Below are 144,179 nucleotides of genomic sequence, written 5' to 3'. Positions count from 1 at the left end.
GTGTTAGTTTCATTTGGTGAGGGCTATTCTAAAATTCTGTTCTTGAGGAAATGAGGGGCAATCCTGAAGGACACAATGCCTCACAGAGGTCCCTCTTTTGAAATCAAATGGGTAGACCCGCCAACTTACCTCTATAACATGATCTGATGACAGGTGAATCTACAAGAGATTATGAGGATCTCTTGAACAAAACTCAGATATACTTCATACTCTGAAGATTACCAGGTATTTTTGAGAACTGCTAGTTAAGAGGCTGTTTGAATATTGGAGGATGAAGACACACGGTGAAAAGTATTTCAGGTGAACATAAAACTAAAACAAGAGTAAAATTATGCTCTTTCCCTGATTTGACCATTAGAGAGGAGTCAGTTTTAGGCTATTAAACAGGAGTTAGCAAAGCACAGCCCACAGGCAAAATCCAGCCACCCTCATTTAAGTACCATCCATGCTATGCTCCCACTACAATGGCCAAAATGAATAGTTGTGACAGAGGCCATATGGTTTGCAAAGCTTAAAATATTTGTTACCTGGTTCTTTGCAGAAAAAATTGGCTGATCTCTGACCTAGAGAAATCCATTCTTGTTTCAAGGACTCCCGAATTTAGGATTCGTAGTATGTTATTGTTGTTTTCTGGTGGGGAGACAGCTTCATTCTTGGTGGAAGGAAGGAATGAGGAGAAATCCCACCATTCAGTGAGGGAGGCAGGTTTGCTTCAGAATCTAAGACTTTAGACCTGTCTGGACAGAGTCTGTATGTAGGAGGAAGAGGGAACAGGTTCCTTAGAATCAGTTCAGGAATCAATTTCTCCAATATCACCCCACCTTCCACACCCATAACCAAAGAAACACTCCTGATTGATCTGTAGAGATCAAAGGGAGTTGATTAACCTAGTGCTAACTGAGGAACATTTCAAAAGAGTGAGTCAGCAAAAGGAGGTTTTACAAATTACCAAGTTTTCCATGAGGGATTTTTTTTTTTCTTCTTGAAAAATAATGTAGTCTGTTAGTGAACTATTTTGTCTCTGGAGCCAAACAGGCATGGACTTGAGTTCTACTAGCTGAGTAACCTGGGACAAGTTGCTCTATGTCTTGAAACTTAGGCAATATCATCTGAAAAATAGGAAGAATAATAACAGCCTATTCATAGAGTTATTATGAGAAGTAGATTGGATAATATATGAAAAACATTTAGCACCATGCCCAACACATTAACAGTGCTCAGTAAATGTTAGCTGTTATTATGAAGAGTCTTCTGGCTGACTCACATATTAGGAGTGCCATCATTGTAATTTCCTAAAAAGTTTTTTTAAGCACTATTGTTAATGGGCTTGGAAATTTTTAGGCATTTAATAAATGGTAGTAATAAAGATCTAGGTTGTAAATCACTTGGGCTAATAGATGCATCTTTGAAACTTTTTAAATTGAATCCATAAAAAGAAAAACATTTTATAATGAAACTCATCACATACACTTCTGTGTACGCGTGTGTTTATAACTGAAAAAAGTGTTCAGAAAATAATGCATAACCTTCTTACATGTAATGCACTTTGACATTTCCTACTATATTTTTCAAATGGTGGACATAATCCAGCCAATTAATTTCACAACCCACTAAGAGGTAGAGACCCACAGTTTAAAAAACATGCACCATGGGGCCATCGAACTGCAATTTCTGAAGCATAAATATCTGTTATCTCTAACACAACCATTCTTTGTGATTTTGAGACCTGTAACACCTGCAATTATTGTTTGTTTTGTGTCTTGCATCCTTAAGTATATCTTTTGAAGTTAAAGTCGTATGCTTTCTAAGACTCTTGCACAATATTTTATCATAATGGTGGAAACAAAAGAGCTCTCAAAAATTGTTTTAAAGTATAATTGAATTTCTATTTGCAGAAAAAAATTAAGAAAAGAATTCTTCTGTCTTCTACAAGAAATTGTATAACCCCAATTATAGAAGATAGCCATACGCCAAAATTGTCTATTAAGGTCTACGCTAAAATGTGAAAGCTTCTCAGGAAAGAGATATTGAGCAAAATATATAAGAAAGAAAACAGCCAGTCCTACTAGTTCCTATCTCTACCTACCCCCATATCACATTACTGATGACAGTTGCTAAAGGGAAGGATGCCAATGACTTATCATCAAGTAGTTTAAGATTTTCTGTTCTAACTTGACTCATCGCTCTCTAACTATATTCTTTCAATCTTTCTAAATTATGATTCCCTCTGTCACTGACAGAAACGCAACCTATATCTACTGTTTTTCCCTACGTGACTTAATCAGAACTATAAGATCAGAAGGGATTCCAAGACTCCAAAGCAAACTTCAGTTCCAAGACTCCACCTGCATTCCAGAACCACATTTGTGTTTTCAGCACATTCAATGGCTCACAATCCTTAGCCAGATGAGACCAGCTTGCAGAATTCCAGGTCCCGAGTCCCTCTTCCCTCTCTATTTCACACATGTTTCCTAATCTTAGTCCCTGCAACCTGTCGAGCTTTGTCTCCATTGGAATTGCTAAACAAGCTACACACACTCAGCCAGGTTAGGGAAGCTATTAGGGAAACTATTTGATTTCACGTAAAATTTCGGGTTTTTAAATTTTTTTCTTGAATCTATCCTTCAAACAGCATGCTTTTAGATTAATACTACAGAAGAAAAACAAAGTATTAGTGGTATACTGTTGATGCCTGATCTTTCTTTCCTTTCTTTCCTTCTTTCCTTCCTTTTTTTCTCTCTTTCTCTTTCTTCTAATTTGCTAAATTTCTTACATTTTCTTTAATAGATTATGAGTGAAGGATGTAAAAAATTGCTTAAGAAAAAATTAAACTATCTCTTAAAATTTCAAGGAGCTTACATATAAGAATTCATTGTAGCTGGTATGTTCCTATCTGAGTATCAAAAGCAAGATCAGGAGGATAGGACACTTGCAGAGCAGTAATTAAAGGGAAGAAAACTTGTGTCAGATCCTTCTTCCCTTTGTTATTTTGTAGCTGTGTGACTCTAGAAAGGCGCCTTACCCTACCTAAGCCTCACCTTTTGTGTCAGAAAAATGAGGTTAATAATAGCATATTAATCACAGCATCATTGTAAAGGATTTTGTAAGATAATCATGACAAACAGCATACTCACTGGGTCCCAGGCAAGAACACAATAAATAATATTAATAATAATAATTAATAATAATAACATTATGATGATGATATTATTATAATTATTATTGCCATAAGACTCCTCTTTCAAAGCCAGAGTCCTTACATGAAGAAACTTCTAGAGGTGATGAAAATGTTTATGGTCTTGATTGTGGTGATAGTTTCACTGGAGCATGTTTAAAGCCATCAAATTGTATACATTGAATTTGAGCAGTTTTGTTTTTTTTTTAAGTATCTGTTACATCTCAATAAAACTGTCTTAAAAAAAGCTGAGCTGGCATGCATGGAAATATGGATGGGGCACATCTGTCCCTATTAGAAACTAAACAATGCTATTAATAAATATGTTTAAAAGAATTTCAGATTAAATAGTAAAAATGGCAAAAACAAACAAACAAAAAACAAACAAACAAACAAAAGACAAAAGCCAGAGCCTAAAATTCTGGGTGGAAAGAAGACTCCAGCAGCATAGCAGAGGCAAACTTCGCTTCCAGTCTCACCAAGAATTTCCCACCAATGGACAGCCAGTCTTGTGACCAGAAGCTATAGGAAGAATCTCTAAGAAAAAGGTATGATTTAGTGAACGTCCCACTATGGATCGTCAAAATCTTCAGATGTCATTGGCCTGCTGCTCCAAAAAAACTCCGTAGAGCCAAGGGGTCATAGGATTTCACCTGCCCTTCCTGGCAGTTCCTGAAAAGCACACTGTCAGCAATGGAGTGGGAGTAAATGGAGAAGCATCCATGAAGATTCCTCACATCAGCTGGGGAAAGGTTCCCACAACACGGTTATCAAGAACAGATAATTTGAGGCAGGATGAGGAGGACGGGGCTACAGCTCATGTTTTGCAACATTACACAGATTTCCCCAGACTCCACAACTTTGACCCTATGTCCTAGAACTACAAGTTGGAAGCACATGAACTGGGAACAAGGATTTACACATGTCCTCAGCTCCCAGAGTTTCCTGCCAGGCTTCTTAGTGGGTGGGAGCTTTTTGCAGGCCCTTAAGGAGGTGTCAAAAGCCAACCCCAAGTTCACCAGGCCTATTGAAAAGATAACTTCCTGGCTGGGATGCTCAAGGTCGATCAGCTATAAAGGAGAGGGAGAGATTTTTGTATGTTCCTGAGGCTCTCTGCTTTTGAAAGCCCTGGGCTGCACCTCAGCCCTCAGAGGGAGAAATGAAGCAAATGGTGACCTCTGGCTACTCTCTAACCCCAACAGACTAGTCTAGGAAAAGTTTTCACAATATAGATGTTAGAAACTGATTATCTAAGCCTCAATCTGAAGAAACAGAGCTGCAGACACATATCATAACATTCCTCCTGCATTTCCCAGTCTCCAACATTTGGCCTTAAGCCCTGGAGACTCAGGAGTCTGAGAACAGCAAAACAAAACATTTTTGCTTCATGCTGAATTCCCATCTCCTACAATTTCCTGTCACATCTGCAGCTGTTCTCTATGCCAGGGCTTCACAAGGCACACAGTCACATCTCTCAGACTAGAAAGGACTCTAGGGATTATCCAGGCCATTCCCCTACCTCCTAGAAACTACACTCAAATCATGAGATAGGCTTGCGGATTTACGGATTTGACTTCTCTTATGCATATTCCAGACCATTTCCAGAATGAAGCTTTCATAGATAACAGGATTTAGACATTCTGATGCAGAGTCAGAAGCAAGGAGCGCCCTGTCAAATTTTCCCCGGCTTCCCTCCCATGTGCAGCGTCTCCAATGCGCTCATAATCAGAGCCTTTGATAATACATAAACCATTGCCACATATTACAGAAACCACAACTTTCTGGTCACTGTCCCTGGGTTGGGCCAGGCCACTGTGCAATGAAAAAAATCTGCTTGCATCTACGGACTTGGAGCTTTATGAGATCTAAAGAATGAGAGAGAAGATGAGTTAAAAGGTGACTGTGGTTTTGAGCCTGGATGACTGAGACAAGATCTCTGATAGAATAAGCAAGTCAACAAGTTGAAGAACGTTGAGGGTGTGGGAATGACAAGAGAGCAGATTTGTTCCTTTAGCATTTTAGAGGGCATTTAGACAGACTTTCATTCAGAATTCAAATAGGATGAATTTCATTAGATACATGGAACTATTTATGAAGATGAAGAAGGGGAGATAGTTCTGCTATAGAAGCTCTTCATCACAAGAGGTAGCTAGAAGAACAGGAAGGAGATACTATAAGATGACACTAAAAATTACTTGACATTTATACATAAAATAAAATAATAACTTTCATTTCCAAGATAATCTCCAAGGAAAAGGGAAATTGTAGGGGAGATAATAGAGAAACTAATGATGACCCCACTCCCAAAGTCAACCCTGAGTTCTCAACTAATCTCAATATCTAAGAGTAGTTATCAAGCCACCCCAAAGCCTTATATTTTTTAGCAGAACAGCCCCAATTTCATCAACTATTCTTCATACATGATTGTTCCCAAAATTCTCAACTCTCAATTTCTTCAAATACACTTTAATTTGTCAATGTGCCTCTGAAAATGTAGCATCTAGAATTTTAGAGAAGTTTCTGAATGCAATATCTAAAAATATTAACAGATCTGTCACCCACCTTGTGCTGACCACATTTCCCCTTAAGGTCACCTAATGCCACCAAATGCCACCTAAAGCAGCAACATGGCAGTTACCATTGACTTGTATTGTCTTTTCATCAGTTATTCTCAGTTTTTTTCTTTTCAAACAAATTGCTTTTTTATCCTTATTTATTTGTTTGAGTTGCTTTGTTTTATTTTGCTTTTATCCAAAGGCAAAAATTTGCCCTTGTTAAATTCTGCTATATAAATTTCAGATGTTTGTCAATATAACTTATTGAGACCACTTTGAATCTAGATTCTGACTTCTTGTTAACCATCCTTCCCAGATTTTTAATAAGAATATAAAATTGGAGGGGGAGGGGAACCAAGATCACTGTGGCATATGACATCATTTTCCTTCTTATCAACTGGGTTCTTCAGGATCATATTGTTAATATATGTTTCATTTACTTAGAAAATAAGCCATTGTATTATATAAGTAATTGAAAATTTTATAAACTGCTATCATAATGCTTGTTTAAGGAACTTCATTGGATTGAAGAAGTGTATAAATAGCTGTTTCATTATTTAAAAAATGTCCGTGTTATTAAATTGGAATACAAAATTAATAAAATAGTCAACTTGAGACTCTCATTTGGGTTCACTACATAATAATTTTCTAGCCCTAGATCAAAGATTAAGGCTAAAGGAAAGCTGAGAATCCATAAAATGGATGTTGACAATGGACTAGGAGAGGTCATTACTCAAACTTCAGCAGTGTGGTGACATCATAATTACTTAATGACATTCTTGAATATTTTATAATTGCATAGGCATGTGAATCACTCTGGGACTTGACATAAATAGAGTAATAAAAAGAGGCCATTTAAAATGCCATTTTTCTCTTCAAATGATGTTTCCCATTGTGCATAAGCTAAGAAACTGGAGTAATTGAGTGGCATATTTTGAGATGATTATAAAGGAGGCAGAGAGAAAACTTTGTGAATATGTTGATATTCACCAAATAAAATTTTTAAGTAAATTAAATTGAGTTTCTTCCTGGATATGGATTCCAGAAGGATAATCACAGTTCCTCCGTGAAACAATCTCCGGCCTAACCCACACCCTTATCTCCTCTAGTCTTCACAGAAGAAATGGACTTACTTGCAATCACAAGATTTGACTTTCCGAGACGGCTGTGTACTCCAGCCCTTCTATGGCCTTCCCAGGCTGGTGGGTTTATGGCAACATCCTCTCACAGACAGGGTATCAGGGGCCACCTGCCCTGAGAAGATCAGTGAGAAAGTTGAAAACAAGCACAGAAAGAGGGCATAGGGCTGGATGGGGAACCCAGTGCAGGTCAATGACTCTTCTCCTCCCTTCTGGGGTCCACCTGGACTGGGTGTGGTAGGAATGCTTCAGATTCACACACGGAAACTTCACATTAAGATGACTAATCATCCCAACTGGTCAGCGACTGAGAGGACTTTCAACGACTGAAAGTCCCAGAACATGGGACTTTCCATACTAAAACTGGGAAAGTCCCAGGCAAATGAGTTTGAGCTGGGCACTCTAACTCATACACACACTGGACAGTAGGATTATAGGGACTCGTTCAAGTCATCAAATCCCTTCTTTTATTTCACTTTGAAATCCCAACTATTATGGGGGGAAAAAAGACCCGTTTGTCAAAGCACAAAGTGCTGAATTTAACCCCTTCTCCTGGAGTCTTGAGGGTGTGCAGGATTTGTTATTTACTATGGCCTATTATCCTAGGAGCCATATAACACAGTGGGTGGAAACATAGACTCTGGCCACAAACAGTCTAAGTCCAAATGCCACGTCTCCTGAAGAATTTTTCTTAATGTCTCTGTTGTTTATAGTCTTATTAATAAAATGAGAATGAGAGTAGCACCCACCTCATATGTTTGTTGTGAGAATTAAGTGAGTCATAATAGAAAATACTTAATAGAGGACTGGCCATGTAGTATATAACATCTGCTACTATTTCTATTTTGGGCAGTCCAACAGATCTTTGCTTGATCTCTGCTTGAAATACACCCCATATGATCATTCTTTGTCATCTCCAAGTACTGTGCTGGGTGCCAGGAATACACTGGTGAATAAGACTAAGTTCCAGCTCTGATACAATTTACTAGTAAACAAGATGAACAAATAAGTGATGGCACTACAGTGAAGTAAGAGGGATATTTTGGGAGTTGTCATAAATGTTATGAGATGCCTTGGGAGGTGACAGTTTCAACCACGCAAATGCATACAGTATCCCAGGAGATGGAAAAGCGGGAAGGGAGGAATGGATCTTGAAACGGCCAGGTAAAGAATAGACTCCTTGCACTATTGCTTCTGGAGTAGTTCAATAAAGTGAAAAAAAATTTTTTTTCTCCTTTTTTTAAGCTACAACATTTAGGGTCTTTTTTATAGCACTTTATCATATACCCTAACTGAGAAAAAGATAGAGGGAGAAGGGGCGTACGTTGAAAGGGAGAAAGGGAGTGGAAAAATAGAAAAGAGGAAAGAAGATGTATGAAAGCCGTGGAAAAAGAATTGAACTGAGAAGAAAATGAAAAAGCTGCTTAAGTTTTCTAATGCTTAGGTGGCTGAGGATACAACAGTTTCCAAATAACCAAACCTGATGATGAGGAAAAGGTGGCCAGAATCAGTCAAGGCCGTAGGCAAGGGAAAAAGCCATATTAGTGAGCTGGCTCTGGGGCTGATCTCTATCCTCTCTGGCAGAACTGCTTCTACTCCAATGCTGAAAAAAACAAACAAACAAACAAAAAAACCCACACACATAATGATGAACATAACTTCTGTGGATACTTACTATATGCTGAGTTCCCCCGACCCGCACCCCATGTAATCCTACAATGACCTTAAGGGTAGGTACAATTATCATTCTCACTTTATTTTATTTGCTAATCCACACTTTAGACTTTAGGAGTAAGAAGTTAAACAATATATCCAAGGTTACACACGTAGCAAGTGACAGGATAGGATTTAAATCCAATCAGCTGTCTCCATAGCCTATTAGTTTCACCAAAGAATACTAAGAATACATAAGAGTTTCAAAAGAAAGTGCAAGTTTAATCACAATAGGGTAAATTCTCAGTCCCTTAAAAAGAATTTAGGAGAAAGACACTTTGTACCAGGTGACCTGCTCTACCGTCCACAGCCAACGGGCTCAGAAGGAGCACCTTGCCCAAGGGCAGCTGATCCACCCTGTCACCAGTGAATATGCCATGACTGGCATAAAAATATGGCAGTCCTTCCTTTATAAATTTGAACTTGAAAACATCAAGAGAATCCACAGTTACCTACAGGAGCTTAAGCTAACATGTTTTAATAATGAGAAGGAGAAGGAGGCTAGAGAAGGCATGATTAAGTTTGAAGTTGAGGGAGCAGAAAGTTTGAGAAAGGAGAGAAAAGAATGGAGATGGTAAGGTGTCATGGGAAAGAGTATATGTAGCCATAAAAGTGAGCCAGGGAGAATTGCATAGATCAAATTCAGGCCATTTATCCATAAAATAAAGCTGCCTTTTCTGAGATAACCTGAACAAGTCTTTATTCTATGCAACCACAAGAGATGAAATCAAAAAAAAAGAGAGAGAGGGAGTGAGAGATTATTTACCCAAAACAATGGTTCTCAAAATGTGTTCTAGGGACCCCTAAGACCTTTTTGGGGTGTCTTTGAGGCCAAAACTATTTTAATAACAATAATAATAATAATAATAATAATAATAATAATAATAATAATAAGGAGGAGGAGGAGGACGAGGACAAGAACGGGAACAGGAACAAGACATTACTTTTCCTTTTCACTCTCATTCTCCCATATTTGTACAGAGTATAAAAAGATCATCGACAGAGTTTAAAATTTCACATTGCAACTAATCTTTAAGAATCAAATACCTGTCAAATTTTGGTACATTATTAAAAAAGAATATCCACAATTTCCTAAAAGGCTCTTAATTTCCTTTTCTTTTTTCCAACTAAAAGCATCTGTGTCGATTAGATTTCAACCAAAAGGATACATCGCAACAGATTAAATGAAAATGCAGATATAAAAATCCAGCTATTTACTAAAAAAAACAAATATTAAAGAAGTTTGCAAAGATGTAAAACAATAATACTCTTCTCACGAATTTTTGTGTTTTGGAAAATACAGCTATTTTCATCAAAAATGAAGTTATTTATGCAATCATGAAATAGGTTTTTGTCATCTTGAAGTGAAATAACAAATATTTTTAAATGTCCTCAGCTTTAATATCCAATAAGGTAAATATGACATAAACAGAAGCTCTTTGAGGTCCTCGATAATTTTTTAAGAGCGCATAGGGGTCCTGAAACTTAGAAGTTTGAAAATGATTGCTCCAATGCTTTTAATCTCCTTTCACTATTTTGCTTTTTATACAATCTGCTTCATACACCGGCCACAAACTCCTGAGTCACTGCTTTTCCACCATTTTAAGCCACTGCGCTCTCAGGTCACATGAAAGAAGATGAGAAGAAAAAGCTAGTGTGCGTGGCACTCTGCCAGGCCGCTCTGAACCACCTAACCTGCTGGCACTGTTTTTAATTTCCCCTTCAATTATAGCCATAAGTTATAGCTCTCCAGCTGATCTCATTTAGCAGTAGCTTGTTGACAAATTCAAATGAACTCACTTCATAATTAAGATTCATGGAGAATGCCTCACATTGAAATATCCTCCCTCCTGTTAAATTATTTATTTTGCTCCAAAGACATGCCAATTTCACTCTGCACCCTTTTTGGGGACAAGAAATACTATGTAGTCTTGATTGAGTCTTAAGTTTGGCCAAGCATAATCATAAGGGTTTTATGTGCATGGTTTAATTTACTTACATGGATAACCCTCCTGGGGTTGTTGTGGAAATTAAATGCTTAGAAACAGAAAGTGTTTGCTAAGCAGGACATGCTCAAGAAACAATGATTGTTATCAAAGCCTCTCAACCGCTTGTGACTTACTTATTGTTCTCATATCCAATTTACAGAGGAGAAAACAGACTTTTAAGCAGCAACTCCAAGATCACCAAAGCAGCATAGCCAGGGTTGAAACCTATACACACTGGCTTTAGAGCCCATGTTCTTATCCACTGTACTAAGGAGTTTTATTTGCTAGGAACTTATAAAAGTTTCAGGGAAGACAGATGTTTTCAAAATTTTATTTTAGACACGTACTGGTTTCTAAAATAGGAGAAATAATTTTCCATTTAAATTCCTTTATATGGTTCTTCAGAAACAATTATAAATAAATTTGCAGTTACTTAATATTGCCCTTATTACTGTTGTAAAAAAAAAAGGGAGTAATAAGTTAACCATTATCTAACATGAAAGATATATAGGTAATTTGCCACCAAATCTCTTCTTACAAAAGGTGAAATTTTTCTAAGGGTAAAAGTCTCTCTTTCTCTTTTTTTAATATTCTTGTTATTATTTTTCTTTCTGTCTGTCTTTCTTTTTTATCCCGGTTATCCAGATCACCAATAACTCCCTGACTTTGCGTTCTGTATTGTGAATCCTACAGCTTTCAAAATAAGAGCAATTAATTTGGCCGGCTTCACACACGTTAATGGCAAGGCCAGGATCTGAGGGAAATTCTACAGGGCTCTTTCCACTTGAGTGTGAATTTAGTTGACAGAAAAACTGTGCCGCAAAATGTTACAAGCAAAAGTTAGAAGAATGGCAGGGAAACGCTATGTATATTCATGTTGGTGATACAAATTTCTGTTCTTATTAATTGTAATAACTAAGCGATACTGTTATTTCACCAGGCCCTTTGTCCTGAAGATTATAACACATGTTACATTTCACACCTATCTTCTACATACCCACGAATTAAAGTACAATTCTTATTTTCCTCGCTGAGATACTAAAAGGATTCACTATAGAACTATGGTCAAAAACAGCAAGTTGAGGAAACCAGAGGGATGTGTGGTATAAGAGTTGGATCAATAACAAATAAACTGTTTCATAAGTAAACATTGGAGTCGAATCGATTATGACCCCGGGCATCGTTCAAAGTCTATCAATGGACAAACTAAGGCAATGTGAGAGGGTACAAGACTTCTCAAACTCTTTAAGAACAGAGGTTAATTTTATTTTAGTACAGAGGAAATATGCCCTCAATTAGAATGGTTTGGAGAAGGAACCAGCCCTTCAGTTTCTCTTACTGTGTACAATTAACAAGAAAAATAAAAACAAAAGGAACATTAAAAGAGAGTTGAAGGAAGGAATTAAGAGTTTCATCACACATATGAGAAGTTGAGGAAACGTGGCTTCTAGAGATTTGGCAACAATTGAACTTGTCGCGGAAGGGAGGGAGAGAAACTAACGTATTACTAGAGGTTTAACGGACAACAAAGGGCTAGCTCTGTCAGCTCAAGTCTAAAGATACACAGCTCTGAGGACTTCCAAGATGCTTGCCTTAGAACCAGTAACTGGAATGTCTTTTGAAAAAGGAACACAAATATAAATAGAAGTCATTTACAATCATAGAAGGAAATGTTTTGACTCATCACAAACTGAGTTTCTACTGTAGGAGAATACGATGGAAAGAGGCACAGTACCAGCGTCCCCACAAGACCTCAGTGGGGAACCCTCAGCCAAGAGACTGGATTATTTATGTTGACAGTGGCACCTGGGAGGGTTTAGTAAATTTGGTGGAGACCAGACAACTCCTGACAAGGGCGGTTGGAACTGCTCCCCGAGTATGATGTGCCCCCATGCCCGAAGAATCTTGGGATTGTGGGGAACTGATGTTGAGGGCTTCATTCAAGGATACACTTGGCAGAGTAGGCAGAACACAGCAAAATCTGATGCAAAAATGCAGAAAACAGAGATCTTAGCCTAGAAGACAAAGACCTTCACTCTCTAGAATTGCCATTGGGACAGACAGGTGAAAGGAAGTCCTTCTCAGCAGTCATTTCTGGGTTCTTTCCAAGGCTCTGTAGTAAAAGTATGCAGGTTTCTCTGTGTGGGGGACAAATATTTAGAAGCACTCTGAAGATATTTTTATGCATAATGTGGATAGCAGCCTGCCCCTCCCTGGCACCCCCACCCCTACCACCGAGGAACAGGATAAACAAAGGCTTCAGAACTCCTTGCACTCTAGAAAGCATTCCTTCCTTTCACCATGATAATAATTCTGTGAGCCCAGCAGGAATGTTTGTGGAGGGCGGTCACAGGACAAAGTCTCAGCTGTCTCTTATGATTGGCATCTCTGCTTCATCAGATCTGCAATGGCTAAAAAGAAAAAGAGAGAAAAGAAAAAGTAAAGAAATTTCAAGGGAAGGAAATGTCAGCAGCCCAATCCTCTCCCTTGGCTCAGAAGCTGGGGTGCATCACACTTCACTCTTTTTTCTGTGTTAGTGAAACCAGATATTAAGAAGCAACTGTGAAACCGTGGACATAAAGCCACTCAAATTGCTTGAGGCATTCCTCTATAGCTTCTGGTGCCACCAGAGACAGGAAAGGTGTTCAGAGATGATATTTTCTTCTCTTTATTTGTGTTTGTTTAATATATATGAGGCCAAAGGGGACAAACCACACCCTGTAGTACCAATCACTTGGCAGATGGTGAACGAAGCCAACGCGGACAGCCAAAGCCCTCTGCCTTGTGAATTGGGGGATGGGCCAGGGGCAGGTCACTCAGTGAGCCCCACCGACATTTAAACACAGGTCAAAGGAGCATTAGAGATCATCTTTTTACAAATAAGGTATTAATTTTTGCTTTCCAACTATAAAAAGCAACAATGTGATTTGCAAATGCCCAAACAGCATTGAAATGTATAGCTATCAAGTCAAAAGTCTCCTCCTCTTTCTACCCTCCCCTCTTTCCCTGTCCGCCAAGTAACTATCATTAAAACTTTGGTGTGTATTCTACCTACCATGCTTCAGTATACGAAGCAAATATACACAGGCATATCATACTGAGATTTTTAAATTTTACTTCATATCCAACCCATCAGGAAATCTTATTAGCAATACTTTCATAATACTTCCAGAATCTGACTAGTCTCCCACTCCACAGTCCCCACCCAGATCTGAGCAGTGTCATCTCTGGCCTGGATTATAGTAGTATCCTCCTGAGTGGTCTTTCTGGGCTCCTCGGGATTTTTTTTAAAACAAAAGATGCCTAAATCCTCTAAACAGTCCCTTTTGCCTCAAAGTCAAAATCAAACCCTTACCCTACCCTGCAAGCCCTGTCTCATTGCCTCATCTCAGCCCCTCACTTCCTACTCCTTTTTCAATGCAGTCTACGCTCCAGCCTGAGCCCTAGCCCCCCACTCATGATCCTCAAATGCGCCAGCCACACTGCCGCCAAGCAAGGGCCTCGCTACAGCAGAGTTCAGAGTGCCCATGCACAGATCTCACAGTGACCCTGTCCCTCATTTCCTTCAACACTTCGGTCAAATGTCACTTTCTCAGTACGGCCCACCCTGCAAACCCTATTTTATAATTAAAATGCTATGCCCCACTCTATCTCTCCCTTACTCCCGCATTGTTTTGTTCACAGTAGTTGTCACCTCTGACATGGTATATAACTTTCTTCATTGATAGTGTTTAGTAGTTATTATTTCTCCCCCAACTAGAATGTATGTAGAGGTCTTTGTCTGTCTGTTCAGTCTTCTGAAAGCCTACATCAGTGCCTGGAACACAGTTCACGCACGATAAATATTGAATGATTAAAAAAGTTATTTCTGCTTAATTGCTGAAAATTATTGTGTGATACTTCATAGGGTTGTGTTCTATAATTTATTCACTCTTGCTGGGGAGCTAAACAACAACAACAAAGGATCTTGACATGTGGCGTAGAATGAGGCAATTGTAGAAGGCGGGACTGGAAGCCTCAAGTATATCATATATTAAGACTGGACTTTTTGAGACACAATGACAGCACTCTGTGAGTGTCGCCTGGTACCAGTGGTCTCGCTGGTACCACTGGAATACTGGAAAAAATAATAATAACAGAGTAAAAATGCAAAGTATCTAAAACTAATTTTGGTCAAACCTCACAATTTAGGAAAAATCATTCTTCGTTCTTTGCTCTTCTTTGGGTTATTTTTCTTAAAACTGGAAGTTATCAATGCTCAATTCTGTCAGCCTAGTGCAGATGTGAGAAGTAACACAGCCCAAGGTATTAGGGAAGATGAACATAAAAAAATTTCAGAAGTCCATGTAAAATCAAGCCCCTCCACCCTCTACTGTGCCAATTCTGCCAGCCACACACCTTTGCTATAATTCGTTTCCTTTACTATTGCTCCTTTTATAGCTCCCCATCCCCATTGCCATGCTGTCAAGTTGCTAGGGAAACAATAAAGGGCGGCAGATATGGCGAGGATGAGAAAGGGATTAGAATACCCACACTGCTGGGTGAAGTTTATTTAGGTTATGGGAGGGGAGGATATAAACTCCAGAAATTATTGTAATTGCTCTAATGTCTCTGATGGTCTATAAATATTCGAGCTTCTTTCCTTTCTAAAGTTCCAGAGCCCTAAAAGATAATTGAGTCTGGCCAGGATGGTTGCGGGTGAGGGGGAAGACTCTCACAGGCATTCAACTGAAATATATGAAATTTAACGCAGTTGTTAAACACCTAGCTGGTATTTAAAACTTTTGCCATCCAAATATATTTCTCTTTTTCCTGGTTCTCTCTTCCCCTCGGAAAAATCAGAGTCCTTTGGGCTATACAAGAGCATTGCACCATTACCACAGTATTGGTCCCACGAGCCAGTCAGATTGGCAGCTAGGTCCTCTCTTTCACCGTCTGGCTAAATGCCAGCCCCCTGGCTCATATATTTTCAGCTCCAGGCTCTGCCTCATTCCAAGAGCTGTGGCCCAGAGGTAAGGGTGGGAATGGAGCACAACAATGGCTAGGGTCCCATCAGGCCGTTGCCATGGCAATCGGTTATTGCGTGAAATCCCAGTTTAGATGGCTGAGTGGCACCCATTTGTAGCAAATTTTACATTCATTTGTTTGCTGAATTGATTTATCCAATAAATACGTATCAAGCTTTATGGCATAGATAACATTTAAACTACACTTAAAACATGAATTCATTTCTGAACAATAGAAGGGAAAGAGAAAGGAAGATGATATTTGTTTTCAGATCTCCGAGAAAACTGCTAGAATCAAGATCAGTTCACAGAAACCTGAAAAAGTGCAGGAAGTTCGACCCCACTCTCACACATATTCTCCACTTTAGTGTCAATTGCACACCCCAGGTCCCACTCCACCCCACACATCTTCATGTCCTCTGCTCTTCCGAAAGTGGCAAGGCTGTGAAATCAGTTTCTTCCATCCCCACTCCCAATCTCTTCAGTGTACCTTCTCTCCCTCCCCTCTCCCCCTTCAAGGTCAGATAATCTCTTGGGAAATGACTCATACTAAGGTATAAGTTACCAATACTGACACCACTAAAGAGATTGTGCACTTTAACAAGAGATAAGCAGACTTTATCCAAATAAGTGACGTTGGACCTCAGTCTCCAGGCTGCTTGGTGGAGTAGGCAATAAACGTTGCTAGAATGGCACCTACCTCATCTAGCTGTGTGCTCTATTCTCCCTTCTCTATGTATTAATTTTGAGTTTTCCTCTAAAATGTAAACTCTGTGAGGGCAGTGTTGTCCATCTTGTTTACTTCTACATCTAGCACATAGACCAGTGCCTGGCCTAAGTGGCTGTGCAAATAATACATGTTAACTGAGGGTTTCATAAATGTTGCCCCATAAATGTTTTCGGAGGAAAAGAATGAGGCAAGAAACCCTGGAATTTAAAAAAGAGATATATATTTTTTCCCATATGAACTACACGTTCACTGTTGGAAAAACATTTAAAATAGATAAGCAAGAATAAGAAAATTAAAAGCATTCTCAATTCTCTCCCTAGTCAATTGTTGTTAACATAATGATGTAAACCCATACAGATTTTTATCTAGGTCTATCTCTCTCATATATATACATACACTTTAACAACAACGACAAAAAAAAATCATACTGTCCTTAATATTTTATAACTTGCTATTTAAATTCAAGAAATTACAAACATCTTACCGTGTAATAACATATTTTATAATGTTTTAAATGACTTTGTAATAGTCTAGCACCTACATGTACCAGCAAGCCCTGTTTTACTGATTTTCTATTGCTGGACAATAGATTGTTCCAACTTTTTACAATTATTTATAAAAACACAGTTAAGGATATCTTTATCACTAAATCTTTGTGTCTGCTATTTCCTCAAACAAGTGAAAACATTATTATCATTAAACATCGGCAATATTTATAGAGTACACTTTCTGTGCCAGGGTACTCCATTACTTTATTTAGTCCTCCCCAAACTCTACTATTTACAGGTGAAGAAACTGACTTTGGATACTGTGTAACTAGCCTGGGATTCGTATTAGTCATGTCTCTAATGTTTTTGATACATATTGCCACACTGTCTTCTGGAAAGTGCTTTAAAGTCTTCTTTAAAATGCTTCTGGAAATAACTGGGAACCCACTGTTTCAGGTAAACCCTCCCTTACAGGAAAGATTACAGTCTCCCATATTTTATTGACCTGTCAACATTTGTTTTCCCCTTATGTTTATCCAACCTTCATGATCGTTTAATCACCTCGTACTACCAGGCAGCAAGGTATCTTTCGATGCAGACTCGGATCCAGGCGGCACTCCAAAGACGCAGTATCGTCCTGGGCTCACAGTCTTAAAACATAGTTTCATCTCCTTTCCTTGAGTGGGGTTTTTAGGCACATCAATCAACTTACCCAAATCTTTGTTTCCATATAAGATGAGAAGAATAATACCAACCTAAATCATCTCCCAGGGCTGTGAGGATAGGATTAGAGAAAAAATTTAAAAAGCTTCCACGTGCTGAAAGAACAATGGGGATGCAGATATTGTTATCATTATCAACAGCATCATCTTCATCGCGACCCTTAAGTCTATTACCTTGCTCTTTATTCAGGCTTTTGGCTAAATAAAATATCACTGCTTTTAATAAGTAAAAGCAACCTGAGAGAAATAAAAGATAGGAGGAAAAGAAAGATAGAAGGAAACAGAGGTCAGAACGGAATAAACTGTGTGGCACTAGGGGACACTTGAGGGAACACCTTGTAAAGAGGAGCAATTGGTTTAAATTCAGAACAGGCTGAATGAAACCAGATCATACAGAGCAGAGTGCCTGTATTCAGAGAATGGCTCTGAATTAAAGAAGGTACTCACANTTTCTGTGCCAGGGTACTCCATTACTTTATTTAGTCCTCCCCAAACTCTACTATTTACAGGTGAAGAAACTGACTTTGGATACTGTGTAACTAGCCTGGGATTCGTATTAGTCATGTCTCTAATGTTTTTGATACATATTGCCACACTGTCTTCTGGAAAGTGCTTTAAAGTCTTCTTTAAAATGCTTCTGGAAATAACTGGGAACCCACTGTTTCAGGTAAACCCTCCCTTACAGGAAAGATTACAGTCTCCCATATTTTATTGACCTGTCAACATTTGTTTTCCCCTTATGTTTATCCAACCTTCATGATCGTTTAATCACCTCGTACTACCAGGCAGCAAGGTATCTTTCGATGCAGACTCGGATCCAGACGGCACTCCGAAGACGCAGTATCGTCCTGGGCTCACAGTCTTAAAACATAGTTTTGAACCTTGATTTCATCTCCTTTCCTTGAGTGGGGTTTTTAGGCACATCAATCAACTTACCCAAATCTTTGTTTCCATATAAGATGAGAAGAATAATACCAACCTAACTCATCTCCCAGGGCTGTGAGGATAGGATTAGAGAAAAAATTTAAAAAGCTTCCACGTGCTGAAAGAACAATGGGGATGCAGATATTGTTATCATTATCAACAGCATCGTCTTCATCGCGACCCTTAAGTCTATTACCTTGCTCTTTATTCAGGCTTTTGGCTGAATAAAATATCACTGCTTTTAATAAGTAAAAGCAACCTGAGAGAAATAAAAGATAGGAGGAAAAGAAAGATAGAAGGAAACAGAGGTCAGAACGGAATAAACTGTGTGGTACTAGGGGACACTTGAGGGAACACCTTGTAAAGAGGAGCAATTGGTTTAAATTCAGAACAGGCTGAATGAAACCAGATCATACAGAGCAGAGTGCCTGTATTCAGAGAATGGCTCTGAATTAAAGAAGGTACTCACAAGGAAACCTAACCAGACCTAGAGAAACCCATCGGCTTCACCCATAATTAATTTTACATCTCATCTTCCCAATCTTTAAAATGAAGGAGTTTAATTATATATTTGGACCCTTCTAGTTCTGAATTCTACAATTATCAGAAGAATTCTATCAAATTCCTTTACCCTCCCTCCCTGGACTTTGATAATTTCTTGTCCTCTTTCCAAGACCCTGGACTTCAAGAACTCTGATATCTCACTCCTGTACGGAAAGAAGAGTAGATTTATAGCAGCCGGCATCTATTACTCAATATTGGTCCAAAACTCATTTTGTCCTTCTGGCCACCACAACACAGGCCCACGTGAAGGTTTTATAGGCGATCCCATTCATTTTGTCAGCAAGGTCTAGCGGGTCTGAGAAAATCTACTGTACGGAGAGATTTAATTTTTACATTTCATTTCTGCTTGCTAATCAGGCACTCCTAAATGAAAAATATATAGGCCTTGAAACAGAGCAGAAGTCTAAAGTTAGCACTCAGTCAAGAAGAATTCTGAAGGTAACACAAAGAGAAAGGAAAATGGATAATTGTTATTAAGCACTACATATCAGGAAGAAACTTGAATGATTTCTAAATGGAATTATCTCCTTCCATAATTTCTTTTTTTATTATTTATTATTATTATTTATGCCTATAGCACCTAGGTGGTCTTCCTAGGTGGTCTCCCACCCAAGTACTAACCAGACCGGACCCTGTTTAGCTTCTGAGATCAGACATCAGGCTTGTTCAGGGTGGAATGGCCACAGACCATGGACTATGGCTCCAGAGGGATGCGAACGCAGGACCTTCTGCGTGTAAAGGAGACGTGCTAACCACTACACTATGGAACCACATCCCATAATTTCTTAAAGATGCACTTTTTCTCCCTAAAAATGGATACAAGACTAATGGCTTTCCTTCCCTTCTTATTTAAATAAAAGAGCTGAATGTCGTTCCACTGCCAAATTATTCTAACATTATTTAATATTTGGCTTTTAAAAGGCAAAAAGGGATGTTTCTGTGAATGGTTTGAGACTGTAAAAATGCAAACAACTCTGCCTAATTTACAAAGCTGTTGGTGAAGAGAGGGGAGCTGAACCTTGCATATCTGACCATCAGGTGCAATCGCTAATTTTTCTAGAATGCAGGAGCCAAAAAAAAGCTGTTTGATGCAGGTATCTCAGATTCTTTGCATGGAAAACTGGGACCTATTCTGTTAAAGTCCATCATGTTAGATTGAAAAGCTTTGTCTTAAATCGTTTAGACATAAAGTTGGGCAATGATTTTTGTGAGGAAATCCAATTCCTGGAAACAAATGGATAAAAAAAAAATTTAACTGATAGGCAGCTATGTGTCTCGTAAGTGGTATTTTGGAAAGATATTTATTGGAAATGATAGGAATGTAATAAAAGTTAATGAAGTGGAAATGATGGGAGTGTAATAAAAGTTAATGAAGTGGATTGTCTCAGTTACAGAGGCTGACCTGGGTTTTATGGCGCTACCCTGAAGATTTCTGTTTTGGGAAAATACCCAGGAATTGATTGAGACCAGCCAGTCATTATTGGGGGCACGTAGAGGAAAAGGCAAGATTGGCTGTGAATCTCTTCTTCAGGGAATACTCTTGGAAGAGGTAGTAAGGGTGCTGGGATCAGGCCAGTCCTAATGGCCTCACTTTGCAGGGATAGAGAGACACAAGGGTTGTAGGTAGGGAGAACAGAGTGATACCAAGCAACCAAAGGAAAGGGAGCCAAGGAGAATAGTGAAGGAAGTGAGGTGGCATCCACTGTGACCGAGCACCATGGTCCTCATCAGCCTCCCCCACAAAAGGAGTGTACACACTTCTGGATAAAATACTTCCCCCTTCAGCCTGATCTGAAATCTCTACATTTTTCTCTAAGAGCGAAAACGCAGACACTGGTGGAAAAGCAAATAAGCTCTTCTTGGGAATATTGGAATAAATTACACCTTGATTACTCATTCAGGTCTTAGAAAATTTTTATTTACCAGACGTTACTCCTTTGGCAGGCATTCTAATGAAATAAGTACAGTTATTTTCATTAACAGTGGAGAGAGAGATAGGGAAATGTGTGCAGAGTTTCATTCATGAACGTGTTTAATGTGTTGATTGAGCACTTATCTACTCTGTGCAAAGTCCTATACATGAAGGCAACTTTCAAAGAGACTTAAGACAATATCTCTGCTCTCAAAGTCTTACAGTGTTGTTTGTGATCTAAGTAAGACCTGAACTCTCAGAAAGGTAATGCTTAAGAGAAGGGAGGACATAAATGCCACATGAAAAGCAGAGTTAATTCTAAGTACCACAAGAAGACAAAAGAAGGCCTCTGAATAAGTTCAAAGCTACTCTAATAGAGGGGCCTGGGTGGGGTGTTGCAAATGGCACAATAGTGCCAAAGGGGAAAGTGGGAGCAGAGCCAAGAAAGGGCTCAGAAAGTGGCCAGCTAGAGGATAAGGATGCACAACAAAGGAAAACTAAACTCGGACAGGGAAGAGAGCTCCAAAAGAGGATTTACAGTTACGAACCAGACTTGCACAAGACCAACCACCGTATCTCTAGAAAGGCATACTGGCATAACATAAAGAGCCCTTGAAACAATTATAAAACCCTTGTAAGCTCTATTTTCATCTAGTCATTTCCCTCAGAAAATCTATCGGTTCAATTTTTGTCCTAATGAAATCTCACCTGGAAATCTTTTTTCCTCTTCCACTGAGAATTATTTGTTCCACTGTAGTCTTGGGACTTTTCATTCTAGCTCTATATTTCTGGTCCCACATTTTCCTCTTTCTTTATTTAATCCTTTGTTTTTGAGATGTACATCCTACAGTAAGTATCATTTGAGAAATAATTTACAAGGAATAAATTTTTGAGACATTGCCAGTCAAAAAATATATACTTATTCTCCTCTTACCCCTGTGTTGTTAGTTTGGCTGGGTATAGAATCCAGCTCCCCATCCACAAACATAATAATAATCATAATAAGAATAATTTCCTTAGAATTGTGAATATGTTTCTTCATTGTCTGTTTTGTTTCCCATTTTCGTATTGAGAAGAAAAATACCATTTTTATGTTGTTGTTTTTCTTCTGGGAATGATTTATTTTTTCCTCCTGGAAACTTTTAGGATTTTTCTCTTTACTGCCAGTTTATGGGTGTTTCATGATGAAGCACAATGCTATGAGTCTTTTTTCCTTTCATTGTACTGGGTCCTTGTTGGATTCTGTCTTTCAAAAAACTCAAATTCTTCTACTGTAAGATGTTTACTGGCATTACGTTAATACTTTTTGCTCTCCTCTCAGTTTTCCTGTTTGTTTGTTTTGGTTTCTATTTCTGAAATTCTTTTTATCTACTAGATTGATCGTCCAAGTTTTCCATTTTTAATCTCTACTTTTCAGATTGTTTGTATGTCCGCGTGTTTTGTATGTTTGTTTTGTTTTATAGCCAAGAATATTCTTCCAACTTTATCTTCCAAACTTCCTTTATCTTCCTCATCTCATATTTCAAACTTCCAAGAATTCTTTCTTGTCTCTGACTGCTCTTTTCACTAGGATGTTGGTCTTATTCTATGGATGCAGTAACTTCTCTTGACTCTTCGAAGATTTTAACTACAGATTTTTTTAAATGTTCTTCTATTCCCTGAATTATCTTTCTTTCTAAAAAATGATCTCCTCAATTCAGGTAGTCAGCTGAGCTCTGCTTGGTTTTTCTTCCTTCTACCATAGCGTGGATACTCTCTAGAGGCAGTAAGCTGGAGCAATCGTAAGATTCATAACATTTGTTTTCTGTCTCTCAGGAATCATTGTCCTTCATTGCCAGATGTCCACTATTTCAAAAACTGTTGTTTCATATATTTCATCAGTTTTAATTGTTTCAGTCAGGACAATAAATTCAGTCCCTCTTATTCCATCTTGGGAAAAAACAAGTTCTGTGCATGTGTTGGGGGTAGGGAGGGTGTCCTTATTACTTTTGTAAAAAGAAATACATTTTTGAGATCTCTTCTTGTTTTAATAGTTTTTTAAATTTATTTTCTTCGTTTTTTGATATAATATTTACATCTCTTATTCATACTTTTATCTAACTGTAGTCAACTTTGAGCAACCAATGTCTCAAAATAGTGTTGACAATAGGAAATCTTTTCTTCTAAAGTTTTCATGTTTTCCCTCTAAGCCTATTGCTGACTTAGGGGTGAAAATATCTTTTTTTATTATTGTTTGGTGAGGAAAGTATCCATTTATTGTAGTTTTCCTGTGCGTTCGTGTGTTCGTCTGTGTTTTTAAATCAGAACTAAATATCAAACTTCACTAAATGTCTTTTGGCCATTGATTGAGATGAACATTTGTTCCTTTGATTCGTATTAGTATAGTGCATTAAATAATATATGTCAAGTGTTGAGCTATCCTTAGTTCTCAAAAATGAATTCGCCTGCTGTATTTTAATGTTTTGCTCAATTAAGTATTTTTAATATTTAATTTAGAATTTGTCATCCCTACTCTTAAATGAGATTGGGTGGTAGGTTTCTTTTTTAGTGTTGTCTTTGTAAGATTTTGGTGCAATGTTGCTTTGGCTTTCTAAAAATAATTTGAAAGCTTTGTATATTTCTCAATGCTCTGGAATAGTTTAAATAGCACTGGAATTATCTGTTACTTAAAGATTTGAAACAGTTCACCCATGAAGCAATCTAAGCCTGACATTTTCAGCAGTCGCAGCAGGTAGATAGATCTTTAATAAGTTTTTCAATTTATTTTGTGGTCGTCGTTCTGTTTCATGTCTTTATATTTTCTGAGGTTAATTTTGTCACTCAGAAAATTATCCTCTCATCTAAGTCTCCAAGTATATTTGCATATTGTCTTGGAAGGTGCTGTATAATAATGCTTTAAAAATCTTCAGAATGTGTGGCTATTTCTAACTTCTCATTTATAATTATATATGTGATTGGCAATGATTTTTTTCTTTTGTCTTCCTGATTAAGCTGGATAAGGGTTAGCATAGTTTTAAGATGGAATGGTCTCTGAGGTAAAAATACCTGAATATCCTATCTTAAAAATACCTGAATATCCTATCTTAATTGTCATTTGTCCTTAGTGTCTTCATCTATACATGAATGTATCCATCAGGACAGATTAGGTTATGCCATGGAAACAAAGCACTTCAACACCTCATTGACTTGCAGCTCTATCATGCTGCATGTTAATTGTAGGTCAGCTTCATCTTGGCGCTATGTTACATTCTCTCCAGAACAGTGACTAACAGATAATTTTAACGCTCCCCAAGGAGGGACAGCAAATATCTTGAGGTATTATACAGTCCACCAGAGTAGATGATACTAATACGTTTGTGAGGATAAGTCCTCATACTTCCTATGTATAGTGCTTAACCATAGCAAAGATTTACTAAATTATTCCATTCAACAAATACTACAGAAGACCTGCTATATGCTCTGCACTATCCTAGGCACCAGGGATATAATGTAATTACAGGGATTCTTAGTTACAAACCCATTCTAGCTGGTTTAATCAGAAGAATTGAATAATTATGTATTTTAGCTATCTCGCAGAATCTGCTGGAGGACCAGAGAATCTTATTTGGAGGCTACTTCTCTGTAAAGAATTCTCAGTCAAACCACAGGCTACTCCAGGAAGAGTCCATTGTCCCACAATGGACATGAATACAACAGATTGTCCCAACAATGCTGGATATCAGAAGACAGAACCTTCACCACTACTATCCTCTAAAAAAGTTTGATGCCTTCACCACCATCCTGGCCAAAAATGGATTCCTCATGGTATCTGATTCTTCACATAGTCACTCCTCAATCAGTCCCATACAGGTTAGTGTGACTGGTAAAGCCTGGGCAACTCGTTTGAACTCTAGTTGCAAGGAGAGATATGTGAGTAAGTGCTAGATTCTTTCTTGAAGACGCAGGACTCATAATGAAAAAGCTGGCTGAATTTAAAAAGGTGGTTCAAAAATACTAGATGACCACAAGGCCTAATAAACATCTACTACACAGGTGAAAGGAAAAATGTGGACATGGACTTTATGCTCATGGAACTTTATAGTTCAGTAGAGCTACTGATATTAATCAAAATTTAATTAAATATAAACATATAAAGAAGTGTACACAGTTCTGAGATATCACATAATATTCAGGCCTAGTAAGATGGTCAAAGCTTTCCTGGAAAAAAGGTAATTGAGTTGAGATCTGAAGAAAGAGTAGGGTAGGATTTTATCAGACAAATATTGAGCAAAGAGCCCAAGAGGCAGAGGGAATGTTTTGTACAAAGGTCCCTGTCAGGAAGGAGCTAAGAACCCCTTGAAGAGCCAAAAGAGAAGTCACTGAGTCAGGTAGGTAAGACAACACTGGAGAGGTAGGCAAGGCTGTACTTCAGAATCTCTGCAGAGCTCTGAGAATCTCTGCTTTCTTGGGCCCATCTCCACAGGTTGTGATTCAATTAGTGAAAAGCAAGTAGAACATGGATCATTTTAAATTTTCCCCAGCAACTCTAGTGCATAGTTAGAATTTGGAAGCATCACTGGCCTAGCATTTCCCCTTAAAGTGGCCTTCCAAATGGTATTAGTGAGAGAAAAGGAGTGATTGATGAAAGATATCAATATTTTTCAAACATTTACCATTTGCCAAGCACTGTGCATAGGGACTTTATGTAAATTACCTCATAGGTCGGTGTATTGACACAAATGAAAAAAATAATTTTCAGCAAGTTTAAATAACTTACTCAAGGTCATACAGGTAATAGGTATGGGAATAAGCTTTGAACTTACGCTTCTCGGGTTCCAAACCCCACAGCACGGTCTTTTCATTGTACTTTGGGGCCAACGGCATGTCAGGGGAACAGTGCACCAGGCCAGTGACTCTTGAAGTGTGGTCCTCAAACCAGCAGCATCAACTGGTTTAAGAAGAATTTGTTAGAAACACAGATTCTCAGACCCCACCCAGACCTATTGAATCAGAAACTCTGGGAATGAAAGGCCCAGCGAGTCATCTGTGTCTTAACAAGCCGTCCTAATGAGTCTGATGCACACCAAATTTTGAGAACCAGCGCGCAAGGCCAACTGAAGGAGGGCCTCTAACCCTACGTTTACCGTTTTCCTAGCCTCTCTTCTTCAAACGTGAAAAGCAGTCTCAGAAGTGCTTCTTAGAAAGGACCTCATGTTGCTCCCAAGAATCTACTGTCAGCAGCAGCACAGTAGCTATTGGTATGTTCACAGATGTTATTGCTCTGATTTAAAAATAGTCCAACAGAAGCTTGCCCCAAGGGCCCATGAGTAACAGCATGTGCATTCTCATCTCCCATGGAAAATAGAGAGCACAGGAGAAACATAAAGAGACTCTTCCTGTCCCTTTGTACTTAGAAGAATGTAGAAGAACAGGGGAGAGGCTTTAGAGCTCAAGAGAAGCTTCTCGCTATCCTTAAAAAGGAAAATCCAGTAAGAGGGGCCCTGACAGAGCAGAGTTAGTGCAGGGAAACTGGAATCAATAATTTCCTGGTGCGTTTTTTTGAACAATATTAGCAGCTGAAACCTTCTTTAAAAGAGTAGTGGCAGTGTGATGGGAAGGAAAGTCAAGGAAGAAAGATGCAGTCTGCGGGGTGCCTGGAGGGAAAAGGAGACGGCATTGCCATGTAGCCCATCTGGGTCCGCCTCACTGAGGGGTTTGGGGATCTGTTGTATCTCCATGAGACGCTGCCTTTTTCACAATGGCTGGTAGAGCTTCCTTCTCTATCTATCTCCTTCTCAACTTCAGCCATTGTCCTCTCCTGTCAGGGCCCCAGACAAGTTCAAGTTTTCTCCAAAGCATCCAACTCAGAGAGTGACCCAGTTTACCATGACCTGAGAGAGCCTGGCATTTGGGAATTGCAGTGTTAGGTCACACTGATTCTTTGTCATTTGCTCTAGACATGTGTTAAATGTCCGTTTGTTGCCAAGACAGAGCCCAGATCTGAGGGTAAGGTGGCAACACCAACCACACAAAATTTACTTTGGCTCCAAATCCTAAAGCAGAATTATGCTGACCCATGAATTTTGAAACAGGGCACTGAGAAATTCAGAGGGTTGGTAGAAGAAAAAATGAGGTTAAATAGAAACCAAAAGCCATTGATTGCTTCAGTCAACAATGACGGAAAAAAAGGAAAACTCAGTTATGCCCATGGGAATTGTGCTTGTTTCTCTTCTCACTGCAGAGCAAGGCCAGATTGTGAAATCTCAGTAGCCTCTTTATTACATGGTAACAAAAGAGAGAATGAGGAGGAAAATATATTTGCTTTTTACTAAAAGGTGCCACAGGTGGGTGTCAGGTGTTTCTTTCTCTTCCTGGGGGAACAGTTTTTTCTACCAAGTCCTTGTTACAGAGGAAAGGCCTGGATTCTAAACGGGTATTTCTCTCTAACAAGGCTTATATACCAGTGCACCATTATACTGCAGTGTTCACATAAAGAATGAAAGTGGGAACTAGGTTGATGCTAAGAAACAAGCTGAATTATTTAGCGGACCTTATCACGTGGTTGCTTCTGCTTGCCCTTAAAAGCTAGTTCACCAGCCTCTCACAGGAGAAGAAAATTAACATTGAGGTTAACAGAATCCTATCCACACGAATCAAACTCAACATTTCTCAGTGAGTGGGGTCGAGAGGCATTGCTCCACAGTCAGCAGTTTCCCCAGCCCACTTCTGTGACTGAACTAGCTCCTTCATCCCTCTCCTATGCTATCCTCAATACCAAACTGATCGGGCCTTGCTCACAGATGAACATGTTTCCCCTCTGTGCTGTGCTCTGTGCCAGACGATTTACTTTTTTTCTCTCAATTCTCACGACGCTACAATATCATCTCTTTTGTTTCGGTTTTATAAATAAGAAAATCGAGCCAGTAAGAGAACAAGTAAAGTTACATAGGTGGTATCTAACAGAACTCTGATTTAAGCCTAGAACTTTTCATTCCAAAGTTCCTGTCACAGTAAAATAAAATTGATGAACAAAGCCTGCCTTCTCAGAGCACATATAAGATAACAAAATGCCGATAAACCAAGATTTTATCTTTAAAGTCCATGATGTTTGCTTTGGTGAGAAATGCAGATGCTGGTGCCTTCCTCCTTAAACTAGTTTACACCATTTAATCACATAGCCATTCATTTTAATATATCTTACAGTGACGTCACTAGCAAAATGCAACAGGAGAATAACATTCAGCCCAGTATGGACTTGAAATGTGGAGCAAACTGAAGCATGCTTAATTCTTACACTGTCAGGCCATAGTCTTTGAGACATAATTTTAATGAACTACAAACAAAAAGCCTGCAGCCAGAAAACACAGAGAATTCCACAGTTCTACCCCCAAAATTCCCTGAGTGTAACCCCTATTTGCATAATCCAGAGATTATAAAATCAACCACCACCACTATATTATGCTTTGGACAAATTTCAAAAGGATGGGAAGCAAATAGAGGAGGAAGCCTTTCTTTCTTTTTTTTCCCCCCTAAGTTGAGTGTGTCCTGCCAAGATCCCATGATTCTAGGAATATGGAAGATGGTTCTGCTAAACTAACAAACAAGCAAACAAAAATCTTAATGCTGACTCACTCCAGATCTAGAAAGAGAACAAAGAAACCTTTTACTCCTTGTGATGAAATGTAAACAGGGAGATAGAGAGATTAAGAGGGAAGTTTGCCACCTTTGGGAGCATAGTGTTGTTGTTCTCCCCTTCATCTGTGACACTTTTCTCCCCCCAGTGTTCTTCCATATGACAGATACTCAGTAAATTAAAGTAAAACCTATAACGCTACTACACCTGGGAATTTGGGGATATAAACTGTAGCCACTAGCTAGGTTAGAGGTCAACTGATTGGCATCTTCTATGTCTTCAGTATCATACCAGGTGCTATAGAAAATAGAGATGTTAAAAAACTGGTCCTAATGCTGAAAAAGCTTATACACTTTCATGGAAAAAAGATGACCACAAATTAAAATATTAAATTATTACACTTTATGGCATATACTGCAAGTACTGTAGGGTTTCAAAGGGAAAGGTAATTGATTTGAAGGCTCTTGGTAGGCAGGATCAGGCTCATTAAATTCCTTAGCCTCAGGCTACCCCTTCCCCAAGTCCAGCTGCAAGCCTGTAGCCTTCCCTGGCAGGCCAGCTGGCACTTCGCTTTGGTATTAACCATAAAGACTTTAGACATTCATACCTTACTAGCTTCCAGTTCAAATAAATAGAAATGTATTAATAAACTACCACATGCAAAATACTTCCTGTTTTGAGGACACAGCAACCACTAAGAAACCAGTATTCTTCAAAGACACTTTCCCCCAGTCTTTGGATGTGGGCTGCTGTAGAAAGGAAGCATGTGGCCTTGACCAAGGTAACTCTCTTTGGCCAAGGCAAATATTGCACAGGGGTGACACCTGAGGGTATCTACATGGCACCCCAAGCAGGTGGAGGGATAAGCCCTTGAATGCTGAAGAGGGATATGGACAGTGCAACTACACTAGTATTTCCTTTACACTGCTTATATCCACTACTTTAAGTTCTGCAAGCATCTCCTCTAGGATTCTGGAGTGGGTCGTGAGGGATGGGGAGATTCTCCTGAGGGAAACTTACGAGAGGAAAGTTAGTCCGAGCACTACAGCTGGTTCCAGAGTCATAGCCGATACTCATTATTTCCTTCCTCTTCAATCATTATAGATTCCCCTACCTCCTGGCTAGCACTTCTGGGGGCTTGATGGCTTCTTCAGTGGCATTACCCATATCTTCATCCCTGAGGAATCTCACCCCTTGTCATCCTGTTTTTATCAGACTGTGGCTGCTGCACTCTTTTATCACTGGACAAGGGAGAATCAAGAAGCATCCAAGTAGATTGTTTGGGTCACATAGTTCTTTCTGCCTCCATTGTGTAAGAGAAGCCATACCTTATCCTGATAATCAGGGTTAATTACCCCTGCTAGGATTGCGACTTGAGCTCACATATATAGCCACGTCAACTTTGAATACAGCTCAGGTTTTTGCCTCATTCATCGACTAGTTGTTAGGGATCCTACGGTCATAAGCATGAGCTGAGAAAGAGGTTCCGCTGTAAGAGTGATGGATGGTATGGAGTTCTGAGCTACTTGCCCAGATACCTTGCTTGTGTCTTCTTGTCTTCTTATGCTTAATCCCTCATGTGCTACTTCCATCTTTCAATAGATGGCTACTGGGCCCATCCAACCTTATGAATTGAAGGGTATGACAGAATTCTGTTCATGATAAACAGTTTTGGCTATTTGATGATCATCTGTGATCAGTCATTCCATCTCTACCATGGCTCAGTAGCATGCCAGAAGCTGTTATTCAAGAGGTGTATTATTATTTATTACAGCTGGCAGGGTCTTGCTCCAGAATCCTAGTGTCTGTGGTGACTCTTCTTCGGTGCTTAGCACTGCCATCTTGTGCCAGGTGGCTGGTGGAGGTCCTCATTACCAACTGAGCAGCAAGTGATCCAGGTACAAAATCTCATACTAGCATGTAGTTTCTCAGACTACTCCTGGCACCAACTACCATGGCCTGGGTTCCCAGGACGCAGACTCTGAAACAGAGAGTAGCATGCAAGAAGTATATTACAGATTGCTCTTGAGAATAATACTTATGGAAAAAAAAAAGAGAGGAGAAAGCAGAATTGTGCAGAAGGAGAAGCTGGGCTACAAGGCAACCTCGACAAAACTTCAGTTGATTCCTTGGGCTGATCTGAGTCTGGAATGGCCCGTAGAGTTGTGCAAAGTTGCGGGGAAGGGCCAGGCATTTGTATCTCCACATTAACTATTCATTGGATACAAGCTAACTAGGAAAGGGTGGCAGAAATTTGAGTGAAGTGATACCTATTAATTTATTTTAGTGATACCTATTAATTTAATTCAATTTGAGTGAAGTGATACCTATTAAATTATTTTGAAGAAGACTGACAGCTGAAGTCTCTGTGGACAATATGCCCTGCGGCTGAGGAAATAAAGTCCTTCAGTGTTACGGAGGGACCTACATGACACATTGCAGCACTCACTACAGATGCTCTCTTCATTGTATAAGGAGATGGGATAACTAAGACAGGCTAAGAAGCTTTAGAGGACCAAGTCTAGACAGTTTACACTGGAAGGCTGTGTTCCCAGAAAAGGAGTTTGGTTCAGAAAAATTGTGTGGACTAAATCAAGGGTAGATTGCTGAGTCAGGGAGACTTTGAGGTGGGCTATGCAAAAGCACTGCATAGAGATTCAGGACACAAAGATTTTGGCCTTTTCTTCCTCAGTTACTAAGTGACTAGGAAAATCACTACTTTTCTACCCCTCAGTTTTCTCTACTGAAGATGAAAAGAGTTCCTAGAAGATAACATAGGAGAAAATCTAGATGACCTTGTGTATGGCAATGACTTTTTTAGATACAAAACTAAAGGCATGATCCATTAAAGAAATCATTGATAAGCCGGACTTCATTAGAATTAAAAACTTCTGCCCTGTGGAAAACAATGTCAAGAGAATGAGAGACAAGTCACAGACTGGGAGGAAATGTTTGCAAAAGACATCTGAGAAAGGACTATGATCCAAAATATACAAAAACTAAACAAAACAAAAAACTCTTAAAACTCTACAGTAAGAAAACAAAACCTATTTTAAAAATAGGCCAAAGATCTTAATACACATCCCACCAAAGAAGATACACAGATGGCAAATTCGCATATGAAAAGATGCTCCACATCATAGGTTATTAGAGAAAAATCCAAATTAAAACAACAATGAGGTAACATTGCACAGCTATTAGAATGGTATAAGTTTAGAACACCGACACCACCAAACACTGGTTTGCAGGATGTGGAGCAATAGGAACTCTCATTCATTGCTGGTAGAAACACAAAATGGTCCAGCCACTTTAGAAGATAGTTTGGCAGTTTCTTAAGAAACTAAACATACTCATGCTGTATGATCGAGCCATCATGCACTGTAGTAATTTACCAAGATGAGATCAAATAAAAACAAGAATTACTTAAGAGCAGAGGAAGAGATAGTTCCAGGAGGGGAAAACAGACGGGAGCTTTGAAAGTGAAGGGAATGAGCAGGGGTAGTACAAGGACCCAAAACAAGGCTGGAAGAGGCAAACAGAATCATGCAGAGTCTCCAAGGCCATATCAAGGACTTTAGACTTTAGCTTAAGAACAATGGGAAAACAGGGAAGGATTTTGAGCAGAATGAGAGGTGATTGCAGCTGCAAGAGAAATCTAAACTATTTTAGGAACTTTGCGATTACAATAATAATTCGGCACTGGAATAGATTATCAACAGAGCTTGGAGGAGCATTCTCCAGAATAAATTGAGTTGATGGTTAAGGAAGATAAATAACTTCACATGGGAAAGTTGTAGAAGAAAGCTCCAGGGGTTTGCAAATTAGGTCAGCGTGGGGGAGTTGGACAAAACAGAGATATCAGGCTCTTGTCCCTGAGATAGGAGCCTTTGAAGTGGGAAAGAAATTTAGAACGTTTTGCTCTTTATGTCACAAGCCTAAGGTCTATTTTGAAGAGATGTAGGAGCATTTTCCTGTTGCAGCTCAGCCTCACTCCTATGCATGATGATAGGACAATATTTCATAAGGAGAGGAATGATTATGACAACCAGAAAACAGCTCACCCAAACTTCTGTAAAGACCTTTGCAGAGACTTCTCTATCCACAATAATGAATGATTATTTTCCAGGAACATCATCTGTTCCCAACAGGTCGGCACCTTATGAGAAGAGAAATGACAAAGGAGATTATCTTAATTTTCAACAAATTCTCAAGGGACTTTTTCCTTTTCCTATCCAGTCTCCCCAATCTCACACTAAACTCTGTGTAACTCCTTTGGTTTTATTTCATAATTTCTGCCACTTAAGGTCAAATGTTACAATGCAGGCGTGGGGAAATTTGTAAAATTCATTGTAACAATGGTCATTGGTGATAATTTCTAAGTATACTTAATAATATGATAATATAATAATAATGTAATTATAAGTATACTTTATAATATAATATAATAATAATATAACAATAATATAATTAAGTGTACTTAATAATAACATTAATGTTTATTGAGCACATATTAAGTGCCATGCCACTATAAATTTTATGTTTTATACATGTAATTTCTGGAAAAGTATTAATGCAAATGTTTATTGAATAAATGATTGAATAATAATTGGTAGTAATCTTTAGGTACCAGAAACTGACAACAGAACCTATGTAAATGGATCAATTAGAGGATGAGTGAAAGGGATTTTACTAGTTTAAAAAAAAAATTATCCACAACTATCAGGGAATAACTCTGTGGTTCATGAAGAAAAAATGGGCAGTAATCCTCTAATTGCCTATATTGAGAGATCTCTAAATTGGCTTGAAACTCTGAAAAGCTCCAGTACATCCTGGCTTTAGCTAGTTACTAATTGATTTGATGAGATTATGAAGGAAAAGTTAAACAAATTAGCAGAGACACCCAAAAAAGCTCAGATCTCATGTAAAAGAACTATGGGTCACTTTAATTGCATTTAATGGAACCACCAGTTAAGAATCCTTCTATTTAAAAAAAAAAAAAAGAATCTTTTTATTGAGTATGACCAGAGCTGGAAATTCTGAATAAACTATAGAAACTGTGACCCTAATGTGTAGGAGAGGGGGTGTGTGTGTATGTATATATGTGAATAAAATATTGTTGGAAATTAAAAATTCTATATCTAATAGCATTTCAACCTAAGTTTTCAACTCTGATGTTTTATTTGGTATTGTGTTGGCATTTTTCATAACTGCCCCTTCTCAACTCCTTTCTTTCCATTCATTGAACCCAGGGCTAGAAATTAAACGAGAAAAAGCTAAGAATCTACTGAATGGTAAAAAGATCAAAGCATATGGTAATCACCAACATTCAGGATGTCTGTTGTTCTATCAGTTCAGGTCCCTGAGTTAAGACCCTCTACTGAGCCATAGTGAGCAAGAAACGAACCTTTGTAGCTGTAACTCGCTGAGAATTAAGAGTTGCTTGTTATTGCAGAATAAATCTAGAACATAGATCTAGCCCCCAGTAGGAGCTCAATGTTTTATTTTGTTTTTCTGAATCATGCACACAGAATTGAAGTATTTGCAATCTGTGGTTCATGAAACAGTATTAATAGTCATCCATACATGTCCTTCTTTCATTTTATTTATTCTCTTGAATTTGATTATTTTTATAGTGAACATCCATGAACCTACTACCCAGGCTAAGAATGAGAATATTGTCAGTAACGTCATCTAAGTATACTCTTTCCTTATTCCATTCTCCTACCTCTTCCCACTGAGATAACTTCTGTCTCGAATTTTCTGTTTCTCATGTCCTGGTTTTAAAAAAATTAAATATATTTCATTATATGTATTTAGGACTAGGCGATATATTGTTTCGGCTTTTGAACTTTATAAAAATATATAACATCTTGTATACATTTCCTGGAACTTGCTTTTTTAAAAATCTAATCCATTCACATTTCTATTCAAAGCAGTAATTCTTCAATTTTTCTGCTGTATAATATTGCATTGTAAGGATAGGCCGACATTTTATCCATTCTCCTGCCCATGGACATTTAAGTTGTCTTCACTTTTTTTGCTATTGTGAATTGTGCTGCTATAAACATTCTTGTACATGTCTACTAGCAAATATCTACAGGAATGAATGAAGAAATAAAAAGGAAAACACAATAAGATATCCTTAGGTGCAAAATTATTTAAAATGTCAAAAATTAAAAAATCTGTGAAAATCAAGTGTTGAAGTGATGAGCACCATCAATAGGATCTTATATACATTGCTGGTAGGAGTATAGGTACAAACACCATTTAAAATAACTTGCTATTATTTGTCAAAGCTGAACATTGGCATACCCTATAACAAATCTCAATAAATGTTGACTGAATACATGAATGAGTAGGTAAGTACTCAATGAGTTAGTTAAGATACTTTCTTCCTCTCTTTTTCTCCCTTACCAGTCTCCTGGTGATTTTATATCTTCGTGTATTTTGATTCCTGGCCCACCACTTTCCTCTCAGCCTCGAGTCCTGCCATCATTTAAGTTAACTCAAATTCCCAAGTGGATAACTCATCCAACATGCTTCTCTTTACATGAAGACTAAGCTAATAAAACCAAAGTGCTTAGAACAGTGCCTAGCACATAGTAAGTGCTATTTAAACATTAATTATGTTGTATTCCCTTCAGTGCTCTTATAGAAAAATAATACTATGGTCTGGCACATAATTCAGGTGTTTTTGGTTCCTCAGCTAAATATTATATTTGTATACTCATTTTCAATTTATTTTGATTTGGAGCCAAGATATTTGTTTTCCTAACATATTTTTCCAGATTTTCCCTTGGGAGGTCTCCCATAGTGAACAAACTTTAGTGAGTTCTGGGACTGCTCAAATCATCCATTATTTGAATGAGTCACACCTCTCCTTTCATTCTTTTGAAAGGATTGTTCCACTCTGATGTTGCCTGGTCATGGTCCTTACAACACATAAAGAAGATCTGAACTTAACCCCCTGGAGCCATGCCTGTCTGAGCCTTATCTTCCCTTAGAGTTCTGACTTGTGAATCATTTCTACTTTTTCCCCTTCAAGCACACTGCCACCTTGAAACTTACTAACCAATGCTCACAGTAGCTTATGCTGGTCTTGTTCTTTTTCTCCTCAAATTATTCAAAATTTCTCTACCACTTCATACCACCAATCATCAAAAGCAGTTTCCTCTATTGAATTTATTATTGATTTCCTTTCGATAGCTTTAAGAAAACTGCTAGAAAACTTTATTTTGCGTCAGGATCAAATCTGCATTAGGTACTGCTATTTGGAAATATAAGCATGTGCAACTGGCTCTGGAGTTCACCAAGTAGAATGCCTTCCAAGTCAGGAAGGACTTGGAGAGCACAGCTGAGATTTAGATGAAGCGATTGCCATACTGATCATGTGAGCCACCAAGCACAGTCATTCATTTTTATCTCCATCAAGCAGAGGTCATCAAAACAAGTCAACTTTCAGGGTCTGTGAGAACATTGTGTCTTGGGCAGCCCAGATATATTGTTTACAGGCTTCCAGGAAAGGGTTAGAAATGCAAAATGGGGGTCTCATAACAGTGTCAGGAGACAGCTTGCTCAGTCAAGAACTATAGCATGAATTGGTATGAGTCAAAAAGAGAATAGGAAAAAGAGGTGGAAGAGTAGGAAGAGTGGGAGACCAGAATCAGATAACAACAGTTGGAGAGGTATCACACACCTCTAAAGCGTTATGCATGCCTTAGAATCAATGAATTTCAGAACTGAAAGTGACCTTAGAACCTGCCTAATTTAACAGCTCATTCGACAGGTAGGAAAACTGAGATCATAGAGGTGAATTGACTTATCCAAGGTCATAGAGCTGTCAGTAGATAGAAAATTCTTTCCGCACAAAGGTGTTTTTTCTACTTTATTTATTATAAAGGGGTAGTGTCTGGATGGAAAGGAAATAATACTAAAATGACTGAAAATAGAAAGTATGGAAAATTTTTGTTGATATCAAGAAGTTTATCTTGCTATGTTGAGGGTTTAAAATAATGTGAAAATGTATTAACCAAGGGTTAATGTTGTTCCTTGGTCAAATATGTTTTACGCATTTGATTTACTTACTGGCCCTTATCAAATTGTTCAAGATGAGATGTCTAACATCTCATTTTATGATACAGAAGATTTGGCAAATTTCTTTTGGCTGTTATTCATGATAGAATACCATTTAAACATTACTTTTCACAAAGATTCTCAGATACCTTCTTCACTCTCCAGTTTTCAAAGTACTTATGCACAGTGATCTAGAGGACAAAATAAATTTCATGGGGAAAAAATTTCTTTATATCAAAGTTTACAAGAGACAAAAAAAGAATATGTATTAATAAAAGGTTCGATACAGCAAGAAGATACAATATAAATATCTATGCACCTAATAATAGACCATCAATTAATGAATTTAATGACTTAATATTGGTAAGATGTCAATACTTCCCAAAGTGATCTACAAATTCAATGCCTTATGCATCAAAATCCCAAATACATTTATTACAGAAATATAAAAACCTATCCTAAAATTCAGTTGGAAACTCAAGAAACCCTAAATAGCTAAATCGATCTAGGAAAAGAACAAAGCTGGAGGACTCACATGTCCTGATTTCAACACTTACTACAAGGCCACAGTGACCAGAACAGTATGGTACTGGCATAAAGACAGACATATACGTCAGTGGAATAGAAATAAACCCTTGCATATTTACAAGAGGGCCAATATCATTGACTGAAGAAAGGACAGTCTTTTCAACAAATGGTGCAGGGATAAGTGGAATATCCACATAGAAGAGAATTAAGTTGGATCCTTACGTAACACCATATACAAAAAGTAACTCAAAATCAATCAAAGAGGTAAGTGTAGGACCTAAAACTATACAACTCTTAGAAGGGCAAAAACTTCACGACATTGAATTTGGCAATTTCTTGGATATGACACCAAAACCACAAATGACAAAAGAAAAAAATAAACAAATTAGAGTTAATTAAAACTTAAAATTTTTGTGCATCAAAAGACAGTATCAACAGAGTAAAAAAGCAACCTACACAATGGAGAAAGTATTTGCAAGTCTTATATCTGATAAGGAATTAATATCCAGAATATATAGAGAAATCTTAAAATTAAACGACAGAAAAACCTATGTCTAATTCAAAAATAGACAAAGAACTTCAACAGACATTTCTCCAAAGAAGATACACATATGTCCAATAAGCACAAGAAAAGATGCTCAACAACACTAATCATTAGGGAAATACAAATCAAAACTATAATGAGATACCACCTCATGCCCATTAAAATAGCTACTGTCAAAAAAAAATTAAAAATAGCTAGTGTTGGGGAGAATGTGAAGAAATTGGGACCTTTGTGCAGTATTGGTGGAAATGGTATAGCCTCTGTGGAAAACAGTATGGCAGTTCTCCAAAACATTAAAATTAAAAATAGAATCACGAAATGTTCCAGCAAATCCATTTCTGGATATACACCCAAAGGATTTGAAAGCAGGGTCTTGAAGAGATATTTGTATACCCATATTTATAGCAGCGTTATTCACAAAAATTAAAACGTGGAAGCAACCCAGGTATTCAATGAATGGTTGATAAAGTAGTCTCCAAGTCAATGCCAAATAAATACTATTTGATTGTGAACTTCCATTCTCCCCATCCTTCTTTCCTTCCAAGCATTGACTGGCCAGCAACCCTCCGTCGGAGCTGGCTATGCACCATCTCAGACTAATAGTGATCCCTGCCACCCACCTGGCAATGACCAGAGTGCCTGAACACTCTCTTTTTGCTTCACAAACCCCCAAAGGATACTCAGGCTACAAACTGTTTTATCTATTCTACTGGTCAGCGTGATTGTACTAACGATCTGAGAAACTGCATAGCAAGTTAAGAAGTTTTGCTGCTTACAGGACATGAATTCCTAGAGTAAGGAGAATTAGGTGATTACTCAGTGCAGTAAGCTTTTAACATCCTACATAATATTTTTTTTTTCTGAAGTCAATTTCAGTAGACTGTTGAAATAAGTAATTACGATACTATCACTTTTCAGGAACTTGGGTTGAGGAGGCCCAGGCCCTACATATCAATAAGTTTCTTTAATCACAAACAACATAAATTGACACAGAAAAACATAAGTAAAAAAAAGTTTAGTGTGAGGTCAAAATTAGCTCACAGGATAAAAAGTAGTGTTGAACACTCAGAAGATGGAAAGGAAAGCAGTTCTGGGAATCTCGGTAACCAGGAAAAATGGACAGGTCGTTCAGGCCATGGCCATTGGGATGACAGCATGCCGTGAGCATTGGTCCCGAGCTGACCACATGGAATAGAGAAGGAAAACTTCTCCAGGAAAAGTGGGGCCCTTTTAATAAGAAAGAGGGAAGAATGTGTGTGTATATGTGTGTGTTGCAAATGGGGAGAAGAAAAACCTATTGACTAAAACTGTCTGTGTTGCAGGACGTGGGAAGTACAGGAGCATCTAAATAAAGGCAGCAAGGAGACTATTGAAAGGCGTCTCTTCCAAAGCTTTACCAGCTACTGGCTTTCAACCACCTAAAAAAACTGAACTGCGAACTGGGAATTGTTGTCATTGGAGAGTTTTGGACTTCCTGGAGAAAGGGGAATAGGGTTATAGAATGCTGAAATATGCTTAGAATACTGACTACAATATGTTTGAAATTGTCCTGCGAGAAGCCCACACACTGTTGTAAGTTTCTTTAGATCTGGCACTGACACGCACAATTTGGCCAAAGCCAGCGCTAGAGCCACAAGTACAGCCTCAGCACCTACTCCCCAGCTCAGCTCACATGGTCCTTTCCAGCAAAATGCATTTGACTCACCATCTTGTGCCTTGGGAAGATCATCCACGATCGTGCACATTCTCTCTGTGGGAAGGAAGGCCTTGCAGGAACATTCACAATTACTCAACTTCTTAGCCCTGGAGAGAAGGGTTTATATTACAAAGGGTAATGAAACTTAGCCTGAGGGCCCAGACTGAGACTGACACTGCTTTCTCTGGGCAGCTTCTTTAGCTCTGTGCAATCAGCACTTTTCTCTTTTCCTTTATGTAACTGTTTAAAACAGAACTCTGAGTCTCTGGCTCCTAAGGTCAGTTATGGGTCTGGGAAGATCAGGGGAGTTTGGGGAACTCTGTCAATTCTCACCCCAGTCACCAACAGTTCTCCAAGGGACACAACCATACCTGTCCATTCAGGACTGGTTATATAATTTGTGGGGACCGGTGCAACATGAAAATGTGAAGTCTTGTGTTCAAAACGTATTAAGAAATTTAGGAGTGCGGCAATTTGAGAGCATCACACCGCATGAAGGTCCTCCTCAGTGCAGGGCCCTATGGTACACGTTGCCCATGAAGCTGGTCCTGTGTCCATTACTTCCAACCCACTTGTCATTATATTGCCAATGTTTAAACTACTTGTGAGTATTCCTTTCTTTCTTCTTGGTCTTTCCCGGGGCTGCCTTTCCATATGTATACACACACGCATACATATATGCACACACATACACATATACACACATATATATAGTCATGTGCCACTTAATGATGGGGATACATTCTGAAAAATGCATCATTAAGAAACTTTGTCATTGTACGAACATCATAGAGTGCACTTACACAAACCTACATGGTATAGCCTACTATACCTCTTGGCTACATAATAGCCTATTGCTCCTAGGCTACAAGCCTATATAGCATGTTATAGTATAAAGCACAATATTAAATCAAGCACAAGTGAAAATGATGCAATCAAGAGATGCAATAAGCAAGAGCTAAATGAAGCTGCTGCTGGCATAACACAGCATACTCTTACAGCAAACTTTTTTTATTGGTAGAAAGTACACTCTAAAATAACGATAAGAAGTATAGTATAGTAAATACATAAACCAGAAACATGATTGTTTATTATCATAATCAAGTATTATGTACCGTACTTAATTATACATGCTATACTTTTATATGACTGGCAATGCAGTAGGTTTGTTTATACCAGCTCAACCAGAAAAAGTGAGTAATGCATTATGCTAGGATATTAGGCTGCATGATATTATTAGTCTATTGAAATGTTTCAGCTCCATTATAATCTTCTGAAAGCGCCATCATATATGTGGTCTGTCATCGACTAAAAGTCATTATGTAGCGGATGACTCTATAATATATAATAAATATATAAAATATAATATGTATAATAATATATAATAAAATACATAAAGACAATATGTAATATGTAGTTATTTTGTAAGTTTTATTGAGATATAATTGACATAGAATTGAGATAAAACATTGCATTAAAGTATATGACATAATGATTCGATATATATAATATATTGTGAAATTATTACCACAATATGTTTAGTAAAAGTCCATCACTACACATAGTTACAAATATTTTTTCTTGTGATGGGAACTCTTGAGACCTACTCTCTTAGCAACTTTTAAACATACAACACAGTATCGTTAACTATAGTCACAATGCTGTACATTACATCTCCAGGACTTATTTCTCTTCCAACTTGTTTATACTTTTTGACCACCTTCACCCATTTTCCTCGCCCCTCACCCCCTGCCTCTGATAACTACCAATCTGTCCTCTGTTTCTATGAGTTTGATTTTGTTAGATTTCACATATAAGTGTGGTTTTTGTCTTTCTTGTGGGACTTATTTCACTTAGCATGATACCCTCAGGGCATTTGCCATCATGAGGTGCTTCCTCTCTATCCCTCTATCTTTAGTTAGAATATTCTCACTGTTGTGTTGGTCCTTAGGGAAGGAAGAAACTTTCCTCTATCCCTCAATGTTCTTTTGGCTGATCTAATAATTAAATCAACAAGACAAATTAACAAAAGAAAGTAACCAAATTTAATTACATAGCTATGCATAGGAACCACACATATTTGAGAGAGTCAGAGACCTCACACACATGAGAGGTTCAGGGACAGAAAGTTAAAATGAGGTATATGTGGCATTCTGAGCTAAGGGTGAGGTCAGGCCCCTTGGGGGTTCAAGGGGGAAGAGAAAGTTCTTTGTAGAATGATAAGAAGAGTGGATGTTTAGTAATTAAAAGTTTTCCCTGCCTTATAGACAGGTCATAAAAAGTCGTTTCTGGTGATAATTCTTATTATGGGCAAGACCCCTAGTTTAAACTCCTTATGGGAGAGGTAAAAGTTTCATGTAAGCCTGCAGGGTCTTGATTGCCCTTAGCACAAAATAATTTGCGTACCACAGAGGGACGTTTGGGGAGACTGTTCCTGAACCCCTGTAGTTCCCTCCAGAAGGTGAGATCTAGGCCTGGCTTTCAAGATAAAAGCGAAGCCTGTGACTCAAGACAGTCTCCACACGCTGGCCTCAGGCCTGCCCTCCTTACTCAGGAGTTGTCATGTTGATTCACTCTCTCTATCCTTCTAGAATCTTCCTCCTAGTCTGCATTGGCCATCAACCCCTCAGCATCAGGGTTAGGTCCTCTTGGCTTTCTCAGTACCTAATTACTTAGTACATCTATCCTTGCAGGAAATCTCAGCAGACCATTTTACACCTCTCCACTCCCAAGGTATAATTATTTCCATAGCAACTTTCCGATAACAGAACTTGTGTGTGTGTGTGTGTGTGTGAGAGAGAGAGAGAGAGAGAGAGAGAGAGAGAGAGAGAGATTTCATCCATTTGTTACACTAAGGATAGAATTAACATGTCAGACAGAAAGAGCCATAGCCATCATTAGAGATGTTTGTGGGCCAATTGCTCAATTTAGCAAAGTAACCATGGATGCCAGACAAGGGCACGAGCGAAATCAGGACAGCAGGGCTTCATTTTCTGTTTTTCTTCCTGTGAGGAGTGGGGTTGCTCCTTCCATGTGGCTCGTGGCTACACATGCTCATAAGGAAGAAAAGTTGGGTTTTGGAGAAAGACCTACCTATTGGAGTAAGAACTGAACTCATCGCTAACTCACTGTGGCCCTGGACACAGCTCTTACTATTTCTATCTGGGCCTTAGTTTCCTTATCCACAAAATGGGAGGCTCACAACTACTCTATGAGATTGATGTGTAAAGCACCTGGCATATAATAGAGGCTTAAAAAATGGTTGCTCTCAGCCAGGCTCCTTGTTCTACAACTCCATCCTTGCTAACTCATTCTGGAGAACAAGGGAGAGATGAACACACATGTTCAGGGGACTGTGGACAGACTGGGCGTGGTGTCCATTTTCAAAGGAGAACCCTGGGGTGTGGTGAGCCTTTTGGTTTCCTTTCCCCAAATCACTTCCCCTACTGGCTTTCTGCAGCTCATACCACCGTGGGGTCATCTCAAAGCTCCCTGCCAGCACCCTTGCCCCTCCCTCGGTCCTCCCAGGGCAAACATGTCACTACTTGCTGTTCAGAAACAATATGAGGCCCATCGAGGCCTAGCAAATGGTTGTAAAAAAGCACTTGGCCTTGATCCACATTTGGCAATCAGGGAGCACCTGAGGATATGCAGCTGAGACGTGTGATTCAGGCAAAGAAATCCCCTTTCTCCTTTTCCTTCTTAATATGTTCTATTTTCAGAATGCCATCCATAATTGCTTAATAATTACATTTGTGGACCGATGACTTTCTGTGCCAAACTTCCTCACACTCATGCATTAAACTCTTGAGGTTCCAAGGCAACTAAAATTTGTTTCTCCCATCCCATACATAAAAGTTAAGACGGCAAGTCTTCTGGGTTCCAACATTCCTCTGGGGTCATTTGAGGTGTCCCTCTAGCTATATTTATGGACACATAAAACTGGCCTCTCTTCTGTTGCACGGCCCGAGACTGTGTTCAAGTGAGGCTTCCCTGGCCTCCTTTATTCAACCCTTTAATGTCCCCCCAACACACACACTTTACAGTGCCAGTCTTTCCTGTGGGGCTACCCCCTGCATCTTCACCTCAAGCTGACCAAGGTTCTCCTGGGCAAGTGTCTCTACAGGGGCCAGGGGGGTGGGGGGGGGCTGGTCAGTAGAGTTTTTCTGTAAAGGGCCAAATAGTGAATAATTTATGTTTTATGAGCTAAGAGGCAAAATAAAAAATATCCTGTAAGTACTTATGTAATGCTTTAAAATGCAATAATTTTTTACTTTTATGAATTTTATTTTCATTTCTGAAGGTTCTATTTGGTTGTCAAATAGGCCTGTAGTCTCATATTGTTTTTTCTCATCCATTTGATAACATCTTTTCTTTTTAAGTATATTAAATATGCATAAATTGCTTCCATTATCAATAACATCATATCTGAAGTGTTTGTCAGCCTACACCTGCTGTCGGTTGTTTTGGACGGTTCTCCCTCATGATGCCTTGTTTCCTCAAGTGAACTGTGATCCATTTTTCAATCGTAAGCTCCAGTTCAATGGAATTTTGTATCCGGGCATCCTTGAGGCCTGTGATAAAGGTGATCCCTTCAAAGAGGATATGATTTGTTTCCCGACTGAGATTACGACTCACTCTGGGCCACATTAAAACAAATTATCAGCTGGGGGTTTTCAAACTGCACTGAGTATCAATTTGGCTGCAAGCCTCCATAAAGGTTAACTTGTGGTTATAAATTTTCAGACTTTTCCTCGTGCTATTTGGAGCCAGGGTTTAGATAGGGGAGTTTCCTTTCTGTCCTCTTCAGTGGGGAAATAAAGTTGCAGTATTTCTGGTTTATACTGTCACTGAAGCGATATCCTTTGGGATCCAAACTAATTTATAAGAGGGTCTCTGATCTGACTTCTCACATTCCCCTAGATTTTATCTGACATTTGCCATGCGGATATTAAAACCAACTCTCTGAGTCACCTGGAGGTAAACAGATGCCCCCAGGGGAGCCTTCAGCTTAAACACTTATCTCTCTGAATTTATGACTCCTTATTTGTTTGTTTATTTGGCCTCTTACCTTTCACGCAGCATAGAGACACATCTAAAAATATTTTTTTTAAATAATTTTTAAAATATTTTAACTCAGAGTTTTTAGCTATTCCAAAGAAGAAAAATTTTAAGATATCCAGGTCACATGCTACCTCTGGTATATGTTTTGAAAGCTCTAGTTTTCCCAAAATATGAATTCAATGGTACCAGCATTTGAGCTGGTGCCCAGTGGATATTCTGGTATTCAATCTCTTGTGTAATTCTTTCCCGCATTGGATCAAGGAGGGTATAAGTGACCAAAAAAGTACAGCAGAAGTGAAGCTTTGTTAGAGACTCGGTCATTAGAGGCACTGAGGTTCCTGTTTACTCTTTCTTCATTCACTCATTCTGAGGGAAGGCAGCTGCCATGTTGTGAGAAGAATCACTGATGGAGAGACCCGTGAAACGGAGGCCTCCTGCCAACAGCCATGTAAGCGAGTTTAGACACAGAATTTTTGGCCCCTGTCAAGTCTTCAGATGACATCGACCTTGCCAACACCTTGACTGCAACCTCAAGGAGACTCCAAGCCAGACCTAGTCAGCTAAGCAGCTCCTGAGGTCCTGACCTTGAGAAAATGTGTGAAATAATGTTTGTTGTTTAAAGCTGCTAAGTTTGGGGAATGTATTGCACAGTAATAGATATCAAATATAAACTCTTCCTGCCCTACTTGTAATTCCTAAAGTTTTAGAAATATTTTATGGCAACATGCCCAGAAATTCCTCATTAAAGTGGGTAGGTTAATACATTAATAGTTAACCCCAGATTCTCTTATACAACTGTTTACTGCCCTTCGGAAAAGAGACGTGGGGTACATGAGACATGGATGAGAAAGCTCTGTAGAAAAGAGCATTATGGTCTGGAGTCAAGATAGCACTTAAAAGGGGCCTGTTGTGAATGGTGAACAAGAGTCGGTGACATGATGCCATGGAGTGACGGGGTCACTGAGGTGAAGCCTCTCTCAATACCATTGATCACAGTTTCTCCCCATGCAATCCTGCCTGGTCTTCTCTGGTTTACTAAGACCATCTCAATCTTCACTCAATTTGTCTTACATTCTCACTGCAGCTTTCTCTACTTGAACCAGAACGAGTGACCGTTCATCCCTTCTGTAAGTGACTAGAGCTCTCTCTGTTTACAGTACTCAGGCAACACAGAGAATGTACTGTCTAGCTCCAAAATCAGGTTTGAAACATCTAGGTGGCTATGTAGTCCATACCCTAGAACCTGGCAGAGCACTGTAGTGGGTTCTCTATACAATGACGCGATGAAGCCCCACCTTAGGAATAATTTGCTTCCCAAGAAAGTCTATAACAATTTAGATTGTAGCCTTAAATAAGATAATTTCATTTTGTGGGACTTAGCTTCCTCATTGGTGAAAGGGGATACACCTACAGGAGAAGCATTTCAGGGCCACCATGTACAGTGACAGAGTGCATGTACCCCACTAAGGGACCCAGCTGCAGGGAGATGGGGTTACAATCCAGCCACTACCTCCTTCCCCAAATCTTGTGCTAGCCCAGAGGACTGGGCACATTTTTGTAATTCATCCACCCAGAGGGGATTTTTTTTTTTTGTAACATACACAGGGGTGTTCTCTGTGCCAGCAGGGCCCTAAGCACTCCACAGTATAAAGTGGCGTGGTCTTGCCAGCTGCAACCTGCCCTGGCAAGGGCAGGTTCATGGGCTCTGCTTGTTAGGAGTCCTGAGATCATCAAGGAGGCGTCAGAAAACCAAGGCAGGAAGCCAGTTCTGTTTCTTAAGCAAATGGTAAAGAAGTGAGTGTTATTTTCTCTCTGCCATCTGTGACATTGTACCTGGCTATGACCTTGATCTAGATACTATTTTCCTGGCTAGGATTCCTACAAGTTGTCACATAATTCTCTCCTTGACTTCTGTTCATTCTTTCCTTTTTGTGTGCTTTAATGTTCCTTGTTTCCTGGTTAAACCAGTCTTCAGTGTTGGTATTTAATACACCTGCTTTTCATAAACCCTGTGTGGTGTCTCCATTTGTGTAAACAGAAGAAAAAGTCAAATAAATGGGCCTCAAAACAGCCACTTGAATGAGCTAATGATGATAGCATGTCCCTTTTGCTGAGATGTACAATAGCATAGGTGCTCTTTTCCATCTTATCTTTAAAGTCTTATGGCACCCCATCAACAACCTCCTATGGCTGAGAGAAGATACTTGTATTTCTTTAGATTATCAAGGCATGTTCTTAATTATTTACATGTATATAAACCTAAAACCAAATTTGTAAACCATTCTAACTTTCAGGAAGTTGACACATATTCTCAGGCTTATCAAATTCTTTCTTATTATGTCTTTCTACAAAAAACAAAAAACAAAAACAAAAACAAAAAAGAAAAACTACCATTCCAAAAACCCAAGTTAGGATCCTAAATATCTTTCCAAAGAAATGGCCTATGTGTACTTTTGTTCATAATTCTCTACCAAATAGTCAATTGCTCATAATATGTTCACTCACATGGTAAGTAATAGGTATAACACAAGGTCTAAAAGCCAAAGATTAGAGTCTCATATTGTCCCAGCAGCCCTGGTTGCCTGGGATTCTAACAATTTAGTTATTCCCCAAAGTACCTATGGATAGACTGCTTCTGCCTTTCATTTTCCATCTGTTCTTTTTATTGTTATTTTTCCGTCTCAGATCTTGTTTTTCTTTATCGGGGTCAGCATTTTACAGGAGTAATGTTGGAGGTTTTCTTCCAAAAACATAGATATTAAAAAGTACCACATGCTTGAAATCCAGCATGAATGAGTCTTCCTTGGATTTGGGTGTTACCTTTCCCTAAGGTCCCTCAACTTTATTTTCCTTCCAACACTTTATTATGAAAAACGTCAAACATGCAGAAATACTGATAGTAGTGTGCAGTGAATACCTCTAATACCTAGATTCTACAATAAGTATTTTTGCTATATGTGTTTTATCACATATCTAGGCATTTAACCATCCATCAATGCATCATATTTTTTGTGCATTTCAGAGCAAGTTTACTTCGGCCCCAGATTCTACAGTATGCACATCATTATTTAACTAGAGTTCAATATTTGTTTACAGTTCCTTTTTAAATATATTATGTTCGTGCAACGAAACACACAGGTTTCGAACATGCCAATGAGCTCTACTTTGGACCCTTTTAAAATATAATTATTCCCCCTAGAATAACCCCTTAAGCCACTCATAACTGAGCATGAATGGAACTGACTTGTTTGTTTTCTTCTTTATAAGAATGAGAAACCCACAACAGAACGAAAGTATATAGGAAGTAAAAATATATGGAAGTGGACAAACTTTTGCTTCATTAATTTGTTTTATTGGCACTGAATAGGTATTATTTTTTGAAGTGAGTGGCTCTTAATTTGGGAATATATTTCTAGTTCCCAACAATATTATTGTATAAATTAATATTTCCAGATAACATCATCTTTATTAGCAGTTGTAAGGATCTTCTATGTGTCAGGTAGCACTGATTTCTCTATATGCACATATCATTTAATCTTCACAACAACCATATGATGATGATGATGATGATGATGATGATGATTGTTATTATTATTATTTTACAATGTAGAAATGAAGGGTCAAGAAGTTAAACAGTTTGCCGAAGGTCACAAACAAGCAGCTTGTAAGTGGTATAGCAGAAGCTCAGAATACAGTATGTCTGACTCCCAAACCCACTCAACAGTCAACATTCCAGAAATATTTACTGAGCACATACTAACTCCTACCACGATTCTAGACACCAGATACACAGTGGTAATCAAAACAGACTTGGTGCCCAGAAGAGCTTACTGTTTTGCTAGAAGAGACATATTAAACAAGTAAAAATACCAATTTTGTTTAGTAAATGAATTTTCATAGAAATCATGAATGGTAGATTTTTTATGCCTCATTTAGCAATGAAAAAAACAAATTTTCCAAAATAAAATTGGCCAAAGATCACAGTCTTAATGAGCAGGTCAATAGTATCAAAGCAAAGATTAACTGCAAATGTTGATCATTAATGGCACATGATAATTTTTTGATGGAGAAGACTTTCTAAGGTATCATGAAGACAAAAGAAAAGGGAAAAGGGAATACCATCATCAAAATGCCTAGACTGAAATGCAAACAAGAAAGAAAACAAATTCAATTGAACACAGAAAACAAATCATATAGCCTTACCCTGTGTCCATCCTGGCTGGAGAAAGGTGAAGTAGTCCGCTGAGTGAAGGTCAACAAAGAAGAAGCATTTCTCTGAAAACTGAGTAACATGCAGCAAAAGATTCCCTGAGAAAGCAATGTAAAGTAAACTTGGGAGAAAAAAATCACCAAGTCACTTCTTTTTAAAAGAACTCTCTTGAGATAGCAGGAGAGCAGGATATGCTGTTGCTTCTACGTTGGCACTTCTAAATATTTGTAGCCACACTACTATAGTTATTCCAAGCATATATATACTGAGGATCAATCACAGCAATTGAGACAACTAATCCTTGAGTACAAATCATAGAGAAGTTTTAGGTCACAAATACCATCAGTGGGGACTATGGGAAATTAAATTAGATTGTGTTCGATCCTTTTGTTTTAAGTCCTGTCAATGGAAGAGCAATATAAATGCAGCGATTGTTTGAAATAATTAAATAATAATCTCTGGGGATGAGGTCCAGACATCGATACATTGAAAAAGGCCTCTGGGTTCATTCTAATGTGCAGCCACGGTGAACAACCATTGGCATTGGAGAAAGAGCCTGGGGGTTGAAGTTAGGAAACTGGATTTGAATTGCAGCTGTAAGTTACCAGTCTTGTGGTCTTAGAGAAATTTACTAATCTCTCTCCTTTTGTTTCCTCATCCACAAAACTGAGATGAGAACATTTACCTCATAGAACTCTTGTGAGTATTCAACGGGACAATGTAAGCCAAGTATCTAACACAGTGTCTGATAGAGCATTGAGGCACTATTAAAATCAGTGAGGGTGCTGTTCGCACATAGCCTAGTAACAATCAATACATGTCTGATGTTAGTGATTTTGCTAACGGCCACCCATCCATCTGTGGCTGGATAAACAGAACATGCCAAAATGACTTATTTCTTCCCTGTCGCACACACATATACACACACATACTCACACACACACAATCACACACAATCACACAATACAGGGTGCTCGGTTAAATTTTAATTTCAGATAAATGACAGAAAAATTTTAGTATAAGTATTTCCCATACAAAATTTAGACCATACTTATACTAAATAAATTTACACATTGTTTATCTGAAATTCAAACTTAACTGAGCGTCCTGTATTTTATCTGGCAACCTGTTGTGTAATAGGTTTTTATGACAGAGATCCAACGTAGAAATGCAGAAGAGAATGAGCTCTAGAAACAATTAAAACCAAGATATCAAAAATGGCAAACAGATGGAATGCTGAGATAACTCAGAAGAAAAGATCACATCTAGTTGTATAGTTAGGAAGGGCTAAAAGGTAATATTTGCACTTGACCTTAGATAATAAATAGAATTTTCCTATATGTGAGGGAGGAGAGGTGGTATTTCAGGCCATGGTAATGGTGTGAGCAAGGACATGTAAAGTTATATCTTATTCTAGCTAAGAATAGTGAATCAAGCTGCATTAGAACCCAGGTTTTTCTGTCTCCAGAGTCCATGCATTCTACAAATTAGAGAGGAGTGAGGTATAGACAGGGTACAAGTCAGTGACAACAGTTAGTTAGGAACAGACTGTCCAGGAACTAGAATGCCCGCCTGAGCCCTATGGGCTTAATTTAAAATAACTTAATTAAGAATAATGAGGAAAGGTGCTACCTTTCGAGGATACCATATGCCCAAGGTATAGCTAACAGAGGGATTACAGAAATGTTTGGGACTAAAGGTGGGGAGAGTGGCAGGGGTCACAAAACTGGTCAGTTGGCTAGATGCTATCGCAACCACCCCAAGCCCATACCCTGTGTGGATATGCCCAGGCCCTCTAACTTAGTGTGACTGAGAACCAAACAGGTCTGTCGCATTTTATTGGCCAAAGATGCATTTAGCTTCAGCTAGATATCAGTGTTCCAGGCACCGCATCCATTTTGTTCTTGTTTTCACCAAAAAAAAGTTACAAAAGTGTGCACCTCCGTTGCACATCAGAGAAAAAGAGAAAAACGGTTTCACAAGTTCACCCACGATTGTGCTGACTCTGAAAATGTTTAACTGATGAATAGCTGGTTCATGGCAACAATCATTCAAACCTTATCTTGTTTGCAAAAATGTGTCTTCTCATCTAGCTTTTCCACCTGCAGAGGGTGACATTGGTGGAGACTTTAGAATGGGAGCAAGAGGGGCCAGGGCAGTAAAAGTGGATAAGCATGCATTGTGCATTGTCTGCTGTTACCAATGATTCATTGCAGAGCACCTGGTCTCTCAGGGCTGTGTGCTCCCCAAGTTCCTCATCCCAAAGAGCAAATTCACCCGCCACGCAGGCAATCACCCAGTTTACATATCCATCTGTAGCTCTGGAGACAATTAGGGCTTATTTATAATCATACCCACAACCTCAATTTTGAAGAGCTTTGCAAAGGATTTGCGCTGGGAAGGAGAGACTGTTAGGCAGTGTGTTGAGTGAAACCTTTCCTGGCCAGAGAAAGGACAGCTCTGGACACCAACACAACCAAAGCAACTGCTATTTGTCAGTACCTGTTATTTGTCAGGTCCTGCGTATCTTTGAAAAGTGGGCAAATTTCTTTTGTAATTATAATGTTAAGCTCACTTAAAATTTTGTTTTTACCTTGACCACACTGAATGTGGCTCAAAGATACTTGTTTAGCAAAACTGATTTATGGGACTAAGAATCAGAATAATGGTTTCCCCCGCATGGTGGAGGAATGGTTGACTAGAAAGGAACAGGAGGTAATTTTCTAGGGAGATGGAAATAATCATGTCTTGATTGGGGTGTTGCTTTCAGAGGGTATACCTTTGTTGAAACCTATCAAATAGTACACTTAAGATCTATGTGTTTTATTGTATATAATTATACCTCAATTAAAAAATTTTTAATGCCCATTTTCTGATCCTACATCTCAGAGACGGTTTCTGCCACGTGTCCTTGGAAATCATCTCTCGGTGGAGCCTGAGTAAGCCTTGTGGCCTAAAAAGGGAGTTTAGTAAATTCTACATCCTCATAAAGCACTCTAGAAAAACACTGGTAGTGACAGTCCAGTTTCCAAAGTCTAATATTTAAATTGGGGGTAGCTATGCATTTCATGTTTTAATTTTTGTTTTACATTTTAATATGCATTAGCCCAACTGGCCCAGTAAATGCATGATTATACAGATATTTCTTAAGTAAGCCTGAATAGTTACATATTGTGATAGATTTTTGCTAGTTGCCAAGACTATCTCATCTTCTTATTTTATTCACAGAACCCAAGTTTATTCAGATAGCCATGGTCCCAGTTAAAAAATAGGCATCTCCCCAGACTCCCTTGCAGTTATAGATAGCATGTGACCAAGTTCTGACCAATGAAATGTAAGCAAAAGTCTATTGGAAAGAAATTTGGGGGAAATGATTATTTTCCTGATAAAAAAAGGTCAGACAGTTGACAGGTGCCTTTCTCCCTTCAATTCTCCTCCATTATCCTCCTCCATTTTTTGCCTATCAACTAGGTGAAATGTCTGGACAAAGTACAGACACTTTGGACCATGAAGATGCTTAGGATGATAAAGAAGGAAGGAAGAAAGAGGATGTTTCTGTGCACAGCTGCCCTTGTGCTGCACTTCTTAATGGTGGGCTCTTTATTACATGAAAAACAGTCCCCAAATTTGATCAGGCCACCGTGGTTGGGTTTCTTGTATATCCAGCCAAATCCAATTCTAGTACTTTATATTTAAATTTTTCAACTTGAAAAGTTGTAAGTATAGATGTAAGTATTGGTGATATGCAGAAGACATGAGTATGAGACACAAGTGACTGATGTCTAAGAAATACTGGACTAGACTATGAGCTCTCTGAAGACATGTCTACTTGTTGTCATCACACCTTTTCATGAGCCCAGCACTAGAACACAGCATGTGTCTGATTTATGCTTGCTGGATGGAACCCCTCTGCCACACCAAGCAAGGAGCCACATTTCAAGAGAACCTATTTCCCAGGTCCCTAAATTTGTTTTCTCTATAGGAACTTGTCCTGATAGGGACAGTCCTCACATTTAAGAGACTCTTCCTTCATCCAAACTTGAATTCTTCCAGAGGCTACGTAAGGATTCCATTCACTCCTTTTTTTCTTTAGTTTTATTGAGATATAATTGACATATAACACTGTATTAGTCCAAGGTATATAACATAATAATTTGATAAATGCATATATTGTGCAATGATGACCACAATAAGTTTGGTTAACATCTATCAACTCACACAGTTACAATTTTCTTATGAGAAGTTTAAAGATCTATCTCAGCAACATAAATATATAATGTAGTATAACTAATTATAGTTACCATGCTGGACATTACATCCCCAGAACTTATAAATGGAAGTTGTTACCTTTTGACCATATCCCTTGTCCCTTGATCTATCCTTATTCAAGGCAGAAAATAACACATACTTTCATTCTGAAAATTACGAACTCTAACTCAGTGCAGGTTCTAAAAGAAGGTTGTTTCCCTCATATTATCTCTGGGGTCACAGTCATGTTCTGGCCTTCTTGTGTGATGATTATGCGAAGAGCCCACCAGAATGAACATTTTCCATGCATTGTTTTGTGGTGGGGCTGAGTTTGAGCTTCTGCAATGGTGTGTAGGAGCTGCCTTGCAGTGGAGAAGGCTGACGTGTATATCTTTTCCCAAATCCTGGTTCAGTGACTTCACATTGTAGCTTGAAATGGGTCATGGTGGGAGTATTTATACCATGGAAATAGGTAAATGTTGCAAATCCGGGTTCTTCCCACCTCACCCTTGTCCCAAGAACTGGTTATTAAACATTTATTGGCACGATACTATGCTTATCTATCCATGCTTCCTGTAAGAACGACAACCTTATATTTGGATAGTGGGTTATGGTATTTAAAGTGACACCACATAAATGATTTCTTTTGACTCTCACAGCAGCCCTAAGAGATAGATAGGGTAGTTGTTATTTGCCCCCTCTATTAGTTTTCTACTGCTACAAATTATCACAAACTTAGTGGCTTCAAACAACAGAAATATATGTGTATGTATATATATATATATAATATTACATCTTTGGAGGTCAGATGTCTAAAATGGGTCTAACAGGGCTAAAATCAAGGTGTTGGCAAGGCTATGCTCCTTCTGGAAGCTCTAGGGAAGAAACAGTTCCTTCCCTTCCATCTTCAAAGACAGCTCTGCCCTCTGCTCCTATAGTCATATCTCTTTCTCTGGCTGTGATTTTTCTGCCTCTCTTTTACTTATAAGGACTCTTATGATCACATCGGGCCTACCTAAATAATCCAGGATAATCCGCCCAACTCAAGATCCTTGATTACATCTGCAAATCCCCTTTTGTCATTCACTCAGGGTAATTTATTCACAGCTTCCAGGAATTAGGATTATTTGGGGGAGGTCATTAGTCTGTTTACCACACCCCCTTTAATAGATGAGGAAGCCAGTTCTGAAAGATAATAGTCCTGCTCAAGATCATGAAGCTGTCAAGGCAAGGAAGGACTTGGACCAAGGACAGTGCACCGCCTCTTTTCATAAGCATTTTTCTGACAGCTGGCCCAGGAAAGGATACACTCTGGGACAATGAGTAGAGCACATCTAAGGACAGAGCCTCTGGGAGACTAAATTTAGTATCTTATGAGCTCTCCCAGACCCAATCTTCTGCTAACCAAACATTCTTAATTTTGCCTCCCAGCATCCCTAGGAGACTTGGGAGGTCAAAGTACTATAACCTAAAGACCCTAAAAGCTGGATTTTCTAAGTGTCAGTTGAGACATAACTAAAGACTTGCCAAGACACACAGACACAGTTCTTTCCACCCACTCTTTAGCTATCTATCAATCGTATTAACTCCTTTCCTTTCCGGGGCTTAGCCTCCAACCTCATGATTCATCCATCACTCCCTAATCTCTCTTCCGTGGTAACCACCACCTACCTTACTCAGATGAAATAGTGGGTAAATAGGAAAAACTGAAAGGATATCAGAACATCATAAGGCCATATGTTCCACTCAAACTGATTAGAACGTGATGGCCTTGGGAATATAAATTAGAAGGGGGACTAAAGCCCTTACCCTCTTCTAATGTTCTATGTCAAGAGAAAATAGCCTAAAAGATGCTGAATTAAGAACTCCAAGTCCTCATTCACACACTTCTTCCAATTCATTATGTGACCTTGGGTGAGTCACTTCTTGGGAGCCTTCGCTTCCTCAACTAAATTGATGCAAGAGGCCATTCGTTCCTTGAGGTCCTGTAACATAATGTGAGAGTGCCAGATCTAGCATCAGACTGCCTGAGTTCATAACCCTGGTTCCACTAATTGTTAGATAGGTGAAGTTGAACAAAATATTTAACTGTTCTGTCTCTCATTTTTCTTATAAATAAAATAGGGATCCTAATAATGTCACCATCCTTAGACTTGTTGTAAGGATTAAAAGAAGTAATATAAATAATGCACTTAACACAATGCTTGGGGTATAATAAGCCCTTAATAAATATTAGCTGTTTTTGTTGCCGACTAATGGTTTTCAAAGTGTGGTCTCTGGATCAGCAACATAACCCTCACTTGGGAACTTGTTAGAAATGCAGATGCTCAGGCCCATCCCAGAGCTTGTAAACCAGAAATTCTGGGGGGCTGGGAAACAGAGGATTCTGATGCTACAGGTTAAAGTTTGAGAACTACTGGTGTGAATGGTTCTAAGATCCCTTCCAGTTCTGGAATTCTACTGTTTTCTGCAAATGTATACATTTATCCAAGGCCCAAGGAAATCATTATTATTCACCCATGTTGTACTAGAAATATTTACAATATATCTCACTACCTTCAACTTACAATTGAAAAAATATGTTGTTTACATTTTTCATGGCTATGTGAGTTTCACTATATGGAAACAATATTTTTTCAAGTATTCTCTTCTGGTTATAGTTTGAGTAAGATATTAGCTAAGTGACCTTGAATCCTAGTTTCTTCATTCTAGAACAGGATTAATAATACCTATCTCACTAATTTGTTATAAAGATTAATATGATTAAATGTGATGACATGTATGAAATGCCATAGTTTGTTATAGATGTCAAGAAATGGTGGGTTAGATCTCAATTTCAATCTAGTTCATAATTAAGTATTGTTGATTAGTATTGATTTGGCCTGATGGTGTATATTATTGATATACAAAATAAAATGAAAATAGATCAACACATTATATGTTGAAATCCAGCTTCTGAATGCTATAAAGAGTGTATATCACTTTCTCTTTTCTAGGATTCAGGCAATCAAGACCTTCAGCATGCTCTTTGTACGTCAAAGATAAGCCAGAGAAGTAGCTGGTGTTTATCCAAAAGGTAACATGCAGGCCAGGAGTCAAAGGAAAGTTCAGACTCAACTATAGACTTCTCAGCTGTTTATACTAAAAACTTTGAAATTCCCTCAGAAAATTCCCTTTTGGTTCTTATCTGATTAACCAAGCAGCTCACAAATTCCAGAAGAGTTTCACTCCTTTTTGTTTAAAATCCGGACCTGCCTTAAGCTTGAACTAGAAACGAGACTCTTTATAATTCACCAAATTCGATTGAACAAACATCAAAGATCATAATGCACTGCTTTTGAAGTCTGTGTCTTCTTCAACCAGGAGGGTTCACTCAGAGCTTGAAAACTTTCCAGATGTGGGGAGAAGGAAAGCAACCATTCAATTCACTGATAGGAAGCTTCGTGTCTGCTTTTCCTTTATCAGCCAGAGCTGAAGAGAGTGCTTTTCTTGAAACTCTTTGAGCCGAGATTTGAAATGTGAACCAAAATCTTAGCGCTCAGGTAAGTCCAAGCCGGGAAGGAAAGGACTGCTGAAAGACACCTTGAGTCTCAGCTACAGATAGAGACATTCCTTCTATTCCTTCTACTGAATCATCACTCCTTGGGGCACTAGGAGTATTCCTCGTCCTTCTCTGGTGTTCCTAACCCTTCCCCAGTCTCTATTTGCCCAAATCTGAGTGGCTTCTTTCTTATCAATGAATCTAGGTAAGACTTGGAATTTTAATAAGGCAATGATATCAGGCTCCAGAAAGTGAGCTAGCAAATCAAAATCAGAACGTCGTGAGGGTGTCTGTGTTGGAAGTACAGCTCTTGATTAAGCACTGTAAGGCGCACAGTCTAAGATGCCTCTTGTCTACTTAGGGAGATGTTTTGTCCATAAAGACATTCTTTAGAGACCTGGAATTGAGCACATTCAAGCTCCAGACTATCATCATCACTGTTTCACTGAGTGCTTGCTATGTGTGTGTCAGGCACTGCATGAAACCCATTTCTTACTTGACCTCATTTCAACCCTCACACCTCTGCAAGACTGATTTTATCTACCCCATTTTCTAGGAGGAGACATCAGTCCTCAGCCTGGTCAAGTAACTCAGCTGAGATTCCATGGCTAATTCAATAAAAGTGAGATTGGCCCCCGAGTCCCATCTGACCCCCAAAACCATGATTTTCCCTATTTTGGTTAGTGGCACAAACAGAAATCCAAGTGTTCATGCCAGAACATTGAGCGTTAAGTCTTCCTTCTCCTTCACCTCCACGCCTCCCATCCAACAAGCTGTCAAGTCTATGATACTTCTTCTTCATTTATTTTGTATCTGTCCCTCCTCCATCTGTCTCTCCAATACTCTCATTACTTCACTGCTAAATTACTGCAGTTTCCTCCTATTATTTATTTTCCTGATTCTAGTTTTCATGGCTCTCCAATTCACCTTCTATATTCCTCTTAGAGTAATCTTTCTAAGACTCAAATCTGACCATGTTCCTCCCTTATGTGGGTCCTTAAAGGACCCTTCTATAACCAATAATAATTACTTTATAACAGTTACCATGCGCTAGGTATTGTTTTAAGTATTTTACATATAGTAACTCATATGAAATAAATATATAATTATTTGTATTATCTCCATTTTATCGATGGTGAAACTGAGACAGAGAATTTTGTTCCTTACCCAAGGATACCGGCTAGTAAATATTGTGAGGAGGGTAGCCTTAAATATTATTACAATCTGTGTTTTAAACTTCATTCTGTTTATAAAGTCTGGGCATTTCATATGGCTTATAAGACCCCTCATAATCTGGTCATGTTTGCTCTGATCTTCCTCTCTGCCCTATGCTCCAACTATTGGTAACCTCTTAGAGATTTCCAAATGCACTGTGCCCTCCAAGCTGAGTGCCTTGCAATTTCTTAGTCTGCTCTCTGCCTAAATCCTACCCCCCACGTCTATGCAGTTGGCTTCTAGTCATCTTCTGAGCCTGAATTCAAGCATCACAACTCTGGTCAGACTTCCCTGTGATCACAGCTACTCCCTAAGGTTTATACTAAAAGTGCTATACCATAGTGGTCAGTTTGCCAGTCTGTCAGTTCCTTCTAAAGTAGGTATAGGCTCCTTGAGAGGGACCTAGGTGTTTATCATCATGTACCTCCAGTGACTGACACATGGTGAGTGCTCAGTAATTTTTCTGGAATGAAAAAGAGTGAAGGTAGTATACGATAAGGGACAAATAATTTATACAGAAAACAAGATAAAGAGAACTACTAAAAAGTTTGAGAAGAAGAGTGGGCTGGAGTGCCCAGCAACATCTTCATTTTATATAAGTGAAAACTGAGGCACAGAAAGTCTAAGTAAATTGCCCAAGGTCGCACATCTAGTAAGTGGTGTAGATGAGATTTGACTCAAATTGTCAGGTGCAAGATCTCATACTCTACCTATATAAACCTTTTGTACTTCAACAGTTATGTATTTAATTCACAGTGTGTAAAACTTTAAGTGTGAACTAGTGATTTCATGGGTATTAGTGTTTAGAAGGAGGATAAGAAAACAATAGAAAGAAAATAATAGAAGGAGGGTGATTCTCCAAAAGAACAGAAATCAGGAAGGTGGAATGCTGATGACCAACCTTCATCTTTATTAAATATGTAAATAACTATGGTAAAAGTTAACAGACCTGTAATTTACATTCCTGTGGCAGATAGCTAATGAGATGCATTATAATATCGGGTTTACTTGACTCAATGAGAATTTATTGACTGATTAAACTGTGCTACTGGACCCTTAGGAATTCTCATTCCATTGTCAATAAATTCCTCTACACTTTAAGCCTTTGCCCTGAACATTTTCAACTTTTCCTCCCCCTTCCATTTCCTTCCACTACTGAAAATCTATCTTTCTCTTTAATCTAGCTTTTCACCCTCTCAGTAGAGTTTGCTTCCTTCCTTATTTCTCTCATAAGCCAAAGTCAGGAAGCAGGCACATTTTCATTACCCTTTACCCCATTTGCTTCTGGATCATTTCTGCATTACGCTTTCTTCCTAAACTGAACAATCTCTCCTCTCTTGAAATCCCTGTCAGATTATCATCTTCTCTTCATCTTTTCCCTGCTGTCTATCAGCTTCCAAGTTGCTTTTTCATGTGATGAAGAACCTGGTCACAACAATATTTGAGCGTGACTGCCTTTTCCTTCTTGGAAAATATTTTCATTTGTTCTTTGCTATCTTTGTGTTTCTCCACCAAAAATGTGGGATTTCTCTAAGGTCCCACATGAGGCCCTTAACGTTTTTCTCTTTTTCTTCTCTTTCTTGTGACCGTCATATCATCAATGATTACCTCTTGTCAAAGGTCTCTCAACTCCACATCTCTTGCTCAAACCTACTCTAAGCTACAGGTTGTAATTTCCAAATGTCTCTTTGCAATATCTCAAATTATCCTACCAGCTTAAACTATATCAAAAAATTAACTCACTCTCTTCCTTCTAAACCTGGCTCCCTCTCAGCACTCTTCCTCCCAATGAATGGTAATGATGTAAAAGAGAATGCTCAGAGTTACTTCCAATGCCTTTCTCTCTTTCACTGTCCTCCAACATACCTTTGGTCATCATTCCTCTCCAATCAACCACTGTCTTTCTATTCTTACAGTTGCCCAACCGGACTATCTTGTGCGCCTCACTTCATGGGTCACACTACATCAGGTAACAGAACAGACTACTAGACTAATGCTAGAACATGTCATTCTCTGGGTCAGATCTCTTCAAGTTTCAACTTTGTGTATAGAATGGAGTTAAAACTTTTTAGCTTGAAAGCCAAGATTCTTTCCTCAACTTTGTTTTCCCTCATCTCCTTCTATATATATATACTCACTATCCTAATTCATATTTCTTATGCTACCTGAATAAACCTTTGATTGATTGATTCATTCAATTATTAATTCAAGAAATATTTATTAAGTGCTTGATATTGGCTCAACACTTTTTTCAGTGTTAGGAATATAATGGTGAACACAACTTCTGTGTTTAGATTTAGATGATAAAAACAATGAAAAAAAAGTGTGGTGAGTCCTCATCTAGGAGGATAGCTGGGTACCATGAGCATTCATCTAGGTGCTCCTAAATGCATAAGAGCAAGATATTGGGAAGTAGGGAGATATGGAAGACTTCCTGAGGGAAGTAATAATTGAGCTGAGACCTAAAACCTAAATAAGAATTATTCATATGTAGTACAGGAAAGGGGATTGCTGTTAAGACAGAAGAAAATATATGTGTGAAGACTTGGGGCAAGAAGGGATGGCCAGACAAAGGGAACTGAGAATAAAAATCAGAGAAAAAGGAAGAAAAACAAGATATTGCAGAAGCCAACGGATGAGTGAGAAGGCAAAAGTGAAGCACAGCCTCCATCTTATTTGCCAACAGGTCAAATAAGATGAGGACTAAAGAATGTCTATTGGATTTAGAATAAAGAAATCACCAAACCTGGCCAGAAGCCCTTTGAGCAAGTATGTAGACAAAAGCTAGATCACAGTGGAGGAGAGAAAAATAAGTAGAAGACAAGGCATCGATACTGGAACTATAGACAAATACTTATGGAAATTCAAAACACTCTACATCTTTATTGCATTTGCTCATTCTGTACTAATTTCCTCCTCTCCTGCTTCTTTCTCTAGTTGCCTCCTCAATCCTCTTCCTATTGAAGTCCTAGGCATTTCTCAAAACAAAATCAAATACCATTGTATTTTGATCTTCCTGCACTCCTGGCAGTGAGAATGAGTTGCTCAGGACTTACCACATAAATCTGTGCTAAATTAGCAAACTGTTCCCATTTCACTGATTACATGAAATTTTCTTTGTACATCCATTATAGCACTTGATTCTTGCTATAATGGATGTACATGATTCTTGTAATCTATTTAGCTGTACATACCTGTCTTCCTGACAATCAATTTGATAACAAACTAGTTGTATATTAATCATCTTTGGATTTCCCCTAGATCACAACTAAGGCCTTGGGCACTGTTGTCATCTAAATTGAACTTGGCTGACTCTTCTTTATCTTGCAATGATTTAAGCACATGCTATATATGACATGATCTTTGTCCTTGAAGACAATGATTATTAAAATGAGAATGAAAAGTCTTAGAATTTGTTCGAGTCATTTTTAACCTCTCAAAATATTTCCACTATTTTTCTCATACTTTACACATTTTAAATTTTAAAAATTATTATCAGATTGATTCTGCATATGAATGAATACTCACAAATCAACTTTCTGATTCAAGCGAAACAACTCACTCAACTTTTAAGCTCAGAGCACTCAAGGGCAACTCATTAATGAGGTTGAGTTAACTATTCACACATATCTCCCTTTCCAAAGAACAACCTAGGAAATTGTTAAACCAAGCCAAAAGAGAAAAGTGACATTGAACTCTTGTATTTCTAAGTACTGAAACCAAAATAATAAGTCATATATTTAAATTGTAAGTGCCTGATGATCATTCGAATATGGCTGATTGGAAGAGGGCAAGGACAATAAAATGATGGTTGGATTTATTATGTTGTATACAGAAAGACTTTCAAAACTTTCAAGTATTTTAGTAGTTGAGGAAATTAAGATAAACTTCAACTGTTTAATTCATACAATTAATAGACTCCAGTTTTAAAATGTTTTAGAATTTCTATTAAGCATATTTCACAATTCTGCAACAGAATCTGGAACTTTTGTCACCTCCCCCCTCTTAAAGCTCTACAGTTCGCTTCATTTTAAAGACAAAGCACAGAGATAGCCAACTATCTCTAGGTCACACAATAGAATTGGTATTACAGTACAAAGCTCCATTTCTTTAGAAAACAAAATTCTGAAGCAACTATGACTGTATGTTAATATCTGACAAACTGGATAGTGGGTGCCCAGGTGATTGCAATACTACTCTCTATTCTTTTCTACTGGTGTGAAATATTTCACATCTTTAAAATGAGGAGAAATAGCCAGGCAGTCCAAAATCACTGGAGAATTCAATAACCAAAAGATTTTTTTTGTACTGATTCATAATTATCCAATTTTTCTACTTGCCCCACAAGCACTTAGGTCAGAGCTATTTCTTCAGTTTCTAAAGGAAGAAATAAAAATATTTAAGAGAAACCAAATGATTCTGGAGCCAGGGCAAGTCCAAGCTCAAGTCAGAGTTAGGATTTCTGGGATATCAAAGGAGAGCTTCCTCCCGACACTGAACAGCATAATAGACATTCGGTTAGTACTTATTTGATGAATTGGTTGTTTGTTTAAGAGGAGTGAAAGCTCAGCTCCTTGGGAAAGATGGTATATGTCACCTTCCATTCATCGCTGACCATGGCAGTGTGCTGGCTCAAGCTCAGGAGACTTCCATCTGACTTTAGAGTGAATCAATCGTACTCTCAAGGGTCCCTGCTTATAGGGTGGTTGACTGAGGGTGACAGAGTCTGTTTATAGCCTCAATGTGAAGCAAAGTTAATAAATCCAAGACTAGGAAGAAAAGCAGAATCTAAGGATGAGAAAGGACAAAAATAATACCGAGAAAACTGATCTCTAAGCAGCTCTCTCATTTTGCCGCCATTTATGTTATTGTGGAAGAGGCTGGGTGGTGCTCACTTGGTCGATGGAGAATCCAACCAACAAGAAAGGGAATGCGTGGTAGTCCAGTACAGCTCTTGATTTCTGCTCTGTCCTTCAGTTTGGTACAGCAGCATTCGTTAAGCACTAACTCTTACTGAGTACCAATAAGGTACCACACTGTCCTCCCCTCCTGCCTCAGTGTGTTCTCTCTCAATTTCTCTTTCTCTCTCTCTGTCTCTCTCAGTCTCTCTCTCTCTCTCTGTCTCTCTCTCACACACACACACACACACACACACACACACACACACACACACACACACAACCTGGGCCTGCCTTTCCAGGTACAGGCTGTTAAGATCATCCCTGGTGTCCTTAACTGATGCCTCCTTCTCTCTACCCGACATGGTCTCCCACTACCCATGAAACTCTGTCTCAAACAGGCAAGTCCATGCTTATAGACCTCCTCTTTCTCACATGCACATTCACTCATGTTCTCCTGAGAAATCTCCCTATGTCCACTTTACTCGCCCAAATCCTCTCAATTCTTCACATCTCCATTGAAGACACATCCCCTGGAAACCTTCCCTGAATCTATCAGCTCCTTGGCTTCCTGAAGACTCCTATGGCACTGAAAACCTCTTCCCTCACTGGGTAGTTTTCACTTAAATCTTTCTGTAGCATTGGTTACCTGTCTCTCTTAATAAGTCTGAAATCTTCCTTCAGGCTGAAACCCTAATTGTGCTGCTCTGGGACAGCACCGTGGGCCATGCCAGGGCCTTGAGACCCTGCATATTCATCTCCTGTTAACTATTGCTATTGTGAGGCAAGGATAGCAGAGAAGAGGATCTGGAAATTCAAGGAAATGGGCAGAACAGAGGAACCAGGAGATTGTGTGACTTAGGGATCACATGAGTATATTAAACATGTAGAATTTCCTCCAATCTTTGTCTCACCCAAGGGCCAGAACACGATGCAGGAGGATTTTAGTGACAAGGACACAAGTAATACATTTACTGAAGCTTCTTGGGGGAAATGTAATTTAAATTCATTCTTTCTGGAGAGAGAAGGCTCAGAGTCACAGGAAGCAAAGGTGTGTATGTGTGTGTGTGTGTGTGTGTGTGTAAGTGTGTAAGTGTGTTAGCATGCATGTAACCGTTGTTTACAGAAGTGGTTCTTACTTGGCCATTGCTTTCATGTGCCCTCACTACACAGCCACGGTTCTGGTTAGAGCCAGGATACCACCTCAGCCAACACACTGAGAAAGGGAATGTTCTCAGGGAATCCTGAGGCTGGAGCTGGAGAGAAGTTAGAAAGCATGAAGCCCAAGCCCCCATTACACCAGTGGAGAAGTGGTGCTGGAGACGGTGCAGAGCTTGGACCAAGCTATGGCTGAGCAAGAACCACGACTCAAGCCATGCTGACCTGTCATGGTGTGGGGCACAAATGCCCTCCGGGAGTCTTCTTTGTTACTTGTAAAACATTGCTAGTGAAAGGGAAAAGTAATGAGGCTTACCCTCTCATTAAGTCTCCATCCCAAGTTTGGCAGCACATAGTGTCTTTCCAAACTTTGCCACAGGGCTGGCAATGAATTTCTCCTCAGAATCTCCACATGAAGAAGCCAGAGGGGGTGGAGAAGGTTGGAAGAACTGCAGTGTATGAACAGGTGGGAGAAAGGGCTGCACAAGAGGAGAGGAGAAGATGAGGTGAGCCAAAGAGTCAGCCATGGATGAATGACCGCAAAGGACCCTAACCAAATTCAGCAATGTATTTCTCTTCTCAGCAGGGGAGGAAAGCCAGACCAGGCAGTTTCTGTGAGTTACCGCAGAAAACCCCAGCCTCCTGAGTCCTTTGGTGTATATTACCTGGAAACGTAAGGTGAAAGGACAGCATAGAAGCAAAGCTGGTGTTATTATGAGTCCCAGACACAGACAGGTCCCCTAGATAATTCCAACCTTCCAAAAGAGGTAGCCATAACTGCAACTTGAATCCAAAACTGGACCAAACCTCAGAATGCGGCAATTCTTTCAGGACTTCTTGTCAGCCTTTGGTCTGAACGTGTCTAAGACTAAGACATCTTGTGCCTCAGCCAGCCTAATCCTCCTAAAAAATGTTTTCATTTCACCCTTCCTGGATTGGATCACTCTCCTGGCTCCACATTGCTTCCCACATCAAGTCTAAACTGCTCTTCCCCATTCTAGACCAGCCCAGTCCAGCCTGTCTCACCATCCAGCCTATCCTAGATCCCTCCCTTCATCTACATACCTTATTTAATCAGGACTGTCTCCTTGCTCTTCTTGCACTGGCTATGCTCATTCCTAACTCTGGTGCCTTTTTCCCTCCTCTCTTCCCCAAGAAATCCTGTCTCTTCTCTCCTCCTAAAAATAATCTGCCTACCTACGAAAGTGTGGCTTGGGCTTATTTTTTCATGAATTTTTCTTCTTTACCAATCCACACTGACCTCTCCCTTGTCAAAATGTTATTGTAATAACCCAGGGTACACCAGGGAGTGTAGAGTCTCTGCTCTGGGCAGCAGCATCAAGATTCAGTGCTCTGACTCTTGAGTCAGCCGGGCCTGGGTTCACATAATATTTACTAGGCACAGTTACCGGCATATAGCAGACAAAATAAAAATGAAGTAGGATCACCTAGCAGACATTGGAGGCTGAGAAGTGGCAGGGAAGGTGATAAGTACAACTGAGTCTTGAAGAGTAAGAATGAATTCGCCAATTAAGGAGGAGGTGGAAAGTAGCTGAGGATGAAACAAGGGCATTCTGGGCAGAGAAAATATACCTGGCAAGGGTCTGTAAAGGAAATTTAGGGCCTGTTTGAGAAACTGCAAGATTGGTCCATATGACTGGACCAATAAATATGACTGGATAAAGAGAGGAGAATAATGAGGACTGAAAATGCAGAATTAAACACAGTCCAGACGTTGGATGACACTGCTGATTGGATTGAGTGGGGCTATTTGGAGTAGAAGTGGTAGGAGAGAAGAGAGGAAGAGTCTTGATATGATGGAGACACAGCTATGAGGCACTCCCCAAGCGCCCAGATTCACTGCAGCACTTTCAACTTCAACAGAGTCTCTTATGAGAATATTACCTCCCAAGACTAACTTATCTCTTTGACAGTTTACTAAGGGCTGGTGCCTCCCCCAAAGACTGTTCCTTGATATAGAAACTACATGTAACACTAGAAATATTATCCAGGGCATGTACATTTATTTAGTTTGCAAAGATTTGTTTTCCTGGAAAATGTTTTCAAAACAAAAACTAGACCAGACCTTATTATTTTTATATATTTGTTTCACTTGGTGCAACAAAACAAATACTAATTGAGATGGTAATACAGATAAATAATTTTTATTGTGGTTTTTGTTTTTTTTTAGGTTAACTGTATCTGCAATGCAGCAGTGGAAATATATTTGGAAATGTTCACTTCATAGCATAAGAGCTGTTCAATCATGTACTGAGACTTCAAGCTAGATTTGTAGAACTCAAAATGAAATCTAGAGTTGCCATCTGGCTGCTGAATTGGAGTGGTGTAGATAATCATTGCCATGGAATTATCTGTTCTGGCTATCACCACTGCCTCAATTTATTTGGCAGATAAAAATGCTAGACTTTGCACTTGAGTTTTCACACTTGACTGGTTGTAGAGCTAAAGGGATGTTGTTTTTAAGTTCTGGGGGTCATAAATCTGAATTGCAATGAAGTATGCAGTAGAGACTTTTAGAGCGAGAAGTGTGATTAAATGACCTCTAATGTTCCTTCCATTTACGTAATACTCTAGTCCTTGGGCCATAGATATCTGGAGCTACTAAATTTACATATATATTTCTATCTAAACTAAAAGCTAATCAAACTTCAGGAAGATGACTCAGTGACCAGTTTGGGTGGTGGATGGAAGGGTTTAACCATGTTGAGATCTAGTTTCATACTTACGAGATTTAGATTCAACCAAGAATCTTGTTCCAGGACAATGCCAGTTCCCCTGAATCCAGATGTGACTTCATTTCCACCCATTTGTTCTCTACTTGAGTCAGGGGCTCATCTATTTTCCTCATTTGTTGTCCATGGTTTTCTATGCCCTGACTGCACTATCTTGCTTGTTTGCCATCCATCTACCTCTCATCTTCATCTGTAAGCTCAATTGTGCATCCAACTCCCGAGACAGATCTGATCTTAGAGAAGAAAGGCTGTTTGGCGGAGGGAAGGGCGGGGATGGGGCTGCTTACAGCCTAAAATCTGTCTTTAATCCCTCCATTCTCAAACCAATCTCTATTTCTAATCTTTTAAGAGCTGCTTACCCAACACATGCTGCTAGCTTTCTTCATACTAACATTCTGCTCTCTGGATGTTGGCTGATCTCCCACCCTAACACTGCTTGGAGCTACCACTGGATTTTAAACTAGAAGGTTTTGAAAATTGTCCTTGTGACCTGCAAGCTCTGGATCCTTGGGACACATACCCTCTGAAACTTCTCCTCCATATACTTCCCAGCTGGGCTCCCGTGTAGAACTTCCGTCTCTGCCTTGACTCAACAATTCAACCTGGGTTCATAATTCAGTTTCCTATTCTGTCGTAGTTTCTGCCATGCCTGAAGCCTCACTTATGACCTTGTACTTGGTTACTGACCAAGGAGAAAGTGAAGGTGAAATGCCTGGCTCTACCAAAGCCTTGCCTCGGTTATCAGTGTCACATTAACACTTTCTAGTTGCTTTTCTCTGGTATCGATTTTCTTTCTTACATGTTCAGACGCTTGTCTCTCACCCAGAATTTGACCTGACCATGGTAACAGTGTCTGTCTTACACTTCTTGCTCCCTTGGAACTCTCAGGGCTTCTTGAGTCCCCTGGGATATTACTTTACTCTGATAGTTGGCTTGAATGTACTCAGACCGTCCTACCTTTAACCAACAGCTGTGGGCCCAGCACTTCTGACCCTCAAACCAGTGTCCTTTCTAGGATGCCAGTGTTATGATCTACCTCAGTGTCTTCTAGATGGACCTCTTTAGAAAATTATTATTCTTTGAGACAGTAGGCGTTTGTAAAAACCAAGAAAAAAATTAAATATATATTTATTTTATGATCATATGGATTTGGGAAATGCTTCATTACGGGACTTTTCAAGTCTTTTAATACATTACTAATGAGATTGTAATATTCAAGGGATGGTGGATGGAGAGCAGAGTATACAGTTTTTTAAAAATTTGTTGACCTGCAGAAGTTTTTTTCTGTGAAGTATTCTACATGTCACCAGATGTTCTGCGGAACACCATGTGGGGAATGCTGAATGATTTAAGCTCCATTCCTCGATATTGCTCTAGATCCACCTGAACAATCTTCTCTCTGACAGAACCCAAATGGAGCAGGGGAAGCAAGACTTCCCTAAATATCACAATGAAATCGAACCCTTACTTTAGACTATACACAAAAATTAACTCAAAATAGATTAAAGATTTAAACATAAGACCTGAAACTGTAAAAAACCTATAAGTAAACATAGGAGAAAAGCTTTTTGCAATGATCTCATGAATATGACACCAAAAGCAAAAATAGATAAGTGGTTTATACCAAACTAAAAAACTTCTACGCAGCAAAGAAAGCAATCAACAGAGTGAAAAGGCAACCTATGAAATGGGAGAAAATATTTGAAAATCATATATCTGATAAAATATTAATTTCCAAAATATATAAGGAATTCCTACAACTCAACAGGGAATCAAAAGAAACCCAAAAAACTAATAACCCAATTTAAAAATGGGCTAAAGAGTTGAATAGACATTTCAGACAACACACAAATGGCCAACAAGTATATAAAAAGATGTTCAGCATTACTAATCATCAGGGAAATGCAAATCAAAACCACAGTGAACTATTATCTCACACCTGTTAGGATGGTTATTATCAAAAAGTCAAAAAATAAGTGTTGGTAAGGATGTAAATTGGTACAGCCATTGTAGAAAATAATATAGCGATTCCTCAAAAATTTAAAAATAGAACTACCATATGTTCCAGCAAGTCCACTTCTGGGTATATATCCAAAAGAACTGAAATCAGGATGTCAAAGAGATATTAGAACTCCCAAGTTCATTGTAGCATCATTCACAACAGCCAAGATATAGAAACAACCAAACTGTCAATCAACAAATGAATGCTTAAGGAAAATCTGGTATATACATACAATAGGATATTGTTCAGACTTAAAAAAAGAAGAAAGTTTTGTAATATGTGACAACATGATGAATCTTCAGGACATTGTGGTAAGTGAAACAAGCCAGCCATAGATAAATATTACATGATTCCATTTATACGAGATAACTAAAAGAGTCAAAAAAGCGGAATAGTGGTTGCCAGGGCTAGAGAGAGGGAGAAAATGGAGCGTTACTAATCAAGGGGCATGCCTTTCAGTTTTACAAGATGAATTAGCCCCAGAAATCTGCTGTATATCATTGTACCTATAGTCAATTATACTGTATTGTACACTTAAAATTTCGTTAAGATGGTAGATCTCATGTTAATATTCTTAAGATTCGCTTCATGTCTCATCATGTTAGTTACTAACACTCCTGAGAAATGGTGGAGCAGCCAATGTATAAATGATATGTACTACTTGCTTACATAGTAATTCTACACTATATCTATGTTTTCTTTCTGGTTTTCTTCTCCTTTTCAATCCATCCCACTTTCCAAAGCTTTAAAATGCATGGAACTGCAACTTTCAGCCCTTTGCTTTTGACACAATTTTCTTTGAAATTAATAAGGACACTTACATAAGGGAACTTCGCAATATTTTTCCGATTTATATTTGGTTTCTGGCTCTCTTAAAACCCTCTTTGTATTTTCATAATTTCACTTAGACACATTTGATTATAATGTTCATATGTCTGTTTCCCTGATCAAGTTCTGAACCTGAGGTCAGAAGCCTACATGCATTCATTTATTCAACACATAGTAACTGTGCATCTATCATGTTTCAGGTACTATTAAAGATGCTGAGGATACAGCAGTGTACAGACAAATGCCCTATTCCTTTTGGTAGTTACGATGTTGTATAGAATTTTTTGTATTTCTAGCTCCTAGCATAGTGCCCAGCCCATGGTAAGTGGTCAAATGTTTCATGAATGGATGGATGGAGTGATAAAACATATATTTCTGTTCATAGGTACACTATATTAAACAAAATGAACCAAAACCTGTTGGAATATTGGCTGTTTTAAGCTTCCTGGGAGAATGAGAAACAATTTGTCATAAGACTATTGCAAATGAGCTTTATGCTTCTTCTTTCCCCAGGAGATTTTCTATTTATCATTTTGTGTATAAAGCAGTAGGTGAACAAAAACAAGACAAGGCCATTGCAGAAGCATATCCTTTGGAGAGACAAAGAACTACTAAAAGACTTAAGAAATCTTTGACCTTTTTCCTCATGACGATATTATGAGCAATTCCTGTGTCAAGAATATAAAAAGATTAGCCAGATAACAAGTGTTTTGCTCCTTTCTAAATTTCTGACTTTGAATTTTCTTCATTTGAATTTTTCATTACTTTAATATTTATTTTGAACCCAAGTCCAGGAAAAGAATCAAAAACCTCAAAGAAGTTGGAGAGGGTGTTGCCACTTCTTCTGGAGAACAGAGATAACAGTCTGATTCCTTTTGCAGATTATACTAAAACGCTCCTCACAAAGCTATTACTATCATTTAAGTCTGATTCGTATAACTCTGACCTTGGTTTTCATGGGCGTACATTCCCTGGATACCATAGAAATTATTGATATCGAATTTAAAAATGATTTTAATTTCTATATTTTTAAATTCGATAATACATACATACAGTGTAAAACTCAAAAGGCTCCAAAGAACAACTCATGAAAAAAACACATCCTTCCTCTCCTCTATCTCCTGGACAGCCTGTTCCTCTCCCTTATGTTTCTTATATATTCTTGCAAGATATTTTATATATAAGAATATATCTTATATATTCTTATAGATATTTTATGAATATCTATATTTTCTAAATAACAAGGATCCAGTATCCAAACATTTTTCATATATGCAGCTGCTTGAAGTCAAATAGGGTAAAAAAAAACTGTTTTGATTTCTAATTCAAGTAATTCCTGCTCAAATGATTAATTACATTTTCTACTTACTTTCAAGAGGCAAAAAGAGATGTCTTAGAATTATGGAAGAGCGCTGGCGGGGACTAAGCAATGGTGCTCTGTCATTCACTAGCAGATATGGCTTGACTTCTCACCTTAAAATCAAAGGCTCTCTGAATGACATCCAAGGTTCCTTCCTCAGGTAAGGACCACAGTTCTACTAAACAAGAGATGACATCTACTTTTCTCATGTCAAAGTTCAAGATAGGTACTTGTTGAATCTACAGGACTGTACATAAATGAGATTGATGCTCTGATGGCCCAGATGCTACAAAACTCTGAGATTCCATGGTATAGTCAGTACAGTTTTATGACTCATTATGTTACTTCATTTCTTTGAAACTTAGCAAAATTTCAATCAAATACACATAGAAACATAAATCAGAACGTCACTTCCCTAAATATCTTGATTAATCATACCCTATATATTACACTCAAAATCCTGAAAAATTGATTAGTTGCAGGTGGGTTCATCAGTGCAATTAAGCCTCAAGATGTTGTCCTATCATGCTTGAAAGTGTATAAATTCTTAACAGTTCCACAAAGTTTTACAGTAGGGTTCTGGGTCCTAAAGCAAGTCTGCAGAGTTGAGTGGGACTGGCTACAGGAAAATAGCGATTGCAGATTTCCAGGTTACCTCCCTCTAAAATTTATCCATCAGATCTAGGGAGAAGCACTCCCATCACAAGCTCTTAAATCGATAGTTCTTCAAGCAGACACCACAGCATAATCTCCTGGGGAGCTTTAAAAAAGTGCAGGTGCCTGGGTCCCATCCCCTGAGAGTCTGATGCAATTGGTCCTGGCTATGGCCTAAGCACTGGATTTCCAAAGCTCCCCTGCTCATTCCAGTGTGCAGTCAGGACTGAGAACTACTGTTGTAGACTTTGACCAGGATCGCTTGACTCTAGAACTCTCTTTGGATCGTCAGAAATTGTCTGCTTCTCTAATGTGGAATTAGTGTAATCTCTCCTATTAGCCTTACTCGGCATGAAAACGAGGCAGCGTCTCAGACTACTCAGTGTGATCTGGAGACCAGCAGCATCACATCACCCAGGTACCCTCTGCCCTTAAACAACTGAAACAGAATCTGCATTTTAACAAGATCCCTAGGTGTTTCATTTGTTCATTAAATTTAAGGAGCATAGCAAGGTGACCTCAAATTATGCATTTCTAACATGCTCCCAGGTTTTGTGGTTCTGCTGCTCCCAGACTCCCAGTGGCAAGGATCTAAAGCACTTTCTCAAAGTGTGGCCAAGTGAAGGTTTCCAGAAAAGAAGTATGGAATGCTTGTTCTGGACTTTACCACAAATCTCCTGAATCTCTGCCTGCACAACAGATTGCTCAGTCCCAAGTAGTTCTTATCTACGTGAAAGATGGAGAACCACTGACTCATATCCAATTTTCCCCTAGAGTAGGAATCACTCCCTCCTTTGAAAAGCAACCCAATCTAATTGTTTAAAAGCTCCTCTGCATTTAGCCTAGGTCAACCTGGAGGAAATAATATTACTCTCTAAAGAATTCTCTTCCTCAGCCCTTCAAAAAACTGAAGACAGTCTTTCCCTTTCTTATATGATCTTCGTCGTCAGACTTAGATTCCCCAACAATTGCTCCTGATTCTATTTCTTATTCTTCTAGTTACCCCCACATTGGAAACCTTCCAGTTCAGCATATACCTCAAAGTAAGGCAGCTCGAACCAGAGATAACCAGCAAAGTGAGCAATATGGTATACAAGTGAGACTATCAACTCTGATTGGAACATTATACTTTTTAATCGTGGAGCTGGAGCTTGCATTTTCTTATTTTGTTTTGTTTTTAGAAAAGCTATGTATGTTAATTCAGTATTAAGCTTTTGTTTAACCACAATTCCTATGCCCCTTTTCCCTGCATCTTTAAGAAATGCCACCCCACTACTATACATTCACAATTATCTGTTGAACTTAAGTATAGGGCTTTACTTATAACTCAGATAAATTTCATCACTATGATTTCTACCCACTGTCTGAGCTCAACAAAGATGTTCTGGTTACTAGTCCTGTAGCCTTGGTTGGATTCAGATTCAAGTCTGATCTCTACGACTCTGCTGTAGGGCCTTAAGCAAGTTCCTTAGCCTCTATAAGCCATTTTCTATGTTGCATAGGTATAATAATAGTACCTATTTTATAGAATACTTATAAGGATTTAACGAGATAATATGAAAAGCACTTTGTAAAGTATAAAACTGTGTAAATTGATTAATAAATATAACATTTTTGCATTCACTTATTGTTTTCCCCCCTCCAAGATAATTAAGTGGTAGTCCTGAAATCCTCTGAAATACAAAATCTGTCCCCTTCACTACTATCTATGAGCCATTCTAGTGGTGTGTGTGTAGGTGTGTGTGTGTGTGTGTGCGTGTGTGTGTTGGTGTGTAGAGTTCCATCGTCTATCAACAAAACAGGAGGAGAAACCTAGCCTGAGAACCGGTGAAACCAAATACCACCCTGGTTCTCTAGAAACCAGCCACATGGAAGTGGATGAAACCAGAAAACCCCTGTAATGTCGCTGACATAAGTCAAAGTGTTCAGACAGGGTATCTACTTCCAGTTTCTCATAAAAGAGGAACTCAAAATTGCTGAGGTACTGGCCATTGGAATTCTGTAGAGCCAGGGTTCCCAAGCTAAGCTATGTGATAAAATATAAAATATAATAAATATAATGTAATGTAATATAGCCTACCATAAGATTTCACCCTGCCTTACTGCCAAGAAAGACCTTGAAGTTACTCAGGGACAGTAGGTTTCATATAGAAGACTATGAACTTTTATAGACTCTCCCATGAGTGATAAATTTCCTAGATGGAAATGAGTAAGATGAATATACTCCAAGGCCTAGTCACCATCTGTACCTCTCCGCCTCAAAATCCTCATTTCTTAAAATAGGGATAATCTCAGAAACAGGAGCCTCAGGTTTACCTCGAAAGACTAGAAAATGCTTGATTATTTAATGCCTGGCAGTCCTTTTTTTTGAATCTCCTTGTATATTTTTAGATACAAACCTTGGCTAATTTGTATGATTTACAGTTTGGAATGCTGAGGTTTTTAGAATATATATATTTTCAAAGAGTTATAACTTGAGCACATGTACAAGGCAAGGATTAAATACATACAAACTACTCATGTAATAAACACCTAATATTTATTAATAAATTAGTACACTTGAAGGCATTTTTCCGATATCAGTTCCTCACCAATATGCACAAACCTTACCCACACAAAGGGAGTCCACGCCACCTTTGCATTAGAATCTGGCAACTGAGCATTAGAGGGTATGTTTATAAATGGGAGCATAGTTGGAAATATATCAGACAAGAGTTCTTACAGCTGCAGCCATTTTTAATTAAAAGGATTGAATTATGAAGGCCTTGAGGGCAGACTGGATCTATCTACTGTGTGTGTATAAAAAACAAGACATTTTTAAAGCAAAGCTGGGCAAATTCTCTATGGAAAAGGTGCCACTGGCACTCAATTGTGACTTTCCAAAGTGCAGCACTATGTTCCAGAATAGCTCAGTCCCTAAAAGATGAAGTTCAAGTTCTTTGGTGGCCCAGTTTTCAAGCCACTTAAAGAGCAAGTCCTGATGGCTTGAGGATTTCATGTCTCCAGCCCAGAACATGTGAGTGAAAGAAGAGCACAAGTAATCAAGCATTCTACACGGTGTCAGAAGAAAACCATACAATCGGCAACAGTGTGGTCAAGTTTCAGCCATGAACATGAACTATACAACAAGTCATATTCAAAAGATAACTCAAAACCTAACTGAATTACAGTAACTCGACGGGGTCTTATATTTCCTTAACCTTTAAGAAAATTCGTAAATGACAAATAATAATAAAAAAAATAGGAAGAATAAAAAAAAGTAGGTGTGGATGTTGAGATATCAAGACTGCTTACGGAATTCATAAGATGCCATTACACTTTTAAAGAAAAGGCTCACAACTCGGTGTGTCGGAATAGTCACACTGCATTTGTGGTAAGTTAAGTGAATTTAAAGTGCACAGAACAATTTTGAAAATACATAAGAAGGCAAAACAAAGAAAATATGAAATCTAAAAAGCTTTAGTGGTGGCTATTTTGCAAGTTACACCTCGAAAAGGCTTACAAACTAAATTCTTAGAAGGGTTAGAAAAAAAAAAAGAAAGAACTCAAAACACTGGCCATATACTCTGTTACAACACACACACACACACACACACACACACACACACACACATACACACAACAAAGAAAAAAAAAAAAACACCCTGCCACTAAAATGAGTAATTTCCAGAGTGCAGTATCCCCTGTGTTCTACAACAGGTCAGGAAGATGGCTATAAACAGAGTCCAGGAGGGTCTGGCTGGCTTCCTGGCTCTTGACTCCAATAATTTCAAATAGCCGGTCCAGCTTGTCCTCAGCCTGAGGAATCTCCTCAATCACCCGCAGCTCCTCAGGATTCAGAATGTGGAGCATATCATCAAAAATAGGCTGCAAGTCGCAGGGATCCAGGCGTACCTGCCGCAACACTGTGTCCTTCTTTTCTGCAGGGAGGAGAAGGAAGGGAAAGAGACAGATGTAAAGGGACAGTACTGACCAGACACAGAGGGGAGCTAAGAGTGACAGTTACTCTCTCCAGGCTATCCCCACCCCACCACCACAAGGTGAGGGAGTGAACCTCTGGCACATTTTAAACACCAAGGGAGTTTTTACTAGCATTGTCCATAAGATAACAGAATAAGATTTACCTAACAAAGATCAGCCAAGGATCTGCTTGAAAGGGTTGTTGACGTGTCCTTTAATATGACTTTTGCCTAAACCTAAACTACTTATTCTACATTCTTCTAAAAGTCAGAAGGAGAAGGCTATAATACTTTTAAAAACTAAAAAACTAAATATATATATATATATATATATATAAAACTTTACTATTGTCCCCATCTGTAGTTCATTTGCTAAACAAAGATCTCAGCCCACACTTCTCTCCTCAAAAATTCCAAGTCAATGTAATCTGCTTATTTCTAATTACACTGCAATATTTTAAAGCTAAACTACTAAGAGCAAAAGCACATAAATAAGAAAATAATGCTTCTCGGGTCACACCTTACGGTAGGGTGAGGAATTATAACTTTTATTACATTATAAAAAGCTTTCTCTAAAATATACATGTAACAAAATATAAACTAAAATATAAATATTTTATGTAAACATAAAATATAAATATGTAAAGTTTATAAATTATATGTAAAATAGAAAATATTTTATAAATATATAAAGTATGACATAAAATATAATCCTTTCACGAAAATATAACTGGAATTAAACAAACTAGGAAATTTCTAATAAAAATGTTGTCAATATAGTGTGCATGCTAATTCCCTACCCTGCTATTAAATACCGAAAGTGGCAAATTATTTACCAAAAGCACCAATCCATGTTTAAAACACTGTTATGTGAAACCAAGCTTAATAGCAAAGTTTAAAATCAAATCACTAAAACCTATACTTCAGGCTCTTTAAACCCTTGGATTCTGCAAATCTGGTAAATAATTTTCAAAAAACCTGCCAGACTACATTTTATCAGCCCTTCCTTGAAACACACACTTGATAACATCATGAGGATAAAAGGGGACGATACTTCTGCACAGGCTATCGGCCAGACAGTGTGGGCTGTACAGATTTTCTCTTAAGTCAGTTTTATCTTGAAGTCTATGACAGGTCTTCCTAGACAGGTCATTTGAATGATTCAACTACTAGTGGACTATGGAAGTAGCAAGGGAAAAAACCTGGAGGCTCTTGAGGAAGGCTTAAAGAATGAATGTCTATACCTTTGGTAATAAAGGAGCCCGTCCTGCTAAGCGCGGAGGAGCCACTGGAAGTGGAGTCACAGCGAAGAAGGGGCTCGGACTCGTCCACGAAGAAGCCTTTGTTCTTCTCCAGCGGGGAGGGCTCCACCGTCAAGAGAGTGGAATTCTCAAGTTTCGTGTTGGGGCTGGGGGCGGGACTCGGGCTAAGTGGGCTGGGGCTCATCGGGAGGGCCAGTTTGTCAGTTTCCAGCTATAGGAGAAAATAACAAATTTTTTTTTTTTATTATATACTTAAAAATTAGAGAGAAAAAATTAAAAATCTCAGACACTATTTTTGTTCCATTTAATATTTTATAAATTCTCCCATTCAAACGGTCCTTAATTTACCATATTATTGCTAGATACACACATACCCACAAACACACCACATGCATACTTTGAAACCCTTTAAAAATATATGTAAACCCTTATAAATATATATGAGCATTAAAAAATTAGAAAGCATATGCATATGCACCAAAATGTTACCTTCCAAAAGTGGAGCTAGAGAAGGAAAGGAGTGAAGAGGAAGATCTCCAACTTAAAATATAACTTTGTAGAGCTAGAAAAAATCTTAGATAATATCTAGTGTATTCCTTTCTAATATAGGTTGGATTATGTGCCCCTCGAATTCATATGTTGAAGTTGTAATTCCCCACACCTTAGAATATGTGGAGACAAGGTCTTTAAAGAGGTAATTACAGTACGATTGGGTCCTAATCCCATATGACTGCTGTCCTTAACAGAAGAGATCAGGACACAGACACATACAGAGGGAAGACCATTTGAGGACACAGGGAGAAGATGGCCATCTACAATCCAAGGGAAGAGGCCTCAGAATCAGCCAACCCTGCTGACATCTTTACCTCAAACGAATAGCTTCTAGAATCATGAGAAAATAAAATTATGTTGTTTAAGCTTCCCAGTCTGTGGTACTTTTTTATGGAAGCCTTCGAAATCTAAGATACCCTCTCTTCACAAGTAAAGAAACTGAGGCCTAGAGAAATTAAGTAACTTTCTTAATTAAGGGTTCCCAACCAGTAAGTGGCAGAACTGAGACTAGATCCTAGGTTTCCTGACTCGCATTTCAAACTAGCTCAGGAATTAAACAAAACTGTGAAAGAATGAGAACAGAGGAGCAAAGGCAAAAGCATCTAGGAGGAGAGAGTGAGGACCCCACTTCTGCCAGGGTATCAGCCCTTAAGGATATAATGGAGAGCATGAGCATGAAGCTTGTTGTACTCTGGAGTGGGTGCCAGAGACAGTAAAAAGAAGCAAACAAACAAGATGGTTTCAAATGGAGATAGTGAGTTTCATGACCTCTCTGGCTGATGTGTGGAGAACGGATTTTAGGGAGACAGGAATCAAAGTAGGGAGACCATTTGCAGGCTGCTACAGTGGTTAGGTAAGGTGTAATCACGACTGTGCCAGGTGTATAGTGGAGATGGGGAAGTGACAGGTGATATCTTATTACTTTACAGGTGAAATGACTAAGGCCCAGAGAGTGCACACACTTACTGGGAGAAAGCCAGTGCTCATCTTAGGTCCATTTGACTTTTCTACTTGGCCCTGTCAATTGACACTATAGAGCTCTGGCATGCACTTATGGCATTTCTACTCTACTGCCTTTATCTTTTTATTGGTTCTTCTGGCATGAATGGAAATCTGGGAGGCGGGTGGTCAGGGTTCAGGCAGTGATGTGCACTCTTCCCAGAGTTGTTAATCACCACTCATTAGAACTCTCATAACTTCACTCATACGTGTCAAGCAAAACTTCAAGTTCCTCGATCAGAAAGACATGGACCCTCATTTCAAAGCATTAAGTTGAATACTTGTGAAACACACAAAGCAAACACGACTGCCTCTTTGACAGTCTTTAAGGCCTGGGAAATTCTTGCAACTGACTGCAGATTCTGAAGACCACTGATTACTGCACATGTCTAATGTTCCGACAGCATTTTTCCTCCCTGTAACCACCCCACACCCTGCTTCTGCTTCCAGTGCAAGTTTAAGACTTCAGTAACATGCATTCCCAGAGGCTCCTTTCTGATCCACAGACAAGTCTTATGTACCTGCTTTTAAAAATTTAACTCAATAGACCCTGGCATGTGCCCCTCCTCCCTGAAAATTCACATGGTCATTCATGCCAATACACATTTTTTCATTCAGTCAATTAGACAAAGAGCAGTTGTTTAAACTCTGTTTCTCAGGGACATTACATTGGATGACACGGTCAGTCAATATAGTGCACTGTTCTTGCTTAAAAAAGAAATTCCCACTCACAAATCACATGCCAACAGACTAAGAAGTCCACCTTCCCATTTCCTGAACGCAGTTCAAAACTTTAAATATTTAATTTCTTCCCTACTTTTGCCAAAGGGTCCTATCAGTGGAAATTAAGCACGTAATTTCCATTATAACTTGAAAAGACAAGATGCTGTAGCGATGCTCTCCTGTAATATAAAAATGTCCCTAGGAATGGTTTTAGTATTACCACATTAGAGCTAAAAACTACAGCTAAAGCCAAAATCCATTCGACAATCATCATTCTTCTAGAAAATCTATTCAGCTACTCAGTATGGGTATTCCTCATTTTATGCAGGATACATAGTAGCTGATTGAATTCCAGATTTCTCTAAAGTTATTTATAATTTTTTCTGTAAGAAAAAAAAAATGACTCCTACAAACTTACTTCTTTTCTCCCTGTACCTTGATATATACAATAACTATCAAAATTGGTTTGCAACACTACAACTCAAGCATTGTGTCACCTGTGGTATCTCTAACCAGAAACTGAGTCATCATATTTGGAATAAATTGATTCTTTATTAATTCAGAAAGTTCACAGTTCTTCAAGTATTGAGTGTATAGCAAATAAAGAACAATTATAATAAGATTTAGATATTAAAAGAGAAGACAGATACTCTAAACAAGAAAGCCAGATATCCACAGAAGAGGGTCTTATCTGCTTAGAAAAGCTTTGAGCATAAAGTTAACCAAACACTCACAAAATGAGTAACTTAATTTATTCCTTATGCTTCTTTGAGCTTTCCAAACTCTCTGCAGGGACATAGTAACTTTTTTATAATCAGAAAAACAATAAATGTTATTTTTTAAAAGCAGTCACCACTGATAAGTATATTTTCCTTCTGCTAACTTGAAAATGTTGTGGCTGCAGCAGCTCTTATTTGTATCGGTAGCCAAGAAACAGGATAGTTGGAAGATCCCCTACTTGGCTGAGCTCCTCCCTATACTTTTATTAAATGTTCACGGGCACAAAAGGGCAACACTCCTCCCAACTTACTGCAGTGAAGCAAATATTAAGACTTAAAAGAATAGCCTCTGGGAAAACTTCGGCAGTGAAGGGGAATGTATGCACCAGATATTTGAAGTCCTTTTGGAGAAACTTGAGAAATATAGTTCTTTTTACTTTATAGCCATGAGGTAATCAAGCTAACTTGGAAGACTCAGCTGAGAAATGAGGGAGAGACAGTACAGACCAAAAAGGGAGGTGAAGGGGCAGGGGTAATGAAGAAAGAGCTTCCCAAGCAGCCAAAAACAGATGGTTCTATTATGGAAACTTCAAAAGCATGTGATTTATTTTGGCCAAATGAGCCCCAAATATCCTCCTGGTTAGTTTTTATGCAAGTACACTTAGTCCTTCCAGATAGTGTATTTATTAGTCCAAACTGATAAGAGAAGAAATAAATGGTTCACCTGACTCAAGGGCTGAGTCACATCTAGAGGAGCTACCTTGATGACCTATTTTCCTTTCTGATTCCTCAAATCCCTGAGTACGAGGAACCATCCGAATGGATTAATAAACAAGGTATTGACTGAAATGTACAAGCTTGAACAGCTCTCGGCTGTAGAGGTTTGTAGCAGTGTTTGTGAGAACAATGATTTAACTTGTATTCTGGTTGTACTGGAATGAGCCACTTCCAGCTGTGTCCTTATAACACTTCCCTGCCTATCTCAACCAGAGCCCCCACATTGACGTGCTCACTCTGGGTGCTCACCAAATTCACAACCAGAAACTGAAGCTCAAAAATAATTCTCCTCTTTAATATCAAGCCAAAAAACCACTTCCCTGTTGCCTGATCTTTCATTAAGTATGGAAGGTTAAAAGTGTTACTCTAGCCCCTGGGAATGGTGGAGCCATGAATGGTAAAGAAAAGTCCCTCCAAGCTTTATCCATGGCAAGGGTGGTATATAAATTAAACAAGATTTCGAGACTACTTTTCTTCTATCCTATGATCCAGCAGCATTCCTGAGTATATTCTGCAAACAAGAATGCGCCGAGAACTCTGGCCTCAGAAGCCATCCTTTCAGCACACATTTCATGTTCCCCACAGTCCCCTCCTAAAAATCAAAGTTATGAAAATCCTAGAATACCATTACAAGGGAAGAAAAGAAATATACCACTAACTAGCTGTGTGGTCCTAGAAAAACCACTTCCCTCCTCAGACCTGTTTCCTCATTTCTAAGAGAAAATGTTAGCCTAGGTCATGTCTGTTCAAATTATATCTTGTTTATTATTTGTCTGGCTATCACTGTCTCATTCTCTCCCTCCACCTCGTCCCCCACCCCAACTCCCTTTCTACTGCCAAGTTACCGCCAACTGGTTCGCTCAACTAAAGTTTACCACCGAGTTATTTTCAATTACTACCCAATTACAATCTCCCTGGGGTTGCACAATCTGTTTTCATAAAACTAATTAACAACTTTGATGCCTCAGTGACCCCGTGAAATGAAGCATTAATTACCCAGCCTGGATGCTCCTTGCCAATCTGCTGAAATGGTTTGACTTAACCTTTCGGTTCCTGGCACTACCCAGTTGGATTCCACCAGGCCCCCTTTCTCTGCCTCTGTGGCCCAATATGCCTGATAGACTCAAGAAGATAGCGCTTCACAGTCAAAAGTCACCTTTTCAACGAAACTTTTTCCTCCAGACCTCATCTAACACTTAGAAAGAAGAGTTCTGTTACATTTGTGAAAATTTCCATCACTTTAATAATAGTTTTTAAAAGCCCATTTGCTAAATTCAAGGAAAACTAATTGCTATTCCATCTGAGTTGGCCAGCCTGTTTCTCGGATGCAGTAAACAAAAAGGGACTTTAAGAAATAAGCCATTATTAATACTGTGCTAAATGATTCAGCATGAAATAAATGCAATGTGTTTGCTGTTAAGGTAGCTCTTGTTAGCATCATTTTACAGATGAGAAAACTGAGGTTCTAGGACGGTTAAGTAATCTCCCCAAGGTCACAGAGCCGGGATTCAGGGATTCAAGATCGTTCTGTCTAGTTTCAAATAATCCTCTTTGCTGAGCCATGTCACTTCCCTGCGTGGACCCACTGCATTTAGAAAAATTGACAAACTCTGTAAACTCAACATAAGCAGCAATCTCATGATGGAAAAACTGTCCTGTCCCCTCAGCCAGAGTGAAGGGGCCAGAGGCAGGGTGTGCAAAAATCTGTAACACAATGGCAGAGCTTATACTCTGGCTGGATAGTTGCTCTGATATAAAGATGAGAGATTCTGTAAACAGCAGACACTTTAACTGTAACCATTAACTTTGTTTTCTATTTGAAAATATTTCCTTTTTTTTTTTTTTTTTTTTTTGAAGGTGAAATGTAGTCAACTTTATTCTCCTTAAACCACAAAATAAGAGTCTTTGGTTGTAAAAATATCACTAGTTACAGTCTTGCCAAGAGGTTCTGGCTGGGAGGGGCCAGTTAGTCAGCAGCCAGAACTCCTGAGGGGTCTCTTTAGATCTCAACCTACCAGTGACTGTTTAAAAAAACAAATTCCATTTCCACTAAAGGTTTATCTCAATGGAATTAACACACAAATACATAACTACAACTATTTAAGGATTATGATATCCCAAGCTTTGTTTCTCCTGCTTTCCCAGCTGCTCATGTAATAAAGATCAAATTAGATTTCTGACCCCCTATAGGTCTATGTAGGCATGTGCTCTGACAACAATAAGCATTATCCTTCTTCCCATATAAGAATCTCCTGATATCTGAATCTATTCGGGCCCTATGTTTACAGGAAATCAGATAATAAGAAATGCTTTGTTAACCAAATCGATATGGTTCCAGGATATCATATAAAAGAAGGTTTAGATAATCATGGTTATCAGCCCTATCTCCACAAATTCGTCTAAATCTATTCAATTTCTAAGTTCAGGTATCATTGTATCCGCATACAGTGATTCTCCCTTTAAAAAAAAAAAAAAAAAAACACACTGCCCCCAACAAAAAGGGGAAAAAATAGGTTTCTTTAAAGTCCCAGATAATAGGAGGCGATGACTTAGATTATTCTTCTGAGTGCGAATTCTTGTTAAATCCAACCCATTTGGACAAGAATCATCCAAATTTACTCAGAAAAAAATTTTTTGCAAACAAAAAGAGAAAAAGGAAAGAGGAAAATGGGAAGATGCTGATTCTTAAACCTTTAAAAGAAGGGTTATCCATTGTAAGAAATTTGGAGGAAGTCTTGGAAATAGAAATATGGATTAGAAATATACACTCACATATATAGATAGAGAAAAATGACAAAGAAGAATAATCAACTCTAGGTGGTAGGTTTATGGATTGTCGTCGTACTGTGCTTTCAACTACACTGTTTTGTTAAATCTTTTTTTAAAAACTTAAGACAATAAATAAATGAATAAATAAGAAGGGCTAAGAAGAGCCAAATAACCTTAAGGAAAAAAATTCCCCAAACTTTTCCTAGTCTTGTTTAGTCTTTTGTTATATTTCCTTCCTTTTTCTTCTGTCCAGCCCAGACCATAGAAAAGGGAGCAATGAGGTGCTTCCATTGCATAAGTAGGAAACAGCACTAACACTTAAATCTAAATCATCAACAGGCAAGTAGACATTGTCAGTCTTAGGCTGTCTAGATCTCCCTGGGGTCATGGGACGGAAGCAGGAACACTGTGAACTCACTGTCCAGGTGAGTGGAGAGCCAACAGCAGAGCCTGCAAGATGAACTCACCCACCCTCAGGAGGCTCACAGAATTAACTTGATCGAATAATGGCAAAATCACTGGGGAATTATTTTAAAAAACCCCTCACCCGCCCTAGATCTATCCAAACATAGGATAATGAAAGGATTTTGTTTCAACTGCAACCTTACTTTAAGCCTTGCTTTTAAACTTTAGCCCAGGTTAGCTGGACAAGGCCTGTTTCTCCCCTTAAGTACCCTAAGCCCAAATCAAGGTAGCTGCTACCGTCTTGTGTATATATGTAATCTGCTAATTCTGATAATTTCTAAAGAGTCAATTTCAAAAGTGATTCCCAAAGGCTACAAATCTACCCACATTTAAGTCAAGGTGTGGGTGGCCAATCCTTGCCTTAAGCAAGAGAATTGTTCCTCTTCCGGATGCACCAGGCAAAAACCACAGGAAGTCACAACAAGTAGTGCTGCACAAAGCTGCCAAAGCTGGTAAGAACCAGCTGGCTCTGCAGGGAGGGAGGGCGTGCCCCGCCCAGCTGCTAGAGCATGTGTCTGCGAGCTGTCCAGGCAGGCCACTGACATAAACGCTAATGTCACAGCCCTGAGCTGACTCACTGACTGGCTTTGTCAACAAAGGAAGTGAGGATAATGAGTAAGTGGGCTCCTTTAGTTCAAAGCTAGAGCCCACTCACAAATATACTGTAGAGCCTTATAAAAGCTCAGCGCCATGGATATTTGAGGAGGTAACCCTGTTGGAAATGATTTGGATTTCCTTAAACTTCACTCAATATTCAGGTAGCCTTTCCACACTCTGGACAATTCTAACCATGAAAAAAAGTTGCATGAATCTTCTAAGCATGCCTTAAGACATTCTGGAGGATAGAAAGTAAGTTCATAGAAAACGACTTAGGAAAGCTCAAGCTCATCTGTGACTCGACTCAAAATTTTCGAACCTAGCAAATTTGATTAAATTAAAATTATTTAATAAAATCATGAGTTGGATTCATGCTGTTAGAATTAGAATATATGTGGTACACTATTCCAAAGGTACGAAAGAGGATACAGTGAAAAGTACTTCTCCTGCACCAACCTCTAGCTTCCAGGTCTCAGCTACTCAGCTCCACTCAAGGGTGGTGACTACTGTTACCAGTTCCCCATGTAATCTTCTAGAGACAATGTACACTTACACCACACTAAATAGGAACATAACAAATGCTCCACCCCATCTCAGTTCGACCTTTTTATTTTACAATTTAAAAAAATTTTTTTGACAATATAGTGTGGCACAGTGTACGTACTGTTCTACATTTGCCTTTTTTCATTTAAAAACAATTCTTGAGGTTAGCACACAAAGAGCCGACTCACTCTTTTTGACAAGTTCATAGTGTTCTACTGTATACAGATGTTCCATAACTTACATAACCAGTTCCCTATGAGAGGGCACTTGTATTGGTTCCATTCTTTTGTTATTACAAATGATGCTACAATAAATATTCATATTTGCATCATTCTGCACATCTGTGGGATACCTGTAGGACATATTCCTAAAAGTGGAATGTCAGTGGTCAACTGACATGTACTTTGGTAGATAATGCCAGATGGCCCTCCACAGGACTGAGCTGCTATACACTCCCATTAGCAGTGGATGCCGTTCTTCTTTTCCTGTTTCTATAGTGCCATACCTATCCCTCTTTGCCAGTCTAAGAGGTCAAAACTATCTCAGTGCAGGTTTCAACTTGAATTTTTCTTATTCTGAATGAGGTTAAAAAATATGTATACCTTTAAGAGCTTTCAGTTATTTCTTTTTCCATGAGCTGTCCTGTTCACAGACTGCCTGTGTTTCTTTTGGGTTGTTGTTCTCTTAATTAATTTGGAAAAGCTCTTCATTTTTTAAGGAGATTAACCCTATGTTGTAAACAACTTCTCAGTTATTATTTTGTCTTTAGATTTGCCTATGTGTTTTCCGACTTGTATATTTATTGCTAAGTACTTAAATCTTTCTTGTATGGTTTCCGTGTTTTATATCACTCTTTATAATCACGACAGTGATAAAAACAAAAAAATTTTCCTCATTATTTTTCCTAGTACTTTTTGGATGATAAGTCATTCTAATAGTTGGTCATTCCAGCCTATCCCCTGACTCATCCCAACTGTGGAGAAATCCCTCTGTAACAATATTTTATGGGAAAAGCATGAGTGACAGCTGTCCCTCTCAAAGAAATGTTGTGGAATAAGCGATTAAAATGTTGAAATTAACTGGTATATAATAAAATCTACTTCTAACCATGATGTAATTCCTCATCAACAAGTGTGCCCACTATTGGCACTTGGGTTATGACAGATCAAGAGACAGTCTCACAAACATAGGGTGAGAAGCTAGGCCAAGACTAGAAGCCACTAAGTTTTAGTCAGATATGTGTTTTGGCTTTTAAAAAAATAGAAATATGATCTGCAATTGGTAATTGATGGAGAATCTAAGTTTCTTTTCACAATGTTGATTCTGATTTCCTCCCAGCACTTTCTGAGAAAGCCAGTAAAGGTGTGGATTAAAAGGCTAGAAAATGTCATCGACTAACAGTATCAGCCTTCTCTGAATGTTGAGACACCATGTCACAGGCAAAAAATAAAAGGCTATCTCAACTTCTTTATACAACAGTTTCATAGAATATATTCTAAAGTTTGGCTCACATACTATCTCTCCTATAAAACTGTCAGCATCTGGAGGTATGATCCCCGTTTTTGTGTTTTGTTTTGTTTCATTCTGTTATGTTGTGTTTGTGTATGTGTGTGTTTCATTTACAACTGACATGACATTCAACAAAACTCAAAAATAGGTCTTAATGCTATTACCTTCTTATGCCTCACAGGACCATGAAGTTTGCTAGATAATCACAGATTTAAAGCACCCCAGACACTGTTTGGGGCATAACAGATACTCAGCAAACGCTGCTTCTCCTTCTCCTTAATGTGTATTCATTGAAAGTAGAGTGGTATTATTTGCTCTTGAGTCAAAAAAGGGGACTGTGGAATTCAAATTCTAACAGAAAATAGTAGCTAAGATTTACTGAGCCCCCTACTATATGTCAAGTGCAGGACTGGGCATTTATACTCACTAACTCTAATCCTCTCCAGATCCTTAGAAGGCAATGATGAAGAAACTGAGGCTTAGAGACATAGTGGGACTTGCCCAAGGACACACAGTGAGTGGCAAAGGCAAGATTCAATCCCAATCCAGAGAAACAAAATCAAATTGTTCAATTTGTCAGTTCCTTCGATTAGTTCCTGGAGAGTCAAAGTTCAAACTCCAGCACGTGATCTGAAGTGGCACACTGGAACCTTATTCCTGTACTTTTATTATTTCAGAACAGTGAAAGGTTTCTGAAAAGCTTGCTACTGAGCAAAACAAAAAGAGTTTCTAAGTAAATCAGAAGTTCTTTACAGAGTCATAGTTTTGAGAAGTCTTTAGTGTGAAAAAGCAGGTGGGGCTCCCTGGGCAGAAACCAGATGGGAAAGTCTCCGGGAAGAAGACCAAAACATAGTCTTGAAAGAAACTACAGTCTGTTTTTGTTTTTGTTTTAAATGACTTTCAAATGGACAAATATGTATCTGCTCTTGTTTTCTATGTATATTTTAGAGGGTCAGGTACGATCTTAGAATTCATTTGATACTATCTGCAATTCATTCTGCACACTTCCGTTATAACATTTGATTATCCCACTGAATTATAATTATTTGCACATGTGTCTCATCTCAGTGAGCGAGCTATGAAAGGCAGGAGCTAGCTTTCTTCTTTACATACTACCAGGCACACAGCTGGTACTCAGCAAAAGGTTGTCAACTAACTGAATGAAACCTTAAAATATGATAATAAGTAGAACAGCCTGAAACGTCATTAAAAGTCTAAAGGCTGATTCACAGACATCACTTCTTTGTGCACAATGACCACATTAAACACAAGCATCACTAAACGTACCTGGGCCTATTGTGTGTCAGCAATCCTTTTATAATGTCTCCTTCTCACCACCCCAGAAGTTCCCCACGACCCACAGTCACACTCTCCAAATTAAGTAACTTGACCTTAAATGACCCTCTATAATGTGGTAACACAACAGGGTCAGGTGCTAGATACGCGCAAGTTTAGCTACCATCATAAGGCCTGAGGAAAAATAATCCCTATTTTCTAAGATACGACCAACTGGCAAATTAAAGATAAAGACAAATTTGAATAGTCAAAAAGCTAACAGTTAAATGTACAGCTGGTATTTGCTTCAACTCGCCCTCGCTATATTAAATTTCTGAAATTAGCTGGTCTCAGAAAGACCACAGATAAGGACAGCTGCATCCTGCAGCTGGTAAGCAAAAAAATCAGTAACTGTAGTTCCCTCTGCAGCAGAAGCAGAGGTTCTGTCCTCGCCAAAAGAGACTGCCCAATGCTCTTCTCACTGTTAAGAATCTCCCAGTTGACTATACAGAGCGAAGCCACCCAGTCTCCAACACAGAGTCTACTGTAGTCAAGAGAGTGAGAGTAAGAGAGAGAGTGAGAGAGGGAGAGAAAGAGTGAGAGAGAGAGAAACTCTGTCCCTGGGACAGAGTTCTATGTGGTTTCCGGAAAGGATTAAGATACCCTAACAAAGAATCATTCTATTACGTTCAAGTCAATAATATTGACTTCAGGTCCACTAGTTGTTAAATTACAGTATAATTTTAATTTAACCTTATGTAAGAAGAGGAGGAGGGATGAAATACCCAACTCCCCGGCTTGATCAACACCAATTCTTTACATTTATGAATCTCTGGTCAAAGCAGCACTTTATATTATTTTCAATTATTGGAGTTGTTTTTAATATTGTTATTATTTAAATATACCTTTTCCTCCCTTTTTCAAAATGAAACAATAAATGCTGGAAATCAAATCACAATTACTTCTGAACCTAGCCACTAAATACCACTTTAATATCTCACTTCTTTTACATCTTACAGTTTAACAAGCTACTACACCTCATTTAACTCTGATAACCACTTGAATTCCCATTTTAAATAGAAAAATCTGAATTAATGAAATTTTTTGCCCAGGATATCCTATTGAGAAAAACAAGTCTACCCCTGCAAGGTGAGGTAGAGAGTGGGGTGGGGAAAAGTTTGACTGGTTAAGCTTATCTAAATATACAAAGTCTTTAGGGGGAAAAAAGAGAAAAGAAACATAAAAAGAAACCTAGAAATTCAGTTCTTCAATTGTTTCCCTTTTTTCTGATAGCCATTCAGAGAGCAGATCATTATCTCCACACATACCACCACTTTTATTTCTTCACTAAAGAAAACATCTCTGCCAGCCTAGGACCATTTGCTCAGGCAGTAAGGAATAAATATTTACAATTAGCTGGAATTTCCAGTTCTTGGGCTCTGAACCCAGATATAACTTTTGTGCTCCACCGTCCACTTTAAGCAGTCTTGGAATTGGAAGGCAGTCTACTTTAAGTAGTAACTCTCAGTGTTTGGGATTGAAAGTATCTATTATGTGTATGAGCTGAAGCTAGTTAGGAACATTCTTCCATCTCTCTTGCTTCAAGAGCATGAGAATAATTGCAACTATTAATAGTACATATTCACTAAGTGCTGACTGACTGTGGGGCACACATAATTCTCATAATGGCTCATGAGGACAAGCACTAATGGCGTTCCCATCTTCTCAGGAAAAAACTGAGGCAACGAGGCCAAGTAATTAACCATAATGTCCCCAAAGTGAGATGCTGCCAGGACAGGAATTTACACCGGCACATACCTCTACACTGATGTTCCGATTTGCAGCCTTAATGGCTGATTAGTAGTACATCCAGCACTTCCCTCCTCCCACTCTTGTGGATTTACTCCCCTAAATTATATTATATGCTTCTTCCATTCAACTGTAAGCTTCCTTGATGGCACTGACTTTGTCTTCTTTACTCATCTTTACATTTGCCCAAAGTACATGGTATAATATTGCGCACATCATTTGTTATGTAATATAGATTTAAAAATAAAATCCCAACATCTCTTTTGCTGTTAACAGGGGAAATGTAAAACTAAGCATGAAGTACTGAAAGGAAATAAAGCTTAAATTCTATTTTCCAGCTATCCTTCAAAAACAAAGGGTAAATAATGCAATTATTTATTAAGTGGGCATTTTCCAGACAAAGAAAAATGGAGTTTACTGCTGGAAATTTACAGTAAGTATTCTTTAGGCCAAAGAAAAATGACCTCGGGTAGAAGTTGAAGCTGCAGAAAGAAATGAAGAACCACCGAAAACATTTATCTGTAGGTAAATCTACATAAATCCTGACCATGAAAAACCATAATAATTATGCCTTTCGGGGGTTAAGAAACACATAGTATTAAAATTCATGACAACAAAAAACACAATGCAAGAGAAGAATAAATAGGACTAAAGTCTTCTATGGCTATTGTATTGTTTGGAAACAGTAAAAACTGCACATCTATAAAATGATTCTCATAATTTAAGTGTGCATGTTGTAATCTTCATGGTATCCATTAAGAGTAAAGTTAAAAATGTGTAACTAACAAGCTAATAGAAGAAGAAAAATGGAATAATAAAAAATATTTGATTGATCCAAAAGAAGACAAAAAGAGAGGGAAAAAAAGAGAACAGGGCAAATATAAAACAAATAATAAGATGGTAGTCTTAAACCTAGATATTTGAGTAAAGAAAAATAAAATCACACTGAAATTCCCTAACTAAATGACAAAAACTGTCACACTATATTTTTTAAAAACCTCGAATATAAGCTACTTACAAAAGACTTCTTTAAATAAAGCTACGGGAAAAAAATCAAAAGAATGGGGAAAAAAGATAACATAAAATTTGGAATGCTGTATTAGGTTTTTGTTTCGTTTGGTTTTTAAATAGCTTTGGCCTAGTACCAGTAACTACCAACTATTGTCCTACTGCTTTGCTGCTTCTTCCAAATGCTCATGCCCTGGAAGAGAACAATAGATATGATTCTGGAAAACTGATTTCAGTTTAGATGTTGAACTTGAAAGAAATGAGTACTAAAAAATACAGCTCATACTTCAAATAAAGAGTCAAGTGGGTGAATGGATAAATAAACTGCGGTATATCTGGACAATGAAATATTCAGCGCTAGAAACAAATAAGTTATCAAGTCATGAAAAGACATGAAGGAAACTTACATGTATATTACTAAATGAAAGAAGGCAATCTGAAAAGGCTATATATATTGTATGATTCCAACTATATGAGATTCTGAAAAAAAGGTAAAACTATGGAGACAATAAAAACATTAGTGGTTGCCTGGGGGTGGTAGGTGGGGTAAAAGGAAAGAGATAAATAGGCAGAATATAGAGAATTTTTAGGGCAGTGAAAATACTCTATATGATATTATAATGATTAATATATGTAATTAGACATTTGTCCAAACCCATAGAATACACAACACCAAGTTTGAACCCTAAGGTTCAAATGATCATTGACTTTGGATGATTATGATGTGTCATCGTAGGTTCATCCTTGGTAAAAATATCCCATTCTGGTGAGTAATACTGATAACAAGTGAGGCTATGCATGTGTGGAAGCAGGGGGTATTGAGAAAAATCTGTATCTCCCTCTCAATGCTGTTTTAAACCTAAAATTGCTCTAAAAATATTATCTTAAAGAACTCAAAGAACACATCAAAAAGTGAATTTTACTATATAATTTTTAATGCATAAAATAAAATAAAAAGAAGTCAGACCGAATGCATTCAATTAAAAAATGGCAAACAGGCCACTATGGTTAATAATGGACTAGCTGTTCTTGACAGAGGTTAAGTAAAAGGCACAAAAAGGGCTAATCCTTTGAATGGAACATGACATAGGTGCTCTCTGACTCATAAATAAGAAAAAACATTAACCATTTTAAACACACACAGTCATTTTTACACATTAAGAGTCCATTAACTCCTGGGGCAAAGTCTCTAATCCCCAGCAGTACCACAATACACAAATAATACGAATCCATTGTAAGATGGGAGAATGAGTCTCAATTATGCCCCCTGCATTCTGATTCTCTTGTTTGACTCAACAAATCTCAGAGATAAACAATGAACATACAGTTACATACTGTGTGATTAGTAAAAGCCGACAGCCAGAAATCCATGTTTGTTGGCTATTCGAGTCAGAGCTGGGTCCAGAATTTTGCTAGACAATGATGGACATTATTATTAAAACATGGAACAAGAAGCTTAATATTGCCTTCTCAGCCTCCATCGTAACACAAAGGCTACACTAGCACCAAAGAGAAAGTTGTAAGATGCTTTGATGCCACTGTTTTTTAAAAAATAAAAAACAAAAAATAGATATTATAATCCTTTTGTATTATAGAGTAGATAGAGCAAGGAAAGAACTAAACAGTACAAGAGTTTGGCACTCGCAGGTGTTTTTTTCTTATTCACTGACCCAGTGATTTTTGTTATGAATCATTCTCCTTGATATTTGGTCTCCTCCATGGAGACTTTTGGCCACTGTTCCCAGTAGCTATGACAGTGCCTGGAATAAAGCAGGTGCTCAATAAACATTTATGGAACTCAATGGAAACATCAGAGAAACAAAAAGTCATCTGTTATAGTCAATACCCTATCACCATAACTACCATCTTCCCCAAAAAATATCCCAAAGACTAGATCTAAATTCTAAGTGACTGCTGAGTGTACACAGAGAAGTGAGATGGATATGCAGAAACCAAAAATGAAGTAAGTTTAAGTAAGTTTTTGGCAAATCTGACCCAACATCACAAACCTCACTTAGCCCTAATAAGGAAGAATGGATTGTCACACAAATCACTGCTCTCCCTAAATTAAAATGAGGATGGTTCCCTCTCTCAATTTAGCACAGTAAAACGAAGCCCTATCCTTTCTTCCACCCTTTCAGCTTTGTCATTTAGAAAGATATTTTAAATCACAAAAGTAATGTTTTCATTATAGAAAATGATAAAAAGGAAAATCACTTCTAATTCTACTACCTAGATTTAATAACATAATATTAACATCTATGCTTTTTTTGATTTCCTATGTTTATCTTTCCCCATGCTTATATTTGCTTTTTCTAATGAGAAATACAAAACACAGTTCAGTAACCTCTTTTTCCCTTAACAAAACATGATCATCTTTCTACCTAATCAAATATCGCATTTAACCAAATCTTAACATAGCATCATTTTATCTTCCTTGTAGGCATCATGAAGAAGATCTAGTGACTTATTTTAAAGAATTTAAATCCCTCCTCAAGGCTGCTGCTTGCTCTACCAGACCTCTCCAAGGAAAGCCAGCACTCGAAGGAAACATAATAACATTTCCCTCTGGACTCCTTTTTTTCAAACTGCCACCATTTTACTTAATTGGAGGTTAAACAGCTCCCTTTCCTTTCTCCAAATCCAACTATTTAAAGCCTAGTTTTAGTTGTGAACCATAATTGCTTAGATTGTTTCTCAAAGGGTCACAGGATAGTGGTGCGTGCTTTTGAATGTCTATTAGTAAATACCTGGGATGTCTATTAGTAAATACTTTTTCTGAAATTTCACATTTCAAAGAAGTTAAAAATATGTCCAGAGTTTTAAGGATCAACTTCAGAGTCAACTAGCGCCTATAAATTTTTATCCAGTCACTTAGATAAAAGATCCACCTGATGACTGTTTAGGAACACTACACTGTTGGTATAAAAAGACAACAGCATTTGGACTACTTAAATATGTAAAATTGAGTCCCTCAATATATAAAATTTGGTGCAGAAAAATAGCGAATTAGAGTTGATAGGTGAAAACTCTCCCTAGTTCTTTCAGGTAGAGTTTAGACCACTAGAAAAGAACACAGGCAGAGCGGCCTTTTTAATTTTTAGGAGTTTTATCAAGTTTCAGTGTCAGCAATTTTTTTTTTTTACTTTGGGAGTATGTTCCTCACTATGAGGAATATGATTTAATACCCAAATTTGTGCTTACATGACCTTTCAGGGAAGCACCTTATGATTAAGGAAAGGCTAAGTATAATGAATCACACCACGGTTTTAACTACCACTTGGAGAATACATCCAAGGTGTCAGGCGTTTTGTAGACTTTATTTCTAGTCTTAATTAACCCCATAAAATAAAGTTGGTTTACAAATGAGATAACAAGCAGAGAAAATTGAAGTAATTTACCCTTGGTCACCCAGCTAATAAGTGTCAGAGCCAGGATTCAAATCTAGTGCTGTCCGACTCCAAAGCCAGGGCTCACTGAATAGACTATAAATAAATCACACTCCTGGGTCCTCTCAGTTCCCATCCCATGCAGGGATGGAGCAAGCCCAAGGAGGAGGATCAATTAACTGCTCCCACCCTCACCAGCATGTTCAGGGGTTAAGATGGAGCCTTCCTAAGCCACATCACAGAAAACATCCTCTGGAGAGGAGAGGATATAGGGAAGAAAAAAAAAAGTTTTCCCTCATGGCTACGTGGAGTAGATCAGGCTGCACAATCTGATGTTAGGACCTAACCCGAAGACTTAACTTTGCACATTATAAGCACTTGGAAGTCTTTGACAAATATTATCCTTAGTCCTTCCCATAGATTCTGATCTGATTGTTCTACAGTGGGGTCCAAGTATCAGAATTTTTGTAAAGTTGTCTAGATGATTCTAACGGACAACCACTGAGAACCACCGCCCTAAGGGGTGTGTGCGCGTGTGTGTGTGTAAACCTAAACACCAAATACCAGTTAGTTTTCCTTATTTCATATACCTGATGAAATTGAAAGCACAGGAACCAAAAGGTTAGTAAGAAAGACTGACGACTCGGGGTTTATTACCTGGGCGGTATCTTCCATCAGTCCACGAATCTTCTCCACTACATCATTGCGCCGGTGCTGGCGCAGAGCGCTGATTAACTGCGCAAGGCTGGCCTCGGGCCCCCGGATGGTCCAGTGCTGCAGAGCTGCGTAGGCTCGCTCGTGGTCCGCTGTGTACCCGTTGGAGAAAGCGGCCACCTCCCTTTCACTGGCATTGCACAGAAACTGATAGATATCCTTCCACTGGCTTCCCACTTGGGCGGCAACAAGCTTCAGTATGTCAATACCTATTCCAGAGACAAAATAAAATAAAAAACAAACACAAACATGTGAGGGAAAGTCTTTATATAAAGCCACTCTGTTTCAATGAACTCAAACAATGCTTATTGTCATACATAAGAGGAATGCATTGTCTTCTATATGAACTTGGCACATGCAACCCATCTTGGGGACTAGTTAGGTACCCTCCTGCAAATTTCACTTTCTGAATGTGAAACTAGAAGAAGCAGCAATCCTGAAAGTATAATAAATTACCCTTTAAAGGATGTTTAAAGCCAAACCCAAACAAAGGAATCAGAATGACTGATTCCTCTGTTACTGCTAAAAAAAATAAAAAATAAAAAAATAAAATAAAAACTGGAACCAAATAAAATAGAGGTTCCCAGACTAAAAAAGTGGTGACTTAATAAAATCTAGAAAAAGATAAACCACATTAAAACTGCAGTGGAGTTCATCCAGCACTATCCCGGTAAAGGGTGTCAGATTCTGGCAAGGGTATCCATTATGTCAACTGATGACATACCCAGCTCTTTCAGCCCAATGGAGGTATTCTTTAAGAATTTCTGGCTTCTTGTGCTCTAATTTATGCTCAAGAGGCAATTTTCTGATCTATTATTCAGTCTCCTAAATTGACTTGCACAGTTATAATAAAGACAACAGCCAAAATGACACTGAATAACAATAGCTATTATCTTCCAGGCATTATAGTAAGGCATTAGCTCATTGGACAATTTTATAAAGCATTAACATTTTAGTTGCACAAGAAAAAAAAAACTTAGAAAAGTTATGTAATTTGCCTAATATTACAAAGGTAGGTAGGTGGCTTGGACAATAAGCCCAATTAAGCAGATAATGTTATATATCATCATTCTAGCTTATAAATCAGTGTGGTTCTACAGTCCCCAAATCTAATGAATACAAGGTGAAATGCCAAAACCAAATTTCAGAGTCTGCATACTCAAGATGGACACCTGGCACCAACCGTCTGTGAGATACAGCTTTCCCTGAGTAGCATGTTTTGGTGTCTTCCTCTCTTGTAATTTCTCTCTGAAATAACACATTGGCTTTGCCCAAATTTATGTACATGACGTGTGTATCGAAACTCAGGGTAAGGGCCCTGGTAGTTTACTACATCAGGTAGGTTGAGTCCTCTGAGTCAATACCATGTCTTCCAATGAGGTCACATTCACATGCCCTGATGCTGAGTTACAGTTAACAATGTCTTAAAAACATTTACTACTCAATACACAAAATAGGGCCATGATCCCTTAGTGAAGAAAGGATAAAAAGACAATAAAGAGGAGCTTCCCGTTACGGTTAATTGAATTTTTCAATTAACTAGACGTTAATCAAGGGAAAAAAAAAAAACTTTTTTGCTCCAATCAGTTGTTAGGGGAATATTTATATATGGACCTATCAATTTTTGCCTAAGAAAAGAGCAATACTCATTCCAGTTTTTTTGAAAATGGAGCACTTGTGGTTCCTCAATATAAATCCTTACTCTGCCATGCAATCCGATCGAGGCAAATGATTTAGGAAGCTGCATACACACCCTGAATCAAACCTCTGAAAATGGTTTTCAAAAAATAAGTTGGAGTAGAGGCTGCTTTCTTGTCAACTGTAAAAGTAGAATGCCACAAATTGAGACATTACTGTACTTCTCACACTATTTTCTTTGGCAGTGAAAATACACTTGAACCAGTCACTTTTCCGTTTTCATAGCAATGTTTAGCCATGTATACAGAGCTTTTGATTTCAACCAAACAAACTTCTCAAAAACCCATGTCTTACTTAAAACCCCGCAGGTAACTTTGAGGACAAAAGCAGCTCTTTGTGGTTGGCATGGTAGATTGTGCCAAACACCAAAAAGCTTGTTAGTCCCTGTATCTTAATTTAGGTCAATTTGACTAAGGTCCGCAGTGTCTTACATGAAAACATGCCTGTGTTTTCTTGTATGTCGGTCCATTGCTTAAATCTTCATAATGCCAGTGACAGTGTGGCTTTGGGCAAACCACTAACTGTCATGTCCGTTTCCTCATTTGTACAATGGAGATACTCACTTTGGTCCCTGGGGATGAGCTGATTAACATTTTCTATAGAGTGGATTTATTTTTGGAAGTACCCCATCATTATAAATGTTCCATATACTACGTACTATAACTTAAGACTAAATGCATTTCTGATGCAAATACACAGGCTTTATAGAGTAATTACAGAGTTGAAAAGGCTTAAGCTTAACAACAGCTCTTTCTTCCAAAACTTAGTATTTATACTTTTTTTTCAGCCACAAAATAAAGGAAAAAAAAACACGAAGAACAGATACAATGAGATTTTCTTTCAACTAAAATTGACTGGAAGCTAATTTAAGGCCTACAAGTCAGGTTTCATCTTAATTCTTCAACCAATTTTTTTTTTATTAGTTTCAAGTATACAGTACATTGGTTAGACATTTATATGGTTTATAAAATGACCTCCCTAATTGCTTCTTCTCTCCTCTGGTTTTCCACCTAGCCAATATATTAATGCTAACCGCAATCTCTATGCCGTGCTCCCCATCCCCGTGACCATCTATCAACTACTAATTTCTACTTCTTTAACCCTTCACTCCATTCTCTCAGACCCCCATTCCCCCAATCCCTTTGTCTATCACCAAACTGTCCTCTATATTGGTGAGTCAGTCTTTGATTAGTTTGTTCTTTTTGTTCATTAGATTCCACATATAAGTGAAATCATGTGGTATTTATATTTCTCTGTCTGAGTAATTTCACTCAGCATAAGAACCTCTAGGTCCATCCATGTCATTGCAAATGGTAGGATTTCACTTTTTTTAATGGCTGAGTAATATTCCATTGTATATGTGAACTATAACTTCTTTATCCAATCATCTTAATTATTTTACTATGAAAATATAGAGTCGACTCACGTGAACCGGCCCGAGTCAGCAGTGTTCTATACCACTGCCCCTTCCCACTAAGGAGATGATAAATCTGAAGATGGCAAAGACAATGGCTTCCCCTGGATACAACAGCCTGTGAGCCTAGCACATAATCACAAAACTCCAGTAGGAAAAAGGGAGACCAGTCTGAACTAGCCCGTGACTTTGATGCACCTTGTCCCCTCCTTACCACCAATGAGAAAACAAAAACCTATGAAATATTTCAAGAGTATTTATTGAGCAGCCACTGTGTGTTACTGTTTCCTGGAGTGACAGTCTTTATGAACTTTTAAGACAAGGAATTTATCACCAAGGAAATGTAGTAACACCAATGAAACACAAAATTTGATGGGCTTTGAAAGTGTTCTTTCTTTAGAAAAAAGTTTTAGGCAAAACTAAATACAAATATAGAGAAAATCAATTGGATGATTAAATCAAATTGAGATAATTATCCCTGGGAGGAGGGAGGGCATAGGTTACTGCACAGGAGGAACTTCAAAGCTATCCACAAGGCTCTGTTTCCTAAACTGAATGGTAAGAAAATGGGTCTTCTTTTTATTTTGTTACTCTATTTGATGTTTATTATTCTCTTTAAACTTTATGTATAAAATATACACATGTATAATATGTGTTTATATATACTTTATATATACACATACTACTATGTGGGATATATATATAACTTTTTTAAGAGTTTCATTTTATTGATGAAGAATCTCATGTAGAAAGGTTGCTGTCCAGTTCAAGGTCACCCAGCTAGTTAGTGGTATCTCTATCATGGTTAACAGGGAACATAGTGTAGTACGGAAGCATTATTATTAATTATTATTATTATTTGTTGGAATTACGTTCTTAGGGCATGGCCATCTAGTCTACATAGGAATGCACTCAGGGTTGGCCATGGTGTGTGTGCTTCTTCCTGGCCTGTTATTACTGACCAAGCAGATGCTGGGAAAGTTTTCTCTGAGGCTAGCAAGTTTGTTTATGTATGTATGTATGCATGTATGCATGTATGTATGTATGTATTTATTTATTTATTTATTTATTTGAAAACTGTTACCCTTTAAAAAAGGAGGTCAGTGAACTTTCTGTAAAGGGCAACAGTAAATATTTAAGGCTTTGAGAACCATGATCTCTGCTGCAGTATAACTCTGCTGTAACATGGAAGCTGCCTTAGACAATACAAATGAGTATGGCTGTGTTCTGATTCAAACTTTATTTCAAAAACTACTAGTGAGCTGAACATGGCATGTGCTGTAGTTCACCAATTCCTGGAACTATAACATTTTAAAGAGATCTGGACTATCAAATGGCATAAAAATTTAGAAAAGCATTTTATTAAAAGAAAATACACACACACAAACAATGAAAGTTTCACTCCAATTATTAACCTCAGTGTGAAATGATAATAAATGAAATAGAGACCAACGATCCGCTTGGTCATGTGTCAACGGAGTTCTAAGAATTTTCATCTAGACTGGAGACAGTCACTATGTGTTGAATTGATGTGAATTGTTAGCTGAATGTTATGCTAAGTCTCTTTTTCCTTAGGCTGAAATACAACACAGACTTCAACCTACTGAAGCATGGAAAGACAGAGGCATAGAGCTTAACTTTGCTTTTCCTATGTCAGGTTTTGGAGCTCCAAGAATGACTAAAGTTTCTAAATAAGTCACCAAAGGAGTCAAGCCCTATAAACTAACGTCCGTACCTGCCAGGAGTGATGTGTGTGAAGGTAGCCCTGGCCATAGGTAAATGGTTTATGAGTTTTAAGGTGCAAGTAGTGGAAAGATCATGAATTCTGCAATCACAAAATACGGTTTCAAACTCCATGACCTTGGGCAAATGATGACCTCTAAGATTTCAGCGTCCACATCAGTAAAATGAAAAGACCACTTCTTATTTCATATGGTGGGTAAAGAGATTTATGGGATCACGAATTAAAACCATCAAGCACGGCACCTCAGTGCACATTGGTTCTCCTTTCTCTCTCCCCTCCACTACCGCATGTATGGACCAGTATCACTGGGGCAATGTACCGAAAAGGTGAGAGGAGTTCAGCATAGACAAATGCTTTAGCACCAGGATTATAGGGGCTGAACAGTGAGGATTATAGGTGCTGAACAATCCTGGCTTCCTGCGCTTTTCAGAACATCGCTAGTATGTGTCAGAAGGGGCACCAATGCACGGGAGTGACATCGTCCACAGAAAGACAACTGTGAAAGGAAAAATGATGCTGCTGTTCCTGCCGCATGCAGGCCATCGCAAGGGTACGCACCACTGACACTGCCCAGATCCGCTGTGAGGGAACTCAAGTAGAGGAGCATGTGTTACAATCAACTGGGTTGTTACAGAAGAAATGGCATTTTCCAGTGCATTATAAAAGCCTGAGTTAGACAGTATTGGGGTTACAACCCTCATTTGAGGCTCTTTTATTTTTAAGCTCAATGTGAAATGTAGTGTGCAAAAAAGCGTCCTCTTTTTATAAAAACCTGAACTTGTATAATCGGAGAAGGTATTAAAACTCTTTTCTTTTGGAGATAAATACCTGAAATGAGTGCCATCATTAAGAAGCCATATGAAAGCCTACCCTGCACAAGGTGTGAAGGGCAGTGATGACAGAGCCAGCAGAAACAAAGGCTCTCTGTAACCCACAGCACAGCACTCTGAGTTTCACACTGTACAACTGGGCTTCACACAGAAATGGTGCACGGAAGAGATGGATATGTTTATAAGCTTTTTCATGGCACCAAATTCTCATCATTTAAAAGTTTCAAGCATTCTCATTGCATCTCCTGTACTTGTTAGATGTAATGTCAGTTCTCATTATTCTTCTAGAAAGAGAGGTAGAGGGACAAATAATGAGAAAATTCCCATGGAAGTAATTAATGCGCAACTCCCAGAACAGATGACTCCACAGTTATTCTTGTGCTGGTTTCTCCACACATGCACAGCAGCCTCCTGAGACACATACGTGGGTGGAAAACAAGACACATGAGCTCAGTACTACTTCCTTTCTACCACCACCTTGACCCCCACCACCTCTGGCACACATGCTCTTCATTAGCACGTGCTGTGACATCAGGCTTACAAATTACAGATACGAGGGCAAGGATGAGCCCAACATATAGAACCTATGTACAGAACAATGTAGGCCAAGTTCAGAAAGTTGAACAAAAGCCTGGCTTTAGCATTCCTAGAATGAATGTTCTTCTCTATACAATGGTCATGTCCTCAGAGATGCTTTTTCTGACCAAATTCTGACCAAAGCCCCATCTGCTTTGATTACTGTTATCCCCAGCACCTCCCAGAGCCTGGCACATGATAGGAGTACAATAAATATCTTTGAATGAATAAATGAATGAGAGCCTTTTTTGTCAACCCTCCCCATCATTTACCATCTTATTAGCCTCTGTAACAAGCCATTGAGTACTTAAGCAGCCACATGCCATCACATGCTTGCCATGTGTCCCTGCAAGATTTCCAGTCTCGATAATAATGACAAGGAAGGCCCACCGTGTGGTCACCAATGAGTGGAACCCAAGCTACCTGGCATAGGACCCCAATTCTTATGCAACCACCTCTCCCTCTGCCGGTGCCCTCTTCTCATTGAGGGCGGCCCACTGTGTGCACGTCAGAAACCAGATCTCACAAGAAACAAAATTCTCCTGGATTCTCCCACAGCATCAGAATCCTGCAGAGATAAGCCATTTAGGCGATTGTCTGTCTGGCCTGATAACAGAGTCAGTGCTCATAAAAGCAACAATCCCACATGTACGTGTGTTTTGTAGTAACCAGTATATAACAGGATGGTTAAAAAATGGTATATTAACAGGGATCACTCCCAATGCACCATACAGGAAACTGCTTTCTCAACACTGGGAACTTGGTTTGCCCCGATTTAAGAAATATTCCTTTCGTAGTTGAGGTACAAAATTTGAAAAATTAGATTTCATTTTAAAACCAAAAAATGATTTCTGAAGCAGAATTAATCACTATCTTGTTGAAAATTCAATGGACAATCATTGAAAGCTCAGATGAATCTCAGGAGCTACTAAAATTTACTGTGCAAAGGTCTCAAGAAGTTAATGAACAGAATGGTTACCAATGACGAAAGAAAAAGATGGAAGGAAAAGATAACACTGATGCTATGTGTCAAACTAATAATCTTTTATTTCATTTCACAGAGGAAAACAAAAACCGCAAAATTAAAAATGCCCCCTTCCTCTTTGTCTTAGTCTGTATTTGAAGCTGTTCATTTATTCATTCAACAAAAATGTATTGAGCACTTACTTTACACCAGACACTATTCTAGGCACTGGGGCTATGGCAGTGAACAAAGTAAAACAAAATCCTTTCCTTGTGAAGCCTACATTCTACTTGGGAATGTGAGAAGAATAAATTAAATAAGTAACAAAGTATTTAGAGTGTTAGTAAGGAGTGCTAAGGAGAAAAATAGAGCAGGGAAATGGGGCTGGAAGGAGCAGGGCTGCAATTTTAGAAAAGGGGCCTTCTCCCCCTTATTTAAGAGAAGGCCTCACTAGGTCGAACATTTCAACCAAGAGCAAAAGGAGAGCTAAAGGAAGTAAAGGAGCAAGCCATGCAGATATCTGAGGGAGGGGATATCCAGGCAGAGGGAATAGCAGGTGAGAAGGACAGAAGGATGTTGGCAAGAACATGGAGGAGCAAGGAGGCTGGAGCCAGTGAGCCACGGGGAGAGCAGTAGGAGTCAGGCTGAGAGACAAATGGCAGGGAGGGGCGCACAGATCGCAGAAGTCCTTTAAGGCTGCTACTCTGAGCACAATGAAAAGTCACTGGAGATTTTCAGCAGAGGAATGACATGATCTGACTACATTTGAAAAGGATCGTTCTGGCAGTTGTGTCAAGAATAAACCCAAGGGGCACAGGCAGAAGTGGAGCAACCAGTCGGAGGCCACAGCAGTGATCCAGGAGGGAGGTTATGGTGTCTTGGGCCAGAGTGGTGAAAGTGGAAATGACAGGAAACGGTCAAGAGCTGTGTATATTATGAAGGTAGAGCTTATTGGATTTGCTAGTGGGTCAAATGTGGGGTGAGAAAGGAGAAAAGAGTCAAGGATAACTCTAAGGTTTTGGCTTGAGCAACCAGAAGACTGGAGGAGCCACTTTCTGCAATGGGAAATTGACGTGGAGGTATGGTTTGGGATTCGGTTTTAGATCTCTCAGGAGTGAAGTGCCTGTTAGACATCTGGGTCTGTCAAGCAGGCAGGAAGATATCCGAATGTTGGGTTCTGGTACGAGATCCAGGTTGGATACATGCACTTGGGAATTACCAGCAGACAGAAGGTATTTAAAGCCATGGGTCACCGAGGGAGGATGAGTAAGCAAGTAGAAAAGAAGAGCAAGTCCTGAGCCCTAAGGTTCTCTAATACTTAACGTCGAGTTGAAGAGGAACCAGCCAAGGAGATGGAGAAAGAACAGCCAGAGAGGTGGGAGGGGAACCAGGAGAATGCAGTGCCCTGCAGCTCAAGGAGAGGAAGCGTTTCAGGAATAAAAGAAGGTGCCGAATGCTGTCAATAAGCCAACTGGAGGAAACCCAAGAACTGAACAATACAGTTAGAATCGCATTGTCAGACTCTATGGAAAAGAGGCAAGATTGTGGCTAAAATATTGCCACATTTCACTGATTCTAAGACATCTGAATGCATACTTTAATCACTGCCTTTTCATAGCTTGGTTGCTGTGGATTTTTTCCCTTAGTTGTGTATAAAACCATGGTTTATCTCACAATCAATGGTGTCTTCGACTTGATGAAATATGGTAAGTTATATTTTTAATTTATAAACTTGAATCCACCTTTTTTTTAAAATTCGACACATCATCAACACACTTCTGTATATACTCTGCAATGTTAACGCCCAGTTAGTCGTGAAGAATGATCAACAGAATTCTAGAAATTCCTCATCCTCTGCAAAATATGCTTACATAATACCTGACCAGGTTGATTGAAGATACTAATTTTTAAGGGTTTTTTTGCCCCATTTGCATTTTAGCCTTACGTGGAGAAAATGCTGATTTATTTTTCAATATCCCAAACAGCATAAATTCAAAGGCTGCTAGATAAATGATAGAATAAAAAACACATTTAAAAAATAAATACCTTTCTTCTAAAGCCTAGAGTAAGAAGTCATCAGTGGGTGGGCCCTGGGAGGATAGCAGCCCCTGACATCCCAGGGCAAAAGCTACTTTGTCTCGGCCACTTTGTCTTCAGCCACTCTGCAGGAGACAATGCTTTTCAGGCTATAGCAGTAAGAGGCTCTTCTCCGGGGACAATTCTGTGTGCTTTATAATCCTCAAACATCCTAAGGTTAAACTGAAAGGTCCTGTCTGCTGGCAATGGCATTACTGGAAGCAAAGGTGGAAAAGGCGGGGTCGGGGAACCAGCCCTCCTGTTCCTTCCACTAAAAAATGACTGAGGCTGGGGCAGCCCTGTGGCCAGAGTGCTGGGACACAGCAGTCTCTTAAAGAGAATAATCTGCTCCCTTCAGTGCAGCTTCTTGGTGTTTACACTCCAAGTCTATTTCCTATAGGAAATTTGGGCTGACCAATAAGATGACTGTAATTTTTAGAGAAGGAGGCTTCTGGCAAAAGAAGAGGCAGGCTTCTTCGGTTGCAGCGGCTACTGCTGCTACTGCCTGGTGCTGAGAAAACCACCAAGTTCAACAGATGCGAGTCCAGATTAACAGGATTCCATCACCTCTGACTTATTCGAAACAGCCCTTATTTATTAAAATGGTCCTCAGAGCCTTTAGTCATTGGCTGTCTGGCTGTAGAAGGTTTTCACTTCAAGAGATCCAAGAAAATCAAAGTAGAAACTAGGAAATGGGAGAGACTTCTACAGAGAAAAACTCACGATTGATGACACTTCTGTCATTGTTTCATTTCAGAACAAGCTGGGTTTTGCTACTATGGGAAATAATTTTCCCTCATCGAGCATGGTAAAAAAAAAAATTAACCACAGAAACATGGAAATAAAAATTCAGATTTTTATAAACCCAGATTCTAAGAATCAAGGGATAGTGTCTAGAGTCAGATTGGTGACTGAGTTTAAAACCTGGCACTGTCACTTTCTAGCTGTGTAACCTTGGGCAAGTTATTCTCCATACCTCAGTTTCCCCATCTATAAAATAGTGATGGTAGTGGCCTACCTCATAGGTTATGAAAATTAAGTTAATCTTTATAAAATACTTAAATAAAATGACACTCGGTAAGCATGACATAAATTCTCATTAAAAGAAAGTAATCAATGAAAACTTAATGATAAGCAAAAACCTTTCTTATAAGGTTAAAAAATATATTAGTAGTCATAGTTTGTGTCATCTTTACATTGCCAAATCACCTCATGATCTTGACTATGTTGGTAGTAGCAAACACCCCATAACCTCATTATAGAAAAAAATAAAGTGAAGTACTGATTATTAAATTCTAACACATTTCATTTGTTCATTTCTGAACATGGCATATGGTGGTTTTAACAATTCAGATGAAATGTTTTCTTAGGTCATTCCTGAAACCTGATTGAAGAGTATATTGATATTGTTCAAATATATCCAGGGCACAGCTTCTAGTTACTCAATCTCTGTCCCCCAACCAACCACTACAAGCTCAGGGAAATATTTATACAAAAAACACAGTCACACTGCACTTCTACAACTGAACTGAATCTTATTGCTTACCCTGGGAAGATGAAATGTGCAGAATAGTGAATCTGGGAGACTCATTTCCTTCACAAACTCCGATAGAAACCAGTTCTCCCACACTTAATCAGTCCTATAAGAGGAACTACAATTCGAGAAGAAAGGAAGCATTTTTCCTAAGCCTGTTGTTGAGATTCATAAGAAGTGAACCAAGAACAAACCTGTTACTGAGTAAAGCCTAAAGACAGCAGAGATGAGATGCATTTCTAACTTGTTTGTTAGGTAAGGTGAGATGGTGTCGATTTTTGCTCTGCTTGAGCAGTGAGTTGTGGATAGGGGATAGGATGAAAGAAATAAAAAATATTGCCAGAAACTCAGCTTGGTTCAAGGACCAAGGACAGTGTCTGTCCTTTTTAAATAAGCAAATTGCATCCTAGTTCTTCGGCAGCATTGTTTCCCCTACGAAAGTTTTTTACATACAGATTGGGACATCAAAGCCATGCAAATAAGAGGTGAACCACCAAGCCAACTGGTCTGTACTTTAATTTTGTCTTTGGGTTTTAAGCCTGAAACCTGGAAAGAGTTTGGGTGTGGGTTGTTTTCAATTGCACATTTCAGTTTTTGCATCACTGAAGAACAGAGGTTTAGATTGAAAAGAGAGGTTAAACATACTTGAATTCAAGGCCTTCATCATACAGGTGAGCAAAACCAGGCCCACGAGGTCCTTCCCTTAGGACAGCCTCCCTCTCCCAGCCAACGTTGCCCAACTCCACGTGTCTCCTACTGATGTTTCCATTGTCCCTGTGCATGGGTGCTTCCCTTCTCCTACATCCTGAGGCTGCAATATCACCTCAGCAGGTGCTCCTCACACTTCCGGAGCAGGCCATGTGAGCAAGGTTCCTTCCGTTCACCCTCTAGAATGCTGAGAATCAGACTACGTGAGCCGCTCTGTCATTTTCTTTTCCGGTTCTTCTAGTCCTGGTCAATTGGACTTAAAGGCATTTTATGGCCAAAATTCCTAGTGCAGATGTTCTTTCTGCAGGCATTTCCCCTGGTCCATATGACTCATTAAATTTGACCCTTGATGGATTTCTTTCTACTTGGTTGAAAATCAGATACAGCTGCCCCTCTTCCCTGAGCTCAGTTCTCCATGAACACTTCAAGACAGCTTAACTCCCCAGCCTTCTCGTGAGGGGAGAGAAAGAAAGGGAAGCTGAGCTAGCAGCTTTACCAAAGTTATATATGATCTCATTCAATCTCCATGAACAACCTCATGAGATAGAAGTTATGTCCACATTACAAATGAGAAAACTGAGGAGAGGTTCAGTAGTTTGGCCCAGTTACACAGTTAGGGCTGATATTCAAAACCTAGGCCAATCTGACTCATCAGCCCTCATCTTTCACTGCTATGTGCTGCCTTCCAGGACTAAGTCAAGTGTTATTAACTCTGTCTTCCTGAGTCCTGGTTGCTCCTTTGAATATAAATCTTTGGAATATGTCTCCCCACCAACCCTCATTCCCAATCATGGGGTCATTAAAAGGAAGACAAGTAGAACTAAAGGAGAACTACGTTACACTGATATATTTATGATGGTCTAGGTCCTGTCTGCCCTCAGCCTCACCCCTCCTTCTTAAAAAGGCAGACCGACAAGAGCGAGAAGCACTTTAGCACACTAGTTACCAGATCAGGATCCAAAAGCAACTGCTTGAATTCCAGTCCTGATTCACCACTGACTTCAGGCGTGACCATACTCAAGTCATTTAATCTTTCTGTGCCTCTGTTCCTAATATGTAAAATAGGCATGATCCTGACATTATAAGGTTATTCTGAGAATTAAATGAAAAAAATCCATATAAATCCAATAAAATAGTGTCTGGCACACAGTAAACATTCAATAAACATGAAGTATTGTTTCTCTCCCTCCCCACAAACCAGTGTGACAATAATAAGGCATTACACAAAGAAAATTTTTTTAGAGAATCATCCTGGACAAGGACATTTTTGACTAAAGTTGAGTTAAAATCAGATAATATCAAGAGCAGCGGAAAGGTGTTTGAATCTCTGAGAGACAGGCTAAAAGGGTGCAAGGAAAGGAGAAATGAAGGGGGAATGCTTTTGTGTAGGAAAGGTTTTGTGTAGATTGTAAGAGCTTTAAGAATTTCTTTACTTTCACCGGTAGCCACGGTCTCCTAATTCATCTCCCAGCCACTAGCTCCTTCACTTCTCACAGTCTCAAATCATCCAATTAAGATACTCATACAAGGTAGACATGTACCACATCTTTGAATTATTACCTAGGGAGCATTACCATTATCATGAAGACACTCAGGGGAGAAACGAGTCAGAGGATGTTCCTCCTTTGAACATGCTTTCAACCCTCTCTCCTTCATCTACTTCCTAGTCCCTGATAAAGGCCAAAGGGTTAAGCAATTTTGCTCCTTCGAACTCAGCCTCCAGTATCCTCACAGGCAAATGGCTTCTTCCTTTTCTCATTTTCAAACCACGATCTCTCCTCTGTACTGAGCAGACTCCTGCAGTCCTTTGACCAAAGTAGCAACATGTGAAATATAAAGGGTAATGTCCCAGGAGTCAGGAACCTCAGGCTCTGGTCTCCTCTTTAATCCTGCTGGCCACATGACCTTGGGCAAGTCACCATTTTTCTCTGGACCTCAGTTTCAGCTTCAGCAAAGTGAGAGGATTGGACTAAATGAGTCTCTTCTAACTCTGACTTGCCCATACACACACACACACACACACAGAGCACGCAAACATGCACGTGCACAGACACAATTCCATCATGACCTTCATTGCTCTCCAACTTGAAGTTTTCCCTAAATAAAACTAAAACAAACACTCTTTATATTACTAAAGTCTAATAGGCCCTACTCCTAGGGCAGTGCCTTGAACTTGGTGTTCAAATACATAGAACTAAATGAAAAAAACATAAGCAGTTTAATAAGTTATTTTTGAAAATCTATAACCTTCCCTTCGCCTTGGGATCCCTTAAAGGTGAACCTGCTTACAAACTTTCCCCACCATTTCAGAGTAGGATAGCTCAGTATATACTGGAAATGTCTACCTCATATATTATACTCTCCTGCGTCAGCCAAAGTACCACTAATTCAGAATCAGGCAGACTGACCATTGAGTTTCTCTTAAGGAAAATAATTCAACGTGTGGAAAACAAGTCTCGAAAAGGAGTTAAAACAGCAAAAAGCAGAACAGAGGGAGAAATGTGTAATCAAGACAAAAGAATAGTTCTCTAATCTAACATCTGTCATAGCATTTTTTCCTGAAGAAATTCATGGTTGTCATAACTCAAGACAAATCCTGTGGACAAGAGCTTTGCCTGGGCTTCTGCAGCGCCTGACAAGGCACATAGCCTGTTACTGCAGGCGAAACCAGACGTGACATTGCCTTTCTGGAAATGAAGTAAATTATTTCTATAACCCCAACCTTTCACCCTTAAATGAGTGACATTTTTCCCATCCTCAAGGATTATCTTTTGGATTATCTTCTAAAATTTCAAGCACAGAATCTCAACATATTGCAAAAAATGCACGGAACTGTGGTAAATATGTAATTTGAGAAATCTTGGAGATTTCTTAAAGATCCTGGGAGAATAATATTTGCACTAATGAGCCAAGACAAGAATATATGAAAGTTATAATCAGTGTCACCATAAAAAATAAATTAATTAATAATAAAAAAGAATATATGAAAGTTAAAGAGGGTTTCAGAGTAGCGAAAGCCTAAACTTATTTATTAATATTTAGCTAGACCAGGAAGAGTGCACTGCTAACACGTGTGTATTCCAGAAGTAGGCTGCTCCTTACAGGTGGATAAAAGCAGGCTGCTCCTTACAGGTGGACTCTCATCAGCCAGTATGGGAGTTGCTCCAACTTTTTCCAAGCACGTAAAGCATTTACTAGGTATGCGTCCACCCCGCCCCCTGTGACCGACACAAAGCTGTTCTCAGTTCCCTAGCCCACATGAAAACAAGGTCTCCCTCAGCATAAAAATTCAGAAATGGATGAGAGGCTTGAACAGGGTTTCTCAACAACTTTGCAATCAAGGTGACACACTTGAAGGAATTAAAACACTCAAAACATTAGTTCTGTAATAACTGCTCAATCTCTACCACACTATAAAAATGTCTCACTTCTCCCTAAAAGCATGCAGAATTGCACTTTCTCTTGGTCCTCCCCAACCATGTGTCCCGACTGAAGTGGAAATTTTTTGCTGCCCTGACCTTACTCTATCATAAGTGTGAGCGAAAGCTCTTTTGTGTTGCAGTGGGCACACAGTCCTCCTTTGGTCTAAGTTTGACATTAAGCTTGAGCTCTAATCTCTGACTAGTAGCACACTGTACTTCACTCTACAGCACACGACAGGACCAATCAGGGCAGTGTTTCCTTGACAGACGTCAGTGTGACAGTAGGTATACTCAAATCGTCAGAGCAAAATAGTCACATTGATCAAAATCTGGTGACCCTCCTGTGATGGGTTCGAGTCTCCTCATTTTACAAGCCAAGTTGAGATTCAAAGAGAGAAGGTGCTGAGCCCAGGATCATCCAGCCTCTTCGTAGCAGAACCAGATCCGGACTTCGATATTTCTCGCCCAGTGTTATTTCTGCTGCCTACAGCTCCTCCTCATCCTTTGTACTGCCATTTAACCTTTGAGGAATGAGCCCATGCCTCCACTCAACCATCTCGCAGTTTTTAAAGAGACTGCATTTCAGATATCCTTATCCTGTGTAGCAGATCTTGCACCACTCCCTTCCTCAAGTAGCACTACATATATGGGTACACAACTAAGATATTTGATGTGATTTAGTTAATCCTCTCAGTTTCTCTATAAGGAAAGCAGGGGTAAGGCTGGAGTCTAAAGCTAGATGTATCTGTCTACTACTCCTCTTGGCCTCTCCCTCCACTCAAAGTTTATCAGTTCCTTGAGCAAACAGATGAAAGACAGGGAGAGAGATTGGAAGCCAAGCTACCTTCACCTTCTCTGTGGCTGTAGTTTGTCTTAAGAGAATAGTTGTAGCAAGTTCATGGCAGGTACATCTATGAGGTGTACTCATAAGGTAAGATTGAGCTCTCCTGGCAAAAGCTGGTATCTATAAGGAGGAGGAGGAATTATGCAATAATTTTTACGGGAAAAAGATAACTGCCAACTTTTCCTACCTCCCACGCTTATCTGATGGTCCTGCTTTCTTAATTATCCCTTCAGCAGAATGAGAAACAGTTACTACTAAAAGTAAGGTTAGCTCTAATTACTGGAATTCAAGAAAGTCTCCGAAAGAACCAGACTGCTTATCCAAACTGTGCAAGCCACCAGGAGGCAAGAGAGAAGAAGCCACTAAAAGATGACAAATCTATGGTGTAGCTCAAGGATTGGCAAGGATAGGACAAGTCACCCGTTTCTGCAAATAAAGTTTTATTGGAACACAGCTATGTCCATCTTTACATGTAGTTTATGGCTGTTTTTCTACTATAAATAGTAGAGTTGAGTAGTTACAACATAGACTGTATAACCCTCAAAGCCTACAATATTTCCCAGTTGGCTGATCCCTGGTACAGATAGTTTAGAGAAAATATGGCTGTGGAAAAGGATAAATCCATATCCAAATATAAAGCCAATAAAGAGTCTTGTTTGGTTTTCTCTGAGGATTTCTGCCCATTTAAGAGGGCACTGCTTACAACAGGAGATTAATTTGGCTAATAATTATACCAGGTATGGAGGCAGAAGCAGAACCATGTTTCTAATAAGTTCTCTAAAGGTGGCAGTTTTGACAATATATAAATAGAGTTGCATGTATTTTAAAGGAGAATATTTCTTCTTTGTTCATAGTCATTATTTCTGTGAGTGATTCAGGAAAAAACTGAGAGATTAGCAGAGAGAACAAAGGTGATGGAGACAGTAGTGGGCATGATGATGATGATGCATCATCTCTATCATCCTCATCCTCACCTTCATCACAGCTAATACCTATGGACCACTGGGCATGTGGCTGTCAGTGTACTAAGCACTGGGCGCATGTTTACTTATTCAGTTCTCACAACAAACTATGTGCTATTATTATTCCCATCTTATACACAAGGAAAATGAGGCACAGAGTGGTTAATTAACTTGCCGTTGGTCACAAAGTAGTAAATGAAATCAGGCTCTAGAGTCTTTGCTCTTAACTACATTTTAAAACACTTTTTTTCTAACCTTATAAACAGAGGCTCAGAGAAGTAAAAGGTTTTAAATGAAATAATGAGGGAATGGCAAATCTAAAATTTTAAGGCCCAGGTTTATGGATGTAATTTCTAGTCTATGGTGCTGTTTCCCTCCCCAAAATTCTTGCTTCCACTGCCTCCTGCCCTCCCACCTTTAACCCAACCACATTACTCTCACAAACTTCTCTGCTTAAGGTCACCCACAGGGAAAATCCATAGACACAAACACCTAAGCATTTACAAGGGTGCCTCGGCCTTCGAATTAGCAGGTTTCTCTCTTCCCATCACTCTGCTCTCCAGTGTTCGGGGCCAAAGCGTTCACCTTAAAGGAGCAAATCAGGTGGAAGAATATCAGCAATCTTTTTGGAGCTGGTTTGTGCATATTGCAAAGCAGCGCTGTCATGGAAGCTTCCTTTAGCTCTGAAAAATAATTCTTCTTTAGTATATGGCAATTTAGTATAAAGAACCCACTTTAAGATCTTTATGTTTAAGTCCCTGACACCATGTTATCATTTTAAGTCAAAATGAAAAAAATCCAATAGTTCAATGGCTTGAAAAAAATTCAGCCTCAAAAAGGATACATGGATAAGTCATGGGTGCTCTAGACCAGTGCTAGCCAATAGAACTTTCCATGCTTGAAATATTCTGTATCTCTCCTGTCCGATATGGTAACTACTAGCAACACGTGGCTATTGAGCACTTAAGCTGTGGCTGGTACAACTGAGGAACAGGATTTTTAACTTTAGTTCATCTTAATTTTAAATTTAATAGCTTATGTGACTACCATATATGCCAGCTCAGCTCTAGACCACCCCTCGAGCCCTGAGCTATTAGCCAGGCATAGGGGACACACAATAAGACCCAGTGTCTGCTATCTAAGAACTTATAAGCAACGTGGGGAGAAAAAACACATATGCACAAGCAGTTAAATGGTGAAAGACAGTAAGAGCTAAAGGAAGAAGTAAAATCTTAGAATCTAGTTCTACAGAATGAGACTTTTGCCCCTTTGCTGCTGCAGGTACAAAGCAGTCTGCTTGAGAAAAGAATGCACCAAATGCTTTCACAACCCTTTGAGCCATCAGTTTGAAGGAGACACTGTCTTTACATAAGTCAGGTCCTTTAACTACACCAGAAGGGATTACAGTCTCTGTCAAATGCTTACTATCTCCCTAAGGTACAGGACTAAGAATGTGCCAATTAGGAACTAAGTCAGTTTAACAAGATAAATCCAATTCCTTTGTCTCTCACTCTTTTTCTCCTTCACAGCCTGAAGTCTGAAAGACAAAGGAAATTTGATCAAGGATAGATGCTGTCCATTTTTTTTGTTCCCTTTATTACCTTGTAGAACCTCCTCCACAAGTACTTTTCAGGGCAATATCCACTCCTCACCTGCTTTCCAGACTTCTCCTCAGGCTCCCTAAGGTGACAGCTTCCTGGGGACCCAACTTCATAGTTTTCGCAAATAGTTAGAGAGAAGAGTGAATAAAGGAGAGAAGAGGGGAGAGGAGCGGAGAAAGGAGGAGGAGAGGAAGAAAGGAAAGAAAGAAAGGTCAATAGGAATGACCCATATCAGAAACAGTAATGAGGGAACAGCCATTGGTTCTGTTCTCAGCCATCTCCATTCTCAGCCGGGACTGGAGTACAGTCCTATATCTTCAGTGGTTACAAAGAAGTGACTGAAGTTACTCTTTTGAGATCATCTGAGACTTTCTCAGTGTAATACATGACCAGATGTGTGTGAACTAACTTTCACTATCTTTACTTCTGTGCTCTACTTGACAAAACAGATCAAAACATACTGTTTTCTATGTAACCTCCTAATTAATGAGAACCCACATTAATCTTAATTTTAAATTAAATTGAGTATGTTGGACCTCCACTTATCCCATAAAGTTGGGGTTATACTACAAAAAGAAGTCTTATTTCGACAACAACAAAAACATAACAAATTGAGCATTAGCAAGAGACTTACACCTGGATGACACTTGGATCCAGTAATAAACTCTTAAAAAGATTTCTATGTATAAAAATTCTAGATCCCTAAAAACTCTGAAGGGATTTCCAATGCCTGTTGCTGAAATAGACAGACTGCAGAAAACCACGGTCCAGTCCTAATCTACCAAACATAAAATTGGTTTGACTTCAGAAAGGAAGAAAGCATACGAAATACCATAGTACCCTCAGTCTTTCATCCGCCTAGTCACATAAGGTCCCATCTTGTGTTCCCAACACTAGGAATTCTATGAAAGTAGGATTGCAGTTTTGTAGAATTCAACTTTAAAAACCATAAGTCATAGTAGGCAGAGAGAGGAGTGAGTGGTGCCAAATAAAGAGGCTCTTGTTGGCAAGAAAGATGGGAACCGAAGGCCTTGCTTCAGAGTCCTGGCGTTCAGGAGCTCGACACAATCTGCTTAAGGTGGGCATGACCTCCAAAAGAGAATACCTAGGGCTACGTGATTTTATTCCCACCCTCATCCTCACAGACAATTCAGTGTCAAATGGACAAGGACCAGAAAAAGATCTTATTATACAGGATTATCAGCTGCCCAGAACTCACTTCAATCAGACCAACATGATACTGTTTCTCGAGGCCTCTCTGAGCACCTGGAATGGTTTTTATTAAACAGAACCTCTCTCTGTAATAGGATTTTAACTTGGTTGAAACTTTGAGAATAGCAATTTGGAAAAAAATAGAATTCTTCAACAAATACCTTAAATGTAAACACCCCAATGCAAAAACCTGGGGAAAAAGGTTAAACAATTGAAAAAGATAGTTACACCTGAATAAGACTACAGCAGAGGATACATTCTAAGACCCCAGTGGATGCCTGAAACTGCAGACAGTACCGAACCCTATATATATTTATATATTTACTTTGTTTTTTCTTACACATACATACATACATACATACTTCTGATAAATTTTAATTTATAAATTAGGCACAGTAAGAGATTACCAACAATAATAAAATAGAACAATTATAACAACATACTATAATAAAAGTTATATGAGTGTGGTCTCTCTCTCTCTCGGCAAAGTAGCTAGCATAAATTCCTTTTTCCTTCTTTACAATTCATGGGTAGAAGATTCATTCTTACCGTAGATTTTAGCAACCACAGCATACGATTTTCTTTCTTTCCTTATTAAGCCGAGAATTTTCCCCTTTTCACTTAAAGGAAGCACTTTACAGCTTCTCTTTGGCATATCCAAACTGCTAGCATCACTACTCTTGCGCTTTGGAGCCATTATTAAGTAAAATAAGGGTCACTCGAACATAAGCACTGAGATACCACAAGTCGGTCTGATGACCCAGGTGACTACTAAGTGACTGAAGAGCAGGTTAATGTCAACAGCGTGAACACCAGACAAAGGGATGAGTCACGTTCCAGGTCAGACGGCAAAACAACGTGAGATTTCATCACACTATGCAGAACGGCATGCAACTTAGAACTTCTTAATTGTTTATTTCTGGAATCTTCCATTTAACATTTTCAGACCACGGTTGACTGCGGGTGACTGAAACGAATAAGGGGGAACTACTATACTGCCATTTAGTTGGAAAAGCATATTGCCGAAGTACTGCTTCCACAGAAAGTATGGTCGGGCTTTACTTGACTTGGCACTTCCATTCTTTTTAAGAAATTGGATATTATTTTAAGGACACAGGCTTGGCAGTTACATTACCATGATCATAAGAATGTCTAAGGTCATTGTATACTTCTACGGCTTACTGTTCTCAAGAATTCTGAAACCTACACTGCAAGAAGGAGTTTAGAAATATAGCTGACTGTAATCTAATCCATAAACGCTACTAAAGGAATGGAGTCACTTCTTTAATAAAGGGAATAATGAGAGGAGAGTTTCAAATATTTATGCAATCCAGTAGGATGTTCTCTACTAATTTTCTACTAATTAGGTACATCAAAATAATAAGTGTTCTGACTGGCCACTTAAAGAACAATTTAATGAAATATTTGATCATAGACCAGATCCTATACCAGAGGAAAAAAGTGTACTGTCTATGAAGGCCCTTACTGGGTCAATTGGGAATACTAGAATATGAATGGTAATTAAAATATTGTGTCCATGTTAAGTTTATTGAGGCTGAAAACTGTAGTATGTTTTTTAAAAGAGAATATCCTTATTGTTAGGAAATACTGAATTATCTAGGTATAAAGGGCCAGGAAACGGTTCTGAAAAATTATTTTATGGATGTACATATGTGTATATATAGGCAATATACATTTTTGTATTATATAATAAATTATTCCATGTTATACTTACTTTACAATTTATAAAAATCTATTTTTTTATATATAAAGAGCACATAATAAAGCAAAAGGACAAAATGTTAACTATGAGTCAATCTAGACACAAGTATACAGGTATTCTTTGTACTATTGTAATTTTTTTGTAATTTTGAGATTATATCTAAATGAAAAGATTTTTCATCAAAAAGAAGGGGAGAATTGGAGACTTCTTCCCCCAGCTGGATTGAAGGAAGGGGTAATTTTATTCAAGTGTGGGCAGGCTCTGTCCCTGGTATGATGTTCACCTCAGTCTGATTTTCACTTGGTTTGATCATTCACACAAATTAGCAAAGAGAAGCAAAATGAGTTGCTGGTGTTGTTTTTTCACTTTCTTTAAATTTCTGATTATAAAAGTAGCATGTGCTTATTTTAGAAAATTTGGGGAAAGGAAAGAAAACTAAGAAAAAAAAAAACACATAAATCCTACCAAATCCCACCAAACTTGAAGAAACATCATTTTCATTTTGGCGTATTTTCTTTCAGTCTTCATTCTAGAGTTTTAAGAGAACTGGGATTATATTAAATGAAGTGTGTAGTCTGAGTTGTTCTTCCTTTTCTTTTATCGTGTATAAACACTTTTTTATGTCATCAGTCGAAAAAAAGTTTCATAAAATCTTTAATGTCAACATAATATTCCATATTATGGATGGGGCATAATTTACTTAATCATTTCCTTAAAACTTCCTTTGATAGTTTCCAATTTTAATTTATTATACGTAATGCTGAGTTAAAAGTTTTAAGATCTTGTGCTTAAATTTTTTTTTTTTTTAGTATTTCTCGTTTATACCTTTATAATAGAGACGCAAAAATAAAATTGCTGGACCAAAGGGTATAAACATTCTGAAGACTCAATAAAAAAGACCAAACCACTTTTTCAGAAATTTAGGCTAACACTTTTATCTTTAAGGGGAAAGAAGTCACTTGAATGGAATTATCAAAACTTCAGGCTGAAATCTCATTTAGGATCTAAAGAAAGGGAAGTTACTGCCACAGTCTGAAAACTGCCAGTCTTCAGATTAAATAGCTGCTGGGACAACTTCCGTAAGCTGTTTTTGCCTTCAAAAGAGGAAAAATAAACATTTCAGCCTGTATCAACACACACTGACTACTGTGTACAAAATACAGAGCCCAGCCTCAAATGATCACCACATATTAAGCTTTGGGTGTCTATAATCTAAAGCTCTTCCTATTCTCCTGATAATAATGGAAACCTAAGAAATATATGGAGGGGAAAAGTACATGTACAAAAAGTGATAGGAATCTAAAAGCAAGGTTCAGGTGCAAAAAGGCAAAGACAAGTTTTTTTCCCCCCCTTTCTATTTTCTTAGCAGCCTAGTAGGGTAAAAGAACTGAAGGCTCCGTCATTCAGGACATGTGGAGTGAGTCACATCAGTCCCAAACAAACAACCAGCCTGGGTCGAGGATGCAGCAAAACCTCTCTGAGCTCAATCTCCTCGCTTATTAAATAACAAGCTTGAACAAAGTCCCTAAAGGTTCCTCTCTCAGGTCTCTCATTCTGCAACATTCTCCTTTAAATATGCCAGGGAAGAAAAGGGCAAAGTGCTTATTCTCTCTGAATGTATTATGTAGGATGCTGACCACTTCATTTTTCATAACACGATCAGATCAAATAGCACTCGGTATACAAAAGAAATTCAAGAAATTTTGCATTTCCACCTCCTTCAGAACACAGGGACTAAAGAGGAAGAGGCAGGGTATCTGCAAGCAAGCAGAAAAGGAAGCTCACCATGGCCATTGCAGTAGTAGATCCACTTCTCCCGGTTCTGGGTTGGGGTAATGGATTTCTTCAGCCCTGCCTTTTCCACAATGGCGCTGGGATCCTGCCGGGGCCCCTTTTTCAGAGTCCTTGAGCTTTTCCGGATACTGCACACCACAATCACCACAAGCACCAGCAGCAGGAAAAGCACAATCATCCAGGGCAGATGCTCATTGATATCAAAATGCTTGTGTAGGTTCTGTCTGAGATGGCCCCTCTTGACGCTTTTGATGGGGGTGCTGGACTTCTCACCTCCAGTGGCCTCCATGGATGGCAGCAGCTTCAGGATATGTCTGTGGTGGGAGCCTTGCTGGTGGTTGACTACCTGGAGGTTTGGGAGGGTCTTGTTCACACCTTCCTCCCACCTTGCTGAGCTTGTGTTGTCAGGGACTGTCCCTTCCTGGATGCCACTTGGTACCTTTGGTCTAACAGAGGCAGAAGAGTTGGATTCTGTTGAGTTCATGCCTAGAAAAAAGAGTAAGGAGCGGGGAAGAGCTTTTCTATATTTGGGGATCTATATATTCCCTCCTCTTCCTGGTCGTCTCCAAACCAGGCCAGATAATTAAAGAAGAGATGACCTTTGGAACTTAAGAATAAATTATATTGCAGATTTTTATAAAGATCTTAAAAGCACCTTTATTTGGAAGGTAAAAATTAGACTTAACAGCTAAACTCATTCACTTCCTTGTGCCAAAACCAAGGACATTCTCAGGGATCCAACATCTGAACTCCACAGCAGCTTCCCTTGTGCTTCTTAAACTGAGCAAACACATGTATGTTCAGAGCTTTAGTCAACTCTTAGTTCTGACTACTCAGATAACTAGTTCAAATTTAACTCCTCTGTCCTTTAATTCCTTTATTCTTCCTGTCCCACCTATTGACTCTACCACGATGCAATGGCAAAATTAAGAATATGACTGAAATAAAGACAAGAGCTCAAACTCAAATCCAAGTTTGACCAGTGAAAGGTTTGATGAGACAGGTCAGTGAATAGAATAAGGCAGGACTTTCTTAGTATCTTCTATAATAGATAAATAAGATTCATCAGGCTGGCAGTTCAGTGGACTTTCAGAGAGGCTTCCACAAGTTGTCTTCATTAACAAGTGTGAGAGCCAAAGATTTTGAGTCCCAACAGATAGACCTGACCTGTATCAGCCCCTGAGAAAAACCTGGTCAGGTCATTTGAGCTCTCTGAGCCTGTTTCTTCATTTCAAAATGGCAGTTGTAAGAAGGCCTTCTTTACAAGGTTATCGTAAAAGTCAAATATAATCACAAGTGAGATTATGCTAGAAGTAAAACTCAAGCTGGCTATCATCTCCTGAAAATTAAATTCAATCAAAAAGGATTTGAAAAGAAAGACTGAATTTTATATTATGCCAGAGATTCAAAATGAATTCTGAGGAAAACTGAAATACCTGATGAAGGGTATCGAGTTAAAATCATTAGAAAAAAATAAACTTCTTATCTTCCAGATGTGAATTTTAACTACCTTCAATGTGATACAAATTTGCTGATTTCCTGAAGCATCTTTCTTTCTCCTTTTTTGCCCCACCGTGGATCCAACATTCATCCTCCCTCTAGGAGGTCATTGTATTTTCTCCCCTTCTCCCTCCTTCTGACCCTCTGGCTGTGTCTACCCAGGATTGACTTCATTTTGGACTTTTAATTTGGAAGGGACCTTAAACATCTAAATCACTCATTTATTTGACAAGTTTAAACCAAAGCCAGAAGAAGTTCAGTGACTTACATGAGGCCACACATCGTCCTGTTTCTCTCGGTTCTTATTTACTAGCTTGATATGGCCTAGTTTTTAGATAACTGATCCCTAACTGAAAATTTCTGTGTCTTAATGTGTCTAAAGAAGCAAGATTTAATTAGTCACAAAAAGCATCGAGGGGTGACTTTGGAATATACAAAATGGAGAAAACATCCCTGGTACAGGCCCACTGTTGGTTAACTTCATTGGGCTCAAAGTTTTTCTCAAATAAATAACTCACGAGGTTAAGTTACCTTTGGGAACATAAGTGGAGAAAGGGACTTCATGAGATTCCATGTGCTCAGGGCGTGAAAAGAAGGCTGTGCCAGGGGAAGGTAGGGTTGTACTGGAGAAGGATGGGAGTGTGCCACAGACGTTGTCTGTCTCCTTGGTCCCCGGCTTGATCACCACCAGGTTCTGACTCAGACAGTCTGTGTATGCTTTGCATTTCATCACACTAGAAGGCACATCGGAGAAGGTACCCCGAGCACACTGCTTACACCGCACGTCCTCGGTCTCCGTCCCTTTCTTCCGCACACCCCAACCCACAGGACACACCGTATGGGGGGCACAGGTACCATTAGACTGGAACATGCCAGGTGGGCAAGTGCATTCTCGGTCAGTCAAGGCAGCACAAGGTAATTTCTCAACCATTGGCCATGGGCACGGCTGGCTACAGTCATGGCATTTCTCTATGCCATTCTCATGCCTGGTAAAAGTCCCCACAGGGCAACTGCTGCAGACACGAAGGCTTGTGTTGGTACAGTGCTCAGACACATAGGTTCCTGCTGGACACTTGTCACAGGTTAGCACCTGGCCGGTGGCACGGTCAACGTGGTGGTATTTGCCAATGAGATTTGTGGCCTTCTGTTCCGGCTGAGCAGAGGTGGTGCTAAGGAATCCAAGCTGAAAGAAATAAAAGTGGTGGGTGGGGAACAAAAACCAAGAAGGTGTTATGGAGAAACAGAGGCAAAGAGAAGATGAAACAATCCCACCAAACCATCATCATTCCTGGTAAAGATCTGGCCAGTACTGTATCCTCCTAAGACTGGGCTGAAACACGATAGAAAGACAGAAACAAAGACTGTGATTGCGCCCAGGCCTGACCTACTAGCTATGAAACTTTGGTTTCCTTGCCTGACCTTTGCCTCGGCTTCCTTTTCTTGCATCTGTAAAATGAAGCTAACGATTGAGAATACGAAAGTGAACGCACTGTGTAGCTCATATTAAAAATGCTACTTAGAAGTCAAACATCCTAATCAAGAAGAAAATAACTTGCTGAATAGTTGTCTTCCTTTCTATGACATGTTAAGTTACCATTTCTTGATACCAAGACAAAGCAACTGAGAAGTAGGATGGCATATATTCAAGCTGCTCTTCCATAGCACCAGATTACCAGGTTAGAGTTAACCATCAAGACATGGCATGGTTCTTTCAAATGTTTCATCTATGCAAAGTTTTTTGTTTGATTGATTATTTTGCAAAAGAGAAGTAGGCTCATGGCATTCTTAATGTGCTTTAAACAACAGAGTTGATACTTTTAGATGCATATCCTATCTGTTCAGCCTCTGAAGGCCATTGTCAATGAAACATGGACCTGCAGCCACCTAGGAGCCCAAGCACAAAGCTGGGCTCAGCAATAACTCAACAGACATTTAAATTTCATTGATAGAACAGAAACTTCACCAGCTGGATAGAATTTTATACTAGCTTCTAGAATGAAAACTCGGAGCAAAGGAAATTATATTTGTGGTACTAAATCCTGAGGTCCTTCTTGGGGGGCCGAAGTAGCATTTAAGAATGAATATTAAAAGAGAGCTTTTCTTGCTACCCTGGAAGAAGCCCAATCTCATCTGATCTCAGAAGCTAAGCAGGGCGGCACCTAGTTAGTACTTGGATGGGAGACCATCTAGGAAGACCAGGTGCTGTAGGCGTTAAAAAATAAAAAGATAAGGGATTGTAAGCTGACAAGGTCCTTGCAATCTGTGAGGTCAATCAAGGGTTACCTTGCCTAAAAAAATTAAATAGATAGATAGATAGATAGATAGATAGATAGATAGATAGATAGATAGATAGATAATAGATAGATAGACAGACAAATACATAAAAGAGAGCTTTTCTGCATTAATGAAGATTGAGAGGTCCCAACAAGAAAATTTTCATTGTCTTCTATAAAATGGAGAAGATATGTGTCAAGAAACTAGTGGCTGCCTCAACTACCAGCTATCCAACAGAACAAATTCCTTCTAACTTTGTCCCTGTGCCAGTAGCTGAGAGAATAAAGCAAGGATTTTTTCAAAGTTATCAGAGTTTCTGTCTCCTTAGCACCTTGAAATGTAACCTCAGATTCAATTCTCATCTACTTCAAATTTAACTATTTGAACCAAAAGTGACCCTTGAAGTTCTTTACCCTGTCCCAGAGCTGCCTCCAGTTACATGAGAATATTGAAAACAAATTTTCAGTTTATAAGAATACATTAATCTTTTCTTTAATCTGAGTCCAAAAAGGATAGTGATTGATTTTCTTGGTAAGAAACTTAACTTCATCTTCAACTCTAAAGAACAGGAATCTGCTTGATGATGATAAATTCTATAATAACCTCTCTTTTCCCTTCTGGCTTTTTCTTCTTGTCTTTGTAAAATCAGCCCCAGCCCCAGCACAGCAGATGCATCGGATTGAGTAGCACAACTGCCATTTGGCAAGTACATGAAGACAAATCGTGTCCCAATATCTCCTACGCAAAGGACCCAACCCAAGAGGTTGCAAAAGAGGCTGTACTCTGCACTTAGCTCTGAGTTCTTTCATATCTAGTTTCTAAGAACAAAAGCAGTCATAGAGAGCTGCAGTGTTCTGGAAGTTTGAAAGATGTATAAATAATCCAAATGGCAGGTGATTACACTTGTGCAAATCAAATGAAAGCAGAGAACAGAACGGGCAATCTGGCCAGAGAATGGTGGTCGAGGACAAACATCACTCTGATGAGCTGTGGGACCTAAGTCTGGCCCCCTACCTGGGCAGAGAGGCTGGGCAGTCAAGCCAGACACACACATCCAAGGAGTGGCTCTGACGAACAAGCACGGGGGACAGAGTTCACTTTGTGTGTGTCAGGACTTGGGGTTGGGGATTGGCTTTCTATAGCTTCATGTATCTCCCCAGGGTATACACTTCTAAATCTAAGGTTGGGGATGCTACTAGGTTCTGCATTAGTCCCCTGATTACTGAATTACCAGAGGTCTCCCTAGCAGGATGCAAAACCCACCTTCAGACCTCAAAGGTACTCATACATTTCCCCACTCATTAAGTGGATTTTTCAGTTCTTTGTTCATTTAGAGTAACTGATCAAGTTTCTAATTAAAGCCAAGCTCTGGGCTCTTTAAACTGCATCATATCAGGTAACCCACTTAAAACAATGTGGCTCTAAAAATGACCTCATGCTACAGTAGGCAATTCTAGCTCCTGGAAATAGAGCTAACACACAACAATGCCTCAGCATTCTCACCTGGGCTGAACACTAGGCATGAGATTTTTGCAAAAACTAGACACTACGAAAGCACTGGACAAATAATCACTAAAGATCTACTATGTGTGTAGAAGGCACCGTAACATGGGCTAAGATAGAACCTTGCAAACTATTGCAGCCCTTACAGGCATTTACCTTCTAAAGCAGGATGGAAAGAAACAAGTAATTACATCAGTAATAACTTAATTTGAATTGAGATTACTCTGAGAAGGAGAAATAGATTCCTATGAGAGGGGGTTTAGCAAGCACTTCCTAACTCAGGGATATTAGAGAAATATCTTCAAATACTTCTGAAGATTAGAGAAGCAGAACTTAATGAGGGGCAGGGGAATTTAGCAAAGGGAGCCCCAGAGAAAGTCTAAAGCAGAGGATGGTCAGCTTAGGAACGAAGAAGCTTATGTGGCTCTACCTCGAGATGCAACACAGTGGCCATAGTTAAACTTGGAGAGGCTCCACAATTTCTTCCTAATCCAAAATGCACGAGAAGTCACTATATATTTGTATTGGAGGTTGGGGATAGAGGAATATAATCACATTTGTGAATAAAAAAAGTTATCGGGCTGGAGAGTGGAAAGTGAAAGTGGTGTGGAGGGAGAGTAGATGAGAAAACCTACTCGGAAGGTGAAAGCCAAGGTGCAAGTTGGGGGTAACTTGGACCAGGGTTGAGTTCGTAGAAAGAGAAGACGGTAGATCTGAGAGGTCAGATCAGCTGGATTTGGGGAATGATTACTTATGGAAGGAGAAATAGGAAGAAATCAGTGGTTTTCAAACTGGACTCAGGAGAGCACAGGACAGAATACAGTGCTCGGGGCTGCCCTGGAGGCCAGGGGCGTGCACCTCAGGGCCACAGGCAGGGACGGGAGGTAGAGGGATCCAAGCTCGCCACCTCTCCCTCAAACACGGAAGCTCTGATTTACCTATTGACTAAAGGGGCTTCCACTCACAAATTCATCTTAAGGAAGGTTTACTCCTATACGAAATTTGAAAATCACTGTGCTAGAGGGACCTCTCTAAGAGCTCTTCCAATTCCAGAGTTAACGGCTAAACCCATATGAGCTACAAAGCTGGAGAAACTGTTCCCCGGGCTCTTCATCCTCACTAAAACCGTGCTGAGAGGAAAAGATGGCAATGTCTCTTTCCTTTAACAGACACAGGTGGCAGCTAAGAAAAGTTATTTTTCTAAGGCTTTTTAGTATACTGAAGACTCGTGATCTAAAACTACAACTTTTTCCACCAGCCTGGTGGCAACCCTCTGGTTTATAAGAAAATTAAAACAATGTAACAATTATTCTGAAAGATAATTCTGGGGTGAAGCAATGGGTAGTGAGGAGCAGGCGGATCGAGTTCAAAAACAGTATTTAAGAATGTTCCCTATAAAATGTAGAAAACGAATTTAGGTGATACTTAAAAGCTACTGTTAGGGAAAACACCTGAATCAGGAGACAGTCATTGAAAAGCGCAAGGGAGGATGTGGTTCCACAGTGTAGCAATTAGCACGTTTGCTTTACACGCAAAAGGTCCTGGGTTCGTGCCCCAGTGCAGCCATGGTCCATGGTCTACAGCCATGCCACCCTGAACAAGCCCGATGTCTAATCTCGAAAACTAAGCAGAGTCAGGCCTGGTTAATACTTGGATGAGAGACCGCCTAGGAAGACCAGGTGCTGTAGGCATAAATGATAATAATTAGTAATAATAATTAAAAAAAAAAGAAAAATGCAAGGGAATGAGAGCCAGAACACCCAAGGCTGGGTTCTACCTGATCAAGAGCCTGAATTCTCATTTGTACAGAAGAGGGGAAATTAAATCAGAGGTTCATTAAAGCCCCAGGCCTCAAATTTATGAAGCTTTTTAAAAAATTCACATCCTCAGTCCCATCTCCTGAGATCATGGAGATCTGCAATGGGGCCAGGAATTTGTTTTGCTTTGGTTTGTTGTTGCTGTTGTTTTTAAGCTTTTCAAGTGATTCTGATGCCCAACCAAATTTTGGAACCACTGAACTAAGGCCCGACCCCTCTGGCTTGAATCTTCTCTGATCCTGAGAAACACTTTGGAGACAGCCCAATTCCACTGTCAGAGCCCCCTCCTTCTACCTCTTTCCCAACCTGGCTCTTTTCGTTGTTTTAATATTGTTCTTTTTTCATTATTATTCTTATAATAAAAAATGAGCATCACAAAATAGAATAAAATGTTTAAAGTCTCTGCTCAAATCCACTCATCCCCAGAGAAACTCACTCTTTTTTGATGTGTATCTTTCTACACCCTTTTCTGAGCATTTATATGTAATGCACACTTACATAATTTAAGTTGGCTGCTTCAGTTGCTTTTGGTTTCTTTACATTATCTAAAGCAGACAGGCTGTACATACTATTCTGTGATTTGATTTTGTTCATTTTTTTTAATACTGCATCACTGAAATCTTTCTCTATCAGAACATATAGACTACTTCATTCTTTATAATGGGTCAAGTTCTTTGCAACAGTATAGATATGCCTTAATATAGAGATACTTCCTACTAAGGACATGTAGATTGCCTCCTTGTCCATATGTCAGTGTACCATGCATTTTCCTCTATTCTATATTCCTCTCCTTCCCTTAACAATCCCCACCCATTTCTCTTTTCTTTCCTTCTCATCCCAAATGACAGCTACAGCCATGTTGCTGTCAGTCTTTTGAGGGCCGCTGTCTTCAAAGACAAAAGAAGTCTCCATGCAACTCATAACATGAAACTCCTCACTCCTCTCTACTAATATAACACAGTATTAACATTAAAACCATATCTGTATTTTCAGCCTATGGGAAGACCAGACATGAAGAGAAAGGAATATCTGGGCAAAGATTTAGAAAACAGAGTGTTCTTGTCCAGCCTCTGCCTTAAGATCAGTTTTATTTGCTTGTAAAATGAGCATGTTGGACTAGGTTGTATTAAACTCTAACCTTCATTAAACTCTGACCTTCAAGGCATCTGTGTCAAGTTCCACTGTCTTCACGAAGCGTTTATAATATTTCCCAGACACCCAGATTCCAAACAGATGAGCAAACTCTTCATCGCATTTCCTGTTTCTGTTCGTCATTTTGGTGCTAATTATATATTGTCTTGTAATGTTTGTCGATGGCCTCATAAGTGTATATAATAATCGTTAGCAGCACAAGGCCAAGGACATCAGGGACAACCGTGTAGATGGCATTTCCTCCCTTGCTCAACCACTTCAAAATGAAGATCATGAAAATAAATAAAGCGTCCTCTGAGTTAGAGAGTCAGCAAACTAAATCCTGCATGCCACTTGTTCTTGTAAATAAGTTTTATTGGAAGGAACTCAGTCACTGATTTAGGTATTGTCTATGGCTGCTTTTCATGCTACATTGATGGAGCTACATAGTTGCAAAAGAGACCATATGGCCTAAAACTTGAAATATTTTCTACTTAGCCCTTTTAGAGGGGCGGCGGGGGGGGCGGGAAGTCTGCCAATACCTGTACTGATCAGTCAAGAGAAATGTCAAAAAATGCAGGGACTAGGAGTTCACTTACCAGAACCCTCAAGCCTCTTCTAGAGGCTAGCAATGAGTATTGAGGTCTTGGCTTTCTCTCTTGACACCCATTCTCCGTCACACACCAAATCTGATACTTTCGTCCCCTGATTGAAACTCTCAATAGCTTTCCACATGACTTAGAACAAAATGCAAAATCTTTCACAGAGATAGGGCATCCTCTGGAATGTCATCCCTGTCCTCCTCTCCCCCAACTTAGATTAGGTTTCACTGTCTCCCCTCATTCGTTTTTTTTCCTATATGACTACCATAATTTTACAATTCCACACTTATCCAGTTAAGTGTCTTCTCCTCTGGACCACAAGTTCCATGAGGACAAGGATGGAGTCTATTTTACATACCGATGCCATCCAAGGACAGTACCCAATTCATGGTGCACCTGACAGGTGTTTGTTGACTAAATGAATGAATGAATTTGCGGATCATAAATAATAAGCAGCAGCAAATTAAAGGATGGTGATAGAGGAGATTGCTGGAGATGAGCACAGGTATAAAAGCAACTGCGAGAAAACCAAAAAGGCTCCGCCATGTAGCCATGCTAACTCAGAGACATAGCAGTCCGGCACCCTTCGGTGTAAGGGCAAATAATTTGTTTCACCCCCGAAGCCCCTGATGATATCACTCTATTTTTAACAGAACCATAACTGACTTATAAGAATTATGCTCAGCATGGTGCTTAAGATGTAATTTTATATTACATTACAAGCAAATGTAATGAAGAATTTAAAAAAAAAAAAACCTCATTCTATAAAAAAGATTACACTGATTTGATGCTTAGAATTATAAGCAGCGTAATGAGATTATTCTCCATAAGTTATCTACATTCCACTCTAGCTTAAACTTTAGTTATTTGGAAAATTTCATTTATTCAGGACACGTATTTCACCATCAATAACGGATAAATGAGCAAATTTCAGTGTACCATCCCAAACTGCACAGCATGTAGGAACACTATAAATATTTATTGAGTGATTAAGGTAAAACCCAGGACAAAGCAAATTCTAAAGGAGGGAATGGGTAGCTGTAAAATGACCAGCTTCCAGGGTCTCACACTCACTATGTGACTCACATCACCTATCCTAGCGTCACTTTCACTTTAGGGCACAGAGATGGACCTGACTGAAGACAAGAAGCACCCAGATGTGCTAATATATGTTAGAACGTTGATACCAATTTATCTGTAACAATTCTTATCCCATGACCTCATCCTTCAAAAATTCTTGCAGTTTACAAGTATAACATATTTATGTTATTCTTGTTCCTTATCAAATTCCAATCATTTTTAATAGAAAATGATGAAATTAAAGACAAGGATAAGCTTTTATCTGCTCATAATGGATAAGCAGGAAGACCACTTATGAGTTTAATATAGAAAAATTTTAGCTGCATAAAACTAGTATTTTAATAGGAATCTCAGTTACTATGGATATTATAACAAACTTAAGGCAACCAAGTTACTCCTGAAATGGTGACTATAATACATGCAAAAACCAGGCAGAGCTAGGCACCTCCAGAATTTCTGACCATTTTATTTTGAGCATCACATTAAATTTGTAACAGCAAGGCACTGACTGCTGGGAATTCTCTAGGTTTGAAGGGAGAAAAAGAATGTATGAAGAGGAAAATTCCAAGGATAAGCTTCCATAAAGCGCAGACAGAACTGCTCCCAGTTATGTTATATAAATTGGTTGGCTCTTGCATTTCCTACTATCCTCTCTGATTTAAAAAAGTCTTTTGTTGCTAGAGCAAAAGGAGGGACTGTTGTTAAAGCTGAAAATATAGAAAATGCCAAAGCTAGAACATGCCGACTACAGGACTGAAAGGAGGCAAGCTTAGGGGACACTGGGAAAAGGAAAAAAATGGGCAAGAGTTAACCCAAATATCATCTTCCCCGGAACCTGCAATGCAGATGAGAGTGCACACTCAGCATTCAGTCCTTGGCCCACAGAACTCTATTTCTTTCCATCCACTGCAATTGCCATTTCTATAGGCTAAGACCCCACCTACGAGGAGAAGCCATTTTGTGGATAAGACAGTGGTAAGGGGATAGGGGAAATACTCTTCTGTGCTCGCTAAGAACTTATAGAATCCTTATACAAACCAATGCAAAACCAACACTGGTCAGGTGCAACAGTTCCAGCATGAAAATTATAAGCAAAATCTATTTTAGCCTGGAGGATGCTGAGCAGAACCAGTTCTACCAGTTTCTAGCTGGAGGGTCTGGGTAAGGGGCTCAACTCTGTGTCTCTGCTTCCTCTTTAGAATAAAGGAGATAATAGCAATACTTGCTCTCCTCAGATGGTTTTCACAATTGTTAATACAGATAAAATAGATAGAACATGTGTGACACAAGTAAGTGCTCCATAAATGTTAGTTATTTTAATTATCACTGCTCTACTTATTGTTTTACTATATGTTAGCTTCATTCCCTTGCGATTAGACAGTCTTTTAAAATTCCCCCAATTAAAATGCAAATATCCACTTTCTGAGAAATGTATCAAAGACTCCAGATTTTAAAAAGCTGTAATCCTAAAACATACCTTACTAGACTGGGAGCACACTACAAAACAACAACAATGAGGTAAAAGACAAACAAGGGAGCATTTCAAAACAGATTTAAAATATAAACTTAGTATATAGCAAATCAGAAAACACAAGAGAGAAGATGCACTATTATTGAGTGCACTCTAGATAAATGGAGAACGATTTAAGTAAGGATCTTCCAAAGTTTCCCTGATCTAATCCCACAAAATGTTAATGATTCCAGGGTCTAAAACATGAGTGAACTAACTTTGGTGTTGCTTCCTGTGTTTTTATAGCCCACAGACTAAGAGTGGTTTTTACATTTTAAATAGTTAGCGGGGGCGGGGCGTGAATCAAAAGAAGAATAATATGTTTGTGGCACATGAAAATTATTTGAAATTCAAATTTCAGCATCCACAAATCAAGTTTTGTTGGGACACGGCCACACCCATTCTTCTAGGTATTGTTGCTTAAGACTGCTTTCAAAGTACTACAAAAGCAGAGCTCAGCAGTTTCTGCAGAGACCACATGGTCCACAAAGCCCAAAATATTTACTTACATGTAGCTTTTTATGGGTAAAGTTTACTAATCCCTGGTCTAAAAGTTTAGGAAATGCTCCCGACTGCAGCCCTCCCTTAGTGAGGCATAATTAATATTAGCCTATTGATGGATCCAGAAGGCCTTGCAGACAATGGTGACTCAGTTGAAGCCAGCACTCTCCAAACTTATTGACCACACAATCCTTTATCATTGCAAGGTGTATGAACAAAACACACTCATGTAGTTCTCACCAGCACCATGACGCTAAGGTCCAGAAAAGTCAAAAACCCAACATTAAAAAGATCAAATATAAAATTCAAAGTAATCATAATAGTTTATTTAGCCCATCTGTAAAGAGAATAATTCCTAACTATTAAATCAAAATCAACATCAATAACAAAGAAGATACTCTCAGACACAAAAAACAAAATGGGTTTAAGATTAACATAAAACTTTGTGTTATTAAATATTATAATATCAAAAGTATTAATATGTAAAAATACACGCCATATACAGCTAATACAAGCTTACAATTGAAAATGTAAAGAATTAATGCAAATGAGGTTAACACAAATTCCACTCAATAGTTAAGACAGAGGGCGACATGAGTAATTGCAAAAGTATCTATCACATGGATAAATTTATGACATTCCTAGCAACTACTAGAATGTAAATTTGCACAAGCAAGGATCCGTACATATCTATAATATAGCAACATAAATTAATAAAAACAATGAGCTCCAATGCTGGCAGGCTTGTGGGATCGAAGGCACGTTTATAGGTTGCTAGTGGCACTCTAAATTAACTTGGTCTTTCTAAAGACAATCTAGAAACACACAGCGAGAGCCATAAAACTGTTTGCTCATTTCCTGTGACCCAGAATTGCACTTCGGGGACTACATCTCAAATACACCTCTCTTTTGAGAACAACCCAAAAGGAAAAAGAGCAATTGGTTTGTACAGAGACGACTTCATTGCTAGGGCTGCTTGCTTCCAGTGAGAGAAAACCAATCCAAGCGTCCAACAGCAGGGCGGCTCAACACACCGCCAACTGGCTGTTTTTAAATGGCAGGCATGGAGGCTTCAACTGACATGAAATCATGGATACCTCGAACTTAGTAATAAACATCCACACTTTCGGTTCCCCAATCCTACCCAATCCTGCCCCAGCCTTCCCCTTCAAAGCAATCAGACCACCAGAGACTCAACTCAGGAACCAGGGAGTCAGCCTTGATGATTGTTTTCTTTCAAACCCATCTGCCCCCTCGTATCTCTCCAAAATCTTTCAAATCTATCTAGTAATCCCCATCTTCACTCACCACCCCAGAACCATCATCTCTCCCCTGAAGTACAGCAAAAGATTCCAACTGCTCCTCGCTTCTGCATTTTCTTCTTTAATTCATTCTCCAACAGAGCTTCCTGAGTGATCTTTTAAAAAATCTAATTCGGGCCATATTATAACCCTGCTTCCACTGTACTCCGAGGGATGTCTTGACACCTGCACACCTTTAAAGGTCTTGTATGATCTGGCCCCTGACTACCTCTTCAGCCTCAGTCTATACTTCCTTTGCCCCTCTTCACTAAGCACCAACCACAATGACAGTCTTTCTATTCCTTGAACATGCAGGCTCTTTCTTACCTCTGGGCCATTCCACATGCTGTTTGTTCCCTCTTACTGGCATACTCTTACTTCTGCTCCTTAAGTAGCCTCTTCCTCCTTACACATCACCCCCTTCTGTCTTCCTTGATAAAGTATGAACTTCAAGAAGGAGGGACCATAAACAGTCTTTTACTATCATATACCTAGAGTCGAGCAATGTCTGACATTTAAGAGATGCACCGTAAATGTGCATTAAATGAATGAAAAATAGAAATATCTTCTCTGTAAGAGAAGAGAAATAGATATGTAAAGAAAAGCAGAACACAGACAAGTACATACACATTCATTTTAACTACATGTAAATGTTTATACACTGTCAAAAAATAGAAACAAATTGGGAAGAAAAATAAAGAGAACTGTATACCCTCTAGGTTCTTCTAGTCTGCCAGCCTGATTAAGTTGTAAACATTCTTTGTTAATAACTCACTTACTCTTGAATTATAGCACATATTAGTGATATATAGCTCCAGTTCCAAATGTTCTCCAACTTTAGAATGAACAGTTAGTTTACAACTTCTATGAGTCATGGCAATGAGCCAGAAACACAAAAACGAATAGTTCATTGTCTGTCATCTTTGAGAATTTGAAATGGAATATAAATATTGGCCCTGAGCATTCCAGATGAGGAGAGAAGCATACCCAAATCTTGTCCGATTTGGTATTTTCCTGGACTTGGTTTTAATAAAAGATTTAAACCCAAGAGAGAAACTCTGGACTTCTGGAAGTAAAGGAAGAGTGAGGAGTGAATAACAACCAGTTAAATTATTCTGGGAAAACTGTCACCATTTGAATCTTTTTCTCCCTTCCCAACACTCCCACCTCTCCTAATCCTGATTAAGATGACCTGGCCATGTTAAGATTAAATCAGATAATGGTCTTTTTTTTTTTTCTCAAAAGTTCTTTGGGAGACCAGGATTCCAACCTCTTTCCCAGAACCAGTGATTAAATTTCCTCTCACCTTTTGCCTTTCTTTAGTCTACACAGTATCTACAGTCTCTGAGGAGGTATGTTTAAAAGCTTGCTTAGGAGAGCTCTATCAGGAAGTGTGATAAACCTCACACAATCATGGAGTTAAACCAGTTTCTAAGAGACCTGAAATGAAAAGTTAACAAAGGAAATTCTAACAACAGATGATGCAAACCGATGCACTAATCCTACACAAATAATCAGGTTGGCAGCAAAGAAAACCCTAAAAGGTCCTCAATTTCTCAGGATAAGTGAGTTGAAACTACATTGCTAAGCAGAACCCATGTCACACTGTTACTCACTAAGCAAATATTTTTCAATGACCCAGTAACAGGAAAGCAAAGTATCCATTCCCTATTTATAACATTTCAATTTTAAGAGTATCTTTCCATCTTAACCATGGCACCATTGCCTGTCAGAGTCACACCATAGGAAAAAAGCTTGCCAATGACTCCACACCCTCTCCTTCCAATACACACACACACACACACACGCACACACACACACACACGTTGCTCTTACTTTATAATCAGCCATCATTTGGGCTAAACTTCCAAGTGCCATCATGGAGCAGCAGTGCTCATCAGGTGGAAAGAGAATGTTCAACTCTCGGATAAAACCATTCCCTTAACAGGAAACAAAATTCCAGTAATTAAGGTTATTCATCTGCTACCCAGAACTTGGCAAAAAGAGCAGTGCGTAGAAGCCACGGTGGCCTAGATTTGAATCCTCTAACAGTTGCCAGTTGCTTGCCCGTGACCCCTCTTAAAACCTTAGCCCCTCAACTGTAAAATGGAGCTAATGCTACTACCGCTTGGACTTGTAAGATTTACTGAGATCATTTGTAGAATGTATTCAACATTGGTAAGTACTCAATAAATAGGAGTTAGCAATATCAATATCAAGGATTAATATTAACAGCCACTGATATTGCTTCCCTCTGAGTTCTCAGTTCTAAAGCCCTCTTGAATCCACAGCTGCTCCCATTTGACTCTAGGACCCATGGACTCACTACTAAATCCATTAAACTCACATTCCTCCTCCCAAAACAGATTTGCAAATGGTTCCAAGCCACTGAGCCACTAAGCAATTCTAGTGGCAGAAGAGTGCATGGGAAATTATATAAAGATCATATAATGAGTTTTGCTATGACTTAGCTTACTAAGACCCCTCCTCCTGTTTTTGTTTTTGTTTAGAACAGTCTTACACATAATTTTCAAATATTCTAAAGAGAAGATAGGGCCATAGCTCAATGCCCTAACTACTCACCCACTGTGTGCTCAGGCCCACCTGTCTGAAGTCCATCTGAGCACAACTTTCCCACCACTGAAAATGTCTGTTATCTCCAAGGCCAGGATGCTGACATACACACACACACACACAAAAATCCAGATAGGGAGAAGACCATTCCTGGTGGCCTTTAGCACCCCTCAGGAAGAGTGAGATCACTACTGCTTTGAATCAACAGCCTAATAAAAGGGAGCCCCACCTCTCTAGAGCCCAAGTCTAGCGCCCACTCACTGACATTCTGCCAGCTTCCTCCTGGGTTATAACCTCTGTCCAGCTCCTCTCCTCTTGGACTCAGGCTGGAAATGGGAGGGGGTAGGAAAGCCAGGTGGCAGCATCCAAGCCAATTTTAGATTCCTGTTTATTTTTGATATTTGACAAATACAAACAGTGGAGTAAGGCCAGTATTTATTCATGATTTCCCCCCTATTCTTAAAGAATCAAAGTTCAGCAGCTGCTACTCCAGCAGCAACAAAGCCCATTTAGCTACTGCTAAATGGAAATTCAATTCTGGGGACCAAGTTGATTCCTTTTCTGACTTCAGTTTTCTTTCTGTCAAACAGACATATCTGTGACTGCTGATCCAGACGGAGTCTGCTCCAAACAATTATCAGACAGATGTCCAAAGGCAATGAGATAACCTGGGTTCTTCTTGCCACAGAAGCAAAGCACTTGAGTTTGCCAGGAAGTTACCAGTGACCTGGCACCACCAGATTTTGCCTAGTCTGGTTGGGGAAAGAAGGCCAGCAGAATATTAGTGCTTACTGGAAGAGGCATTGCAGTTTCCACAATGAAAAGTCAATTCATACTGGCCCCAGAAAAGTCTGATGATGCATCTGACCATTTCTCGTCACCAAAAAAATAATTTAATAAAGGTTACTTAAGCCAATTATAGTTCACATGCTTTACAAAGGGCCAGCTGAGTACAAAACCAACTTACAACTTGCCTACGGGGGCTCCAAAGAGGCTTTACCTCTCCTCTTCACAGACTGAGTCAGTGTGAAGTTCAAGAGTGATGTCTCAGCCTTCTGATCTATGATGCAGAAAATACACAGACCACCTTCTAGAGCCAGCCCAGCAGCTCATACTTACTTGCCTCTATCCAATAAGGACATTCCTGGACAAAGCGGCCTTCTGCAAACTGTCCTGGAAAATATGGCATTAACTGTGCTTACCATATTCAACCATTTGATAGAGTATGCCCAGATTTAACTACAATAACATATATAATTTAGCCAATTGATAGATCTCTTCCAATTTACTCTTGGGTTTTTTGTTTTGTTTGTTTTTTTTTCTTTCCTGAATTTAAGTTAGTATACTTTCCATTACTAGGATTTTTTTTCCTGGCTGATTTAGTTTGCTTGTGTATTTATTTACACTAGAGGTTTGTCTGTTTGTTTGTTTCTTTGTTTTGGACTGGACCTGAGGCAGGTTCAGCCATATGACTTCAGAAACAGTTCAGATATTTAAAAAAAAAAAAGTTTGATCTCATTCTATATACATTTTGACAACTGAGATGGGAGATTCATGGGATAAGTCAGAAAATCTGCATTCCAGTACAGGTCCGCATTTGCCATTCTGAAGATTATAAGTCACTTCCCTTACTGAGGCTAAAGTAGGTTATTCTGAAACGTGGAAGGTTTTTCTTCCTCTGACTTTCAGACTAATAGCCAAAATTAATTCAAATAGTTTAAAGATTTTCACATCAATCACATTTTACATATTACTTTTAGTATGTTCACCCACCAATTACATAGGAAAGAGTGAAGCCCAACCAACACTACCGATAGCCACGTACATTTTATATACCATACAAATTGTACTTGCAGGCAAGATACAAATCCTAATTCATCCTGGGGTTCCCATTGCCTTGGGACAGTGCCTCTCTCAGAGAAGGTGTTCAAAGTAAATGGAAAATAAGTTGTTTCCTCAATCTAGGCGGTTTTTTTTTTCCCCCCTCCAGCTTTCTCTTCCAGCTTTCACACTCGAGGACTGTGGAGCTGAGGTATACAGAAAGGAGAAAATCTTTTGTATATTTTATCAGCCCTAATTCATAGTTCTACTTTGACTTGCCACCAAGTCCATTCAGGACTTCAGCCCTCACCAGACCACTCCATGCCTGCTTAATCAAACAGCCAAAGTCAAGTACCACGATACCAGATAATTAACTTCGATAAGTGAAGGTCAGGTGATGGCACTAAGCCAGACGTCCGGTCTCAATGACAGTGACAAACACTAATACTTGGTACTTTCTAGGCTAGCACACACATCTGGACAGACTCTTATAGCAAATTCATAATACATGCAGAATAGCAGTTTCCAAAACTTCAAACCTCATTCCTTATCGATAACACTCCCTTCTCTTCTGACTGCCCCAACTGCCAACATTCTGTCTGTCTAGTCAAAGCAAGCTCCCTGTGGGCAAAAAAAATATCTCTGAGTGGGTTGTGTCATACTGGGCAATGCCTTCTAGGGCATTCCTTAACACTGGCACAAACCGAAAGGTCTCATTCATCTTCTCTCCAGACTTTGGCCTAGAACATATAATATTTTGTCTTTCGGTTTATGGTTTACTTTCCAATATCATGCAGACACAACTCATCAGAAACAGAAGTGCGAGCATCAAGAACACTTCCTTCCAAAGGTGCTCATGTAACTCGCATTAATGTTCTGCAACAAACCACCAGTCTCAACCTTCCCGCAATGAGCCTTCTCTGTAGTTACATATTTCATCATCCAGCAATCTGGAGTTGTGAAACAGGCACTATGGCACAGGAGAGGAGGAGAGCATGGGCTGAGGGGTCAGGCAGTCCTGGGTTCCAGCCACAGTGCAGTCACTTGTGAGCTGTGTGACCCAGGACAAACCAATGAAGTTTTTGCAGACTCCATTTTCTTATCTGTAAAATGGAGATAAGACCATCTGCTTCACAGAGATGTTGGGAGTAAACAAGATACTGTATATAAAGCACCTGACACATAGTTTTGTATGTATGTATATATGCATATATATCATACTACATGTTATATATATCTTATATGAAAGTATATGTGTTAGTCTTTTAAGCTTATAAGTTCCCTTTCATATAGTTAGCCTGTCATGACGTGAAAAAAAATGTGAAAAATATAACATTGCTACACAATAAAGGAGAAATTTGAAAGAAGAGGGGTAACTGAAAGCCATAATAAACAGGACATTTTATTGAGTTCATTATTTTTTAACTCATTATTTTTTAATCTAACTGCAATATATGGGTAGGTCACACACCTCTGCCAGAAGTGTCCTGAGCATCATAACATGTTTACCTGGGCTCTATTACCTGGTGTCTGTCATTCTCACATGGCCAAGAATCCCAATGGGATAAATAATCTTTAGAACAATGTGACAAGATCATCATGTTATAGCTTAACAACACCTGTCAAAAGGACAGGAGCTTGCAGAGTAGGGATAGAAAAAATAAAAGACATTGCCTCCCCATCCTGCTTGGGAGTTATAGCATTGCCCCTGGGAACCCCTGGTACACCCCCTCAGTCACTCTTCAGGACAAAGGGGTTAACTCCAAGCTATTCCATAAATGGAAGAGGAGCCTTCCCCGTTGTAGTTAGCAGGAGACCAAGGATTCCTATTTTAATTAACACCTTGACATTGCTTCTAAGCTCCACTATACATTTTATTTTTTAAAGAGATAGGAAAATGCAAATTCTTAGGTCTTCGGTTACAAATCCAATGCACAATTTCTACATAAACTGAGTTTAACGATTTAGGAAAAGCAACCTACACTTTGATTACATCAAGACCTTACTTTAAGCACTTAGCTCACACTAAAAGGTAAAAATAAATAAAATATTGCACTGATTTAAGAGTTAATCTAAGAGTGGACTTTATGGGGAGCATAATAATCAGATGTGTTGGAGAGACCTTATAGGCATGTGGTGGGGTAGAGTAATAGATCTAAGGCTGAGAAGGAGGAAACCAAAGGACAGACCTAACACCACTGATATTAGAATTACTGTTCTCATGGATTTAGATGGGTTTCTCTCCACACCAACACCGTCAGTCCAGGTTCACTGCTTGAAGAGACCCCCTTTTGCTCACCATCCACCACACTGGTTTCATAAATATAAATCTTGACTTTTCCATTACTATATAAATGGGCAGAAAGGAGTCTCTGAAGGAAGACTGGGACTTGCCTCATTATAAATGCTAACAGCACCAAACTTTTCTTTAGTCTCTCTCTTCCCCTTAAAACACACACTCACACAGGGAACCAGAGTGTCTGTAGGATGAATTCCCAGGCCATAGCAACTGCAATGGCCTGGGATCTAAGCAGATCTTGGCTGGCCAAGCATTAAATCCTCTCCGGAAGGAGACAGCCAGCTTGCCTTTCCCTTGCGCAGCCCTGCCATGAAAATAGGCTCTTGTTTTTTTGTTTTTGTTTATTTTTTAGCTAAGACTCTCCATCCGCCCAGCAGAGACAAAAAGATAGGCATAGGAAGCTTATGGTGGCTCAAGGGCTTGATCTCAAAGAAATTTTTTCCACCTCACTTGCCCTTTCCTCCCTAACATTTGGAAAGAAGGGGAAGGGATCTGGGGAAGTTGGGGATAAGTTTTGGATCAAAAGTGGTTTCTGGCTTTGACCAGGTCAGTGATAAAGGACAAAGTAAGGTATAGGACACGCCTTAGAGCTGAATGTAGTTTAAGTGCTGAAGAAGGAACCTGCCCCACCCTGCAGGGTCACTTGCCTGGCCACAGGTAAACGAGGGATAGACAAGAGTGAAGAGAATTTGTCTTCCTTTATGTAGCTCTCTCTCTCCCTTCCTCCATTCAAATGCCAGCGCTCAGGGAGCATTTGGCTGGGAGCCGGCGCTCTGGAGGCTCGGGAGAGGTCCCAGAGTTTTTTATGTACAGAAACTGGACCCACCCGAGCAGACATGGGGGAGGGGCGGCTTGCGCCCTGCTAGAGACTGCAAAGCGCGGGTGCACCCGGCGGTCTCCAGTGTCCGGCGCGCACCGGTACCACTCTCTCCCACTGCGGTAGCATCCCGACATGACACTGCAGCTGCAACAAAGCGGCGGCCGAGGCCAGCTTTCCGCGCAGCACAATGCAGCCCCGGCCCCATAACACGCGGAGGGGGCAGCTGCCAGAGGCTGGGGATGGAGGGAAGGGCTGGGGGCACAAGAGGCGAGAGTACCGGGAAAAAAAAACCGAAATGCGCAAGAAGCCCGGGAGCCACCTCTAGCGCCTCCTTCAGTGCAGTCCGACTGCAAGGAAAACAATTCGCCTTCATTCTCGAGCCCCAGCTGAGCCCCGAGGCTCCCCCAAATGACCAGTCGGAGCCCTCCGGTGTGTTGCCCTCCCTTGCAAGCCCCCGAACCCAGCTGGCTGGACCCCGTGCCTCCCGCAGCCTGTGCCCGGGCCTGGGACCCGCCCCGCTCCGGGAAAACGGCCCCTGCAGCTCCCGCGCGGCCGCCGGCGGCGGTCCCCCCCCGAGGGCTCACCAGGAGGAGAGAAACCGCGATCATCGTGGCTCCGGCGCTGCGGCTGCAGGAGGCGAGGGCAGTGCTGCCGCTCGCAGAGGTCCCCATCGTTGAGCCCGGGGGTCGCAGGGGCGCCGGGAGCGCGTGGCTCTCCAGCAGCTGGAATCGGCGGCTGCTTCTGCCCAGCGCCGCATCCACCGCCGCCTCCCCGGCCGGGAGCCCATCTACCTCCAACACCCCATATGCGCTGCGGTAGCCGGACAGCCGGGCAGAGGAAGGAGGCGGCGAGGGAGGCTCTGGGGGTGCTCAGCACCTGCCCAGCGGCGCGGCTGCCCGGGCTAGGAGCGGCAGCCGCGGCTGCAATTGGCGCCTCCCGGTGCTCTCCTCCGACAGCGGCTGCGGAGAACCAGGGAGGAGAGCTGGGCGCGAGGGAGCAAAGGAACAACTTCCCATAGCGAAGCCTCCAGCCACTGCCAACCACCGTCCTCCGCTGCCCAGACCGGCCGGCGAGGGACTAAGTCGGTGGCCGCCGGGCGTGGGGGGACACACGTGGTGGCGCCGAAGGGGCGGGGGATCGGCCCTTTGTGATGTCACCCGGGAAGAGGCCGGGCTCTTTGTGCGAACTGAAATAGGAAGGCGTTCCAGGTGGAGCGAGGAGGCAGAGGGTGCCCCTCGGTGTTTGCTGAAGAAATTGCAGCTGCTTATTGACTCAGGGAAAGCGCTGCGAAGGGAAAGCGCTCTTTTTCGTACGCCGCTGATCTAAATGGTCTTTACAAAAGCGTTTTGCTTTGTAAAAATTCTTCAACTATTGATTAACTCATTGCCATGTTTTCAGTATGGTTGCTTAGACATGTTTATTTTCTGGAAAGAGGATATGAATTCAATAATGCATAAGGATTAGCTTTGCCATATATTTGCCATAAAATCACTCTCCAACCCCCATCTCCTCGCACACATCCCCACTTTGGGCTTTTTCTATTTCTGCCAATGCTGCACAATTCTCCTCATTTCTAGAGTGAAAATCATTGTTAATTCCTTCCTTTCCTTTAGTACATTCCTAGTCAATCTACTTTTCCTATCCTTTTTTATTTATTTATTTATTTATTTATTTATTTTATTTTCTCCATCTTTCTAGTTTAAAACACTGATTACATCTCTGGACACTAAAGAAATGGCCAAAATTACCATCTTGCCTTGAGATTTGCCTTATTTTTCAATTTATCCTGCCCACTTTGGGAAGTTCTAGTAAAATTTCAATTTTTAAAAATGTAAGTACTCACCTTCTATAATGAAACTAACAGTTGTCCACATTCTGAGTAGTGACTGCTTTATGGTCGGCATCCTGAGCTGATCCATGAAGGAATGGCAGGAACAGTAACAAGAACTGATCCTGCCTTTGAGGAGCTCACAGTCTCAGAGAGGAGAAAGGCTAAAAAGATGACTAAAATAGTACAGCAGGCACGAGTGGGATGGATTGCTATTGTCTCTCTATACGTACACACCTATTTTCAGCTGATTGTGTAGCTGTCTGGAATTAAAGACTATATTTCCCAGCCGACTGTGCTCCTGGGCATGGTCATGTGACTAAAGTTCTGGCCAAGTGGAATTGTCATGTGTGTCTTCTCGGAAGAATTCCCATTGGTTAGGACTTAGTTATTCATCATCCCTCTCACTTGGCCTGTCACCAAGATCTGCTAATTCTATATTAATCAATTCTAATGTAATTCTATGTCTATCATTGCTTCCCCTTGCCCCTCCCCTGTATCCCTTCTGCTCTAGTCTCACTGTTTTCTTAGATGACTACGCAAACCTCATGATTGGCATTCCTGCCTTTCATTTTGCCTGGACCTTTCAGTCCTACAATAAATCTCTTCTTCACACCCTAAAAAATGAACCTTAGAACCCAAATCTCACCAAAAGCACAACAAAGATTCCTTATTATTCTCAATTTGAAGTCCAAAGTCCTAATAAAACTACTCGTATCTCATCTCTGCTTATAATGTAGCCAACTCCACTGCTACAAGATTGAGTACGCATGTACAGATATAACACACAGAGCCTTAACTTCCTACATCTAGCTCTATTTTCCATGTCCGCTGCCTGCCAATCCCAACAAACCCCAGGTTCTAATCCTAGTAGTATGTTTCTTGACTACGTGGTCCCTCTTTTCATTTCCTTTCCTCTGCCTATTGAATTCCCATGAACCTACTCTTTAAGACCGAACTGAAATGGCACCTCATCTGAGAAGTCTTTCACTTCTCTACACTCATTAGACTTTGTTGTTTCTTCCCCTAGTTTTTTTCCCATGTGGCTCTATTATAGCATATATGATATTATACTGTAGTTAATTTACCTCTCTGTGTTCCTGGGCAGATTTTGAGCTCTTTGGAGCCAAAGCTTGTGTCTTAATCGTCTTCCTATCTCCATAGTCGAGATTCAAGATATTCACCTGGCTCAATAAATATCTGTTGAATGAAGCAAACTTGCAAAGTTTGATAAGCATTGGAATATTTAACATACCCTATGTACCTTTTCTTTTTCCAAATCCTAATTCAAACATCCTGAGTTGTGTTATATGAACAATAACAGGTTTGATTTTGTGTATTATTACAGTGATGTGGGAAATGACTGGGACAGTCTTGGGTTAAACAACTGTTGGGAGCTCTGTTTCCTTTAAAGAACTGATTTAAGAACTTGTTGTTCTTTGGCCTAAGAAGAAATATTGGCCTCTCAGTAACAGATTGCAAGATTAAGTGCAAGAGCATGAGTTTGATCAAGTCTCCATAGTGACAAAGAAGGCACTCGAGTAAGATCAAATGGAAACAGAATCACAAAGCAGGCATGGTTTTCAGAAGCTTCCTTCTCTCCTGGATGATAAAAAAGGGATTGTTTGAAAAATAAAATAACTTTCAGTCCTCTGAAAGTATGATACCTTTGTCTCATTCCCAAGTATAATAAAGTGATTAAATTATTTCATTTCTCTAAAATAGAGAAACTACAGGCAGCCCTGTAAAGTGGAGCTCACCTTGAATTGTCCATTATCCATGTGCATTAAAAGTCCACACCTGTAATATTTTCATTTTACTGTAATTTTTTCCTACTCCGAACCCTGAATCATTTCTCACTTGATGGAAGAGTTGATGAGAAAATAGACCTCATTTAATAGTTTAATGAAAAGATAATGGGTTTGAGGAACCACCAGACATGGATCAAATCTCCCTTGTACCACTTAATTGGGTAGGTTTAGGCAAGTACCTTAATTTATTTTTTTTAGTATCTTCACTTGTAAGACAGTAAAAACTACTCATAATGGTGAGATGAGGCATAAATAAAATATGTAAAATTCCCAACATAGCACTTGTCCCTTAGTACGTACTCAATAAATCAACTTCCCTTTCCCAATCTCCTTTTGAGATGATAATCCTTCATAAACTACTCTAATTAGAGAAGAAACATTAGGTTGAAAAGTTTGCAATTTCTTTAGAGAGACATTAAAATTTGGAGTTAAAATATATAGAAGAATTGCTTACTGTGACATCATGCAACATAATGTTAAGAAAAATATAATAGTTGGGAGATCTGCCTTCTAATTTTAGCTCTGGCCTTATCCATCTATGCGAATTTGAACAAGTGAACAAGTCGCTTCTCTATATCTGTTTGGGTTCTTTTTTTGTTAAGCTTTCTGATGTGCAAAATGATAAATATGAACTAAGTGATCTTTTATGATCCTCTCTACTAGTGAAATTCTAGGATTCTAATTGGCTCATATGACATACTTTCTCCTGGCTATGAGAAAAGCTGTTTGAAGTAGGAAAGCAGAGAAGATTGAAAAAGGAAAACGTTGGGAAGGAGGAGATCCAAGAAGATGCTGGGAGGTGTGGAAGGAGCATAGCGCACAATTACCTTCTGTTCAGAAGTTGCTTGTCCAGTTTGGGATTTATCAAGTCACCGGCTTCTCCACTTCTCTCACTTGCTCTTTGACTGATCTCCTTTCATCCACTCAATCACCAAATATTTATGAAGGGCCGGCTTTGGCACAGTAATTTGCTAAGAGACAGGGTTCCAGAGTATCAAGCAAGTTCTCTGCCTTCCAGAAGCCTGCAACAAAATTAGGTAGATGAGATGAACACACATGAAAGCATACTGGATCAGACTGCAATTTAGTACCAAGATGTGTGGTCCAAGCTATATATGTATAGAAGAAAGTAAGATTGTTGATGGTTCGAGTACTTGGGAAAGGCTAGATGGGCTATTCCTTAAATGGGGAAATTTGTATTAGAAGCAACTGGTTGAGTTTTTGAGGCAGGGAAGCAACACAAGCAAAGGAATAGAGACAAAAACATGGCATTGTCATTTCAAGCTCTAAGATATTCTCCCTCTAACCGAACACCCTGTCCTTGTCTCTCTCCTTCAGCCCATCAGCCCTGCTGAGCCTGCCCTGTATTCTCTCAAAGTTTCTGTTCTATCTACCTATTCCTGCTCTCCTAGTCTGTCATCCCCCCTCCCATTGTCACTTCGTCCTAGAAGTCCTCACCCTGTGGCCTACCATTCCTACCTTACAATATTTATCCATTTGGGCACAAGTCCTGCCTCTGTTTTCTCAGACCAGTATTGGTAAAGAAGTCCCATCCATGCTAACAGAACTCCATGCTGTCCTACCTGAGATTAGTCCTCACCACTCAGTGGCAAGCATGCTTTTTTCTTTTACTTCTGTTTTCCTCAAATCCTCTGCCCCTTGACCCCCTTCACCCTCACCAGCTAATCTTGACATCGTGGGTCTATAATGAAAGCTTCCTCCGAGTCTTTCTGCACAAGTCTGAATCATTTTTTATCTTTGCTCTCCTTTTCTTTCCTTATTTATTTCTGTTTCTGTGGTTATAGCACAGTCTTTCTTGCCAGGGTTGATGCTTCTTTTTATGATCTTGAGTTCACTGCTCCTGCCTCCTCTAAGATTGTAACTCTTTTTCCCTCTGCATCTTAAAAATGTCTCTTCTTTTTCTCCATTCATATGATGTCCAAGTATCTTCATTCTTGAATACATAAATAATCACATAAACAAATAGAAGAAACCCTTATACTTCACCATTTTCCACTTCTTTCTCAAATAAACCAACACCTCTTTTTGCTATCATTGTTTTTTGTTGTTGTTGTTATTGTTGTTATTGTTTTTGTTTTTGTTTTTGATGCCACATTTTTCTATTCACAGGCCTGATTCCCAAAATCAAACTCCTTTTTCTTTGCCTTCTCAAACTTCCTACCTCCCAGTCCCAAAATCTACTCTGCTACTATGACCTGCATTTTAGCAAAGTCTCTTGTGCCTTTGTATGTCTTTCTATTTCTTTCTACAATCTAATCGAAGATTTTACCATCTTTGCTTAATTGAATTAATTAGCTTGATTACTGGGTTACTTT

The 144,179-nt window shown here is 39.2% G+C and overlaps 1 protein-coding gene across 1 annotated transcript; it reads right to left on the bottom strand.

Annotated features, from left to right (window-relative positions):
* Positions 1–73,817: 73,817 nt before the first annotated feature.
* TNFRSF21 (TNF receptor superfamily member 21) lies at positions 73,818–139,322 on the bottom strand. The gene is made up of 6 exons (XM_039854944.1): positions 138,789–139,322; positions 119,503–120,154; positions 117,463–117,957; positions 94,313–94,578; positions 76,504–76,732; positions 73,818–75,220 (listed from the first exon to the last, which is right to left on the bottom strand). The coding sequence occupies exons 1-6, from the start codon at positions 138,873–138,875 to the stop codon at positions 74,991–74,993; spliced, it is 1,959 nt and encodes a 652-aa protein (XP_039710878.1). The 5' UTR covers positions 138,876–139,322; the 3' UTR covers positions 73,818–74,990.
* Between the last annotated feature and the right edge of the window lie 4,857 nt (positions 139,323–144,179).

This window comes from Pteropus medius, unplaced genomic scaffold, assembly GCF_902729225.1.
Source record: "Pteropus medius unplaced genomic scaffold, Ma_sr-lr_union100, whole genome shotgun sequence".
Classification (NCBI taxonomy): Eukaryota; Metazoa; Chordata; class Mammalia; order Chiroptera; family Pteropodidae; genus Pteropus; species Pteropus medius.
The sequence above is the reverse complement of the archived record's forward strand: the minus strand, read 5'-3'. Positions and strand labels throughout refer to the sequence as shown.

Excerpts from the sequence above, each read along its gene's own strand:
- TNFRSF21 (XM_039854944.1), bottom strand. The coding sequence starts at position 138,875 with ATGGGGACCTCTGCGAGCGGCAGCACTGCCCTCGCCTCCTGCAGCCGC. Across the intron at positions 117,958-119,502 it reads CTCCACTTATGTTCCCAAAG|GCATGAACTCAACAGAATCC; the intron begins GTAACTTAACCT and ends TCTTTTTTCTAG. Across the intron at positions 76,733-94,312 it reads TGATGGAAGATACCGCCCAG|CTGGAAACTGACAAACTGGC; the intron begins GTAATAAACCCC and ends TTTCTCCTATAG.